This window comes from Somniosus microcephalus, chromosome 8 (genome assembly GCF_052327205.1).
Source record: "Somniosus microcephalus isolate GS21.2 chromosome 8, FLI_Smic_1.0, whole genome shotgun sequence".
In the NCBI taxonomy this organism is placed as follows: domain Eukaryota; kingdom Metazoa; phylum Chordata; class Chondrichthyes; order Squaliformes; family Somniosidae; genus Somniosus; species Somniosus microcephalus.
The window spans coordinates 246,046,990-246,182,640 of NC_140994.1; the positions used below are offsets into that span (position 1 = coordinate 246,046,990).

The following is a 135,651-nucleotide window of genomic DNA, read 5'->3' on the forward strand; positions in this document are numbered from 1 at the left end:
GCCCACTCACTTAGCCTGTCTATGTCCTTTTGCAGGTATTTTATGTCCCCCTCACTCACTACTTTCCCTCCCATCTTTGTATCGTCAGCAAACTCAGATACATTGCACTCGGTCCCTTCCTCCAAATCGTTAATATAGATTGTAAAGAGTTGGGGGTCCCAGCACTGACCCCTGTGGAACACCACTAGTCACTGATTACCAACCCGAGAATGAACCATTTATCCCAACTCTCTGTTTTCTGTTAGATAGCAAATCTTCCACCCATACCAGTATATTACCCCCAGTCCCGTGATTTTTTATCTTGTGCAGTAATCTTTTGTGTGGCACCTTGTCAATTGCCTTTTGAAAGTCCAAATACTCCACATCCAATGGTTCCCCTTTATCCACCCTGTTTGTTACGTCCTCAAAGAATTCGAGCAAATTTGTCAAACATGACTTCCCCTTCATAAAACCATGCTGACTCTGTCTGATTAAATTATTATGCTTATATACAGGCTTCCTGTCAAATGTATGAATGGAGATTCCCTTCCCTGATTGGCTACCCATGGCCCACGTGATCCCAGGGAGGCTGCGAACCGCCTGTGCCTCTGGGATACGTGGGCCCTGCGCACTGGCAGTTTGGATAGGCACAGCAACGGAACTCTGCGCCCCCCGGGAGCCCTCCGCTCCAGGCGCAGATTTTTCCAGATCGCAGCCCTCCGCCCGCTGACCTCTTGTGTGGGACCTTATCGAAGGCCTTCTGAAAATCCAAATGCACCATATCTACCGGTTCCCCTTTGGCTACTCCACTAGTTACATTCTCAAAGAACTGCAATAGATTTGTTCAACAGGATTTCCCTTTCATAAATCCATGTTGACTCTGCCCAATCTTACTATTTGTTTCTAAGTGCCCAGTTATTGCATCCTTTATAATAGATTCCAGAATCTGCCTCTTACATAGAAACAATAGAAGATAGGAGCAGGAGTAGGCCAGTCGGCCACTCGAGCCTGCTCGACCATTTAATGAGATCATGGCTGATCATCCAAATTCAGTACCCTGTCCCTGCCTTCTCTCCATATCCCTTGATCCCTTTAGCCTTATGAAATATATCTAACTCCTTCTTGAATATATTTAATGAATTGGTCTCCACTGCCTTCTGTGGTAGAGAATTCCACAGGTTCACCACTCTCTGGGTGAAGAAATTCCTCCTCATCTCTCCTAAATGGCTTACCCCTTATCCTTAGAATGTGACCTCTGGCTCTGGACTCCCCGGCCATCGGGAACATCCTTCCTGCATCTAGTCTGTCTAGCCCTGTTAGAATTTATAAGTTTCAATGAGATCCCCTCTCATTCTTCTAAACTCCAGCGAGTATAAGCCCAATCGACCCAATCTCTCCTCATACATCATTGCTGCCATCCCAGGTATCAGTCTGGTGAATCTTCGCTGAACTCCCTCCATGGCAAGAACATCCGTCCTCAGATAAGGCGACCAAAACTGCACACAATACTCAAGGTGTAGTCTCACCAAGGCCCTGTACAACTGCAGCAAGACATCCTTGTTCCTGTGCTCGAACCCTCTCGCTACAAAGGCCAACATACCATTTGCCTTCTTAACCGCCTGCTGCACCAGCATGCTTACCTTCAGCGACTGGTGCACAAGGACACCCAGGTCTCGTTGCACTTCCCCTTCTCCCAATCTATTGCCATTCAGATAATAATCTGCCTTCCTGTTTTTGACACCAAAGTGGATAACCTCGCATTTATCCACATTATATTGCATCTACCATGCTTCTGCCCAAACACCCAACCTGTCCAAATCATACTGGAGTTTCTCGGCATCCTCCTCACAGCGCACACGCCCACCCAGCTTTGTGTCATCTGCAAACTTGGCGATATTATATCTAGTTCCCTCGTCTAGATCATTATATTGTGAATAGCTTGGGTCTAAGACCGATCCCTGCGGTACCCCACTAGTCACTGCCTGCCACCCGGAAAAGACCCGTTTATTCCAACTCTTTGCTTTCTGTCTGCCAACCAGTTCTCTATCCAAGTCAATACCTTGCCCCCAACCCATGTGCCTTAACGTTACATGTTAATCTCTTATGCGGGACCTTATCGAAAGCCTTCTGAAAGTCCAAATACAACACATCCACTGGTTCTCCCTTATCTATTTTACAAGTTACATCCTCAAAAAATTCCAGTAGAGTAGTCAAGCACGATTTACCTTTTGTAAATCCATGTTGACTTTGTCCGATCCTGTCACTGTTTTCCAAGTGCTCTGCTATTACATCTTTTATAATGGACTCTAGCATTTTCCCCACTACCGATGTCAGGCTTACCGGTCTATAATTCCCCGTTTTCTCTCTACCACCTTTTTTGAATAGTGGGGTAACATTAGCTACCCTCCAGTCCATGGGAACTGTTCCAGAGTCTATAGACTTTTGGAAGATGACCAGCAATGCATCTACTATTTCTAGGGCCACTTCCTTAAATACCCTAGGATGTAGATTATCAGGCCCTGGGGATTTATCGGCCTTCAATCCCGTCAATTTCCCTAACACCATTTTGCTACAAATACTGATTTATTTCAGTTCCTCTCTCTCATTAGACCCTATGTTCCCCGACATCTCTGGGAGGTTATTTGTGTCCTTCTTTCTGAAGACAAAACCAAAGTATGTATTTAATTGTCTGCCATTTCTTTGTTCCCCATTATAAATTCCCCTGATTCTGACTGCAAGGGACCTACGCTTGACTTCACCAATCTTTCTCTTCACATATCTGTAAAAGCTTTTACAGTCAGTTTTTATGTTCCCTGCAAGCTTACTCTCCTACTCTTTTCCCCCCTCTTAATTAATCCCTTTGTCCTCCTTTGCTGAATCGTAAACTGCTCCCAATCCTCAGGTTTACTGCTTTTTCTGGCCAATTTATATGTTCTCTCCTTGGATCTTATGCTATCCCTAATTTCCCTTGTTAACCACGGTTGAGTCACCATTTTTGTTTTACTTTTATGCCAAACTGGGATGAACAAATTCTGCAGTTCATCCATGCGATCTTTGAATGTTTGCCATTGCCTATCCACCGTCAACCCTTTGAGTGACATTCCCAAATCAATCCTACCCAACTCGCGCCTCATACCATCGTAGTTTCCTTTATTTAAATTCAGGACCCTAGTCTCTGAATCAACTACTGCACTCTCCATCTTAATGAAGAATTCTATCATATTATGATCTCTCCGACCCAAGGGGCCTCGCACAACAAGATTGCTAATTAATCCTTTCTCATTACATAATATCCAGTCTAAGATGGCCTGATCTCTAGTTGGTTCCTCGACATATTGGTCCAGGATACCATCCCACATACACTCCAGGAATTCCTCCTCCACAGTATTGTTAATAATTTGGAAGGCAAATGCTATGCTGGCCTTCATTACAAGAGAATTTGAGTACAGGAGTAAAGAAGTCTTACTCCAATTATATAGGGCCTTGGTGAGACCACACCTGGAGTACTGTGTACAATTTTGGTCTCCTTACCTAAGGAAGCATATACTTGCCATAGAGGGAGTGGAACGAAGGTTCACGAGATTGATTTCTGGGATGGCGGGACTGTCGTATGAGCAGAGATTGACTAAACTAGGCCTGTATTCTCTTGAATTCAGAAGAATAAAAGGGGTTCTCATTGAAGCATACAAAATTATTACATGGCTTGATAGTGTGGATGCTGGGAGAATGTTTCCCTTGGCTGGGGAGTCTAGAAATGGGGGCCACAGCCTCAGGATAAAGGGTCGTCCATTCAGGACTGAGAGGAGAAGAAATTTCTTCTCACAGAGGGTGATGAATCTTTGGAATTCTCTACCCCAGAGGGCTGTGGAGGCTCAGTCAATGGGTATATTCAAAACAGAAGTCGATAGATTTCTGAATAGTAAAGGCATCAAAGGATATGGCGATAGGGCCGGTGAATGCAGTAGAGGCAGAAAACCAGCCATGATCTCATTGAATGGCGGAGCAGGCTCGAAGGGCCGAATGGCCTACTCCTGCTCCTATTACTTATGTTCTTATGACTCTCAAAACTTGGATTAGGAGGGGACGACTCAGCAACCAGATCACACCTCACTTCAGTTGAGGGAATCTCTCTTGGCCTCATTTTCATTCTCTGTAATACTTCTGTACATTTTGATAAACTCTTTGAGACCCAGAGTCTGGGGAAGTGAGTCCAGGTTTATTATGAAAGCGAGGAGCAGATCACAGGCCTGAAAGTTTCACACAGAACAATCTCAGGCTTTTGCTGAGCTGTCTCGTCCTGTACAGGACTGGAGCTGTGCTGGATTCGAAGGGTTTTATCATGTACAGAACTGGAGCTGTGCTGGATTCGAAGGGGTTTATCATGTACAGAACTGGAGCTGTGCTGGATTCGAAGGGGTTTATCATGTACAGAACTGGAGCTGTGCTGGATTCGAAGGGGTTTATCATGTACAGAACTGGAGCTGTGCTGCATTCGAAGGGGTTTATCATGTACAGAACTGGAGCTGTGCTGGATTCGAAGGGGTTTATCATGTACAGAACTGGAGCTGTGCTGCATTCGAAGGGGTTTATCATGTACAGGACTGGAGCTGTGCTGGATTCGAGGGGTTTATCTGGTACAGGACTGGAGCTGTGCTGGATTCGAAGGGGTTTATCATGTCCAGGACTGGAGCTGTGCTGGATTCGAAGGGATTTATCAGGTACAGGACTGGAGCTGTGCTGGATTCGAAGGGGTTTATCATGTACAGAACTGGAGCTGTGCTGGATTCGAAGGGGTTTATCATGTACAGAACTGGAGCTGTGCTGGATTCGAGGGGTTTATCTGGTACAGGACTGGAGCTGTGCTGGATTCGAAGGGGTTTATCAGGTACAGGACTGGAGCTGTGCTGCATTCGAAGGGGTTTATCATGTACAGGACTGGAGCTGTGCTGGATTCGAAGGGGTTTATCATGTACAGAACTGGAGCTGTGCTGGATTTGAAGGGGTTTATCATGTCCAGAACTGGAGCTGGGCTGGATTCGAAAGGGTTTATCATGTCCAGGACTGGAGCTGTGCTGGATTCGAAGGGGTTTATCATGTACAGAACTGGAGCTGTGCTGGATTTGAAGGGGTTTATCATGTCCAGAACTGGAGCTGTGCTGGATTCGAAGGGGTTTATCATGTCCAGGACTGGAGCTGTGCTGGATTCGAAGGGGTTTATCATGTACAGGACTGGAGCTGTGCTGGATTCGAAGGGATTTATCATGTCCAGGACTGGAGCTGTGCTGGGTTTGAAGGGGTTTATCATGTCCAGGACTGGAGCTGTGCTGGATTCGAAGGGATTTATCATGTCCAGGACTGGAGCTGTGCTGGATTCGAAGGGGTTTATCATGTACAGGACTGGAGCTGTGCTGGATTCGAAGGGGTTTATCATGTACAGGACTGGAGCTGTGCTGGATTCGAAGGGGTTTATCATGTACAGGACTGGAGCTGTGCTGGATTCGAAGGGGTTTATCAGGTACAGGACTGGAGCTGTGCTGGATTCGAAGGGGTTTATCAGGTACAGGACTGGAGCTGTGCTGGATTCGAAGGGGTTTATCATGTACAGGACTGGAGCTGTGCTGGATTCGAAGGGGTTTATCATGTACAGGACTGGAGCTGTGCTGGATTCGAAGGGGTTTATCAGGTACAGGACTGGAGCTGTGCTGGATTCGAAGGGGTTTATCAGGTACACAGATCCATTACATTGGATGCATTCCCATAAATGGTTAAAAGAATGGAGTCAAAATGAAAGGGAAATATACTCTCCCCATTATTGCAACGTGGCTAAAGAGGAATAAAAACAGAAAATGCTGGATGTAGAGATTAGGCCAATTAGTAGCTTATCTCTAGTCTTTCAAATAATCAGGATCGACTGCAAACCAATATGGCGGGTATATTGTGTTTAATTGGGGTTTAAGACGGACTATAACATGCTAGTTACACAGCAAAAACATACGACTGTGACAAGTAGCTGGTACCGTTCCCGATCGGACAGATGGCTGGCGCTTGTGAACAGTTCTCTGGCTTCCAGCCTCTCTCTCTCTCTCTCTCTAGGGCCTTTGAGTTGGTGAGCGTGGGAATCACTCTCAAAAGAACATTCGACCAGCCCAACTTCTATCTGGCTCTCCCCTCCACCGTCTGTGTGGACAAGCACTCAGGGTGTCACTTTTATTCTCCTTTTAGGGGTGGGCCTGAAGCCAAGTTATTGACAAGACCATTTAACCTGTAGAGGTTCCTCTAAAACCTCATCAACCAATGACAGCTCAAGTTCTTTTTCTCGGTTCTTGGATGAAAGCCCTCCCCAAAAGGGGGTCTCATTACCTCATTCAATTTGTCTTATTGGTTAATCTTTCTGAAGGTTCTTCCTTTGGAATTCATGTCTTATCGCTCTTGTCTCTATCCTCCCTAGTTTGGAGTCAGACATGCCATTCTTGGCCATCAGATGTTCGTAACTGCTTGTTATCAGTTATTTATGTTCATGCTGTTCATGCAGCTTTAGCTATGCAAAACTAGCTTTCTCATTATCAGACTATTGTACCATGGAATGAATCATTAAATTCCCAAAGATATCTTCTATTCTATTCACATACACTGGTTAACTTATGCATTTTAAAGCAGTTTTGTTAAACAAAGTCAAAATCCTACCTTAGCATTATAATATGGTTATTAGCAGTAATGGAAGAAATATAACATTGGGCCTTGGTTGGTCAAATTAGAGAAACATAAACAAGGTTGAAATCCTAACTTGAAAAGAAGATTATTGATGACCGTCACACTGCAGAATGCTATAACATCTGCAGGGAACCAAAACACAGGCAGATACTACGCATCTATCTAATTATTCTAACACTAGTCTGAGAGACTTTCTGTCTCTAGTTCTAATACAATCATGTAAATACAGCATTAATCGTGTCACAGTTTTATCCGCAAAACCATATACATTCTGAACACCCCTGATTTCTAATATGGAAAGCACTCAGCAGGACAGGGAACTATTGAAATGTACACTTCGGGATATAAACTAAACCAGTTACATTAAAAAAATACCACAAAATAACTCCAGAATAAAACCACAATTCTATTTCTAAAGTTTCCCAAGTTGGATCGATCTAGTTTCCAGAGACTGCAGATCTCGATGGGCACAGGCACGATGGGCTGAATGGCCTCCTTCTGTGCTGTATCAGTCATTCTATGATCTCAGATCAGTATCAGAGTTCAGGGTCTGTAATGCGACAGCTTCTTGTGAATCATCTGTTTCATTTCCTGTCGCCTCGGGTGGATTCCCGCTGTTCGATATCTGACAAGAGGCAAGAAACGTGCTTTAAATAAAGAGCTTATCTTTCAATAATAAACACTGGACTGGAAGTGATGGATAAAGAGGAAGTCGAATAGAGGAGTACTGGCTCAGTGTTAGAGATAATTTCAACAATTAAAGGCTTCAGTAATTGGAAGGAACAGACCTGATTAAAATGTTAAACTAACTCCAGTTACTGATAGAAGATACTGTGGAAGATTTTTCCGACAATGAATGTATGAATGTAAAATAAGGTCAAACCATTGAGGTCAAAGTTCATGGCCATAGTGTGACCACATTTCGAAGAGGTTCTCCCTGTGGTTGACTGACCTCACCAGTAAAGTTACCTCCTTGAACTTACCACTCTGCTTCTGACAGAACAATGCTCTCCTACTAAAGCTACTGATCCTGTCTCTTTTGTTACCTCCCTGAGCTGTGATCTGATGTAAAGTTTATCATAATCATTAATCTATATATATAAAAAGGATAGTGGTGTTTGTCTGTCTGTCTGTCTGTCTGGACATCACTCAAAAGTTATAGAGCGTACCTACACATATGTTATATCAAAAGAAAGGTTATGATTAGGAGGGTGTCCTAGGCATATTTACTTTTTGGTCAGACAAAAATTGTTCGGACAGTAGACAAAAAACTTTCAAAATTCCGTTCATTAGCGGTTGGCCAATCATACGGGGGAAATCCGCTCATTAGCATTGAGTGACGTGAAGGTTGACCAATCCTACGGGGGAGTGCGCTGCTGCATCACGGGGGGCATTTCATGGCGTGTGTGGACGGGGCCTAATCCTTCAAACTGAAAAGCAAGCGGCGGCCATTGTTGTTTGTGATGGAGCAACTCTGCCTCTGTCCGACCATGGGCCCCAGTCCCACCCTCACCCTCCTCCTTCTCTCCGCTTTCTCCCCTCTCTCCTGTCACCCCGGCCACTCCGCTCGCGGGTTGTTTGCATCCACGGTGGATGAGCTGCCTGCAGGCCTCAGGCCTCGAAGCCTCGGCCTCTCCAGCCACGCCCGAGCTAGGCACCGCCCGTCCCGCTGGGCCCAATTCCAAACCAGCGGCCTGCCATCGCCGCCATCTTGGTAAAGGCTGGCCTCCTCCTTCTCTCCGCTTTCTCCCCTCTCTCCTGTCACCCAGGCCTCGCCGCTCTGCAGGATGTCACTGCCGAGCTCTTCGGGTTGGAGGGAGCAGGAGCTCAGCTCGGGTGACTCAGGCCGGGCCTCAGGTACTACGCCGCCCACGGTGTCTCTGGGGCGGCGGCCCGCAGCGGGAGCTCATCAGCGGGAGCTCAGCTCAGGTGAGTCGGGCTGGGCCTGAGGCGCTGGGGAGGGAGGGAGAGAGAGGAAAGGAGGGAGAGACAGGGGGAAGGAGGGAGAGACAGGGGGAGGGAGGGAGATGAGAGAGGGGGAGGGAGAGGAGAGAGGGGGAGGGAGAGGAGAGAGGGAGAGGAGAGGGGGAGAGGGAGTGATAGCGGGGAGGGAGAGGGAGGGAGAGGAGAGGGAGAGAGGGAGAGAGGGGAGGGAGCGAGAGAGGCAGGGAGAGAGAGGGGCAGGGAGAGAGAGGGGGTGAGGGAGGGAAAGAGTGAAGGGGTGGGAGAGGGAGGGAGAGCTCACCTTCCTCCAGGCTAATCCCAAACTAAATCCACCAGTCTCTCTCTCTCTCTCTCCCCCCCAGTCTCTCTCTCTCTCTCTCTCTCTCCCCCCCCAGTCTCTCTCTCTCTCTCTCTCTCTCCCCCCCAGTCTCTCTCTCTCTCTCTCTCTCTCCCCCCCAGCCTCTCTCTCCCCCCCAGTCTCTCTCTCCCCCCCGTCTCTCTCTCCCCCCGTCTCTCTCTTCTCCCCCAGTCTCTCTCTCGCTCCCCCATCTATCTCTTCCCCCCAGTCTCTCTCTCTCTCTCTCTCTCCCCCCAGTCTCTCTCTCTCTCTCTCTCTCCCCCCTGTCTCTCTCTCTCTCTCCCCCCCCAGTCTCTCTCTCTCTCCCCCCATTCTCTCTCTCTCTCTCTCCCCCCATTCTCTCTCTCTCTCTCCCCCCCATTCTCTCTCTCTCTCCCCCCAGTCTCTCTCTCTCCCCCCAGTCTCTCTCTCTCTCCCCCCATTCTCTCTCTCTCTCCCGCCCCCCAGTCTCTCTCTCTCTCTCTTCTCCCCAGTCTCTCTCTTCTCCCTCCAGTCTCTCTCTCTCTCCTTCCCACTCTCCCTCTCTCTCTCTCCTTAACCCCTCTCTCTCCTTCCCCCTCTCTCTCTCTCCTTCCCCCTTTCTCTCTCTCTCCTTCCCCTCTCTCTTTCCCTCTCTCTCTCTCCTTCCCACACAGACAATCCCGACAGTTTCATAAACAGTTTTATAAACATTGCATGGGTTTCTTCATTTCCCTCGGCACCGCCGGGCGCTCCAGCTAGTTTTCAATAAATACAGTCATACTGTTCAGTTTATTGTATTTTTACTGGTTGTGTATCTTCAAACATCTGTTCAAATAATATTGGTTTCTGATGACAATCAAGTTATTAATTTCCAATTTCCAAGAGGAATATTTGTGATAGTAAATTAAATGAAAAATTTTAAACTAGAATATTGGGCTCCCAGTGTGAGCAATGTTCATTAATAATCTGTTTTTATTTCATTTATTGATAATCAGGTATGGCCCTCAGAGATTTCCCTATTCCTTCCTCGCTGGAACTCACAACCATATGCAGTGTTTTAGGCGAATAGTACAGATTCATTTAAGGGGAAGCTGGATAAGTACATGAGGGAGAAAGGAATAGAAGGATATGTCGATACCGTGAGATGAAGTAGGGTGGGAGGAGGCTCGTGTGGAGCATAAACACCGACACAGACCTGCTGGGCCCAATGGCCTGTTTCTGTGCTGTAAATTCTATGTAATTCTAAGTAAACATCCTGAACAATACAGATTACCTCACATCCTTCATGTCAGTTCAAACTTTCCACTAGTTACCACATTTCTGTGCCTCTCACCCCAATAGTTCCCATTCCACAACGCCTCACTTCACCCAGAAGCACACAGCCTTGAAACACTCCTTCCTCGAACACAAACCCGACAGGGCTCTCCGAAACAGAAACTTTGCTTTTGAATCGACTGAGATTTGACTTTGAGTAAATCAGGTGAACCAAACCTGCCACAGAGGAAGTGGTTTACAGAGCGACAAATTCATTTCTAGGCCCCAACACTACTGCAGCTCTCTACCGCCACCAGGCCACAGCAACAAGAATAACAGCACACTTTAAAATCATCAAACTCATTGTCACAGAATACATTAGTATTTTCCTCTTATCGTAATTTTTACTGGTTGTGCTTTAACTGTTCAAATATTGGATTCTGACAACTTTCAAGTTACTAATTTCCAAGAAGAATATTAATGATAATCAATGAAAAATATTAAAAGATTGGTCTCCTAGTTTGAGCATTGTCCATTCATTGATAGTCAGGTATGGCCCTCCGAGATCGCCCTGATTCCTTCCTCAGAGCCTGATGGAAAGTGGGAGCAGGGAAGTTATTGCTGTTTGAATCAGGAAAAATATTCAAAGCTCTAAGAATTCACCGAATTTGGAACAATTGCTTTCTTTAACTGACGATTCCTTTAAATTCAGTACAATGTACAATATTTAAATGAAATTTTAAAATACAGTTTGTGACCACATAATATCTGTTCAATGAACATCAGTTTGCTCAGTGTCAGTGAGAGCTCGGCACTAATTCCTGATTTACTGGAAAGCTTAAAGAAATTCTTACTCTGGTCATCCTCTTCAAGTAGCAAATCAGTCCAACAGCAACGCCCAGTTTAACCAACAAGTAGCCCGAAACTGTGACGATCCAAATCTCCGGAAGTGGTCTCGCTCTCACTGTGAAGGACAAAGTTGAGATTTTAGTTTCACTCTCCATCTCGTTTAATATTTAAATACTCCTGCCAGTCATTCTATAAAAGATGTGGAAAGTGAAAACATTCTGCTTTAAACACTGGGAGCCAGAGAACCAAATATTTCCATCAAGACCAAGTCCACGTTGTGTTCTTTCTGTCACATTTTGTGTGTCTGGATTTGATTATTTTCATCAGATTCTTGTGGGTGCAATGGTTTAGAATTAAAGTGAGCAGCTCTGAGTGAATGAAAAGGGAGTGAATAAACTCAACATTGGGTCATTCATTATCTAAACTGTCAAACTGGATGTGAAAGTGTTGTCCTGACCAGAGTGGCAGAATACAGATTCACACCTGAGATTCCCCAGGTGGTGAGTTCCCAATCTTGGCTGTGCTGTCTGGGGAGACATTAACCATCAAGGTGTGAGACAGCCACAGATATGTAACTGGTATTTAGTCAAAAAAAGTCTTCATTTTGACAAGATTCTTCGCTTTTCATTTTCTGGCAGCACCCTGGTGGACTCAACCTTATTATTTAAGGATAAATAAAGACAAGGGATGAGGGAAGAGAGTCGGTTCCTCCAGCTCATCCTTCGATGTAATCTTACAGTCTCATCATCACAGTCTCCAACTGCCTCTTATACCTGTCCAGAGACTTTCCTCCAGACCAATATTTTCTCTTCCACTCATTATCTTATAAAGCTCTTTAAGGTCCCCTTTCATTCCTCTGCTTTTAAATCTGCAGGTTCCAAGTCTCAGAAATTGAACTTGGGCCCAAAATGGGCATCAAGTTGGTGAAGTGATTGCTTTGAGCGCCGGTCCCTGCCGGCCTGGGGCCAGATGAAATTCAGCATCAGCCCTCATTAGAATGAAACAGATGATCCACAGACGCCAATCATTGTGTCCCAGTGGGGGCCTGATGAACTCCAGCCAGCTTCGATGCTGAACCAGCCCACAGGTAGGTCCTTTGGGGAGCCTAACCCGTGGGCTTGTGTGGGGGTCGAACCCAGGCCGCAGTATTATTGTGGAGCCAGGAGAAGCACTCCATCTCCCCCTGGCTCCACAGAAATGTATCTGTTAAAAGGTTCTCCGGCCATTTCTTGATTGGCCTCCAATGGTCCTGTTAAACACCAGTGGTTCATCCACTCAAAACCTGGTACAGTGAGCTGGAGCTGGCAAGGCATAAGCTCCGCCCATCCATACACCAATTTCAATCGGGGTCCTCCAGTTGGCGGTAGGACCCAGATTTACATGTGGAAGACACCTAAAGCCTGTTTCAGGAGGCCACCCAGAGCCTCGAGTTTCCTGCTCTTGCACTCACAATGCATGAGCCCTCAGTTAGAATGAGAGTGATGAGGCACCGATGTTTCCAGGATCAGCTGAGACAAGCAGAGAGGAAGAGTTTCTCTGAGCCTGAAGAGTGGAGACTTTCTGCAGTGTATGTACCTTTAAGAGGAACTATGTTTTTGAAGCCCCTGTATACTGTAGTACCAGTAGTGACCACTCGGGTATATAAGCCTGTGTAGTGTCTTGTGTTGTTAGTTCACCTCCAGACTTTGTTCAGTAAAAACTTGTTAAATCAACTCCTGCATTCCGTGTCTCCATTAACACACGGATCTAACAGTGGCGATGAGTTAGAAACGAACTTACCTGCAATTCGGCAGCACCTCAAGGGGATCGATTCCTCAGATGAAGGTCGAAGCCAGGAGCAAGAAAAAAGAAATAACTCGAAGAAACTCAAAAATGAGGGCCAGGCTTGGTCTCCAATCTGTGGTTTCCCCAGCTAAACGGGCTGGTGGCAGATCCTTCCTGGGCTGCGGCGGGCTAGAACTCGATCGGGTGGCTCTGCAATGGGGCTGGGCAGCGAGTCGGGAAGCAGAAGCAAAGAGAGAGAGAGGGTGGAGCACTCAGGGTGCGGCCGGTGCTGCGAAGCAGGTCGGCGTTCGGACCGAGCAGAGGGAGGGGAAAGTCCCAGAGGGTCCGCTCCACGACGGGAACGGTTCTCCAATTACAGAGAGAATATTGAAGCGATATATAAAAAAAATAGAAATACTGCGAAAAGCTGCAGGTCGCAACGGGAACCGCGGAGAACAGTGTTGGCAGCAGCGGCAGTGGCGGGAAAGCGCGGGAGGCGCCATCTTAACTCGGCGGGGAAGAAAGAAAAGTGTGGGAAGCGCCATTTTAGATTTTGAAGATGCCGAAACTGGCAATATTACTGCTTTCGATAGTGATATAGAAGATTGGACCACATATGTGGAAAGAGTGGAGGTATATTGCAAGGCGAATGAAGTAGCGGATGATAAAAAGGCATCGGTACTTCTAAATCTGATGGGCGCAAGGACATACGGGCTGTTACGAAACTTGATCACTCCAGCCAAACCAATGGACAAGAATTTTAATGAGATTGTTGATACCTTACAGGAGCACTTAAACCCAACACCGCTGCTGATAGCGGAATGATTCAAATTCTTCAGGAGGAATCAGCACAAGAATGAAAGTAACGCTGATTACCTCACCGAATTATGAAAGCTGTCAAAGCACTGCCAATTCAGGACAGGACTGGCAGATTCTCTACGAGACAAATTTGTCTGCGGTCTCCTAAGCGAAGGAACACAGAAAAGGCTACTTTCTGAGAAAGATTTGACACTGGACAAGGCTTTCAGTGTGGCTGTATCATATGAAGCAGCCGCAAGAGGAACTGCAGAGATACAGCAAAAGCCACAGGACTTCGGCACCCATGAAATGACACGAGGTTTCGAGAGATGTTATCGCTGCAGCAGATCCACCCATGACCAGAAGGACTGCTGGTTCAAGGACAAAGCATGCAGGCAATGCGGAAAGATGGGACACATTGCACGTGTATGCAGATCTGGAAAGAAATCCGCTGACAGTAAAAAGGTCAATAAGGAAAAGTACAGAAAGGTACAAATGATGACGGACAGTAGCTCCAAAGACCAGAAGAGCGATAGCGACTCCGGAAACAAGAGACTAAGCTGTCTCAAATTACATAATGTAATTGCCAAAGAAGATTACCAGACCATTTGGGTTACCCTCACGATAGCGGGGTCCCCAGTCAAAATGGAGCTAGATACAGGATCAGCTCTGACCGTCATGAGTCGACGGGATTACGAGCGGCTATTTCCGCATATACCTTTGAAAGACACATCCATTGTCTTGAAGACATATACGGGGCAGAAAGTATACCCCAGAGGGAAAATAAGGGTGCCTGCTGTATACAACGGCAAGGAAATACAGAAGTTGTATTTATACGTTCTGCAAGATGGTGGTCCACCGTTCTTGGGACGTGAATGGATCAGAAAGATACATTTAGACTGGCACTCCATTCAGGCACTGACGGTGACCAGTAAGAAAAAAAACAATGATGACGTCATACCTGGACGATTAAAAGAAATCTTGGCTAACGCCAAAGAAGTGTTTCAACAGGAACTAGGAACCCTGAAAGGCGCCACCGCCTCAATAAAAGTGGAAGATGCGGCAATTCCCAAATTTTTTAAGGCAAGGCCAGTGCCATATGCAATTCATCCAGCCGTCGAGGCAGAGCTGGAGAATTTGGAAAAAGCAGGCGTGTTATCCAAGGTAGATTGGAGCAAGTGGGCAACACCCATCGTCCCGGTCATGAAGAAAACGTTGAATAATGATAAATCTGAAGAACAGAGAAAAGTTCGCATCTGTGGGGACTTCAAGGTGACTGTAGACCCGGTTCTTCACACGGTACAGTATCCTCTTCCGAGGATAGAAGATATTTTCGCCTCACTATCCGGAGGGAAACGTTTCACCAAAATTGACTTAGCCAGAGCGTTTGTGTGGTGGCCAGGTATTGATGGAGACATCGAAGAAATGACCAAGAGCTGTCTAGGATGCCAGAAGGTCCAAAACGCCCCACCACAAGCCACTCTACATCCATGGGAGTGGCCCTCATCTCCATGGCAAAGGGTACATATCGACTTTGCTGGTCCATTTATGGACTCAATGTTCTTAATCGCGGTTGATGCACACTCCAAGTGGCCGGAGGTAATAAAGATGTCCTCCACCACCATGGAAAAAACCATCACAGTATTAAGGACCATATTCGCCAGGAATGGGCTGCCTGAACAGATCTGTTCTGATAATGGACCGCAATTTGTATCCGAAGAATTCAGGAAGTTCTTAAAAAACACTACACGTCCGCCCCATACCATCCCGCCACCAATGGATTGGCTGAAAGGTTTGTCCAGACCTTCAAGAAGGCCATAAAGGCCATGGGTAATGAAGACATAAATCTACAACATAAGGTAGATAACTTCTTGTTTGCGTACAGGAATGCAACACGTGGTTACAAACCAAACCCCCGCCATGATGTTTTTCAATAGAAGACTAAGATGCCGGCTGGATTTGGTCAAGCCAAATGTCAGAAGGGACGTAGAAAACCGGCAATTTCAAAGCATGAATGAAAGGCCAACTAGAACCTTCCAGATAGGTCAACCAGTTTTGGCCCGGGACTACTGTACTGAGAAATGGCAGCCTGGAACTATTTGCACACGACTAGGACCACTGATGTATACCGTGGACATTGGAGAAAGCATAATAAGGCGCCATGCTGACCAGATCATAGAGTCATCCGAAAAAGGACAACCTACACCACAACTCTATACGCCTAGTGATGAAGCAGAGATACCCATAGTATCTACCTCCGATCCGGTGATACTGGAACCAGATGAACATGACACTGGCATTGAAGCCGAATTGACCTTGCCAAAAGAACCTACTACACCACCAAGGCGTTATCCGGACCGAGTCAGGAAGCCTCCAGAGAGACTGAATTTGTAATTGATTAACTTCAGCAAATGTGTATATTATTGTTCTTGTAAAAATGTTATTTAATGATTACTTAAAATGTTATGTACTATTTAACTAAAAGGGGAGGAATTGTAGTGTATGTACCTTTAAGAGGAACTATGTTTTTGAAGCCCCTGTATACTGTAGTACCAGTAGTGACCACTCGGGTATATAAGCCTGTGTAGCGTCTTGTGTTGTTAGTTCACCTCCAGACTTTGTTCAGTAAACACTTGTTAAATCAACTCCTGCATTCCGTGTCTCCATTAACACACGGAGCTAACACTTTCCATTGCAATTTTCAACACGAAGCCCAGAATCCAGGTCAACACTCCAGAGCAGTACTGAGGGAGGTCAGGCAAGTCACAAGTGTGTGTGTGTTCGTGTTTTTCTGTGTGTCCATGTGTGCCTTTGTGTCATAGAAGCATAGAAATTTATGGCACAGAAGGAGACCATTCGACCCATCATGTCTGTGCCGGTCGAGAAAGAACTATCTAGCCAACCCCACTTTCCAGCTCTTGGTGCATAGCCTTGTAGGTTTCGACACTTTAAGCGCATATCCAAGTTAATGCGATGAAGGATTCTGCATCTACCATCCATTCAGTCAGTGAGTTCCAGACCCCCACCACACTCTGGGTGAAAAATGTTCTCTTCAACTCCCCTCTAATCATAGAAACATAGAAGATAGGAGCTGGAGTAGGCCATTCGGCCCCTCAAGTCTGTTCTGCCATTTAATGAGATCATGGCTGATCAATCAAATACAGTACCCTGCCCCTGCTTTCTCCCCATATCCCTTGATCCCTTTAGCCTTAAGAAATATATCTAACTCCTTCTTGAATATATTCAATGTATTGGCCTCTACTGCCTTCTGTGGTAGAGAATTCCACAGGTTCACCACTCTCTGGGTGAAGAAAATCCTCCTCATTTCTGTCCTAAATGGCCTACCCCTTATCCTTAGACTGTGACCCCTGGTTCTGGACTCCCCAACCATCGAGAACGTCCTTCCTGCATCTAGTCTGTCCAGTCCTGTCAGAATTTTATACGTTTCAATGAGATCCCCTCTCATTCATTCATCTAAACTCCAGTGAGTACAAGCCCAATCGACCCAATCTCTCCTCATACGTCATTCCTGCCATCCCAGGTATCAGCCTGGTGAATCTTCGCTGAACTCCTTTCATGGCAAGATCATCCTTCCTCAGATAAGGCGACCAAAACTGCACAAAATACTCAAGATGTGGTCTCACCAAGGCCCTGTATAACTGCAGAAAGACATCTTTGTTCCTGTACTCAAACCCTCTCGCTATAAAGGCCAACATACCATTTGCCTTCTTAACCGCCTGCTGCACCTGCATGCTTACCTTCAGCGACTGGTACACAAGGACACCCAGGTCTCGTTGCACGTCCCCTTTTCCCAATCTATTGCCATTCAGAAAATAATATGTCTTCCTGTTTTTGCCACTGAAGTGGATAACCTCGCATTTATCCACATTATACTGCATTTGCCATGCATCTGCCCAATCACCGAACCTGTCCAAATCATACTGGACTTTCTCTGCATTCTCCTCACAGCACACACGCCCACCCAGCTTTGTGTCATCTGCAAACTTGGATATATTACATCTAGTTCCCTTGTCTAGATCATTTATATATATTGTGAATAGCTGGGGTCCTAGCTCCGATCCCTGCGGTACCCCACTAGTCACTGCCTGCCACTCAGAAAAAGACCCATTTATTCCAACTCTTTGCTTCCTGTTTGCCAACCAGTTCTCTATCCAAGACAGTACCTTACCCCCAATCCAGTGTGCTTTAACTTTGCATGCTAATCTCTTATGCGGGGCCTTATCGAAAGCCTTCTGAAAGTCCAAATACACCACATCCAGTGGTTCTCCCTTATCTATTCTACCAGTTACATCCTCAAAAAATTCCAGTAGATTAGTCAAGCATGATTTACCTTTTGTAAATCCATATTGACTTTGTCCGATCCTGTCACTGTTTTCCAAGTGCTCTGCTATTACATCTTTTACAATAGACTCTACCATTGTCCGCACTACCGATGTCAGGCTTACTGGTCTATAATTCCCCGTTTTCTCTCTGCCACCTTTTTTAAATAGTGGGGTAACATTAGCTATCCTCCAATCCATGGGAACTGTTCCAGAGTCTATAAAATTTTGGAAGATGACCAGCAATGCATCTACTATTTCCAGGGCCACTTCCTTAAGTTCCCTAGCATGTAGATTATCAGGCCCTAGGGAATTATCGGCCTTCAATCCCATCAATTTCCCTATCACCATTTCTCTACAAATACTGATTTCATTCAATTCCTCCCTCTCATTAGACCCTATGTTCCCTGACACCTCTGGGAGGTTATTGGTGTCCTCCTTTGTGAAGACAGAACCAAAGTATGTATTTAATTGGTTCCGCCATTTCTTTGTTCCCCATTATAAATTCCCCTGATTCTGACTGCAAGGGACCTACGCTTGACTTCACCAATCTTTTCCTCTTCACATATCTATAGAAGCTTTTATAGTCAGTTTTTATGTTCCCTGAAAGCTTACTCTCATAATTTATTTCCCCCCTCTTAATTAATCCCTTTGTCCTCCTTTGCTGAATCCTAAACTGCTCCCAATCCTCAGGTTTGCTGCTTTTTATGGCCAAATTATATGTCCTCTCCTTGGATCATATGCTATCCCTAATTTCCCTTGTTAGCCACGGTGGAGTCACCTTTTTTGTTTTAATTTTATGCCAAACAGGGATGAACAAATTCTGTAGTTCATTCATGTGATCTTTAAATGTTTGCCATTGCCTAGCCACCTAATCCTTCCAGCAATTACTTTAACTCTATGCCCCCTGGTTATTGACCTCTCTGCTCATGGAACTCGATCCTTCCCATCCATTCTATCTCGGCACATCATAATTTTATATATCTCAATCAAGTCTCCCCTCAGCCTCCTCTGTTCCAAAGAAAACAACCCCAGCCTATCCAATCTTTCCTCATAGCTAGTATTCTCCTTTCCTGGCAACAGCCTCGTAAATCTCCTCTGTACCCTCTCTAGTGCAATCACATCCTTCCTGTAATGTGTTGACCAGAACTGTACTCAGTACCCTAGCTGTGGCCTAACTAGTGTTTTATACAGTTTTGTACAGTTTTACACAGCATAACCTCTCTGCTCTTATATTCTGTGCCTCAGCTAATAAAGGAAAGTATCCCGTATGCCTTCTTAACCACCTTATCTACCTGTCCTGCTACCTTTAGGGATCTGTGGTCATGCACTCCAAGGTCCCTCTGATCCTCTACACTTCTCTGTAGCCTACCATTTATTGTGTATTCCCTTGCCTTGATAGCCCTCCCCAAATGCATTACTTCACACTTCTCCGGATTGAATTCCATCTTTGTGTGTCTGTGCATGTGCGTGTGTGTCTGCCTGTGCATGTGTGTGCATGTGTGTGTGCATGTGTGTGTGAATATGTGTAGATCTGTGCTTCTGTATGCAAGTTTGTGTGTGGAGGTAAGTGTGTGCGTGCGAGTGTGTGTGTTCGTGCATGTGTATGTGTGCCTCCATGTTTGTGTTTGTGAGTCTATGTAGGTGCATGCATGCTTGTGTGTCAGTGCGCTTGCGTGCATGTGCATGTGTGTGTATGTGTTAGGCATGCATGTGCATGCGTGAGTCCGTGTGTGTGTGTTTGTGAGAGCTGTAATTAGGAAAGCTAATAGAATGTTATCGTTTATTGCGAGGGAAATTGAATACAATTTAGGAAGGTTATGCTTCAGTTATACAGGGCATTGGTGAGACCACATCTGGAGTACTGTGTACAGTATTGGTCTCCTTATTTAAGGAAGGATGTAAATGCGTTGGAAGCAGTTCAGAGAAGGTTTACTAGACTAATACCAGGAATGGGTGTGTTGTCTTATGAGGAAATATTGGACAGGCTTGACTTGTATCCGCTGGAGTTTAGAAGCGGAAGAGGGTCTTGACAGGGTGGATGTGGAGAGGGTGTTTCCTCTTGTGGGAGAATCTAGAACTAGGGGTCACCTATTTAAGACAGGGATGAGGAGAGACTTTTTCCCAAAGAGGATCGTGAGTCTTTGGAACTCCCTTGCTCAGAGGGCGGTGGAAGCCGAGGCTTTGAATATTTTTAAGGCAGAGGTAGATTGATTCTTGATAAGCAAGAGGGTGAAAGGTTATCGTGGGTAGGCGGGAATGTGGAGTAATCAGATCAGCCATGATCTTATTGAATGGCGGAGCAGGCTTGAAGGGCCACGTGGCCTTCTCCTGCTCCTAATGTTCGTATGTATGTTCATATGTAATCGTATCTGTGAGTCTAAAGACAAATAAAGATATTGTTGTGAGCAAACGCAGCGCACAGCAAGAGTCCGTGTTTCTTATCTCTGTATCTTATGTCTGCATGCATTTCCAGGCATCTTTCCCCATTATAAGTTCCTATGTCAACATTTATAATGGACTTTGCCTATGTAAACTGTCACCAGCGGAGGCGCTGTCCAACTGGAAAGAAAGATTGGACCCTTCACATCCTCAGGATGTCCCCAAGGGCTTGACAGCCAATGAATTGCTTTGGAAGTGTTGTCAGTTTCTATCTAGACAACATGGCAGCCAGTTAGCATTGGCTGTGAAATACTAAGAGATGCTGAGGATGTGACAGGTGCTATATCAATGAAATTTCTTCTTTCTGCCTTTCGGCTTTGTTTGCCCGTGTGGAACGTGCGCTCTGTTTGGGCAATGTGAGGGAACGATGGAGTATTGAGGGAGAAACCTACAATTCGTTGTGCAGGACACTGCTCGTCCAATCCAGGGTCTTGTTGATCTCTGGTTTGCAGTTTTTCAACATGAAGCCCAGAATCCAGGCCAACACTCCAGTGCAGTACTGAGGGAGGTCAGGCAACTCACAAGTGTGTGTGTACTCGTGTGTTTCTGTGTGTGCATGTGTGCCTTTGTCTCATAGAGTCGTAAAAATTTACGGCACAGAAGGAGGCCATTTGACACATCATGTCTGTGCCAGTCGAAAAAGAACGATCCAGCCTGATCCCACTTTCCAGCACTTGGTGCGTAGCCTTGTAGGTTGCGACACTTTAAGTGCATATCCAAGTAGTTTTTCAATGCGATGAGGGTTTCTGCCTCTACCACCCATTCAGGCAGTGAGTTACAGACCCCCACCACACTCTGGGTGAAAAATATTCTCTTCAACTCCCCTCTAATCCTTCTATCAATTACTTTAAATCTATGCCCCCTGGTTATTGACCTCTCTGCTCGTGGAACTAGGTCCTTACCATCCATTCTATCTCGGCACATCATAATTTTATACACCTCAATCAAGTCTCCCCTCAGCCTCAGCCTCAGAAAACAACCCCAGCCTCTCCAATCTTTCCTCATAGCCAATAATCTCCAGTCCTGGCAACAGCCTCGTAAATCTGCTCTGTACCATCTCTAGTGCAATCATATCTTTCCTGTAATGCGGTGACCAGAACTGTACGCATTACCGTAGCTGTGGCCTAACTAGTGTTTTATACAGTTCAAGCATAACCTCTCTGCTCTTATATTCTTTCCATTAGCTAATAAAGGAAAGTATCCTGTATGCCTTCTTAACCACCTTAGCTACCTGTCCTGCTACCTTCAGGGATCTGTGGTCATGCACTCCAAGGTCCCTCTGATCCTGTACGTTTCTCAGTAACCTACCATTTATTGTGTATTGCCTTGCCTTGATAGCCCTCCCCAAATGCATTACCTCACACTTCCGGGATAGAATTCCATCTTTGTGTGCCTGTGCATGTGCATGTTTGTCTGTCTGTGTATGTGTGCGCATGTGTATGTGCATGCGTGTGGGCCTGTGCTTCTGTATGCGAGTTTGTGTGTGGAGGTATGTGTGTTCGTGCATGTGCATGTATGCATCCATGTGTGTGTTTGTGAGTCTATGTAGGTGCGTGCATGTTTGTGTGTCAGTGCGCTTACGTGCATGTACTTGTGTCCATGTGTGTGTATATGTGAGTCGTGCATGTGCATATGTGAGTCCGTGTGTGTGTGTTTGTGAGAGCTGTAATTAGGAAAGCTAACAGAATGTTATTGTTTATTGCGAGGGGAATTGAATACAAAAGTGGGGAGGTTATGCTTCAGTTATACAGGGCATTGGTGAGACCATATCTGGAGTACTTTGTACTCTATTAGTCTCCTTATTTGCGGAACATAGAAACATAGAAGATAGGAGCAGGAGTAGGCCATTCAGCCCCTCGAGCCTGCTCCGCCATTCAATGAGATCATGGCTGATCATCCAAATTCAGTACCCTGTCCCTGCCTTCTCCCCATATCCCTTGATCCCTTTAGCCTTAAGAAATATATCTAACTCCTTCTTGAATATATTTAATGAATTGGCCTCAACTGCCTTCTGTGGTAGAGAATTCCACAGGTTCACCAATCTCTGGGTGAAGAAATTCCTCCTCATTTCTGTCCTAAAAGGCTTACCCCTTATCCTTAGACTGTGATCCCTGGTTCTGGACTCCCCCGCCATCAGGAACTTCCTTCCTGCATCTAGTCTGTCTAGTCCTGTTAGAATTTTGTAAGTATCAATGAGATCCCCTCTCATTCTTCTAAACTCCAGCGAGTCTAAGCCCAATCGACCCAATCTCTCCTCATACGTCATTCCTGCCATCCCAGGTATCAGTCTGGTGAATCTTCGCTGCACTCCCTCCATAGCAAGAACATCCTTCCTCAGGTAAGGCGAACAAAACTGCACACAATACTCAAAGTGTGGTCTCACCAAGGCCCTGTACAACTGCAGCAAGTCATCCTTGTTCCTATACTCAAACCCTCTCGCTACGAAGGCCAACATACCATTTGCCTTCTTAACCACCTGCTGCACCTGCATGCTTACCTTCAGCGCCTGGTGCACAAGTACACCCAGATCTCATTGCACTTCCCCTTCTCCCAATCTATTGCCATTCAGATAATAATCTGCCTTCCTTTTTTTGCCACCAAAGTGGATAACCTCGCATTTATCCACATTATACTGCATCTGCCATGCTTTTGCCCAATCACCCAACCTGTCCAAATCATACTGGAGTTTCTCGGCATCCTCCTCACAGCACACACGCCCACCCAGCTTCATGTCGTCTGCAAACTTGGAGATATTACATCTAGTTCCCTTGTCTAGATCATTTATATATATTGTGAATAGCTGGGGTCCTAGGACCAATCCCTGCGGTACCCCACTAGTCACTGCCTGCCACTCGGAAAAAGGCCCGTTTATTCCAACTCTTTGCTTCCTGTCTGCCAACCAGTTCTCTATCCAAGTCAGTACCTTGCCCCCAATCCCATGTGCCTTAACTTTACACACTAACCTCTTATGCGGGACCTTACCGAAAGCCTTCTGAAAGTGCAAATACACCACATCACTGGTTCTCCCTTATCTATTCTACCAGTTACATCCTCAAAAAATTCCAGCAGATTTGTCAAGCACGATTTACCTTTTGTAAATCCATGTTGACTTTGTCCGATCCTGTCGCTGTTTTCCAAGTGCTCTGCTATTACATCTTTTATAATGGACTCTAGCATTTTCCCCACTACCGATGTCAGGCTTACCGGTCTATAATTCCCCATTTTCTCTCTACCACCATTTTTGAACAGTGGGGTAACATTAGCTACCCTCCAATCTATGGGAACTGTTCCAGAGTCTATAGAATTTTGGAAGATGACCAGCAATGCATCTACTATTTTTAGGGGCACATCCTAGAAAGTGTAAATGCATTGGAAGCAGTTCAGAGAAGGTTTACTAGACTAATACCTGAAATGGGCGGGTTGTCTTATGAGGGAAGGTTGGACAGGCTAGACTTGTATTCGCTGGAGTTTAGAAGAGGAACCGGTGATTTGATTGAAACATATAAAATCCTGAGAGGTCTTGACAGGGTGGATGTGGAGAGGATGTTTCCTCTTGTGGGAGAATCTAGAACTAGGGGTCACTGTTTAAAATAAGGGGTCGCCCATTTAAGACAGCGATGAGGAGAAACTTTTTCTCAAAGAGGATCGTGAGTCTTTGGAACTCTCTTGCTCAGAGGGCGGTGGAAGCAGAGACTTTGAATATTTTTAAGGCAGAATTAGATAGATTCTTGATGAGCAAGGGGGTGAAAGGATATTGGGGGTAGGTGGGAATGTGGAATAATCAGATCAGCCGTGATCTTATTGAATGGAGGAGCAGGCTCGAGGGGTCGATTGGCCTACTCCTGCTCCTAATTTGTATGTTCATATGTGAAAGTATCTGTACACTCACATTCCACAGTGATGGTTATGACCCTCTCCACTGCTCCATGTTCATTCTCCGCCACACACTGATAGTCTCCAGTGACCCTGGATGTAACGTGAGGAAACTCCAACCACAGCTTGTTGCTGGAACTTGTTCTGTTCATTGTGACACCAAGATGTCGCCATGTCAGGTTAGAAGCTGGGAAGCTCTCAACAGAGCAGAGTATCACAGTAGAATTCCCTTCTTTTATATTGATCGATGAATCTTTGATTGTATCAAGAGAAGTAATTGAGAGATTCTGTGGTGCGTCTAAAAACAAATAAAGATTAATTAACTTACATTGACTGTGAAGCACTTCGCGAGATCCTGATGACGTGAATCATGTGATATCAAAGCAAGTTCCATCATCACAAAGTGTGTAATCCAGGCAGACACTTTACTGCAGTACTGAGGGAGTTCTGCACTGTCGGAGGTGCAGTACTGAGGGAGTTCTGCACTGTCGGAGGTGCAGCACTGAGGGAGTGATGCACTGTCAGAGGTGCAGTATTGAGGGAGTGATGCACTGTCGGAGGTGCAGCACTGAGGGAGTTCGGCACTGTCAGAGGTGCAGTACTGAGGGAGTTCTGCACTGTCGGAGGTGCAGTACTGAGGGAGTTCTGCACTGCCAGAGGTGCAGTACTGAGGGAGTTCTGCACTGTCAGAGGTGCAGTAGTGAGGGTGTTCTGCACTGTCAGAGGGGCAGTACTGAGGGAGTTCTGCACTGTGGGAGGTGCAGTACTGAGGGAGTTCTGCACTGTCGGAGGTGCAGTACTGAGGGAGTTCTGCACTGTCAGAGGTGCAGTACTGAGGGAGTTCTGCACTGTCAGAGGTGCAGTAGTGAGGGTGTTCTGCACTGTCAGAGGGGCAGTACTGAGGGAGTTCTGCACTGTGGGAGGTGCAGTACTGAGGGAGTTCTGCACTGTCGGAGGTGCAGTACTGAGGGAGTGATGCACTGTCAGAGGTGCAGTACTGAGGGACTTCTGCACTGTCGGAGGTGCAGTTCTGAGGGAGTGATGCACTGTCAGTGGTGCTGTCTTTCACATGAGATGTTAATCTGAGGCCCCGTCTGCCCTCTCAGGTGGATGTAAGATCCCATGACACTTTTCAAAGAAGAGTTCACCCCGGTGTCCTGGCTAATAATTATCACTAAGTTACAGATGATCTGGTCATCACCACATTGCTGTTGGTGGGATCTTGCTATGCACAATGTAGACTATTACAGGCAATCTAGAATAAAGTATGTTCATACTTACATTGCACAGTTAGTGCTAGTGTCTGCTCTGATGAAACAGATGGATATCTGACTCTGCAGGTGAATGTTTGTCTGTGGTGTTTGAGTGATGGGATCAGGGTCAGAACAGAAGTATATATCAGAGTGACGCCATGCTGAGTTACACTGTTTGAGACTGACCCAGGTACGTCTGCGGGATTGACCCAGGTTAAGTCAGGTGCTGTTCCAGAGCATGTAGTGTTGAAGGTGCAGCTTACGTCCACAGGCTTTCCTGCAATAATTTCAGCGGGGAATATTGTGGGTTTATCTGTGAAATCTAACACACAGAGAATGGATCCTTTTAGATAAATGTAACGTAAAGCATCAGTTCAAATAGAAATCACAGTCCCACAAGAGAAAGAACTTATACAAGGATAATATCAGAACTGAGAGGTTACAATGTTCAGGACAGATTGAACAGGCTGGGGCTCTTTTCTCTAGTAAAGAGAAGGCTGAGGGGTGACCTGATAGAGGCCTATAAAATTATGAAAGGGTTCGATAGGGTAGACGTAGAGAAAATGATTCCACTTGTGGGGGGAGTCCAAAATTAGGGGCCATCATAGAGTCATAGAGTCATAGAGTTATACAGCACGGATAGAGGCCCTTCGGCCCATCGTGTCCGCGCCGGCCATCAAGCCCTGTCTAACCTAATCCCATATTCCAGCATTTGGTCCGTAGCCTTGTATGCTATGGCATTTCAAGTGCTCATCCAAATGCTTCTTGAATGTTGTGAGGGTTCCAGCCTCCACAACCCTTTCAGGCAGTGAGTTCCAGACTCCAACCACCCTCTGGGTGAAAAAGTTCTTTCTCAAATCCCCTCTAAACCTCCCGCCCTTTACCTTGAATCTATGCCCCCTAGTTATTGACCCCTCTACTAAGGGAAAAAGCTCCTCAGCATCCATCCTATCTATGCCTCTCATAATTTTGTACACCTCAATCATGTCCCCCCTCAGCCTCCTCTGCTCCAAGGAAAACAAACCCAATCTGCCCAGTCTCTCTTCATAGCTGAAGTGCTCCAGCCCTGGTAGCATCCTGGTGAATCTCCTCTGCACCCTCTCCAAAGCTATCACATCCTTCCTGTAGTGTGGCGACCAGAACTGCACACAGTATTCCAGCTGTGGCCTAACCAGTGTTTTATACAGCTCCATCATAACCTCCTTGCTCTTATATTCTATGCCTCGGCTAATGAAGGCAAGTATCCCATATGCCTTTTTTACCACCTTATCCACCTGTTCTGCCACCTTCAGGGTTCTGTGTACTTGCACACCCAGATCCCTCTGACCCTCCGTCTTGCCTAGGGTCTTACCATTCATTGTGTATTCCCTTGCCTTGTTAGTCCCCCCAAAGTGCATCACCTCGCACTTTTCCGGGTTAAATTCCATTTGCCACTGTTCCGCCCATCTGACCAACCCATCTATATCGTCCTGCAGACTGAGACTACCCTCCTCGCTATTTACCACCCTACCAATTTTTGTATCATCCGCGAACTTACTGATCATACCTTTTACATTCATATCCAAGTCATTAATGTAGACCACAAACAGCAAGGGACCCAGCACCGATCCCTGTGGTACCCCACTGGCCACAGGCTTCCAGTCACAAAAACAACCTTCGACCATCACCCTCTGCCTTCTGCCACTAAGCCAGTTTTGTATCCAACGTGCCAAGGCACCCTGGATTCCATGGGCTCTTACCTTCTTGACCAGTCTCCTGTGCGGGACTTTATCGAAGGCCTTACTGAAATCCATGTATACCACATCCACTGCATTACCCTCATCCACACACCTAGTCACCCCCTCAAAAAATTCAATCAAATTAGTCAGACATGATCTTCCCTTGACAAAGCCATGTTGACTATCCCTGATTAATCCTTGCCTCTCCAAGTGGAGACTAATTTTGTCCCTCAGAATTTTTTCCAATAATTTTCCCACCACTGATGTTAGGCTCACTGGCCTGTAGTTCCCCGGTTTTTCCCTACTCCCCTTCTTGAATAATGGAACTACATTAGCGGTTCTCCAGTCCTCTGGCACATCCCCTGTGGCCAGAGAGGTTCTGAATATGTGTGTTAGAGCCCCCGCAATCTCTTCCTTTGCCTCACACAGCAGCCTGGGATACATTTCGTCCGGGCCTGGGGATTTATCCATTTTTAGGCCTGCTAAAACCGCCAATACCTCCTCCCTCTCGATGTTAATATGTTCGAGCATATCACAGTCCCCCTGCCCTATTTCTATGTCTACATCGTCCCTCTCCATAGTGAAAACAGATGCAAAAAATTCATTTAGAACCCCTCCTACATCTTCCGGCTCCACACACAGATTTCCACTTTTGCCCTAATGGGCCCTATTTTTTCCCTAGTTATCCTCTTACCCTTAATATATTTATGAAACATCTTAGGATTTTCCTTTATTTTGCTCGCCAGTGTTATTTCATGGCCCCTCCTTGATCTCCTAATTTCTTTTTTAAGTATCCCCCTGCACTTTTTGTACTCCTCTAGGGCTTCCTCCGTCTTTAGCCTTTTGTATCTGCCAAAAGCCCACCTTTTTTTTTTTATCCATTCTCATATATCCCCTGACATCCAAGGTTCCCTGTGGTTTTTGGAACCACCCTTGACCTTTACGGGAAACATGTTGCCATTGTATGATCTCAATCTCCCTTCTGAAAGCCCCCCATTGCTCCGATGCGGATTTTCCTACAAGTAGCTGATCCCAGCCCATTTTGGCCAGATCCTGCCTTATCCTATTAAAATCGGCCTTCCCCCAATTTAGAACCTTTATTTCCGGCCCATCCCTGTCCTTTTCCATGACCACCTTAAATCTCACCATATTATGGTCACTGTCACCAAAGTGCTCACCTACTAGCACTTCTTCCACTTGGCCGGCCACATTCCCTAGAATTAGGTCCAGTACCGCCCCCTCTCTTGTAGGACCTTCTACATGCTGGCTCAAAAAGCTCTCCTGGATGCACTTTAAGAATTCTACGCCCTCTGTGCCTTTCACACTCTGACTATCCCAGTTACTATTGGGGAAGTTGAAATCCCCCATTACTATTACCCTATTATTTGCACATTTCTCTGAGATTTGCCTACATATCTGTTCCTCTATCTCCCCCTGACTGTTTGGAGGCCTATAGTACACTCCCAGCAAAGTGCTTGCCCCCTTCTTGTTTTTAAGCTCCACCCATATGGACTCATTAGAGGAACCTGCTAATATGTCATCCCTCCGTACTGCAGTAATTGACTCCTTAATTAATATTGCGACACCCCCTCCTCTTATACCCCCCCCCTGTCTCGCCTGAAGATTCTGTACCCCAGAATATTGAGCTGCCAGTCTTGCCCCTCCCTCAACCATGTCTCCGTGATAGCAACAATATCATACTCCCATGTGTTTATCAACACCTTCAGTTCATCCACCTTATTTGCAAGACTCCTTGCATTAAAATAGATGCCATCCAGCCTTGCCCTTGTATATTTGCCCTGTCTACCAAGCTGACTTGTTTTTTCACTATAGTTGGCAGCACATCACCCCCTATTTCAGCTCCCCTCTGCATCCCATCCCCCTGCCAAGTTAGTTTAAACCCCCCCCCAACAGTGCTAGCAAACCTCCCTGCAAGGATATTTGTCCCGCTCTGGTTCAGGTGCAACCTGTCTGACTTGTACAAGTCCCACCTTTCCCAGAAGCAGGCCCAGTGATCCAGGAAAGTAAAACCCTCCTCCCCTACACCAACTCTTTAGCCATGCATTCATCTGCTCTATCCTCCTATTCCTATATTCACTAGCACGTGGCACTGGGAGTAATCCAGAGATTACAACCTTTGAGGTCCTGCTCTTTAATCTGTTACCTAGCTCCCTAAATTCTTGATGCAGGACCTCATCCCCCTTCCTACCTATGTCGTTGGTCCCAATGTGGACCACGACCTCTGCCTGCTCACCCTCCCCCTTAAGAATGCCCTGTAGCCGCTCAGTGACATCCATGACCCTGGCCCCAGGGAGGCAACAAACCATCCTGGAGTCACGTTTGCGGCCACAGAAACGCCTATCTGTTCCCCTTACGATAGAATCCCCTACCACTATTGCTCTCCCACTCTTTTTCCTCCCTTTCTGAGCAGCAGAAGCGTCCCTGGTGCCAGGAAGCTGGCTGCTGCTGCCTTCCCCTGGTGAGTCATCCCCCTCAACAGTATCCAACTTGGTATACCTGTTTGAAAGGGGAATGTCCGCAGGGGGCCCCTGAACTTCCTGCCTGCCTCTGTTGCTCCGCCTGATGGTCACCCAGTTTCTTTCTGCCTGTGCAGCCCTACCCTGCGGCGTGAACAACTCGCTAAACGTGCTATCCACGACCCTCTCAGCATCGCGCATGCTCCAAAACTCATCCACCCGCAGCTCGAGCGCCGCAATGCGGTCTACAAGTAGCTGCAGCTGGATGCATTTCCCGCACACATGGTCGCCAGGGACACTGGCAGCGTCCCTGACTTCCCACATGGAGCAAGAGGAGCAGAACACGGGTCTGAGCTCTCCTGCCATGACTTACTCCTTTAATTAATCTAAAAATTTATTCAATATCCCAGTTACAGGTATACTCTAGGGCGCTTTATTTACCAACTGTCCTCACTACAACACAGAGACCCTACAAATTTAACACCACAGAATTCAAGCTTGTAATGAAAAGAGAGAAATACTCACCAACCAATCACTTACCTGCTCCCTGGTGACGTCACACCCCGATTACTTTTTACCTCTCTGCTACCTTCTGAGCTCGCAGACTGGAGTTTGGTATGCCTCTCCTGGCCCCGCTGCTGCCTTTTGTACCTCGCCGCCGAGTCTCCCGCAGGTCCCGCCTCTCTCGCTGCCTGCCGCCGCTGCTCTGAGGCCTCTCCTGGCCCCGCTGCCGCCTTTTGTACCTCGCCGCCGAGTCTCCCGCAGGTCCCGCCTCTCTCGCTGCCTGCCGCCGCTTCTCTGAGGCCTCTCCTGGCCCCGCTGTCGCCTTTTGTACCTCGCCGCCGAGTCTCCCGCAGGTCCCGCCTCTCTCGCTGCCTGCCGCCGCTGCTCTGAGGCCTCTCCTGGCCCCGCTGCCGCCTTTTGTACCTCGCCGCCGAGTCTCCCGCAGGTCCCGCCTCTCTCGCTGCCTGCCGCCGCTGCTCTGAGGCCTCTCCTAGCCCCGCTGCCGCCTTTTGTACCTCGCCGCCGAGTCTCCCGCAGGTCCCGCCTCTCTCGCTGCCTGCCGCCGCTGCTCTGAGGCCTCTCCTAGCCCCGCTGCCGCCTTTTGTACCTCGCCGCCGAGTCTCCCGCAGGTCCCGCCTCTCTCGCTGCCTGCCGCCGCTGCTCTGAGGCCTCTCCTGGCCCCGCTGCCGCCTTTTGTACCTCGCCGCCGAGTCTCCCGCAGGTCCCGCCTCTCTCGCTGCCTGCCGCCGCTGCTCTGAGGCCTCTCCTGGCCCCGCTGCCGCCTTTTGTACCTCGCCGCCGAGTCTCCCGCAGGTCCCGCCTCTCTCGCTGCCTGCCGCCGCTGCTCAGGAGAAACTTCTTTATGCAGAGTAGTGCGAATGTGATACTCGCTAGCACATGGAGTGGTTGAGGCAAATAGCATTGAAGCATTTAAGGGGAAGCTAGATAAACACATGAGGGTGAAAGGAATAGAAGGATATGCTTTTAGGGTGAGATGAAGAGGGGTGGGAGAGGGCTCATGTGGAGCATCAACACCGGCATGGACCAGTTGGACCGAAAGGCCTGTTTCTGTGCTGTCGACTCGGTGTAACTCGATGTAACTCTGTGTAACTCTATGTAACTCTGTGTAACTATAAAGTACTTTCCTATTTTCAGACCTGGCGGAGTGTCTGTCACTGTGCTTAATGCACTTTTACTCTGAGACCCTTGAATTGACAATATTGGGCGGGGATGGTGGAGCCGGTCACTGGCTTATCATTCTCTCTAGAGATCTCTGTCAATGTTCAATTCAATCCTGTCTACGGCAGGACAGAAACAAATTGCATTTATCTCTCAACCATCAACTAAAAAAAAGATGATCTGGTCATTTATCACATCGCTGTTTCTGGGAGCTTGTTGTGCACAAATTGTCTGATCTGCTTCCTACGTTACAACAGTGACTACACTTTAAATGTACTTCATTGGCTGTAAAGCACATTGGGACGTCCTGAGGTCATTAAAGGCGCTATAGAAATGCAAGGTCTTAGTTTTGTCTCTGTGTTTAGAGATGATTAGAGAAATAGATGAGAGTCGATAACCTGATAACATTAAGGACGCGCTGCCAACCAACTGGGAGTAGTTGCACAGGCGCAGTTCCAGTGGGGTTTTTTCCACAGGTATTGTGAGATCTTTAATGTGACTTGAAGGTGATATTAGGATGTTGTCAGCTTGTGAGAGTTTCATTGTACTCTCACAGAGTGTGTATCTCTCCCAGCTCCTCTGTCTGTCGTGGTTTGAGCAGGCGGCTGGTGAACAGAATGCAGGCGCGGGATGTTAGGATTTAATCGGCGGGGAGAAGGACCATTGAGAAAGAAAGAGAGTGGAGACAGTGCGGAGAGATCGAGAGAGGAGCGCTCGATAAAGAGACTGGGGGAGGAAAACAAGAGGGAGGCGGAGAAGGAGCGTGAGGAGAGAGAGAGTGGGGCGGTGTGATTCATTCATCAGAATGAACAGCTAAAACTTCCAGTCCAATTCACCGAGGATGTTGTCAGGTTGTGAGAGTTTTATTGAACTCTCCCTGAGTGCGCTGATCGCTATCGGCTCCTCTGTCTGCTGTGGTGAACGTTACTTTTCAAATTTGGGACCTGACATTTATGTGCAGAATGTTTCTGCACAGCCTCCGGTAGCTTCCGGCTCATTGGCAGTCAATTCAATTCAATTCAATTCAAATCGCTTTATTGGCATGACAAGTTACATCTTATGTTGCCAAAGCATCGGAAAACATTCATGTTTGTTCACAAAAATACAGATCTATCCATACAGTGTGTAAACAGATATATCCCTGAGTGTATAAATATACTTTCATATAATTTATATATACTTATCTTATCTTTAGTGGTTGTCCCTCTGTCACTGCGGAACATTAATGGACAGTCAAGACATTTAATCATTGATAATAAAGTATCAGAGGTTGCTTTAGGGCTGACCTGGAAGATATCGCCAGGTTATTGATAATCAGGCGCGGCCTTATAATGAGCTGTGTTTTGTGTTAATATGGAAACTCCACAGTTTATGTTATTTCCCATTGACAGTTAAATGTGAATTGTCGAGTAATTATAACACGGCACTTACCAGAAACATGAAGCCATGTTGCAGGGTAGTAGTTATGGTACTCCCTGTTGCCAAATACTATTCTGAAAATATAAGGTCCTGTATCTTGCTGTGTGATGTCGTTTATAATCAGGGAACAGTCGCCAGCTTTCAAATCGCCAGACAGCCGGGTCCGATGGCGAAACCGTGGCAACGCATAATTGTGATCCCTGGAGTAAAAGGCTAGGGGAGCCAATGGTTTCACTCTCTCGGTATTAAACCAGACTCCATCTCGCGGGTGGTTTGCCAGACGTGCTGGATAACTGTAATGACAGGGAATCTGTGCGCACAAACCTTCCTGTGCTGTCACATCTCGTGGACTGCCACCTTTCCACTCTTCTAACAATACAGCTGAGGAGAGAAATATCAATATTTAGCACTGGATGTCTTGCAGATCCATTAGACTTGATATCCACCCCCTCCAACACTAGCGCACAGTGGCTGCAGTGTGTACCATCCGCAGGGCAAACAAGGAACTCTCCATATTGACAACACCTCCCTCCCCTACCACCTCCAACACCCAGTAGCAGCAATGTGATTGGATGCCCATCACCTCCAGGTCACACACCGTTGCTGCCTCGTCACTGGGTCAATATATTGGAATTCTCTACCTCGAGACATTGTGAGGGCACCTTCAGCACACGGACTGCAGCGTTTCCAGGAGAAGGCCCACCAGCACTAAAGGCAACTAGGAATGGGTGAGTGTATCCGTATAAGAATAAAACTATATGATTTGTATGTGTGATGGACTCGAGACTATTAATATAAGATGTATGTAATAAAGATAAATTTGATGTGTATGGATCTCCCTAGGTGAGCAGAGCTCAAGGCAACGGTGTGAAACTTAACAAAGGAAACCTGCAGAACAGGATAACCCCCACAGAGACACCATCGAAACTCACCATCGAAACTCAAGAGCCACTAAAAGGTGTCAACAAACAATTAACTTAAGCAAGAAATGGCACCAGCCACTGCAGACAGACACATGTTCAAAGGAAAGCCAATCAAGAACTGCCATGAATCTAAGACCCAATCCTGGGGTCTTAGCAATTTAGACTAGAGACAATGGACTTAAAAAGATATAAAACAAGGAACCCAAAGGCACGCTCTCTCTGTCTGGATGACCACGCAGAAAAACAAGAAGCCCTCCCTCTACAGACCAGACCAAGAAGCAAGGAAAAATGCCATGTGCATTGCTTGACTCAGGGAAGTACAAGTCTCTGTAAATCAAACCCATTACCTTATGTGTGGAAATCGAGTAGAGTCCATAAATACCAGTAGGCTGTTGTTTTGATGTTCATGAGTGTCTGAATGGCAATAGATTGGGAGAAGGGGAAGTGCAACAAGACCTGGGTGTCCTTGTGCACCAGTCACTGAAAGTAAGCATGCAGGTGCAGCAGGCAGTTAAGAAGGCAAATGGTATGTTGGCCTTCATAGCGAGAGGGTTCAAGTACAGGAACAAGGATGTCTTGCTGCAGTTGTACAGGGCCTTGGTGAGACCACATCTTGAGCATTGTGTGCAGTTTTGGTCGCCTTATCTGAGGAAGGATGTTCTTGCCATGGAGGGAGTGCAGCAAAGATTCACCAGACTGATACCTGGGATGGCAGGAATGACGTATGAGGAGAGATTGGGTCGATTGGGCTTATATTCGCTGGAGTTTAGAAGAATGAGAGGGGATCTCATTGAAACTTATAATATTCTAACAGGGCTAGACAGACTTGATGCAGGAAGGATGTTCCCGATGGCTGGGGAGTCCAGAACCAGGGGTCACAGTCTAAGGATAATGGGTAAGCCATTTAGGACAGAGATGAGGAGAAATTTCTTCACCCAAAGAGTGGTGAACCTGTGGAATTCTCTACCACAGAAGGCAGTTGAGGCCAATTCATTAAATATATTCAAGAAGGAGTTAGATATATTTCTTAAGGCTAAAGGGATCAAGGGATATGGAGAGAAGGCAGGGACAGGGTACTGAGTTTGGATGATCAGCCATGATCTCATTGAATGGCGGAGCAGGCTCGAGGGGCCGAATGGCCTACTCCTGCTCCTATCTTCTATGTTTCTATGTGTGTTTAAGAAACTTATTACAAATTGTTTCAAAAGAATTGGTCTTGCTGTCGATTTAATGCCAGTCGAAATAAAAAGCTTACAAAACTGAGGGCTCGTCCGGGATCTGGCGAGACAGCTTTAGATCATTCTTTTAAACAATTGGAAATTTGGAGAGTTGCGATTCAACCTGTGGTGCGCAGTTTAAAAGTAAATTCAAAAGACACAGGATGAAGGGATCGGGTCATACAAAAATCCAGCAAAAGATGCAGCTGTAGCCTACTATGAGAAAATATATGAAAAGGTGTCCATAAGGGAGTTACAAGAGTTACGGGCATGATGCATCTGTAAGGGCCAACGTGCGTCCTTTGCGGAGCTCGCGGCATTTATCCAGGAAAGGGTAGATGAGGGAAAGCTAAGGCCCAAACAGGCAAATGGTCTCTTATCATTTGGGGCACATTACTGTGCTCGGAGAGATGAGGAATTAATGAGGCAGAATGCAAAAGAGATTTGAGATTTAAATGGAGAGATACAAGATTTAAAAGAACGAAAAACCAAAGAGATTCAACTAAAAGAAAAAGAGATTGAAAGTATGAAAGAACAGAAAGAATGTAGGGGGGTGGTGGGGTGCTGGTGGTGTTGCCTGGCGTGTGCGTGCGCCCAGTCAGTTATGCCTCTGACTGCTTTGTGAGCGGTTCAAATCGCCCCCACGCCCCTGGATTCTAGACACCGGACTTATGTACAAGGTGGCGGTACAGAGAAGACTCGAGTAGACAGGTGGTTGGATGTAAACAAAAACCAAGATTTTAATGAAGAGGAAAAACTTGATACAATCTTATGGAAAAATTACTAGTGTATACTTCTACAGGCAAAAATTACAAGAGAATCATAATAATATTTATACTTATGCAGGGTACGGGAAACACACGGCACATCGAGGGAACACAACTATCTTAACAATCCCCTTATCCTTATCCCACCCCCTATATACCTAACTAGATTAAGCTATGAGGGGTCAGAACTTCATGCTCACCAATCAAAAGGTTTGTTAGACTCAAAACAGCGGTTGGGTTTGGGGTTTGCTCTTGGTGCTCTGTGGAGCCTGCCGTCGTCACATCGTTCTTGGGCGCTGCAAGGGCGTTGTCCAGGTTCACGTACCCCAAAGTCAAAGTCTCTGTTTGATACTTTACCTTGCAGGGATGATTCTTCGTCGACAGCTGCCAGTTTGAGTTGGTGTGCAGATATTCAAAGGTTGGCCGAGGCTGAAGGCCCGATGATTCAAAGCCTCTCCTCGTTTGGTCTTCTTCAGCCGGTCTGCCCCTCGGTGGTTTTCCCTTCTCCCCTCATCGCGTCCCGCCTCGCCTGGCCTGAATTTGCCCGTGTCCGCCCGACCCGGTGCCGGGGCAGTTCCAGATGGAGTGGGAAAAGGCACAGGCAAAGGCCATGGGGTAAGCGCGGGATGGGGAGAGAGCGGCAGCCACGAGGGTAAGGGGCCGAGGAACAGCACCAGCACACCAACCAACCAACGCACCTGACGATCCAACTCCACCGAGCCAACCGTAATAATGCTACCCGGGGCCTTCAATTATACTTTCGTCGAAAACCCTTATCTGCGCGCCAAATCAGGTTAGTTCTTTGTTTTAATTTTGGCAGGCTTGTTTAAAATAATGGTAGCAATTCATACTAACTGGTTTTTAGATGGCCGGTAATCGCATCTACCGGCCCGATAATTGAGTTGTATTGTCCTGAAATTTCCTTGATGGGCTTGTCCAGCCTCGATGGCTGTGTTAATCTGTTTCCAATAATATATGCAGACTGTTTGATGGACTTAACTATAAGCCTAAACTGAATTTAGATTTTGTCTCCAATTCAGTCTAATGCATAATTCAGAGTCCTGTCTGGTTCCAAAACACAAAATTTCTCTTCACAGAAAAACCTGCAGCCTTAGTTTCGATTTCTCCCAAGCTGTCTGCGTTGCAGAATCCATTTTAAAATCCCACAGGCTTTCTGCCACAAGGCATGGACGCCATCTTGGGTACCATTTTTATTTAAAATGTCCACGCAGGGTCCCGTTTATTAATAACAGCCTTCGGGGAAATGCAGAAATTTTGCGAATCTTACAAGAAGAAGGCATCCAGCTTGTTAGGCAGTTAAAGGAGGGAGAAATCCAGCATTTGAGACAAGAAATTGATCGATTAGGCCACAGTATCAGGCAACTAGAAAGAGGAGCCAAGCAGGCAGCTTCGTTGCTACAGTAACAAAGCCTCTCAAATTTAAATGCAGGAGCAGCTGTCGCGTCAGCAAATGTAACAAGATTAGAGCTCAAGAAATGTAAATTGGAAAACCTGGGGCTCCGGCAGGAAGTAGCAGATGCTAGGGGGGCATTAAGGGAAGCAATTATGAAGCCACATCGGGAGGCAGACCACTCCCAGTGCCACCTAGAAATAGCGTGGCTAAAGAGTAAATTAGGGCAGCAACAGGCTCCAGTATGCGTAGTAACACGGGGAGCCATAACAGAGACAACAGAAGGGGACGAGGGGGAGACAGATTGGGAAGAGGAAGGCAGTCAGTATAATCCCCAGGAGGGCGGTGAAGCATGGAATACATTGGAGACACAAGGGCCAAACGTAACAGTAGTGACTACCTCTTTACGGCGTAATATGCATGGTCACATCACTACCGACTCACAGCCCATATCTGGTGCTGACGCCACGGCGTGTAGCCACGAGTTGGGGCCCATTAATGATGGGAATGACCCACTGGCAATTAATAGGAGGTGGGCAGATTTCAGGAGGGGTCACCCTGAGCTAGAAGAGGGAGACTTAACACGAGTCCTCCTCTTGGCCTGTTCCATTTCTTTAAAGAATAATCTACCAGACGCGATCCTCCAGCATGGCACAGCGACCAATGCAGTCGTGACCGAGATCCTAAACCATTTAGGGATCCAAAACTTAAACTTAGTGGCTATGCTTAGTCAGACTAAACAGGGCCCAGATGAGACCCCTAGAGCCTTCAGTAATCACCTGTACGATATTTATGCACGTACCCAGAACCAGGCACCCGCAAATGCTGCAGCAGGAAAGAATCAGGAACAATTCCAAATGATGTTCCTGACCCAACTCCATTCTTTATTTAAAACCACCCTGGGCATAGCCGTGAGGCCCACCAATCAGTGGACAGATATAGAGACTAACGTTAAAAGAGCCTGAGAGCTGGTAAAAGACCAGTTAAAGGTCACCACCCACTGCAAAGAAACCAGTGTCAGCGGTGGAGGGATCTAGGTACTACCCCTTTAGGGGACAGTGCTTTAATTGTAAGAAGGAAGGTCACCTCGCAAAACACTGCAGGAGACCCAGACAGGCACCCGGACCATGATGCAATGCATAGATACCTCTTGAGGGATGGACCCAAACCCTCTGGGATGGAACAACAATTGGCTCAGCTAGCTACCCTTCTAAAAAAGGACAAATCCAAGCCCTCTGGGACGGATCAATGATTGGACCAGTTGGTAACCCTTATGAAAGCCCAAATTGTCATGGGCGGGATGCAAAATCATTTACCGGTGCACGCAATCGCCAATGCACACCCATTGGGAATGCAAAATTCTATCATCAATGCACACCCATTGGAGGGACCCCGCCAAGGATCTACCATATGACGGGGTTTGGCCCCCAAAGATTGGTCGGAAGTGGGGTTCCGACGTGATGGTAGCGGGAGACCAGTAGTCCTTGTTGTCTTAAAAGGGGGCCGGTAGCAGATTTTGCTTATAGACACTGGCTCAGCTGTTACCATCATCCCCACCCCATACCCTGAATGCCATGCAGCAGCGGGCAAGGGTTGTATGGCCCTTAAAGGGTTTAATCGTGATGCAACCACCGCGCGTATACAGGGAAGGCTTCTAAATTTCAGTTGGGAGGCCTCACCTGTAAGGCCCCAATGCCGATGCTGATGACCACCCCCGACGGAAGGGGAATTTTAGGGACTGATGTGTTGGAGGATGAAGTGTGAGGATACCAGCATCTTGTATTCTTTTAGCCAATCCTTCTGGCCAAGCGCTCAGCCATGCCTCCAAGGAGGTGCGGTGAAGCTAGGAATGGGAGATGAGCCTCGTGTTTGGTAGAGATGGTTGGTAGATGAGTGATTGGGGGGGGCGGGGGGGTGGTGGGGGGAGTCAGGCATTAAACAGTGTGTGAGGCTAGTGGTGCAATTTGTAAGGGACGGCTTTTGAAGATGCATTCACTGACCTTGACCACTCGCCTAAGGTCATGAATCTTCTTTGGACACTCAAGTCTGGTCCTGGGGGTCGACACTGCTGGCATTGACAGCCTCAGCGATCTGGTCCTACATCCATCTTTCTGGAGGGCCTTCTGGCCGCTGTGTGTAGAAGACCTTTCTTCCAGTGTTGACCCCCAGCACAAAGCTGCGTGAAAGACCCTAGGTGCCCTATCCCTGGCCTGTTAAGCCGTTTGGTTTAGTGGTGAAGCCTATTTACCATTTTATCATCAGCAGAAGGCAGCTCATCTTTAGGAGGTGCAGACTGCCTTTAAGAGGAACAGGATAATTTTAGATAAAACAACACAAAATTTGGCCCCCTGCTGAGTGCACAGCCTGTCACCAGTGCATTCAGCTCTAGGCTGTGCACTGATGTTGATGTGCTGCTTGCACTCTTTGAACAGGCGAGGACACATCTCTCATCGTGGTGCCCGCGCCCGTTTTTCCGTGTTATCCAATTTCTAGGCTAATGACTCTATGCACACTGTATCCACCGTGAAGTTTAAATGTGTTTGAACACTACACCGAGATGTGACCCAAAGTGAGCATCAGCGACAAATCTTCAAGACTTTTCAAATGATGTTTTACCAAACTGTAACTGAGTGCAGCTTGGAACAGAGTGTAAACGTGCGAGTTGGTGAGTAAGGCACAACCCCAGCCCAGCATGAGGTTGAAAAGGCCATCTGACAACTGAAGAACAACAAGGCCTCAGGAGCAGATGGAATCCCCACTGAGGCACTAAAGCATGGTGGAGAAGCACTACTAGCACGAATTCATGAACTAATTTCTCTTATCTGGAAGGAGGAGAGCATGCCAAGGGATCTCAGAAACGCCGTAATTGTGACCATCTTCAAGAAAGATGGCAAGTCCGATTGCGGTAATTACAGAGGAGTTTCCCTGCTGTCTGCCACAGGGAAAGTCATCGCAAGAATCCTCCTCAATCACCTTCTCCCAGTGGCCGAAGAGCTCCTCCCAGAGTTGCAATGCAGATTCCGCCCACTAAGGGGCAGAATGAACATAATCTTCACTGCACATCAATTACAAGAGAAATGCAGGGAACAGCACCAGCCGCTGTACATGGCCTTCTTTGATCTCACAAAGGCCTTCGACACTGTCAACCGTGAGGGATTATGGAGTGTCCTCCTCAAATTCGGCTGCCCTCAAACGTTTGTCACTATCCTCCGCCTGCTTCACGACGACATGCAAGCCATGATCCTGACCAACGGTTCCACCACAGACCCAATTCACGTACGAACCGGGGTCAAGCAAGGCTGTGTCATCGCACCAACGGCCTTCTCGGTCTTCCTTGCTGCAATGCTCCATCTCACCCTCAGTAAGCTCCCCACTGGAGTGGAGCTAATTTACAGAACAAACGGGAAACTGCTCAACCTCCGTCGCCCCCAGTCCAGATCCGAGGTCGTCCCATCCTCTGTCGTCTAATTACAGTAGGCAGATGACGCTTGCGTCTGCGCTCACTCGGAGGTTGAACTACAAACCATTATCAACACCTTCACCGAAGCATATGAGAGCATGGGCCTTACACTAAACATCCGTAAGACAAAGGTCCTCTACCAACCTGCCTCCGCCACACAGTACTGCCCCCCGCTTATCAAAATCCACGACAAGGTCTTGGACAATGTGGACCACTTCCCATACCTCGGGAGCCTACTGTCAACAAGGATGAAGTCCAACACCGCCTTCAGTGTGCCAGTGCAGCCTTCGGTCGCCTGAGGAAGAGAGTGTTTGAAGACCAGGACCTCAAACCTGGCACTAAGCTCGTGGTCTACAGAGCAGCAGTGATACCTGCCCTGCTGTATGCCTCAGAGACATGGACCATGTACAGCAGGCACCTCAAAGCACGGGAGAGGTACCACCAATGCTGCCTCCGCAAGATCCTGCATATCCATTGGTAGGATAGGCACACCAACATCAGTCATCTTGCTCAGGCCAACATCCCCAGCATTGAAGCTTTGACCACGTCCATTCAGCTCCGATGGACGGGTCACATTGTCCGCATGCCCGATACGAGACTCCTAAAACAAACGCTCTTTTCGGAGCTCCGGCACGGCAAGAGCCCCAGGTGGGCAGAGGAAATGCTTCAAGGACACCCTCAAAGCCTCCTTGAAAAAGTGTAACATCCCCACCAACACCTGGGAATCCCTGGCCCAAGACCACACAAAGTGGACGAGAAGCATCCGGGAAGGCGCCGAACACCTCGAGTCTCTTCGCCGGGAGCAAGCGGAAGCCAAGCGCAGGCAGCGCAAGGAGCGCACGTCAACTCAAGCACCCCACCCACCCGCCCCTTCAACCACCGTCTGCCCCACCTGTGAAAGATACTGTAGGTCCCGCATTGGACTCATCAGTCACCTGAGAACTCATTTTTAATGTGGAAGTAAGTCATCCTCGGTTCCAAGGGACTGCCTAAGAAGAAGAAGAAGAAGGCAGTTCGGTGAGAAGGGGAGGGAGGTGCTCCGTTCTTCTTTTTCAATCTTTGGCAACCTCCAGGAGAGCAGGAGTTAAAAATCTGTATGAGAGGGGACAGAGAACCAGTGGGAGTTCGGCTCTTTGAAGCCCCCCAACCGCATTTGGAGATAAATAAGAGGTGACATCACAGGAAAAGGCAGAGGCAGCGGATCTGAGCGAGAATGGAGGCAGAGCAATTAAACAGCGCGGCAGAGGAAGGCCTGAGAGCAGAGGCAGCGGACCTGACAACAAAAACAATGATTGATGTCACAGGAAAGCAGGGAAGTGATTGGTTGGTCTGTATTTCCCTATTTTCTTGGGCATTGCTTTAAATTAAGAACATAAGAACATAAGAACATAAGAAATAGGAGCAGGAGTAGGCCAATCGGCCCCTCGAGCCTGCTCCACCATTCAATAAGATCATGGCTGATCTGATCCTAACCTCAAATCTTCTATCACTCTGCATCCACCCGAACCCATGTGGTCTCCCGGGAGAGGCGAAAAACCAGATAAAGACCCAATGGCCAATTTGGGAGAAAAAAATCTGGGAAATTCCTCTCCGACCCATCTAGGCGATCGAAATTCTTCCAGGAGATCACTCTGTCCCTATATTTTCTACAGTACTTACCTTCTGTAAAGGCGATCTCCACCCCAGCCAGGAACAGGAATAAAACCATCTCCTGAAATCTAACACAGAATTAGAACACAGTCGGAGCAGAACAAGGCTACACGGCCCCTGGGCCCACTCCACTACCCACAGGGCCATGACCATTCTGAACCTAGACTCATGTCCAATTTCCTGCCCGCTCCCCGTAACCCTTAATTCCCTTTACTTCTAGGAAACTATCTATTTCTGTTTTAAATTTATTTAATGATGTAGCTTCCACAGCTTTCTGGGGCAGCAAATTCCACAAACCTACCACCCTCTGAGTGAAGAAGTTCCTCCTCATCTCAGTTTTGAATGAGCAGCCCCTTATTTTAAGATTATGCCCCCTAGTTCTAGTTTCACCCATCATTGGGAACATCCTCACCGCATCCACCCGATCAAGCCCCTTCACAATCTTATATGTTTCAATAAGATCGTCTCTCATTCTTCTGAACTCCAATGAGTAGAGTCCCAATCTACTCAACCTCTCCTCATATGACCACCCCCTCATCCCCGGGATTAACCGAGTGAACCTTCTTTGTACTGACTCGAGAGCAAGTATGTCTTTTCTTAAGTATGGACACCAAAACTGTATGCAGTATTCCAGGTGCGGTCTCACCAATACCTTGTACAACTGCAGCAATACCTCCCTGTTTTTATATTCCGTCCCCCTAGCAATAAAAGCCAACATTCCATTGGCCTTCTTAATCACTTGCTGCACCTGCATACTAACTTTTTGAGTTTCGTGCACCAGGACCCCCAGATCCCTTTGTACTACAGTACTTTCCAGTTTCTTGCCATTAAGATAATAACTTGCTCTATGATTTTTCCTGCCAAAGTGCATAACCTCACACTTTCCAGTATTGTATTCCATCTGCCAAATCTCTGCCCACTTACTTAGCCTGTCTATGTCCCTTTGCAGGTTTTTTATGTCCTCCTCACTCACTACTTTCCGTCCCATCTTTGTATCATCTGCAAACTTTGATATGTTACACTCGGTCCCCTCCTCCAAATCATTAATATAGATTGTAAAGAGTTGGGGACCCAGCACTGACCCCTGCGGAACACCACTAGTTACTGGTTGCCAATCTGAGAACGAACCATTTATCCCAACTCTCTGCTTTCTGTTAGAGAGCCAATCCTCCACCCACGCCAGAATATTACCCCCAATCCCGTGATTTTTTATCTTGAGCAATAATCTTTTGTGTGGCACCTTTTGGAAGTCTAAATACACTACGTCCACTGGTTCCCCTTTATCCACCCTGTATGTTACTTCCTCAAAAAACTCAAGCAAATTTGTCAAACATGACTTCCCCTTCATGAAACCATGCTGAGTTTGTCCTATTAAATTATGTTTATCCAAATGTCCCGTTACTGTCTCCTTAATAATGGACTCTAACATTTTACCAACCACAGATGTTAGGCTAACCAGTCTATAGTTTCCAGCCTTCTGTCTACTGCCCTTTTTAAATAAGGGTGTTACGTTAGCAGTTTTCCAGTCTGCCGGGACCTTTGCTGAATCCAGGGAGTTTTGGAAAATTATAACTAATGCATCCACAATCCCTCCCGCCACTTCCCTCAAGACCCTAGGATGTAAGCCATCAGGTCCAGGTGATTTATCTGCCTTGAGTCCCATTATTTTACCAAGTACCACTTCCTTAGTGATTTTAATCGTATTTAGTTCCTCCCCCCCTAGAGCCCCCTGTTTGTCCAGTGTTGGGATATTCTTAGTGTCCTCTACTGTAAAGACTGATACAAAATAATTGTTCAGTGTTTTTGCCATCTCCATGTTTCCCACCATTAATTTCCCGGTCTCATCCTCTAAGGGACCAACATTTACTTTAGCCACCCTTTTTCTTTTTATATAACTATAGAAACTTTTACTGCCTGTTTTTATATTTTTTGCTAATTTACTTTCATAATCTATCTTCCCTTTCTTAATCAATCTTTTAGTTATTTTTTGCTATCTTTTAAAGACTTCCCAATCTTCCATCCTCCCACTAGATTTGGCTACCTTATATGCCCTTGTTTTTAGTCGGATACTATCCTTAATTACTTTACTTAGCCACGGATGGCTATCTTTTCTTTTACACCCTTTTTTCCTCAGTGGAATATATACCTTTTGGAAGTTGTAAAATAACTCCTTAAATGTACACCACTGGTCATGTACCGTCTTACCCTTTAATCTATTTTCCCAGTCCACTCTAATTAATTCCGCTCTCATACCTTCATAGTCTCCTTTATTCAAGCTCAGCACACTTGTTTGAGATCCAACCTTCTCACCCTCTAATTGAATATGGAACTCAACCATGTTATGGTCACTCATTCCAAGGGGATCCTTTACTAGGACATTTTTAATTAATCCTGTCTCATTACACAGGACCAAATCTAAGGTTGCTTGCCCCCTGGTCGGTTCAGTTACATACTGCTCAAGAAACCCATCCCTAATACACTCAATGAACTCATCCTCAAGGCTGCTCTGCCCAATTTGATTTGTCCAGTTAATATGATAATTAAAATCCCCCATAATTATAGCTGTTCCCTTATTACAAGCCTCAACTATTTCCTGATTAATACTCCGTCCAACAGAGTTGCAACTGTTCGGAGGCCTATAGACTACACCCACTAGTGTTTTTTTCCCCTTATTATTCCTTATCTCCACCCAAACTGTTTCACTATCCTGCTCCTTTGACCCAATATCATTTCTCTGTATTATAGTGATTCCTTCCTTTATTAACATAGCCACCCCACCTCCTCTCCCTTCCTGCCTGTCCTTCCTGATTGTTAAATAACCTGGTATGTTTAATTCCCAGTCATGGCCACCCTGCAGCTATGTTTCTGTAATGGCCACAAGATCATACCCATATGTCATTATTTGTGCCGTTAACTCATTCATTTTGTTACGAATGCTACGTGCATTCAGATAAAGAACTTTCAAATATGTTTTGTAACACTTAGTTCCTGTTTTTTCCCTTTTTAGTGCTTTACTTTTTACTCCATACCTTCTGTCCCTTCCTGACACATTCTGTTTTTTAATTCCCCCACGGCTACCTAAGTCTATGACCTTCTCTGTTGTCATTTCTATTATTTGCTCTCTAGAAACCTCCCCCCCACTAATTAGTTTAAAGCCCTCTCTACAGCCCTAGTTATATGATTCGCCAGGACTCTAGTCCCAGCACTGGCCAAGTGGAGTCCGTCCCAACAGAACAGCTCCCTCCTGTCCCAGTACTGGTGCCAGTGTCCCAAGAAGCAAAACCCATTTCTCCCACACCAGTCTTTGAGCCACGCATTTAACTCTTTAATTTTATTTATCCTAGCCAAATTCGCTCATGGCTCAGGTAATAACCCAGAGATTATTACCCTTGAGGTTCTGTTTTTTAATTTGACCCCTAGCTGCTCATACTCCTTTAACAGAACCGTCTTCCTTGTCCTATCTACGTCGTTTGTACCAACATGGACCACGACAACTGGATCCTCCCCCTCCCACTCCAAGTTTCTTTCCAGCCCAGAAGAGATGTCCTTAACCCTGGCACCAGGCAGGCAACACAGCCTTCGGGACTCCCGCTCTTGACTGCAGAGAACCCTATCTATCCCCCTAATGATACTATCCCCTACCACTACAACATTTCTTTTTACTCCCTCCACTTGAATGGCCCCCTGTACCACGGTGCTGTGGCCAGGTTGCTCATCCTCCCTGCAGTCCCCGCTCCCGCCCTCACAGGGAGTAAGAACTTCGATCCTGCTGGACAAGAACAAGGGCTGTGTCTCCTTCAACACTACATCCTGGATCCCTGTACCTTCCTCACTCGTAGTCACACCGTCCTGTCCCTGACCACGGACTACATCTGCAGTAATTAACTTCATAGGTGTGACCATCTCCTGAAACATAGAGTCCAGGAACTTCTCCCCCTCCTTGATGTGTCACAGTGTCTGAAGCTCGGTCTCAAGCTCCATAACATGGAACTTGAGTTCCTCTAGCAGCAAACACTTGTCGCAGATGTAATCACCGTGAGCCTCAATGGGGTTCACCGGCTCCCACATCTCGCAACAGTAACACATCACCTGCTCCATTCTATATAATTAATTAAATTTCTTATTATTAGTTATGAAGACCCTGCCCGGATATATATGATAATATCACACCACTATTCAATAGGACTTACCAACTTAAAGGTATAAAAGAGAAGAGAAGGAAGAAAACCAACCAACCAGCTGATCACCAACCTCCTCCTTGAATACTGGGATTAAAAACGAAACATTCAAAACTTATACATTTAATTAATTAAATACATTAGAGATGGCAGGGCAGGCGATGTGTTACTGCTGCAACATGTGGGAGCTGGTGGACACCATTGAGGTCCACGGTGACCACATTTGCAGTAAGTGTTGGTTGCTCGAGGAATTTCGGCTCTGTGTTGATGAGCTGGAGTCCGAGCTTCAAACACTGCAACACATCAAGGAGGGGGAGAGTTACCTGGACGCTGTGTTCCAGGAGGCAGTCACAACCCTTAGATTAATTAATTCAAATTTGGTCCGTGGTCAGGGACAGGTGGGTGTTGTAAAGTCTGTGGGTTGTACAGTTATTAACGACACAGACTTCAGGAATAACAAACAAACAGGTCTTTACTATTCGAAGGTCAGGGCGAATCTGCCCAAGGAATCATGCCACAACACTTATATACCGGTGTGGTCACCGTCGGTATTACAGTATACAGAAGCCAAACAAGTAGTGCCACACCTAAAGTAGTTCTCTTAAAGGTAGACGGGTACATACACTACAATCCTCCCTTTTTAGCTTATTACATACAGAGTCCCCATTAAACATAACATATCTTCAACTTCATATAAAACAATTTACAGACATAGTCTCGGTGGGAAACAGTTCACAGGTTCAGTCTCTGCGGGAACAGTTCACAGATTCAGTCTCTGATCTTGACTCGGTCCGAACAACATCTCTTTGGTGTAGATGGTTCACATTGCTAGCGTAACTCCTCCATATCCTTTTCTTGACGTAACAGCTTGAACTTTCGTCCTGCTGAACCAGCAGTGCTGACTTTTACAACAACTGGGTTGCCTTGATATTTTCCTACTTCCCAACTGATTTAACTCCTTTCGTAGGGTCCACGCATGATCTGGTAGAAGTGATAATATTTGCGATAGTTATCCTCTTCTGCTTCTTCTTTTTCTTTTCTGCTTTTTGGAGACTCTCGGGGCTCCCTTATCAGCTGCCAGCTGTAGCGCCACCAACTCTCTATGTTCCTTCGACTTTAAGTGCTTCATCCTGATTTCGGCACTTTGGGAGTTTTCATCACAAACTGGGCAGACCACATCCTCGTAATATTCAGTGTCACTCAACAGGTCATGGTAATATTCGGGTTCGTCCTGAGTTAGGCCAGCGAGAGGGCCTTCTACTTCCTCCTTACCCATCTGGACGTTAGCTGACTGTGGTTCCTTCCCTAGACATCTTTCTTGAAAAGACTTCTTCATGCATTCATCTTCATCCCGCTCTTCTTGGGTTTCCTGCAAATCCTTCACTAATGACCTCATTTGTGATTTCAATACTTCCCCTTCCCTCGGGGATTGATTGATCGGGCTATTCAATCCTTCTACTGGAGCAGCTGTTTCAACATTCTGTTGTTCACATAGACGCGATTCAGCGTACTTTTGGCATCCCAGTAAAGTCTGTTTTGCAACCTCAGCTATTTCCCAAACTTTTGAGAGCTCCGAACTCCTTCCCGTTGAAGATTGAAGCTCATGTTCAGATTGTTCCCATTGCAGAGTCTTTTCCCTCAGCATATGAAGGAGTTGGCTGACCGTTAACTCTTCCACGGGAACACTGTGGATCAGAGTCTTCTCCATTTCATCCATCTTTTCCTCCAATGCTTCCACCTTCTGTTCCTCTTGTACTTTGGCTTTCAGCGCTCGGAAAAGTTGCGCCCTGATGCTCTCTAGCTCATGTTCAGGGACCATTCTTACAGTCTCTGTGTTTCTTACAGTTTCCTTTTCTTCCACTGAAAGGATTCCCAGTTGAATCTGTTCTTCAAGTTGTTGAACCTCGGACATTGCCGCCTCATATTTGTCTTGGGTTTCCTTCAATATTTTTATGAGTTCTTGGACATCTTGTCTTTCATGTTCTGCCATGTCTTTCACCTCTAATTTCTCATCTATGGATGGAACTTCTACCGATGAGTCTGTCTTGGCCTTGAGCTCATCAAGAATTTCCTGCAGCCTTTGGACTTCTTGCTCATGTTCAACCTTTAGTTGTTCATATGCTTCTACTGAAACTAGCTTTTCGGAGGTTGCCGAGTTAACCCCCTCCAGAATTGTAGCCTGGGCCTGTTCATACTGTTCTTTCAACTTCTCACACTCTGCTTGTAAGGAGTCGTAGAGAAGAACTGGAATAACATCCTGGCTTCCTGAAGATTCCTCTTCATTTGCTTCTTTCGCAATTTCCTGTTGGAGTTCAGCCAAGGCTGCTATGCTATCTGCCTCTCGAAGCCTCACTGCCATCAAATCTTCTTTATTCTTGCAGTCTATCTCAGCCATTTTCCGATTACTTTCATTTAACTGAGTGAGTAGTCCCTTATTCTGGGCTGAGAGATATTGCACCTTCTCATGTAGACCATAGCACTCCTTCTCTGCTCGACATAGCTGGTTACTGCTGATTTGGTTCTGTGTTTCAAGTTCCAACATCCTTTGCTTAGCTTCTTTCAGTTTCGCCCCTATAAGCTCCTCTTGCAACATGGCCACATTATTCACATCAGGTAAAGAAGCGTTTCTCTTTTCCATGTCCAAGATTTTTTTCTGCATATCTTTAAGTGCACACTGCGATTCAGCTTCTCTTAACCTTGCCTGCACTAGCTCCGTCTCCAATTGCAGAACAAAATCCTCAGTGTAGCGTGGTTTGCCTTTATGCTGTATCTCTAGATCATGCAAATATTCTAACTCCTGAACATCATAAGGGAGATGTGATCGGTAATTGGTCACGATGGCTCTATGGTTGCTCTTTGCTTGAGCTAGCTGCCTCTGCTGTCTTTCCAGGTTCTCCCATTCGGTGTCCCAGAACTTTACCCTTGTTTTCATCTCTTGTACGAGATGGTAACTCAACTGTTCTAATTGTTGTCGTACTTTGAAATAAGTTTGAGTCCGAGTTCGGTGTTCTTCCGTCGTGGATAAGTCCTTAACTTGAACAGGCTCAGAATTCTCTGTCAAACTGGAGTTCTGCTCTGAAGCTTTATTCTTCTCGGTAGCATAAGCCTTTATGCATGTCTTCGTTTTCTCCACCATAGTCGGCAAGTTCATTTTAGCCTTGTCTTCCATATTTGAGTTGGTCTTATCGTCATCCGTTTCAGAATCTGAGCTGATAGCTTGCACCGAGTCCTCACTCATTATGGCTTTTAGATAGTGCCATTCCATGTCTATTTTCTTGATCCACTCTCATCCTAGAAGTGGTGGTCCTCCCTCAGATAATACATACAAGTTCATTCTTGGGTGTTCTTTACCTCTATCTTTCACCTTGACTCTTATCTTCCCCATGGGGTATACTTTATGCCCCGTGTATGTCTGCAATACGAACTTGGTATTTCTTAAGGGTATGTGAGAGAATAGCCGGTGGTAGTCCCTTCGATTTATGACTGATAGAGCTGATCCAGTGTCCAACTCCATTCTTACTTGGACTCCAGCTATTTTTAGTATGACCCAGATAGTTTGTAGGTCAGCTTCCTTACTCACATTGTGAATTCTCAGACTACCCAGCTCCTGGCTGTTTGGGTCTGAGTCTGAATTCTGTTCGTCTGAACTCTTCTCAGCCACCTTGTGTACCTTGTTGTACTTTTCTTGTGGTGGCTTCCTTTGGTTGTTGGTCTTCTTCCCTGACCGGCATACCTTAGCGATGTGACCCAGTTTGCCACATTTCCTAAATTCTTGGTTCTTAAACCAGCATTGATTCTGGCCGTGTGTTGTCTTCCCACAACGATAGCATTTTGTTGTACTTGAGGTAATTTGGTCCACCCCGAGTGCCGCCGCCTTTAGCTGCATTTCCGCCGTTCCTTTCGCTGCGGCTTCGTGCGATGCAGCTATAAGGACAGCCCTGTCTAGTGTGAGGTCGTTCTCTTCCAGTAGTCGCTTTTGCGTCCCTTCTTTGGACAATCCACATACGAACTTGTCTCGCAGTGCCTCTGTCAGATTCCCTCCGAACTGGCAGTGTTCCGCTAGCCTACGCAGTTCGACCAAGTATTCCGTGTTGCTTTCGTCTTTCTTCTGCGTTCTTGCATAGAATTTGGATCGTTCAGCTAGTATCAACGGTGTGGGGTTCAAGTGATCCTTCAGCACTGCTACAATATCATCGAAAGTCTGATCCGCCGGTTTAGCTGGTGAGAGAAGATGCTTCAACAACCCGAATGTTTTCGCACCCATCATGTTAAGTAAGGTTAAAGCTTTTTCATCCTTAGCTATTTTGTTAGCCTTACAATGTATCTCAATACGTTCCACGTACGTGGCCCAGTCTTCTATCTCAGCATTAAAATCGTTGATGTCCCCCCGCTTAGGCATCTTCCTTTCCTTGGGTACAACACAATTTTTTTTTTTTTTTTTTTTTTTTTTTTTTTTTTTCCTAAGATGGCGGCTTTTCCCGCGAAAATGGCGGTTTCCCGCTCTTTCCTTCTCTCCCCGCCCACTTCAATGGCGGTTTCCCGCTTCTGTCGTCTTCGCCGCCTAATGGCGGCTTCCCGCGTTTCTTCCCTGGTGGAAGGAGTACGCTTTCCCCACAACGGACAGGTTCAGCCGTTGGGCTGGCGCTCGCACAGCTCCCCTTACTCGGCTCTGTCTTTCTCTCTCCCGCACGTTCGGTTCTACCGGTGCTGGGTACCCCGTTGGTGGAGGACAGTTCAGCCGCTGGACTGGCTCTCGCGCAGTCTCTCTCCTCTTGCTCGGCTCTGTCTCTCTCTCTCCCGCACACTCGGCTCTACCGGCGCTGGGTACCCCGTTGGTGGAGGACAGTTCAGCTGCTGGACTGGCTCTCGCGCAGCCTCCTTTGGTCGGCTCTGCCTCTCCCACACGCTCTGTTCCCATTCGCCTCCCAGCCCTCACGCAGTCCGGTGCTTCCCTCCCCGGCTGTGGCTGAGTTTCTCTCTTCCCGCGCCAGCTCCCGGTCTCAGCGCTTCGTGGCTTCAGTCGCTGTCCGGCTTTTTCCCGCCGATCGCGGTCCGGCTGTCTCACGACGCCGTTGGACCCGACTTTCTGACCGGCTCCGCTCCCCCTCGACCGTGGTCGAGTGCACAGCCCTTATCCTCCGGATATTCTTTACACTTTCCCCTACTCACAGTCTCCGCGGCCGCATTGTTTCCTGCTGATCGGCTCACTCCGCACCGTGGTAGAAGGGTAGTCAGTGCCTGTTGCTGATGGAAGCTTTTGTTGCTAAAGTCTTCCTCCTTTCTATTGCTGCAGCCTCGTGTTTTCTTCCAGCAGAACGACGAGGGCGGTTGCCTCTCTTCGACGCTCTTTAGTTGCTTTGGTAGTCTTGCCGCAGGGTACGATCGGACTCGTCGCCACTGTAAAGTCTGTGGGTTGTACAGTTAATAACGACACAGACTTCAGGAATAACAAACAAACAGGTCTTTACTATTCGAAGGTCAGGGCGAATTTGCCCAAGGAATCATGCCACAACACTTATATACTGGTGTAGTCACTGTCGGTATTACAGTATACAGAAGCCAAACAAGTAGTGCCACACCTAAAGTAGTTCTCTTAAAGGTAGACGGGTACATACACTACAGGTGTGACTATGAGCGAGGCAAGCATGGGGAACCAGGAGATAGTGGTGGAGGAGCCTCAGCCCTTGCTCTTGTCCAACAGTTATGAGGTTCTTACTCCCTGTGTGGGTGAAAGCAGGGATTGCAGTGAGGATGAGCAAACTGACCACAGCACCATCATACAGGGAGCCATTCAAGTGGAGGGAGTAAAATGAAATGTTGTAGTGATTGGGGACAGTATAGTTAGGGGGATATTTACTGTTCTCTGCAGCCGAAAGCGTGAGTCCCGAAGGCTGTGTTGCCTGCCTGGTGCCAGGGTTAAGGACATCTTCTCTGGACTGGAGAGAAACTTAGAGTGGGAGGGGAAAGATCCAGTTGTCGTGGTCCATGTAGGTACCAACGACATAGTAGGACAAAGAAAGAGATTCTGCTCAGGGAGTATGAGCAGCTAGGGGCTAAATTAAATAGCAGAACCACAAAGGTAATAATCTCTTGATTACTACCTGAGCCACGTGCAAATTGGCATAGGGTCAATAGGATCAGAGAGATGAATGAGTGGCTCAAAGATTGGTGTGGGAGAAATGGGTTTCGATTCCTGGGGTACTGGCACCAGTACTGGGATAAGAGGGAGCTGTTCCATTGGGACGGGCTTCATTTGAACCAGGCTGTGACCAGTGTCCTGGCAAATCAAATAACTAGGGCTGTAGATAGGGCTTTAAACTAAATAGTTGGGGGGAGGGATACGCTGAGCGGAAATTTAAAACGTCAAAGAAAAATGAGAAGGCAAAAGTGCAGGGTAGCGATGGGATAATGATAACCAAAGTGTGACAGGAAGGGACAGAGCGTATACACATAAGAGTGCATCAGAAAGAGAGGTCAGAGTAGGGAAAAATGGTAAAAATGCAACATTATAAGCTCTATATCTGAACGCACACAGCATTCGTAACAAGATAGATGAGTTGACAGCACAAATAGAAATAAATGGGTATGATCTGATAGCCATTACAGAGAAGTTGTTGCAAGTTGACCAAGGCTGGGAACTGAATATTCAGGGGTATTTGCCATTGCATAAGGATAGGCAGAAAGGAAAAGGAGGTGGTGTAGCTCTGTTAATAAGGGATGAGATCAGTGCAGTAATGAGAAATGATATTGGCCTAGAAGGTCAAGACGGAGAATCAGTTTAGGTGGAGATAAGAAATAACAAGGGTAAAAAGTCACTGGTGGGAGTGGTCTACAGGCCCCCAAACAGTAGCCACTCTGTAGGACAGTGAATAAATCAAGAAATAATAGAGGCTTGTAAGAAAGGTACGGCTAAAATCATGGGAGATTTTAATCTTCATATTGATTGGACAAAGCAAATTGGCAAAGGTAAACTTGAGGAGGAGTTCTTAGAATGTATACAGAATGGTTTCTTGGAACAATATGTTGTGGAACCAACCAGGGAGCAGACTATTTTAGATCTGGTAATGTGTAACGAGGCTGGATTAATTAATGATCTTGAAGTGAAGGATCCTATTGGGAAGAGTGATCATAGCATGGTAGAATTTGAAATTCAGTTTGAGGGTGAGAAAGCTAGGTCTCAAACTCGTATCCTGAACTTAAACAAAGGTAATTTCAAAGGTATGAAGGCAGTCTTGGTTAAAATGGACTGGGAAAATATATTACAGGGTAAGACTGTAGAAAAGCAGTGGCAAATATTTAAGGAGATATTTCATAACTCTCAGCAAAGATATATTCCAGTGAGAAAGAAAGACTGTAAGAGAAGGATGAATCATCCGTGGCTAACTAAGGATGTAAAGGATGGTTTCAAATTGAAAACAAAGGCATACAATGTTGTGAAGAATAGGGAAAGGCCAGAGGATTGGGAAATTTTTAAAAACCAGCAAAGGATGACTAAAAAGATGATAAAGAGAGAGAAGATAGCTTATGAGAATAAGATAGCAAGAAATATAAAAACAGACAGTAAGAGCTTCTACAGGTATATTAAAAGGAAGAGAGTGGCTAAAGTAAACATTGGTCCCCTAGAGGATTAGTCTGGGGAATTAATAATGGGAAACAGGGAAATGGCGGAGGCCTTGAACAAATATTTTGTATTGGTCTTCACGGTAGAAGACATTAAAAGCATCCCAATAATGGATAATCAAGGGGCTATTGGGGTGGGGGGACTTAAAACAATCACTATCACTAGAGAGAAAGTGCTAGGCAAACTAATGGGACTAAAGGTGGACAAGTCCCCTGGACCCGATGGCCAGCAACCTAGAGTCTTAAAAGAGGTGGCTGCAGAGATAGTGGATGCATTGGTTGTAATCTACCAAAAATCCTTGGATTCTGGAGAGGTCCCAGCGGACTGGAAAACCGCAAATGTAATGCCCCTATTTAAGAAAGGAGGGAGAAAGAAAGCAGGCAACTGTCGACCAGTTAGCCTAACATCTGACATTGGGAAAATGCTGGAGTCCATCATTAAGGAAGTGATAGCAGGACATTTAGAAAAATCATAATATAGTCAAGCAGAGTCAGCATGGTTTTATGAAAGGGAAATCATGTTTGACAAATTTGCTGGAGTTCTTTGAGGATATAACGAGCAGGGTGGATGAAGGGAAACCAGTAGATGCCGAGTATTTGGATTTCCAGAAGCCATTGGATAAGGTGCCACATAAAAGGTTACATAGAAGATAGGAGCAGGAGTAGGCCTTTCGGCCCCTCGAGCCTGCTCCGCCATTCAATGCGATCATGGCTGATCAAGATCAAGTTACTACTCAAGATAAGAGCTCACAGGGTTGGGGGTAATATATTAGCATGGATAGAGGAATGGTAAACTAACAGAAAACACCAGAGAGTTGGGAAAATAGGCCATTTTCAGGTTGGCAAACTGTAACTAGTGGGGTGCCGACGGGATCAGTGCAGGGGCCTCAACTAGTTACAATCTATATTAATGACTTGGATGAAGGGACTGAGTGTAATGTAGCCAAATTTGCTGATGATACAAAATAGGTGGGAAAGCAAATTGTGTGGAGGACGCAAAGAATCTCCAAAGGGATATAGACATTCAGTGGCATTACCATCACCATATCCGACAACATGAACATCCTGGGGGTCACCATTGACCAGAAGATTAACTGGACCAGCCACATAAATACTGTGGCAACAAGAGCAGGTCAGAGGATAGGTATTCTGTGGCGAATGTCTCACCTCCTGACTCCCCAGAACCTTTCCACCATCTACAATGCTCAAGTAAGGAGTGTGATGGAATAATCTCTACTTGCCTGGATGAATGCAGCTGCAACAACACTCAAGAAGCTCGACACCATCCAGGACAAAGCAACCCATTTGATTGGCAGCCCATCCACCCCTTTAAACATTCACTCCCTGCACCACCGGCGTACCGTGGCTGCAGTGTGTACCATCTACAAGATGAACTGCAGCAACTCGCCAAGGCTTCTTCGGCAGCACCTCTCAAACCCGCGATCTTTTCCACCTAGAAGGAGAAGGGCAGCAGGCGCATGGGAGCACCACCACCTCCAGGTTCCCCTCCAAGTCACACACCACCCTGACTTAGAACTTTATCGCTGTTCCTTCATCATCACTGGGTCAAAATCCTGGAACTCCCTACCCAACAGCACTATGAGAGTACCTTCACCACACGGACTGCAGCGGTTCAAGAAGGCGGCTCAGCACCACCTTCTCAAGGGCAACTAAGGATGGGCAATAAATGCTGGCCTTGCCAGTGATGCCCAGAACACCATAAGCGAATTTTAAAAAAATAGGCTGAGTGAGTGGGCAAAAATCTGGCAGATGGAGTTTAATGTGGGAAAATGCGAGGTTATCCACATTGGTAGGAAAAATAAAAAAGCAAATTATTATTTAAATGGGGAGAGATTACAAAATGCTGAGGTACAGAGGGATCTGGGGATCCTTGTACATGAATCACAAAACGTTAGCTTGCAGGTACAGCAAGTAATTAGGAAGATGAATGGAATGTTGGCCTTTATTGAAAAGGGGATGGAGTATAAAAATAGGGAAGTCCTGATACAACTGTGCAGGGCATTGGTGAGACCACACCTGGAGTACTACATACAGTTTTGGTCTCCTTATTTAAGGAAGGATATACTTGCATTGGAGGCAGTTCAGAGAAGGTTCATGAGGTTGATTCCAGAGATGAAAGGGTTGTCTTATGAAGAAAGGTTGAGCAGGTTGGGCCTATACTCATTGGGGTTTAGAAGAATGAGAGGGGATCTTATTGAAACATATAAGATTCTGAAGGGGCTTGACAGGGTAGATGCAGAGAGGATGTTTCCCCTCGTGGGGGAATCTAGGACTAGGGGGCATAATTTCAGACTAAGGGGTCGCCCTTTTAAATTGGAAATGAGGAGGAATTTCTTCTCTCAGAGGGTCGTGAATCTTTGGAATTCTCTTCCCCAGAGAGCTGTGGAGACTGGGTCATTGAATATATTTAAGGTGGAGATAGACAGAGTTTTGAACGCTAACGGAGTCAAGGGTTACGGGAGCGAGCAGGGAAGTGGAGTTGAGGCCAAGACCAGATCAGCCATGATCTTATTGAATGGCGGAGCAGGCTCGAGGGGCCAAATGACCTGCTCCTGCTCCTACGCCTTATGTTCTTATGTTCTTGTAAGTTGCACAGGCTTGAACAACAAAGGGTTCTCAATAATTCCTAATTTTATAAACATTTACTAACATTTTAATATTGTTATTACTTTTGAAATCATTCCGTACCACATTCAATCTGTTAGGCTGTTGAAATCTGAAATATCGTGGAATACAGAGAGTGCTCCACAGAGTGAGTGTGACACTTTGAAATGTGACATCGAGCTGTGTGATGGACTTTTGCTGTATACAAGAGTAGATGGATAGACAGATAGAGAGATTAATAGATAGATCAGGAAATGGAGTTGAAGAGCAATGAGAAGTATGTTAACATTTTTCATTTTATTAAGTTGTTCCATTGCTTGAATCTGAAGAATGAAATCACACACCCTGTTTAAAGGAGCAGCGACATGAAAATAAAGACCTTACTTGTTGTTGAATACTAGGTGTGTGAATTCATTAAACATTATGATGAAGTAAAAAAATATGATTGTGTTTGGTGGAAAAAAGGCACTTACTTTTTGTAAATACAGACAGAAGTAGAATCAAAAAGAAACTGAACATCAAACCAGCTGGCATTTTGCTGCAGAAAAATCGTAGTCTCATTTCACAGATTCCGTCTCTTTCCCTGTAAGAAATATACATATAGATATAGATATATACATAGCACCAGAAAACTGAGGCAAATTTCCTGAATATGTTTAACACTTCAGACTGTGAAGAAAAGAAATGAGGTAAAACAGCTTTCCAAATTATTTCCTCATTCTAATTTAGAACTGTAAAATCTACAATAAACTTCTTCAGTAAAGTATACCACCTCTTCCTGTGAGAAGTGTAATAAAAGTTACTCATCCTAATATATGATGGACCATGCAAAATCCACCTCTGATCCACCAGCCACATAGGCCAGAGTTTTCCCTACCTGTGCGGGTCCGGTGTGGGCGGTGGCCATGGTGGGTCACGACCCCGTTGCTGACTCCATCCCGCTCCACAAAATGACTTCACGTTAATAGGGCCTATTAAGCCCGCCCTGCGCGTTACCCGGCCCAATTAAATGGTGCGGGTCTGGTGACGTCATTCATGACATGTTTTCAGCCGAGATCTTTAAAGGGGCCATGGCCACATTACATTTGAAGGTTAATCTAACATAGTGCTGTTAGTGCACTACAGCATTGGAGGGTTGGTACAATGACTGCCCAGAGGCAGAGGGCTGCACTCAGGTTCTCCGATGCCTCTCTCCATATGCTTATGGAGGGAGTCAGAGCACGCAGGGAGGTCCTCTTCCCTACCAATGGGCGAAAGAGATCTCCCCAGGACACCAAAACAGCCTGGTTGGAGATTACAGAGGAGGTCACCAGCAGGGATGAGGTCAGGAGGACCTGGGTACAGTGCCGCAAACATTTCAATGATCTTATTAGATCAGGAAAGAGTGGAGCTGGAGAGACCAGAAGGAGCGGAGCTGGGGGGAGCACAGCGAGAGCGGAGCAGTTAAATGGAGCAGCAACAGCTCAACAGAGGCTGTTTTTGAAAAAGTGACGTCAGAGTCAAAAAAGTGACATCGGCACAAGTGAAGGAGCTGATTGGTGAGTAGCTGGTGATTATATATTTTTTAAGTATATGGGGTATCCCTCCTTTCTATAGAGACATTGACGATTACGTCACAGAAGAATTTGTCCCGTTGTGTCTGTGCCAGCACTTTGCTAGAACAATCCAAAAACTAACCCCACTGCCCCACCCTCTCTCATTGCCCTAAATCTTACCTCATGCTTCAAAGGTTTATCCAATTCCACATTAAAGATGCAATTGCCTCTGCCTCAAACATACCTGTAGCATTTATATAGAGCCTTTCACAACTTCAGGACATCCCAAAACACTTTACAATAAAGTACATTTTTAATGTAGTAAACGCGGCAGTGAATTTGCGCACAGCAAGTTCCACAAACAATAATGAAATATATGACCAGAACATCTGTTTTAGATGTTGGGTAAGGAACAAATGTTGAGCAGGACAACACAAGAACAGCCCTGCTCTTCTTCAAATAGTGCCCTGGGATCATTAAGATTTACCTGATAGGGCAGGTAGGGAATCGAAAGACGGCACCTCCAACAGTGCAGCACTCCCTCAATACTGCACTGAAGTATCAGCCTAGATGATGTGCTCAGTGGGAGTGGGACGGTAACCCACAATCTTCAGACTCAGGTGCGAGAGTGCAACCACTGAGCCACAGCTGATACCTTATATTTAGAGTGTTTTGTCTGAAAGTTTTGTGAAACTAATAATTTTTATATTTGGAAATAAAACATATCATATCAAGTCTGAAACATAAGTAAAACATTTTTTTACGTATCTTTAAAATGTCGGACATTAATGAAATGGCCATGGGCTTGTCTAAATGGTCCACAGTTAGATCAGGTGACCCAAAGCAGTAGATGGTTATCTTAGTGTCACAGTTTTAGATTAACCACATCGACATCTTTCATCGACCTGCCCAAGGCACAAACGTGGTTCATCTAAAACTGTGACACTAAAAGAACGATCTACTGCTTTGAATTACTTGCATGACCTAAGTGAGGACCAGTTAGACTAGCCCATGATGATTTTATTTTTTGTCTGATATTTTAAAGACCCGAATGACCGTAACTAGGCCGTAATCCTTCGGTTTATACATTTCCAAACAGAATTCTTTAAAGGTAGTGTACCTGATATGCTGCTGCTCATACAGGTAGTAGGTCAGAGGCTGGTTTATAAGGGCAGGAGCATTGTACCATCTCACACACACTGTATTACTGTGCCAATAAAGGGAAACTGTGATAACTCAATGTGACGATTTCAGACTGCAAGGTGTAATTGCTGTGCTTTCCGAACTCAGTTAGAAGGTAACGGGTTTCAGGCAGATCCTTAGGTCAATTAGAGCTTCTGCTTTTCCCTGTATCATATTCACTGGAGGAGTTGAACCAAATGTAGGGGCATTTTTGAAGCCCACACTAAGGGCTGCCAATCAAGTTTGCCCGTAATGGTTCATCTCTTCTCTTACATATTAGTTTTTCACTCTTTTACTTCCTATTTCTCTGGGAGATGTTTTCAACTAAATTGGGCATCACTGATTAGTCAAAGAACTGAATCGCCAGCAGAACTTTGAAGGACAATGAAAACTTCAAACAGAATCAGAGCATCACTTGGGAAACCAGAAAAAACAAATCCAGTTAAAGATGAAAATTTTAAATCGACCAGGTGACAAGCAGGAAAGCTTAAAATGTGTAAAATAGCAGACGGCTGTCATTGAGTTATAAGAAACCCCCTTATACGAGTTTTATGAAAAAGGAGAGGAAACCTATAAATAAGCAGTGATGCCCTTGTTTAGTCTAAAGGGATCAGCACCTTTGAGAAATGCGATCAGTTATTCAAACCACATTTAAAACAATCCTTTAAAAAGTATGATTGCAGTAAGATTGCCTACCTTGTGGGAAGAGACTAGCGAAGAATTCCAGCGACTGAGCAGCAAAGATCCCAGCACAGCGACACACAACACACTGAGGTTCTCAGTCGTTGCTCTGCACAAAGTAAATGGCGTTGTCTCTTGTGAAACCACAGGGCAGGCGAGCTGCCTCTTCCCTTTCAGCTCAGTGTTCAGACATCATTGGTGTTGTGCACGTTTGAGCTGAGATAGAAAATTGGCTCCAAAAAGGAAACAGAGGGTAGCTCAAAATCAAGCTCAAAAAATTTCAGGATGGGTAGCAAAGGGGTCAATATTGGGATCTGTTATTGTAAATGTTGCTGGAGCATCTCAAATGGCAGAGCTCATGGTAATTCAGAGTATCTGCTTTGTTATAATGAAAGGAGTGTTATACCATGATATACCTATCAATTCCTCCAATAAAAGGCGAAGAGTTACGAAGGTGACTAAAGGTTTTTATTGACTAAATAACAGCCCACTCTCGTGGGTGATCCGATCCAAGCAGGAGGAATACCAGCCAGTCGCTCACCTTTATACCTGGCCTGGTGGGTGGAGCCAAGGCGGAGTCGGCAGTGGTCATCCCAGGTATAGCAGTGTGGCAAGAGGCGACCTCGTACCGTGATACAATAGTGGTCAGTGATACAGTTATAACGAACAGTGGTGAACAGTGCTAACTACTAACAGTGATACGATAGTGAACGTGGTTTACCACATTCACCCCTTGTTTAGAATTAAGTCCGGCGGGGTGAAGTGTACTACCAATTCTGGTAGGTCAGTCTGTCCGGAGGCTTCGTAAGCCTCTCCGATCGCCGCAGCGGTGGTGTTGCCTTATCCGGTGCTGGTGCCTTATCCGGTGTTGATGCTGGTGTTTGCGTGGTCGGCGAGGGCTCATGGGGTTCCGGCATGCCGTCTACCTGGACTGAGGTTGGGGGGGGTGGTGGCGGTGTTTCCGGATCGGCTGAGGGTGCGAGGTCTCGTAGGGAGACAGTGTCCTCCCGCCCGTCTGGGTACGCCACGTAGGCGTACTGGGGGTTGGCGTGCAGGAGGTTCACCCTCTCGACCAGGGGGTCCGTTTTATGGGTCCTCACGTGTTTCCGCAGCCAGACCGGCCCCGGGGCGGTCAGCCAGGTTGGTAGAGTGGTTCCCGTAGTCGACTTCCTGGGGAAAACGAACATTCGTTCATGGGGGGTGGTGTTAGTGGCCGTGCAAAGTAATGACCGGATGGAGTGCAGCGCTGTCGGGAGGACTTCTTGCCAGCGGGAGGTTGGGAGGCCCTTAGACTTTAAGGCTAAGAGGACGGCCTTCCATACCGTCGCGTTCTCTCTTTCCACCTGACCGTTACCTCTGGGGTTGTAGCTGGTGGTCCTGCTTGCTGCAATACCTCTCTCTAGGAGGAATTGCCGGAGTTCCTCGCTCATGAAGGAGGAGCCCCGGTCGCTGTGTATATAGTTCGGGAACCCGAACAAGGCGAAGAGGGCATTCAGGCACTTAATGACCGTGCTACTGGTCATGTCGGGGCAGGGGAAGGCAAAGGGGAAACGGGAGTACTCATCAACGATGTTGAGGAAGTACACATTACGGTCAGAGGACGGGAGGGGCCCCTTAAAGTCGATGCTCAGGCGCTCGAAGGGGCGGGTGGCCTTGATCAGGCTTGCTCGGTCCGGCCTATAGAAGTGCGGTTTGCACTCCGCACAGGTCTGGCAGTTCCTGGTCATGGTCCTGACCTCCTCGATGGAGTAGGTCAGGTTGCGGGCCTTAATGAAATGGTAGAGTCTGGTGACTCCGGGGTGGCAGAGCTGGTCGTGGAGGGTCTGAAGCCTATCGATATGCGCGCTGGCGCATGTCATTCGTGAAAGGGCATCAGGGGATTCGTTCAGCTTGCCTGGCCGGTACAAGATCTCATAATCGTAGGTGGAGAGCTCGATTCTCCATCTCAAAATCTTGTCATTCTTGATTTTGCCCTTCAGCTTGTTATTAAACATGAAAGCCACCGAACGCTGGTCGGTGAGGAGGGTAAATCGTTTGCCTGCCAGGTAGTGCCTCCAGCGCCGTACTGCCTCCACGATCGCCTGGGCCTCTTTCTCGACCGACGAATGTCGGATCTCGGGGCCCTGTAGGGTCCTTGAGAAGAAGGCCACTGGCCTCCCCTCCTGGTTTAGGGTGGCGGCTAAGGCGAAGTCGGATGCGTCGCTCTCCACCTGAAAGGGGATGGACTCGTCCACTGCGTGCATCGTGGCCTTGGCTATGTCTCCCTTAATGAGGGAGAAGGCCGCGCACGCCTCCTCCGTGAGGGGGAAGGAAGTGGCTTTCAGGAGGGGTCTGGCTTTGTCCGCGTAATTGGGTACCCATTGGGCATAGTAGGCGAAAAGCCCCAGGGTTCTCCTAAGTGCTTTAGGGCAGTGGGGGAGGGGTAGCTCCATGAGGGGGCGCATTCTTTCTGGGTCGGGGCCGATGATTCCGTTCTCCACTACGCAGCCGAGGATGGCAAGGCGCGTGGTGTTAAACACGCATTTCTCCTTATTGTAGGTGAGGTTCAGCCGTTGGGCCGTACGGAGGAATTTCTCCAGATTCGCGTCATGTTCCTGCTGGTCGCGGCCGCAGATAGTGACGTTATCTAGGTAGGGGAATGTAGCCTGCAGTTCGTTCTGGTCAACCATCTGGTCCATCTCCCTTTGGAAGACCGAGACCCCATTAGTGACACCGAAGGGGACCCTAAGGAAGTGGTATAGGCGCCCATTCGCCTCGAAGGCGGTATACTGGCGGTCCTCAGGGTGGATAGGGAGTTGGTGGTAGGCCGACTTCAGGTCGATGGTCGAGAATACTTTATACTGTGCAATCTGATTGACCATGTCAGATATGCGGGGGAGGGGGTATGCGTCCAGCTGGGTATATCTGTTTATGGTCTGGCTGTAGTCGATGACCAGGCGGTTTTTATCGCCGGTCTTTACGACTACGACCTGGGCACGCCAGGGGCTGCTGCTCCCCTCGATAATGCCCTCTTTCAGGAGGCGCCGCACCTCAGAGCTAATGAAGGCTCTGTCCCCGGCGCTATACCGCCTGCTTTTGGTAGCGACGGGTTTGCAGTCAGGGGTAAGGTTAGCAAACAGAGAGGGTGGCGGGACCTTGAGGGTGGAGAGGCTGCAGGTGTTACGCGGTGGGCGGTTTAACGTTTGCTGGTTGTTGACTGTGAGTGGGGGGAGGGGTCCACCGTATGCTAGGGTTACGCTTTGGAGGTGGGATTGGAAGTCCAGCCCTAGTAGGACGGCAGCGCAGAGATGGGGGAGGACGAGGAGTTTAAAGTTTTTATACTCCGTGCCCTTAACCGACAGGGTCACGACACAGTAGCCGCTGATGTCCGTGGCGTGGGACCTCGATGCCATCGAGATTCGGCTGCGCGTTGGTAGGACAGAGAGGGAGTAGTGGCTCACCGTGTCTGGGTGGATGAAGCTCTCCGTGCTTCCGCTGTCGAACAGGCAGGTCGTGGCGTGGCCGTTCACTTTGATGTCCATCATTGACTTGGACAGATGGTGCGGGCGGGCTTGGTCCAGGGTGACGGAAGCTAGTGTGTAGCTGAGCGAGTCGTTGTCATCTGCGGGCGAGGCGGTCGGGCGTGGTGAGTAAAATGGCGTCTCCCACGAGGTAGGGCCCCATGAGGCACTATTGGGGTCGGTTGCCTTAATCAAAGATGGCCGCCCCCATGACTCATGTGTGGGGATGCTGGCCTCAGTTGCCCTAAACAAAGATGGCCGCCCCCATGACTCATGTGTGGGGATGCTGGCCTCAGTTGCCCTAAACGAAGATGGCCGCCCCCATAGTTCGCATGCGGCACTGCTGGCCTCTGAGGATCCGCTCCTGCAGGCCTTGGAGAAGTGGCCTTTCTTCAGGCAGGTTTTACATATGGAGTTCTTGGCTGGGCAGCGCGACCTCGGGTGCTTCTCCTGGCCACAAAAAAAACAGCCGGCGGCCCGATCGCGGATGCCCGATGTCGGGGCCGGTGCCGGGGGTGGCGGGGCCGGTCGGGTCCGGGACGCCGACGCAGAGGTAGGTCCCGGGGGCGGCGCTGGGAAGGGTGCTGTGGTAGGGGTCGGGCCCGAGTCCCAGGGTCGCGAGCAGTACCTGGTGAATGCTTCCTGATCTTGGTGGGCCACTTCCAGGGAGATAGCGAGGGCTTCAGCTTTTTCCATGCTGAGGTCTTTAGCTTCCAGCAGTCTTTGCCGTGAGTACTCGGACCGTAGGCCTTTCAGGAATGCGTCGCGGATATTATCTTCAGTATTTTCGGCTGCCGACACCGATTTAAAGTCACAGTTCCTGGCGAGTGCATATAGCGCCTGTGAGAATTCGGCTACTGATTCTCCTGGCTGTTGCGGCCGTGATCTTAGGAGGTGCCTAGCGTACATGTAGTTTACCGGGGTCCGGTACTTCTGTTTCAGCAGGTTGATGGCGGTCTCGTAGGTAGTCATGTCCTCGATGAGAGTGTATACTCTCGGGCTCAGTTGTGCCTGCAGGACACTTAGTTTGGATGCCTGAGGGACGCTGGATTCTCTCAGGTATGATTCGAAGCAGACCAGCCAGTGTTTAAAGTCTGCGGCTGAGTTTGCTGCTCGTGGGTTCAGGTCCAGGTACGGCGGTCTGAGGGCTCGCAGCCAAGCTGGCTGGTGTGGCTGTGCTCCTGGGAGCTGCGCTGGTGGCTCCTCCGCCGGTTGTGACTCGTTGTCGGACATCATTAAATTTAGTCAATAAAATTGATATACCTATCAATTCCTCCAATAAAAGGCGAAGAGTTACGAAGGTGACTAAAGGTTTTTATTGACTAAATAACAGCCCACTCTCGTGGGTGATCCGATCCAAGCAGGAGGAATACCAGCCAGTCGCTCACCTTTATACCTGGCCTGGTGGGTGGAGCCAAGGCGGAGTCGGCAGTGGTCATCCCAGGTATAGCAGTGTGGCAAGAGGCGACCTCGTACCGTGATACAATAGTGGTCAGTGATACAGTTATAACGAACAGTGGTGAACAGTGCTAACTACTAACAGTGATACGATAGTGAACGTGGTTTACCACATACCATGAAGTGCCTGGGGTCGAAATTCTGGGGTTCCAGCTCTGCTACCGAATATGGACAGACCGGGACTCCCTGCCGCCTCCAGCCATGAACGCTAACCCCGCCCCAAATCCCGGGGATGGGTTCATTAGCATGTTCGGGCGATTGCATCAAACCTGTAAGGTTAATCTGTGATTCTCCCTCGATCCACTCCAGGAGATAAGGATCGAGAGACGGCCGCTCCAGGTAACAGAAGATGAGAGCGGGCAAATCAGGAACAATATAACAAAGATTCAGACGTACTTAAATCTTTTAGGCACAAATCTATAAGACACTGACTAGAACCATTTCTGCACTACTGTTTACAGTTTTGGTCACCCAATTACAGGAAGTATATTATTGCCTTTGGAAGATTACAGAGAAGAGCAACAAAGATAATTCTGGAGATCAGGATTTTAGTTTATCAGGCGAAGTTAAGGAAGTCATGCCTGGAGTTTGTCAGTTTTTGATGCTGAGTCAGTTTTTACCAGCTGGCTAGAATAACACGTAGACAGACATGATGGTTCAGACCTGGAATTTGGGAACAAACTCTTATCAGAAGTAGCAAACATTCTCGCAGCATTGATGGGAAAGCTTGATTTTACACAAACCCAAGCCTTGAATGGACCAGAACTTTGAATCTCCCTCATTCCCCTTTGTGACCTGTCTTGTCTTTCTATATTATTCAAATTGTTAAGTTTAATGCTTCTCTGAGCTTTTCTCTCTTGTTCCTCCTAAGGGACAAATTTGACATCTGACTCATTCTACCTCTTACTCATATCCTCAATATGTTGAATTCAAGATATAAATACACCGTAACTGATGAAAGCTGACCAACAGCTTCAAAAGAAAGATGTCACCCCATCAGAAAGAGCGACAACTCCAGAAACACTCTGAATGGGAGTTTGCAATGTGTGAACACTTGTAATTTATGCTACAAAGTGCACCCAAAATTATTACTCATCTTGAAGGAGAAAAATCACAAGTTTATGAAAGTTTTAGCAGAGGTACAAGTTTTGAAGGCACAAGGTTTGATTTCTTGACCCTTACTTGGTGCATCTTCCAACTTTTTAGATGTAAGTAAAAATGTGCATTGAATTTTCTTTACAGCTACAAATGGAGAAATCTGAGGATCATCTTGAATAAAATATATGCTTGTCTGTAGGGGCCGGCACCCCGAGAGAGTGGGAAGGTGCCCCTCGGATTCTCCCAGCCACCCTGTGGGGCGGGTGCCCACGAGGAGCTGTAAATAGTACAGGCCTCTGGGACAGGGTCTACGCTGGGCCGTGCTGACAATCGGAAATCCAGCCCCCTGCACTTCCATCAGGGGTAGGAGCCTCCAGGAAGTGAATACTTTCTATCTGCCTATCTGTCTGGCCTTCTGTGTTTCTAAAGGATATTTTTTCATGAGCAATCAATTTAATTTTCAGAATTTAACTGCAAGTAGAATAGAGTATGCTAAATAGTGTGTTCACATGAAACTTGCAAAAATAACTAAAGATATCTTTAACTACTGTTAGATTGTACAATTTGGACATGTGCTCACCGTTTAATGATATAAAGCTAAAGTACACAAAAGATAACAGCCCCTCGCTATACACTGTTGAAACAAAACTAAACGTTATCCTAAAAATCTTGCATTGATTCCTGCTTAAAAGCCTGTGCAAAGTCAAACATTCTGAGGGCACGCACTGCGCTGTGAGAAGTGTGTTTTGACTATAGGAGATGTTTTTATCCTGGCTATTTGAACATGGGTGCTCCCTGTGATAACTATGTTCTGTGTAACACATGCTACAAATGTTTCCTTGTGTGCTTGTGTACATCTGTTTCAATTTGTATTAAAGGTCAAGCTAGAAAAATGTAAGTCTTTTGATTCCAGTTTGCCATGTTTCCTGGTTTGGAAGGTTGGGTGTCAGTCCTGCACCGGCTCACACTACATATGCTTCAAATTGAAAGGCACGGCCATTTGAACCTTAATCGACCAACAAAAACATTTTCCTCCACCAAAACACATACATAGAAACAGGATCCTGCGTCTGTAAAATTTCCGGAGGTAATTGCTGGGCAGTTGGTGGGCAACGAGCCCAACTCTGCACCAACAATTGTGATTTCCAAGGTGGTGTGGATCATCTGTCACGGTGCACATTGACAGATCGCATGTTCGGGATTCAGCACATGCGCAAGCGAAAATCCCGAACCTGGGGAATATTTCAAAGGCGGTATGATGGCGTACTCTCAGAGTATGCGGTCATGCCCACTGCAGAATCTGGGCCCATATGAATGTGATTGTTGGAAATAAGGCACTTACTTTGTGTGAAAACTGATGGAAGTAGAAACACAAAGAAACTGAACATCAAACCAGCTGGCATTTTGCTGCAGAAAAATTGTAGCCTCATTTCACAGATTCTGTCTCTTTCCCTGTAAGAAATATACATATAGATATAGATAGATATATTGCACCAGAAAATGACCAGAAGTAAAACCGAGGCACATTTCTTCAATATGCTTAACACTTCAGACTGTGAAGAGGAAGACATGAGAAAAAAGAGCTTTCCAAATTATTTCCTCATCCTAACTTGGAACTGTAAAATGTACAAAAATGTCTTCAGTAAAGTATTCCACCTCTTCCTGTGAGAAGTGTAATAAAAGTTACTCATCCTAATATCAACTGAAAATAAAGTAAATAAAGTAGGAATAAAAAGAGAAATGTAATGACCTATTGTAGGAAGAATGGACAAAAAGTAAACTTGCAATAGATTTCTCCAGCATAATGTTCACTTACACTGATCAGAAAACGACTGAATTTTATGTAACTGAGGGTAAAATTGTAATGTATATACCTTTAAGGGGGGAACTATCTTTTACAGCTCATGTATACTGCAGTACCGGCAGTGACCACACCTGTATATAACACTGAGTAGTAATCTGTACAGATCAGTTCCAGCGTGACCCACGTTGAGTAAACACCTGTTGTACCGTTCTCCCGCAGTCTGTGTCTTATTATACACAGACACAACATTGGCGACAAGGCAAGTTCGAACCTACCTGCAACTCTGCATCACCTCCCGGGGATTCGTTCCTGGAGATCAGTGGATTGGAGGTCAAGGCCAAAGACTCGGGCGTCGACCACGGGCAACCGCCCATTCATCCAGCAGAGACTCGAGAATTGCGGGGGAGGCTGTCGAGAGCCAGGCTTGGCTTTCCAGTCGAGGTGGTTCGGCGAAACAGGCTGGCAACAGGTAGTGCGCAGACCCTTCCCGGACAGCGGCGGGCTAGAGCCCGACCGAGCGGCACAGCAAAGAGCTGAGCAGCGTCGATGGGGGAGAGAGAGAGAGGGCAGAGCGCACAGGGCGCAGCCGGTGTTCAGGGGCCGAGAGCATCGAAGAGAGGGAGAGAGAGACGCACAGAAACTCGTGAGGCACCGCCATTGCCACGAGGACCGCCGAGAGCGGCGTTGGCAGCAGCGCAGGAGAAGCGCGTGAAACCTACAGGGCGCCGCCATTGCCACGAGAAACGCCGGGAGCGGCGTGGGCAGCAGCGGGGGAGGAAGGAAAGTGCGGGAGACGCCATTTTAAGCCATTGGGAGACACCATTTTAAACCACACCCAAAATGCCGAAGAGTGGCAGTATCACTGCATTTGACAATGAAGTCGAAGATTGGACTACATATGTCGAACGAATAGAGGTATACTGCAAGGCAAATGAGGTGTCAGGTGACAAGAACGCGTCGGTATTTTTAAATTGAATGGGTGCAAAGATGTATGGTTTATTACAAAATCTAGTAACCCCAACGAAGCCAATGGAAAAGAGTATTGAAGACATAGTAACGATACTACAGGGACATTTAAACCCCACACCGCTGCTGATAGCAGAAAGATTCAAGTTTCACAAACGGAACCAGCATAAGGATGAAAGCAATGCTGATTATTTAACAGAACTGCGCAAACTATCGAAACACTGCCAGTTTGGAGCGGGACTGGCAGATACCTTAAGGGACAAGTTTGTGTGTGGGCTTCAAAGTGAAGGAACCCAGAAACGGCTTTTATCTGAAAAGGAGCTTACGCTGGAAAAGGCTTTCAGCATTGCGGTATCATATGAAGCAGCAGCACGGGGCGCTGCAGAGATACAACAGAGATCGCAAGAATATGGCACAAACGAAATGTCATATAGAACAGAGAAGTGCTATCGCTGCGGCAGAACAACACACGACCAGAATGATTGCTGGTTCAAAGACAAAGTGTGCAGACAGTGTGGAAAAGTAGGACACATAGCACGAGTCTGCAGGTCGGGAAAGAAAACCAGCAATAAGAAACCTACCAAAGAAAAGTACAAGAAGGTACATAAGATGATGGAGAATAGTTCAGACGAACAAAAGAGTGATAACGACTCCAAAAGCAGGGAACTGAGTTGTCTGAAACTACATAATGTGATCACAATGGAGGATCACCGAATCTTTTGGGTCATTCTCAAGATAGCAGGAGTCCAGGTAAAGATGGAATTGGACACAGGATCAGCCCTAACAGTCATTCACTGATGGGACTTCGAGCGGCTATTCTCACACATACCGTTGAGAGACACAAAAATTATTTTGAAGAAGTACACGGGGCAAAAAGTCTACCCGAAAGGAAAAATAAGGGTGACCGTTATATATAACGGTAAGGAAACACCAAAACTAGACCTGTATGTATTGCAAGATGGAGGACCACCATTACTAGGACGTGAATGGATCCAGAAAATACAACTGGATTGGCATTCCATACAGGCACTGACTGTGGCTGACAAAAAGGATGATGACGTCACACCTGGCCGACTGTCAATGATCCTAACAGACGCGAAAGAAGTGTTCCATCAAGGACTTGGAACACTAAAAGGCATGACAGCGATGATTAAAATTGAAGAAAATGCAAGCCCAAAATTTTTTAAGGCCAGACCGATACCTTATGCGATCCGCCCAGCCGTCGAAGCAGAGCTGGAGAGTCTGGAATGTTCAGGTGTACTGTCCAAGGTAGACTGGACCCTGTGATGAAAAGTCATTGAGCAGCACGCCTGGGGAACCAAGGAAGGTTTGCATCTGTGGGGACTTTAAGGTAACAGTGAACCCGATCCTTCACACCGTACAATATCCACCTCCGCGGATTGAAGATATTTTCACCTCGCTATCTGGAGGGAAACGCTTCACTAAGATTGATCTGGCCCAGGTGTATCTGCAAATGGAGGTAGAAGAAACATCAAAAAAATACCTCACAATCAACACCCATAAAGGTCTCTACCAATACAACCGGCTGGTATTCGGGGTAGCATCAGCTCCGGCTATTTGGCAGAGGGCAATGGAACAAGTCCTGCAAGGGATCCCAGGGACCCAGTGTTATTTGGACGACATCCTGGTCACGGGCAAAAATGACAGTGATCATCTTGCCAACCTGGAGCAGGTGCTCACTAGACAGCAGGAAAATGGGCTCAGAGCTAACCGCCCAAATGAGAGTTTTTTAGAAAACAGATCTCGTATTGTGGCCACGTTATCGATAAAGAGGGTTTACATAAGTCCCCAGAGAAGATTGAGGCAGTAGTCAAGGCTCCAGCACCGGAAAATGTGTCACAACTGAGGTCGTTCCTCGGGCTGGTAAACTACTACCATAAGTTCTTGCCAAATTTGTCTACAATACTACACCCACTGAACACCCTACTGCAAACTGGGGTGCCATGGAAGTGGAGTGACGAATGTAGACGAGCTTTCCAGAAGAGCAAAACACTAATCACATCGAAAGAGGTATTGGCCTATTACAACCCGGCATTACCAATTCGGTTGGCATGTGATGCGTCACCCTATGGCATTGGAGCGGTGCTGTCGCACAAATTCTCGGACGGCTCAGAGAGGCCAATAGCCTTTGCGTCACGATCACGAACCTCAGCCGAGCGTAACTACGCCCAGATTGACAGGGAGGCCCTCAGCCTAGTGTGGGGAGTGAAAAAGTTCAATCACTATCTGCACGGGCAGAAATTCACCTTGCTGACTGATCACCAGCCTCTTGTCTCCATTTTTAATCCGAAGAAGGGCGTTCCGGTGATGACTGCGCAACGACTACAAAGATGGTCACTTTTTCTAGGGGCGTACCACTATGAGATTGAATATAAGGGCACAAAACAGCATGGAAATGCTGATGGGCTATCACGCCTGCCACTGCCTACTGTGGAGGAAGCACCAGCAGTGGATCCTGTCAAAATATTCCATTCGACTATAGTTGAATACCTACCGGTAACTAACGCTTGTATCGAAAAGGAAACCCGAAATGACCCGACACTGTCTCAGGTATATGATTTGACGGTGAAGGGATGGCCAGCACATGGCGACTCACTGTTGCCAGCATTCTCGACAAGGAGAGAACAGCTGTCAGTGTGCCGGGGGACCTTGATGTGTGGATCCCGAGTGGTAATTCCACCCACGTTAAGGGATAGAGTGCTCAATGAGCTTCATGAGAGTCATCTGGGAGGGGTAAAAATGAAAAGCCTAGCCAGGGCTTATGTGTGGTGGCCGGGAATCGATAAACAAATCGAGGACCTGACCAAGAGCTGCTCAGGATGCCAGAAAGTCCAAAATGCACCACCACAGGCCTCTCTACACCCATGGGAGTGGCCCTCATCTCCATGGCAACAGGTGCATATTCATTTTGCTGGTCCATTCATGGACTCAATGTTTTTAATAGCCGTGGATGCGCACTCAAAATGGCCTGAGGTCATCAAAATGTCTTCCACCGCCACGGAGAAAACGATTGCAGTGCTACGGACCATTTTTGCCAGGAATGGCTTGCCAGAACAGATTTGCTCCGACAACGGACCACAGTTTGTGTCCAAAGAGTTCCGGAGGTTCTTGAAAAAGAATGGGGTGAGGCATTACACATCCGCCCCGTATCATCCAGCCACAAATGGATTGGCTGAGAGGTTCGTACAAACCTTTAAGAAGGCAATAAAGGCTATGTACAATGACAACATTCTGCTGCAGCACAAGGTGGACAATTTCCTGTTTGCCTACCGGAATGCGACACATGCAGTCACCAACCAGGCCCCAGCCATGATGTTCTTTAACCGAAGGTTAAGAGCTCGCCTGGATTTGCTCAGACCAAACGTACGAAGAGATGTTGAGAGTAAGCAATTCCAGCACATCCATGAGAAGCCAACAAGGAGCTTCAATGTAGGGCAACCAGTCTTGGCCCGCGACTACCGAACAGAAAAATGGCAGCCAGGAACGATATTCACACGGCAGGGCCCACTAATGTACACAGTGGACGTTGGGGAGAGCATCGTGAGACGCCATGCTGACCAGATCCTAGAGTCACAGGAACAAGTCAACCCCATGCCTCGCCCAAATGTACCTGGTGATGAACCCGACGTACAGGTCGCATCTACCCCAGAAACAGTAGCATGGGAAGCTGATGAACCAACCGACGACAGGGGGCCAGAATCGCCTCCGCACCAAGAGCAAGACACTCGGGAAAGGCGCTACCCAGAAAGGATCACGAAGCCTCCCCAAAGACCGAATATATAAATAGACTCTTTTCAGCTAATGTTGCATGTTAAAAGTGTTAATTGTAATTAGTTTGATATTTAATTGTTAAATGAGTGTTATGGTACTGTTAATCTAAAAGGGGAGGAATTGTAACGTATATACCTTTAAGGGGGGAACTACCTTTTACAGCTCATGTATACTGTAGTACCGGCAGTGACTACACCTGTATATAACACTGAGTAGTAATCTGTACAGATCAGTTCCAGCATGACCCACATTGAGTTAACACCTGCTGTACCGTTCTCCCGCAGTCTGTGTCTTATTACACGCAGACACAACAAAAATTAACAGCAATTAGCACTTTCTTATTCACTGCTGCTCCAGCTATTGATCATGTTTATATAATAACATGCTTGCAATGTCATTATCATCAGCAAATCCCCAACATCAACATCAACAGTTCCCATGGATTGGAGGGTAGCTAATGTAAGCCCACTATTTAAAAAGGGTGGTAGAGAAAAAACGGGGATTATAGATCGGTAAGCCTGACATCGGTAGTGGAGAAAATGCTAGAGTCCATTATAAAAGATGTAATAGCAGAGCACTTAGAAAACAGTGACAGGATCGGACAAAGTCAACATGGATTTACAAAAGGTAAATCATGCTTGACTAAGCTACTGGAATTTTTTGAGGATTTAACTTCAAGAATAGATAAGGGAGAACCAGTGGATGTGCTGTATTTGGACTTTCAGAAGGCTTTCGATAAGGGCCCACGTGTTAAGTTAAAGCACATGGGATTGGGGGTAAGGCACTGTCTTGGATGGAGAACTAGTTGGCAGACAGGATGCAAAGAGTTGGAATAAACGGGACCTTTTCTGAGTGGCAGGCAGTGACTAGTGGGGTACCGCAGGAATCGGTGCTAGGACCCCAGCTATTCACAATATATGTAAATGATCTAGACAAGGGAATTAGAAGTAATATCTCCAAGTTTGCAGATGACACATAGCTGGGTGGGCATGTGTGCTGTGAGGAGGATGCAGAGAAACTCCAGTACAATTTGGATAGGTTGGGTGATTGGGCAGATGCATGGCAAATGCAGTATAATGTGGATAAATGCGAGGTTATCCACTTCGGTGGCAAAAACAGGAAGGCAGGTTATTATCTGAACGGCAATAGATTGGGAAAAGGGGAAGTGCAATGAGACCTGGGTGTCCTTGTGCACTAGTCGCTGAAGGTAAGCATGCAGGTGCAGCAGGCGGTTAAGAAGGCAAATGGTATGTTGGCCTTCATAGTGAGAGGATTCGAGTACAGGAGCAAGGATGTCTTGCTGCAGTTGTACAGGGCCTTGGTGAGACCACACCTTGAGTATTGTGTGCAGTTTTGGTTGCCTTATCTGAGGAGGGATGTTCTTGCCATGGAGAGAGTGCAGCAAAGATTCACCAGACTCATACCTGGGATGGCAGGAATGACGTATGAGGAGAGATTGGGTCGATTAGGCTTATATTGGCTAGAGTTTAGAAGAATGAGAGGGGATCTCATTGAAACTTATAAAATTCTAACAGGACTAGACAGACTAGATGCAGGAAGGATGTCCCCGATGGCGGGGGAGTCCAGAACCAGGGGTCACAGTCTAAGGATAAGGGGTAAGCCATTTAGGGCTGAGATGAGGAGGAATTTCTTCACTCGAAGAGTGGTGAACCTGTGGAATTCTCTGCCACACAGGGCAGTTGAGGCCAATCCATTAAATATATTCAAGAAGGAGTTGGATATATTTCTTGAGGCTAAAGGGATCAAGGGATATGGGGAGAAAGCAGGGACGGGGTACTGAATTTGGATGATCAGCCATGATCTCATTAAATGGGGGAGTGGGCTCAAGGGGCCGAATGGCCTACCCCTGCTCTTCTTTGTTTTTATGTTTCTATTGACACTGACCAGAAATTCAACTGTACCAGCCATATAAATACTATGGCTACTGGAGCAGGTCAGAGGCTGGGTATTCTATGGCGAGTGGCTCATCTCCTGATTCCACAAAGCCTCTCCACCGCCTACAAGGTACAAGTCAGGAATGTGATGGAATACTTTCCACTTACAAGGAAGGGTGTAGCTGCAACAACACTCAAGTAGCTCAACACTACCCAGAATAAAGCTGTCCACTTGAAGGGCAACCCATCCACGACCTTTAACATTCACTCCTTCCACCACTGACACACTGTGGCCGCAGTGTGTCTGATCTACAACTCACCAAGGCTTCTTCAGCAGCAGCTCTAAAACCTGCAACCTCTACCATCTAGAAGGACAAGGGCAGCCGGTGTATGGGAACACCATCACCTCCAAGTTCCCCTCCAAGGCACATGTCATCCTGTCTATATTCTTGAACTCCATACCTAAGAGCTTTGTAGGAGTAACTTCACCACATGGACTGCAGCGCTTCAAGAAGAAGGCCCACCAGCCCCTTCTCAAGGGCAACTAGAAATGGGCAAAATGCTGGCCTTACCAGCGATGGCCATATCCTGAGAATGAATTATTAATAAAAATATTTGTTGGGCCTTTTTGAAAGACTTTTACCAGGCTGCCTTGCACCCCAGTGAAAGGATATTACAGGACACCATTTCACAAATCGATGTAAAATAATATAAACTGTTGGTCAGGATTAGGGCTAAAAGAACTAGCTACCAAAAGGAAAGTATTGGTGTGTCCATCATTAACACTGAGCCAAATCAGAGTCAACTTAGTTCCATCACACCTGTGCAGCACTACATTTTGTACATCAGTTGTGTGATCTATTTGCTAACCTCCCCTCAGGTTGATGCTCTCTGTATTGAGCAATGAATCTCTTTGTAAATGAGATTGTATCAAATTAACAACCTGGAGTTGGAACCAGTCTATATTGAGGCTGGGGTTTATAGGCCTAGAAATTCGCCGGCGTAGCGCCCATTTTCTGGGCACCAAATGGATTCCTAATCTTCCAATATGGCGGGCAGTGATGTCATAGTGTTGAGATAATTGGCTTGAAATGACCAGAACCATCGTTCCCCCCTCATCCCCATTGACTTCAGTTTTACTGGGGCTCCTTGGTGCCGCAATTGGTTAAATGCTGTCTTGATGTCAAGCTCAGTATATAAATACAAGTTCTTTTTTTCCAATGTGTGTGTGTGCGTGTGTGGAACTGGGCTCTGTTGTGTCGGTACCTTTCTACCTAGACACAATTTAGGACTCAGAACCCAGAGATTCAAACATGAAGTGCTTTATTCGAAGGGAAAAGGAAGTTCTGGAAAGTTCCGAACAAAGAGAGCTAAACTTAACCGATAACACCCAACCATGTATCTGCTGTGACAGCGCCACCACAAGTGGGAGGAGAACACACAATACATAACATTTCCTCCCCTCTTAAATGAAAAGTCCACATTATTCCTCAACAGGTAAGTTACTTTCAATGCACTCACTAACCAAGGGTAGAGGTAGACTGCCTCAAACCCTGACTTTACCCTGGGGTTTATTCTGCCCCAGTCTTGTGGGTAAGTCGCGAAGCCTACAGATCCAAGCGTCTTGGAGGCCGCCGCTCTCTGACAGGATACCGGCGGTCTTCACTGGCTTCCACAGCAGTAGGCATTGACACAGGCCTAGATGGAGAAGGTGCCTGTGTCAGTCGAAAGTCAGGAGTTTGCACAGGTGGAACAGTCTCTTTGACTTCCTGTGTTGGAGAAGAGCACTGTGGCAAAGGATGCTGGTTTGCGGTATCATCCGGAAACAGTTCAGGCCAACCAGCCATTGGAGCCTCTGTGGCTGTCTCTGCTCCTAGCAACAGTTGATCTGTGTGTCTTCTCCAGACGACGTCCTCAGCAGTCTCAACTGTGTAAGACACAGGGCCCGTCTGCGCGATCACCATAGCAGGAACCCATTTCGGTCCACTGTTGTAGTTTTGAGCTAGGACATGCTCTCCCAGATGAAACCATCTCTCCTTGGCTCTTTTCTCTCTCTTTTCAACTTGAGCTTGTTGTTGACGATGGACAACCTGCTCTGCCCTTGGAGGTTTGAGTAAGTCAAAACTTGTCCGCAATTGCCTCTTCATCATGAGCGAAGCGGGGGAAGTTTTGGTTGTGGCATGCGGCTCGTTCCTGTAGGACAACAGGAAGCTGTTCAGACGTTGGTGGATTGAGCCCTGACCTTGCGATGCCTTCAAGGCGTGCTTCAAAGTTTGCACGAACCTTTCTGCCTGGCCGTTAGTAGAGGGATGATAGGGCGCAGACCTGATGTGTTGGACACCATTCACATGCAGGAAAGTTGCAAACTCCTGTGACACAAATTGTGGACCGTTGTCACTTACGAGTTGTTCCGGTGAGCCATAACGGCTGAACATCTCACCAAGTTTCTCAATTGTTTTCACTGCCGTGGTAGACCTCATCACAGCGACCTCCGGCCACTTGCTACGAGCATCTACAACCACCATAAACATCTTCTCCTCGAAAGGACCGGCGAAGTCCACATGTACTCGCTGACACACTTCTGCAGGCCAATCCCAGGGGTGTAGGGTTGCCAGCTGTGGAACATTCCGGACCCTTTGACATGGGGAACATGTTTTGGCTTTCTCCTCAATATTTCCATCGAGACCTGGCCACCAGAAGTAGCTTCTTGCCATTTCCTTCATCTGAACCATCCCACTGTGGCCTGTATGAAGTTGTTGCAGTATAGGTTCCCTCAGAGGTGGCGGAATGATGACACGGTGTCCCCAAAGAAGACAACCTGCCTGGACGCAGAGCTCATTTCTTTTTGAAATGTAAGGTTTCAAACTAGGAGAATCTCCTATAGCTCTCCCTCGAATGACATCATCCATTACCTCAGACAGGACTGGATCGTTGCGGGTGTACCTTCGCACCTGAACTGCAGTGGCAGGTGCTCCCTCCACTTGTCTAAAGTAGAAGATGTCTATCTGACGAGGCTCTGGGGGAGTAAGAGGCAAGGGTAGCCTCGAGAGACCGTCTGCGTTGCCGTGCAAGTCTGATTTGCGATATTTGATGTCGTATGTGTGTCCTGACAATAGTAAAGCCCACCTTTGCATCCTGCTTGCAGCGAGAGACGGAATTCCGGTGTGGGGCCCGAAGATTGAAGTCATTGGACGGTGGTCCGTCAGGAGTGTGAACCTTCTCCCAAACAGGTACTGATGAAATTTTCGAATTCCAAGAACGATTCCTAAGGCCTCGCGCTCGATCTGCGCATAGTTACTCTCGGCCTTGTTCAAGGTGCATGATGTGAAGGCGATAGGTTTCTCTTCACCCGAAGGCATGATGTGGGATATGACTGCTCCCACACCATATGGTGATGCATCACATGCTAGCTGCACGGGTAGCTTTAGGTAGAAGTGTGTCAGGACCTCCGATTTCAGCAATGCTTTCTTTGCTTGGGCGAAAGCTTCGTTGCACAGTTCAGTCCATTTCCATGTTTTGCCTTGACATAGCAACTGATGTAACAGCTTCAGCAATGTTGCTAAGTCTGGAATAAACTTCCCATAGTAGTTAAGTAGCCCCAAAAATGAACGTAACTGGCTCACATTCTGGGGTGCTGGGGCCTCCACGATCGCCTTGACCTTTGACGGCGCCTTATGCAGGCCAGTAGCGTCAATCACATGCCCCAGGTACTCAACTGAAGACTGAAAGAATTCACATTTGTCCTTACGAACTCGGAGTCCGTACTCTTTCAGTCGTTGTAGTGTCGCATCCAAGTTCAGAAGATGATCCTCCTCATTTGTCCCAGTGACAAGGATGTCGTCCAGGTAGCACTGGACTCCTGGCAGTCCACTCAAAATCTGATCCATTGCCCTTTGGAATAGAGCAGGGGCTGACATAATTCCAAACGGAAGGCGGCAGTACCTGTATAGCCCCTTGTGTGTCACAATTGTCAGCAGCTCCTTTGATTTGTCATCGACATGCATTTGTAGATAAGCCTGGCATAAGTCTATTTTGCTGAACATTTGCCCTCCAGCCAGGCCCGTAAAAAGATCATCAATGAGGGGAAGAGGGTACTGCTCTGCAGACAGCACCGGGTTAATAGTCACTTTAAAATCCCCGCAGATTCGAACAGATCCATCTTTTTTCAGGACAGGAAAAATGGGTGTGGCCCATTTGCTCATGCTCACAGGCTCCAGGACTCCATTCTCGACCAAGGCCTCCAAGTTAGCCTCAGCTTTCGGCCTAATTGCATAGGGTACAGGTCGGGCTTTGTGAAACTTCGGCTTGCTGTCAGGTTTAATGTCCAGTCTCACGCTAATCTTTTTCATGCTCCCAAGTTCCCCATTGAAGAGTTCTGCATGTTTGTTTAAAACTGCAGTGAGACCTGACTCCCCTTTTCACATCATGCGGACTGCAGGCCAGTCCAGCGTGATTTTCTCTAGCCACGCACGTCCCAGTAGCGATGGGTAATTTCCCTTTACCACATATAGTGGCAGTTTTGCAGTCTGTCCATTCAATTTAACTGTCACCTCAATGGCGCCTCTCATGGCCACAGGTTTGCCGGTATACGTCTTTAGCACAATGTTTGTTGGCTGAAGGGTAAGATGCTTTAGCATTTTGTTGTAGACAGTGTCTGAAACAAGGGACACAGCCGCGCCTGTGTCCACCTCCATCCGCACTGATTGTCCCTCCACCAGTGGCGACACACAGTAGCCATTTGAATCACCTGCAACCGTCAGTATGTGCACCTCTTCCTCCTCAGAGGTCTCGCTCCCCTCTGTTTTGCTTGTTCTATCATACTGCACTGAATGAACACTCTTTTTCCTCTCTTGTCCAAATACAGACATTTTGCTTCCATGCTTCCCAGCTCTGTCTGTTCTTTTTTTACCTCTACAGGCGCGTTCAATGTGATCCGTTTTGCCACAATTTCGGCATTCCAGCTCCGTACACCAGCAGTCATTAGCGTGAAGGCCCTTTTTCCCACAACGGTAACATGTGCCGTTCCACGCACCTTTAAGCTCAGACGACACCTTGTGAACTCTCCCTGTTGAACTCAACTGGTGAGCCTCCTTTTCTGCCATCTCCATGGAGACACTAACTTCAATGGCCTTTTCAAGAGTAAGGTTGTCCTCAGTAAGAAGGCACTTCTGTGTGGCTGCATTTTGCAGACCACACACGAGTCTGTCTCTAATGGTGTCCTTCAGCACCTCCTTGAACTCGCAGTGTTCAGATAACCTTTTTAAAGCAGCAATAAACATTGTCACTTATTCCCCCTCCTCTTGATTCTGTTTGTGAAATCTAAATCTCTCAGCAATAACCAGAGGTTTTGGTGAAAAATGTGCTCCAAGAATTTCCACTAGTTGCTTATATGTTTTAGTTCCTGGCTTATCTGGTTGCACGAGGCTGCGAAGTAAATTGAATGTCTTCGGCCCCATTACACTCAGAAAGGTAGGCACAACCTTTTCGTTTGCCATCGCATTCGCCAATACAAAATAGTCAAAACATTCCGTATATGCGCTCCATTGCTCCACATTTTCATCAAAATCACCGATGTTTCCTAATATAGTAGCCATCTCACGTTTCAAATTAAAATTTCTGTTTACTCACTGCCGTAACATTAATGTGATGCTGCAATCTCTGTTCCGAGTGTTTTGTAGTCGAAAACAAGAAAGTTCCCACAACGCAGTTTCATCCGATCCTCGTCGCCACTTGTTGTGTCGATACCTTTCTACCTAAACACAATTTAGGACTCAGAACCCAGAGATTCAAACATGAAGTGCTTTATTCGAAGGGAAAAGGAAGTTCTGGAAAGTTCCGAACAAAGAGAGCTAAACTTAACCGATAACACCCAACCATGTATCTGCTGTGACAGCGGCACCACAGGTGGGAGGAGAACACACAATACATAACAGGCTGGAATGAAATTGAAGAGACACCATTACTTGCGGAAGATCTCCGTCTTTGTCGTATTCTCTCAGCAGCATTTCTTGCTCCTCTCCATCCCAGGCAGAACCATAACAAGTAAATGACTACCTCCAGGATTAGACTTTTTCTGATAGATACAAAGGGCTGGATTTTCCAGGGGTCAGCGGGCGCGATCAGTGGCGGGTCGGGTGGGAAAATGTTTTTTTCCCTCTGTCGGTCAGGACCCCGCTGTGAACCCGCCGCCATGCGTCTTTACCAAATGTCGGGTCTGTCAGCGGTGAGCAGGCACGAAACGCACTGGTGGGGGAGGCAACTAAAATCATTACTGTTGTTTACAGACACTTTTCAATGGTTTTTTCCCAGCATTTTGGATTTGACAGTTTGCCCACCAGTTTCCCGCTGTGCCTCGACCTCGTCTGTGAAGCGGCCATTGAATCAGCTGATGAGTCGAAAGCTTCAAATATCAAGTCAAAGCTCCCAGCTAATTGACATGTGTTCCCTTAACCATTAGCTTCTGTAAACTGCATTTCCACTACAGATTCAGAATGCTACACATCGTTACACAAGTCTCCATCCAGTCTGACCTCATTATTGCCTCTCCCACCACTGACAGATCTTTTCTGTCATCCCTAATTCACCTGCCATCTATTCCATCAGCATGGGTACCCTTGAAACTCTCACCTTGGTCCTCAGAATCCCACCACAATCTGACCCAACACCAGCATCACCAGGCACACCAGCATCACCAGGCACACCAGCAGCACCAACAACAACACCAACCTGTTCCGCACGCAACTGATGATGCACTGGACAGAGGGCATTAGCACCCAACCACATTGCTGCCCAGGAGGCCACGGAGGGCCTCACCATGGCCAGATTTACTTCACTTGATGATGTACAACCTGGCTGCCACACGATGTGCCAGGTTGGCACCACCCCACACCAAAAGCATAAAGCATCCCTAACAATGCCCAAGCCATTCCTTTCACACTCATCAACATTGCGGGGGGTGCCGTTATGTCTCACCATGCATTGCAACTCACTAAGCCACTTCCAAATGTGCACACAAATCTGTCCAAGAACGCAAAGTATTGAAAATAAAAGTTTCAATGTTTGACACCACATTAACAGAAAATTTACATGAACATTGCATAAAACACCCAAGTGGCTGCACTTCTGTGCTGTTAGTTGGTATAATTGCACTAGGATGAGGGTGAGTGTGAGGGATGGCTAGTGAGATGGGGATGTGATAATATAGATAGAGAGGGATGGGTGGAGGTGCAAAGAAATTTGGTGTGAGTAAGGATGTGCAGGAGTAGGGTAGGGAAGGCTGAGTGATGGGGATGTGGTGAGGGGCACAGCAGGATGAGGTTGAGTGTGGCTTTGTACATAGAAACATAGAAACATAGAAGATAGGAGCAGGAGTAGGCCATTCGGCCCCTCGAGCCTGCTCCGCCATTCAATGCGATCATGGCTGATCATCCAAATTCAGTACCCGGTCCCTGCTTTCTCCCCATACCCCTTGATCCCTTTAGCCTTAAGAAATATATCTGTTGTGTCTGTACCTTTGCCATTATACTTAAACACAATTAGTGCTCAGAACCCCGAGATGGCAATATAAATATCTTCTCTTCGAAAGGATCGGCGAAGTCCACATGTACGTGCTGCCACACTTCTTCAGGCCAATCCCAGGGGTGTAGGGTTGCCAGCTGTGGAACATTCCGGACCCTTTGACATGGGGAACATGTTTTGGCTTTCTCCTCAATATTTCCATCGAGACCTGGCCACCAGAAGTAGCTTCTTGCCATTTCCTTCATCCGAACCATCCCACTGTGGCCTGTATGAAGTTGTTGCAGTATAGGTTCCCTCAGAGGTGGCGGAATGATGGCACGGCGTCCCCAGAGAAGACAACCTGCCTGGACGGAGAGCTCATTTCTTTTTGAAACTTAAGGTTTCAAACTAGGAGAATCTCCTGTAGCTCTCCCTCGAATGACATCGTCCATTACCTCAGACAGGTCTGGATCATTGCGGGTGTACCTTCGCACCTGAGCTGCAGTGACAGTTGCTCCCTCCACTTGTCTGAAGTAGAAGATATCTATCTGACGAGGCTCTGGGGAAGTAACAGGCAAGGGCAGCCTCGAGAGACCGTCTGCGTTGCCGTGCAAGTCTGATTTGCGATATTTGATGTCGTATGTGTGTCCCGACAACAGTAAAGCCCACCTTTGCATCCTGCTTGCAGCAAGACACGGAATTCCACTGTGGGGCCCGAAGATTGAAGTCAATGGACGGTGGTCCGTCAGGAGTGTGAACCTTCTCCCAAACAGGTACTGATGAAATTTTTGAATTCCAAAAACGATTCCCAAGGTCTCACGCTCAATCTGTGCATAGGTACTCTCGGCCTTGTTCAAGGTGCGTGATGCGAAGGCGATAGGTTTCTCTTCACCAGAAGGCATGATGTGGGATATGACTGCTCCCACACCATATGGTGATGCATCACATGCTAGCTGCACGGGTAGCTTTGGGTCGAAGTGTGTCAAGACCTCCGACTTCAGCAATGCTTTCTTTGCTTGGGCGAAAGCTTCGTTGCACAGTTCAGTTCATTTCCATGCTTTGCCTTGACATACCAACTGATGTAGCGACTTCAGCAATGTTGCTAAGTCTGGAATAAACTTTCCATAGTTGTTAAGTAGCCCCAGGGATGAACGTAACTGGCTCACATTCTGGGGTGCTGGGGTCTCCACGATCGCCTTGACCTTTGACGGCACCTTGTGCAGGGCGGTAGCGTCAATCACATGCCCCAGGTACTCAACTGAAGACTGAAAGAATTCACATTTGTCCTTACGAACTCTGAGTCTGTACTCTTTCAGTCGCTGTAATGTCGCATCCAAGTTCCGAAGATGATCCTCCTCATTTGTCCCAGTGACAAGGATGTCATCCAGGTAGCACTGGACTCCTGGCAGCCCACTCAAAATCTGATCCATTGCACTTTGGAATAGAGCAGGGGCCGACGTAATTCCAAATGGAAGGCGGCAGTACCTGTATAGCCCCTTGTGTGTCACAATTGTCAGCAACTCCTTTGATTTGTCATCGACATGCATTTGTAAATAAGCCTGGCATAAGTCTATTTTGCTGAACTTTTGCCCTCCGGCCAGGCCCGTAAAGAGATCACCAATGAGGGGAAGAGGGTACTGTTCCGCAGACAGCACCGATTTAATAGTCACTTTAAAATCCCCGCAGATTCGAATAGATCCATCCTTTTTCAGGACAGGAACAATGGGTGTGGCCCATTTGCTGACGCTCACAGGCTCCAGGACTCCATTCTCGACTAAGGCCTTCAAGTTAGCCTCAACTTTTGGCCTAATTGCATAGGGTACAGGTCGTGCTTTGTGAAACTTCGGCTTTGTAATGTATATACCTTTAAGGAGGGAACTATTTTTTACAGCTCATGTATAATGCAGTACTGGCATTGACCACACCTGTATATAACACTGAGTAGTAATCTGTACAGATCAGTTGCAGTGTGAGCCACGTTGAGTAAACACCTGTTGTACTGTTCTCCGCAGTCTGTGTCTTATTATACACAGACGCAACATTGGCGACGAGGCAGGTTCGAACATACCTGCAACTCTGCATCACGTCCCGGAGATTCGTTCCTGGAGATCAGTGGATTGGAGGTCAAAGCCAGAGACTCGGGCGTCGACCACGGGCAACCGCCCAGTCATCCAGCAGAGACTCGGGAATTGCGGGGGAGGCTGTCGAGAGCCAGGCATGGCTTTCCAGTCGAGGTGGTCCAGCGAAACGGGCTGGCAACAGGTAGTGTGCAGACCCTTCCCGGACAGCGGCGGGCTAGAGCCCGACCGAGCGGCACAGCAAAGGGCCGAGCAGCGTCGATGGGGGAGAGAGAGGGCAGAGCGCACAGGGCGCAGCCGGTGTTCAGGGGCCGAGCAGCGTCGGAGAGAGGGAGAGAGAGACGCGCAGGAGAAGCACGAGAAACCTACAGGGCACCGCCATTGCCACGAGAATCGCCGGGAGCAGCGTTGGCAGCAGCGGGGGAGGAAGGAAAGCGCGGGTGACGCCATTTTAAGCCATTGGGAGATGCCATTTTAAACCACACCCAAAATGCTGAAGAGTGGCAGTATCACCGCATTTGACAATGAAGTCGAAGATTGGACTACATATGTCGAACGAATTGAGGTGTACTGCAAGTTGTGGTGTATGTGCCTTTAAGAGCCCCAGGTGTGCTGTAATGCCGGTAATTGCCACTCGGGCTATATAAGCCTGTATATTGTGTATATCCGTTAGAACCCCCCTCAGACTTTGCTTAGTAAATACCTATGAACCAACTCCTGTCTTCAGTGTCTTTATCAACACACGGACACAAGAAAGTGTTGGTATTGTTAAATTTAATGGGTGCAAAGATGTATGGTTTATTACGAAATCTAGTAACCCCAACGAAGCCAATGAAAAAGAGTTTTGAAGACATAGTAACGATACTAAAGGAACATTTAAACCCCACACCGCTGCTGATAGCAGAAAGATTCAAGTTTCACAAACGGAACCAGCATAAGGATGAAAGCAATGCTGATTATTTAACAGAACTGCGCAAACTATCGAAACACTGCCAGTTTGGAGCGGGACTAGCAGATACCTTAAGGGATAAGTTTGTGTGTGGGATTCAAAGTGACGGAACCCAGAAACGGCTTTTATCTGAAAAGGACCTTATGCTGGAAAAGGCTTTCAGCATTGCGGTATCATATGAAGCAGCAGCACGGGGCACTGCAGAGATACAACAGAGATTGCAAGAATATGGCACAAAAGAAATGTCATATGGAACAGAGAAGTGCTATCGCTGCGGCAGAACAACACACGACCAGAATGATTGCTGGCTCAAAGACAAAGTGTGCAGACAGTGTGGAAAAGTAGGACACATAGCACGAGTCTGCAGGTCGGGAAAGAAAACCAGCAATAAGAAACCTACCAAAGGAAAGTACAAGAAGGTACATAAGATGACGGAGAATAGTTCAGATGAACAAAAGAGTGATAATGATTCCAAAGCAGGGAACTGAGTTGTCTGAAACTACATAATGTGATCACAACGGAGGATCACCGAATCATTTGGGTCACTCTCAAGTTAGCAGGAGTCCAGGTAAAGATGGAATTGGATACAGGATCAGCCCTAACAGTCATAAACCGATGGGACTACGAGCGGCTATTCTCACACATACCCTTGAGAGACACAAAAATTATTTTGAAGACGTACACGGGGCAAAAAGTCTACCCGAAAGGAAAAGTAAGGGTGACCGTTCTATATAACGGTAAGGAAACACCAATGACCTGTTTGTATTGCAAGATGGAGGACCACCATTACTAGGACGTGAATGGATCCAGAAAATACAACTGGATTGGCATTCCATACAGGCACTGACTGTGGCTGACAAAAAGGATGAAGACGTCACACCTGGGCGACTGTCAAAGATCTTAACTGACGCGAAAGAAGTGTTCCAGCAAGGACTCGGAACACTAAAAGGCATGACAGCGATGATTAAAATTGAAGAAAACGCAAGCCCAAAATTTTTTAAGGCCAGACCGATACCTTATGCGATCCGCCCAGCCGTAGAAGCAGAGCTGGAGAGTCTGGAACGTTCATGTGTACTGTCCAAGGTAGAATGGAGCGAGTGGGCTACACCCACCGTCCCTGTGATGAAAAAGTCGTTGAGCAGCACGCCTGGGGAACCAAGGAAGGTTCGCATCTGTGGGGACTTTAAGGTAACAGTGAACCCGGTCCTTCACACCGTACAATATCCACTTCCGCGGATTGAAGATATTTTCACCTCGCTATCTGGAGGGAAACGATTCACTAAGATTGATCTGGCCCAGGCGTATCTGCAAATGGAGGTAGAAGAAGCATCAAAAAAATACCTCACAATCAACACCCATAAAGTTCTCTACCAATGCAACCGGCTGGTATTTGGGGTAGCATCAGCTCCGGCTATTTGGCAGAGGGCAATGGAACAAGTCCTGTAAGGGATCCCAGGGACCCAGTGTTATTTGGACGACATCCTGGTCACGGGCGAAAATGACAGTGATCACCTTGCCAACCTGGAGCAGGTGCTCACTAGATTGCAGGAATATGGGCTCCGAGGTAACCGCCCCAAATGCGAGTTTTTTAGAAAACAGATCTCGTATTGTGGCCACGTTATCGATAAAGAGGGGTTACATAAGTCCCCAGAGAAGATTGAGGCAGTAGTCAAGGCTCCAGCACCGGAAAATGTGTCAGAACTGAGGTCGTTCCTCGGGCTGGTAAACTACTACCATAAGTTCTTGCTAAATTTGCCTACAATACTACACCCATTGAACACCCTACTGCAAACTGGGGTGCCATGGAAGTGGAGTGACGAATGTAGATGAGCTTTCCAGAAGAGCAAAACACTAATCACATCGAAAGAGGTATTGGCCCATTACAACCCGGCATTACCAATTCGGTTGGCATGTGATGCGTCACCCTACGGCATTGGAGCGGTGCTGTCGCACAAATTCTCGGACGGCTCAGAGAGGCCAATAGCCCTTGCATCATGATCACTAACCTCAGCCGAGCGTAACTACGCCCAGATTGACAGGGAGGCACTCAGCCTATTGTGGGGAGTGAAAAAGTTCAATCACTATCTGCACGGGCAGAAATTCACCTTGCTGACTGATCACCAGCCTCTTGTCTCCATTTTTAATCCGAAGAAGGGCGTTCCGGTGATGACTGCGCAACGACTACAAAGATGGTCACTTTTTCTCGGGGTACACCACTATGAGATTGAATATAAGGGCACAAAACAGCATGGAAATGCTGATGGGCTATCACGCCTGCCACTGCCTACTGCGGAGGAAGCACCAGCAGTGGATAATGTCAAATATTCCATTCGACTATAGTTGAATACCTACCGGTAACTAACGCTTGTATCGAAAAGGAAACCCGAAATGACCCGACACTGTCTCGGGTATATGATTTGACGGTGAAGGGATGGCCAGCACATGGCGACTCACTGTTGCCAGCATTCTCGACAAGGAGAGAACAGCTGTCAGTGTGCCGGGCGACCTTGATGTGTGGATCCCAAGTTGTAATTCCACCCAAGTTAAGGGAGAGAGTGCTCACTGAGCTTCATGAGGGTCATCTGGGAGGGGTAAAAATGAAAAGCCTAGCCAGGGCTTATGTGTGGTGGCCGGGAATCGATAAACAAATCGAGGACCTGACCAAGAGCTGCTCAGGATGCCAGAAAGTCCAAAATGCACCACCACAGGCCCCTCTACACCCATGGGAGTGGCCCTCATCCCCATGGCAACGGGTGCATATTGATTTTGCTGGTCCATTCATGGACTCAATGTTTTTAATAGCCATGGATGCGCACTCGAAATGGCCTGAGGCCATCAAAATGTCCTCCACCACCATGGAGAAAACTATTGCAGTCCTACGGACCATTTTTGCCAGGAATGGCGTGCCAGAATGGATTTGCTCCGACAACGGACCACAGTTTGTGTCCGAAGAGTTCCGGAGTTTCTTGTAAAAGAATGGGGTAAGGCATTACACATCCGCCCCGTATCATCCAGCCACAAATGGATTGGCTGAGAGGTTCGTACAAACCTTTAAGAAGGCAATAAAGGCTATGTACAATGACAACATTCCGCTGCAGCACAAGGTGGACAATTTCCTGTTCGCCTACCGGAATGCGACACATGCAGTCACCAACCAGGCCCCAGCCATGATGTTCTTTCACCGAAGGTTAAGATCTCGCCTGGATTTGCTCAGACCAAATGTACGAAGAGATGTTGAGAGTAAGCAATTCCAGCACATCCATGAGAAGCCAACAAGGAGCTTCAATGTAGGGCAACCAGTCTTGGCCCGCGACTACCCAACAGAAAAATGGCAGCCAGGAACGATATGCACACGGCAGGGCCCACTAATGTACACAATGGACGTTGGGGAGAGCATCGTGAGACGCCATGCTGACCAGATCCTAGAGTCACAGGAACAAGTCAACCCCATGCCTCGCGCATACGTACCTGGTGATGAACCCGACGTACAGGTCGCATCTACCCCAGAAACAGTAGCATGGGAAGCTGATGAACCAACCGACGACAGGGGGCCAGAATCGCCTCCGCACCAAGAGCAAGACACTCGGGAAAGGCGCTATCCAGAAAGGATCAGGAAGCCTCCCCAAAGACTGAATATATAAATAGACTATTTTCAGCTAATGTTGCATGTTAAAAGTGTTAATTGTAATTAGTTTGATATTTAATTGTTAAATGGGTGTTATTGTACTGTTAATCTAAAAGGGGAGGAATTGTAATGTATATACCTTTAAGGAGGGAACTATTTTTTACAGCTCATGTATACTGCAGTACCGGCAGTGACCACACCTGTATATAACATTGAGTAGTAATCTGTACAGATCAGTTGCAGTGTGAGCCACGTTGAGTAAACACCTGTTGTACCGCACTCCGCAGTCTGTGTCTTATTATACATGGACGCAACAGGCTTGCTGTCAGGTTTAATGTTCAGTCTCACACTGATCTTTTTCATGCTCCCAAGTTCACCATTGAAGAGTTCTGCATGTTTGTTTAAAACTGCAGTCAGACCTGACTCCCCTTTTGACATCATGCTGACTGCAGGCCAGTCCAGCGTGATTTTCTCTAGCCACGCACATCCCAGTAGAGATGGGTAATTTCCCTTTACCACATATAGTGGCAGTTTCGCAGTCTGTCCATTCAATTTAACTGTCGCCTCAATGGCGCCTCTCATGGCCACAGGTTCGCTGGTATACGTCTTTAGCACAATATTTATTGGCTGAAGGGTAAGGTGCTTTAGCATTTTGTTGTAGACAGTGTCTGAAACAAGGGACACAGCCGCGCCTGTGTCCACCTCCATCCGCACCACCAGTGGTGACATCCAGTAGCCATTTGGACCACCTGCAACCATCTGTATGTGCACCTCTTCCTCCTCAGAGGTGTCGCTCCCCTCTGTTTTGTTTGTTCCATTATACTGCACTGAATGAACACTCTCTTTCTTCTCTTGTCCAAATACAGACATTTTGCTTTCATGCTTCCCAGCTCTGTCTTTTCTTTTTTTTACTTCTACAGGCACATTCAATATGACCCTTTTTGCCACAGCTTTGGCATTCCAGCTCCATACACCAGCAGTCATTAGCGTGATGGCCCGTTTTTCCACAACGGTAACATGTGCCGTTCCGCACACCTTTAGGCTCAGACGACACCTTGTGTACTCTCCCTGTTGAACTAAACTGGTGAGCCTCCTTTTCCGCCATCTCCATGGAGACACTAACTTCAATGACCTTTTCAAGTGTAAGGTTGTACTCAGTAAGAAGGTGCTTCTGTGTGGCTGCACTTTGCAGACCACACACAAGTCTGTCTCCAATGGTGTCATTCAGCACCTCCTTGAACTCGCAGTGTTCTGACAACCTTTTCAAAGCAGCAATAAACATAGTCACTGTTCCCCCCTCCTCTTGATTCCGTTTGTGAAATCTAAATCTCTCAGCAATAATCAGAGGTTTCGGTGAGAAATGTGCTTCAAGAATTTCCACTTATTGTTTATATGTTTTAGTTCCTGGCTTAACTGGCTGTACAAGGCTGCGCAGTAAATTGAATGTCTTTGCACCCATTATACTCAAAAAGGTAGGCACGACCTTATCGTTTGCCACCGCATTCGCCAAAACAAAATAGTCAAAACATTCCGTATAAGTGCTCCATTGCTCAACATTTTCATCAAAATCACCAATGTTTCCGAATATAGCAGCCCACTCACGTTTCAAATTTTAATTTCTGTTTACTCACTGCACCCGTAACGTTAATGTAATGCTGCAATCTCTGTTCCAAGTGTTTTGTAGTCGAAAACAAGAAAGTTCCCACAACGCAGATTCATCCGATCCTCATCGCCACTTTGTTGTGTCTGTACCTGTGCCGTTATACTTAAACACAATTAGTGCTCAGAATCCCGAGATGGCAAACATGCTGCAAATTTATTCAAAAGGAAAGTTCCAGAGGAAATACAGAACAAAGAGAACAAAACTCAACCAAGAGAATAAACCCAACCATTTATCTGCTGTGACAGCGCCACCACAGGTGGGAAGAGAACACATAATACATAACAATATCCAACTCCTTCTTGAATATATTTAATGAACTGGCCTCCACCGCCTTCTGTGGTAGAAAGTTCCACAGGTTCACCACTCTCTGGGTGAAGAAATTCTTCCTAATTTCTGTCCTAAATGTCCTACCCTTTATCCTTAGACTGTGTCCCCTGGTTCTGGACTCCCCAACCATCGGGAATATCCTTCCTGCATCTAGTCTGTCCAGTCCTGTCAGAATTTTATAAGTTTCAATGAGATCACCTCTCATTCTTCTAAACTCCAGCGAGTACAAGCCCAGTCGACCGAATCTCTCCTCATACGTCATTCCTGCCATCCCAGGTATCAGCCTGGTGAATCTTCGCTGAGCTCCTTCCATGGCAAGAACATCCTTCCTCAGATAAGGCGATCAAAACTGCACACAATACTCAAGATGCGGTCTCACCAAGGTCCTGTACAACTGCAGCAAGACATCCTTGTTCCTGTACTCAAACCCTCTTGCTACGAAGGCCAACATACCAATTGCCTTCTTAACCGAACGAACATCTCTTGATTGACTGAGATCAGTGAAACATTTGCGGCTATGCACCCAGGTCCTGCTGACCGCATCCCTGCTCATGCCCTCCTCTGCAATGTGCAACCAGGCTGTGTTGATCTCCTAGGGAGGTCTCTTCCGCCCATGGGAAGGGAGGAGGACCTCCCTGTGTGCTGTGAGTCCCTCCATAATCATATGGAGGGAGACATGGGACAGCCTGGGTGCAGTCCTGCACCTCTGTGCAGTGCTTGTCAGTGTTTGCAGCACCTCAATGCTGTAGAACACTGACAGCACAAATGTCAAAATAAATTTGGGCATGGTCCCTTTAAGGAATACGGCTGATGACGCATCATCAAATGAGGTCATCAGACCCGCTTCTTTAATTGGCCGGGAAACGTGCTGGACGGGCTTAACAAGATCAATCAAGGCAAATTCATTTCAGAGGCTGGGATGGAGCCAGCAGCCGGGTTGGGTCCCGCAAACAATGTCGCCCGCCACGGACACGCCGAGGTTAGTAAAATCACGACCAATGATAATTGCTCAATATAATCCTCAATGCCATCCCTCCTTTCTATATAGATACATAGATACATAGAAGATAGGAGCAGGAGTAGGCCATTCAGCCCTTCGAGCCTGCTCCGCCATTCAATGAGATCATGGCTGATCATCCAAATTCAGTACCCGGTCCCTGCCTTCTCCCCATATCCCTTGATCCCTTTAGCCTTAAGAAATATATCCAACTCATTCTTGAATATATCACAGAAGAAATCACAGAAACCTCACAGTGCAGATAGAGGCCATTTCGGCCTATCGAGCCTGCACCGACACATATCCCACCCTATCCCCGTAACCCCACGTATTTAATCCCCCTAACACTAAGGGTCAATTTATCATAGCCAATCAACCTAACCCGCACATCTTTGGACTGTGGGAGGAAACCGGAGCACCCGGAGGAAACCCACGCAAACACGGGGAGAATGTGCAAACTCCACAAAGACAGTCACCCGAGGCCGGATTTGAACCCGGGTCCCTGGCGCTGTGAGGCAACAGCGCTAACCACTATGCCACCGTGCTGCCCTTAATGAACTATACTTAATGAACTGGCCTCCACCGCCCTCTGTGGCAGAGAATTCCACAGGTTCACCACTCTCTGGGTGAAGAAATTCCTCCTCATTTCAGTCCGAAATGGCTTACCCCTTATCCTTTGACTATGACCCCTGGTTCTGGACTCCCCGGCCATCAGAAACATCCTTCCTGCATCTAGTCTATCCAGGCCTGACAGAATTTTATAGGTTTCGATGAGATCCCCTCTCAATCTTCTAAACTCCAGTGAGTATAAGCCCAATCGACACAATCTCTCCTCATACGTCATTCTTGCCATCCCAGGTATCAGCCTGGTGAATCTTCGCTGCACTCTTTCCATGGCAAGAACGTCCTTCCTCAGGTAAGGCGACCAAAACTGCACCCAATACTCAAGGTGCGCTCTCACCAAGGTCCTGTACAACTGCAGCAAGACATATCCTTGTTCTTGTACTCGAACCCTCTTGCTACGAAGGCCAACATAACATTTGCCTTCTTAACCGCCTGCTGCACCTGCATGCTTACCTTCAGTGACTGGTGTACAAGAACACCCAGGTCTCTTTGCACTTCCCCTTCTCCCAATCTATTACCATTCAAATAATAATCTGCCTTCCTGTTTTTGCCACCAAAGTGGATAACCTCACATTTATCCACATTATAGTGCATTTGCCATGTTTCTGCCCAATCACCCAACCTGTCCAAATCGTGCTGGAGTTTCACGACATCCTCCTCACAGCATACCCTCCCCCCCAGCTTTGTGTCGTCTGCAAATTTGGAGATATTACATCCAATTCCCTCGTCCAGATCATTAATATATATTGTGAACAGCTGGGGTCCTAGGACCGATCCTTGCGGTACCCCACTAGTCACTGCCTGCCACTCGGAAAATGACCTGTTTATTCCAACTCTTTGCTTTCTGTCCGCCAACCAGTTCTCTATCCAAGTCAATACCTAGCCCCCAATCCCATGTGCCTTAATTTTGCACGCTAATCTCTTATGCGGGACCTTATCGAAAGCCTTCTGAAAGTCCAAATACACCACATCCACTGGTTCTCCCTTATCTATTTTACCAGCTACATCCTCAAAAAATTCCAGTAGATTAGTCAAGCATGATTTACCTTTCGTAAATCCATGCTGACTTTGTCCGATCCAGTCACTGCTTTCCAAGTGCTCTGCTATTACATCTTTTATAATGGACTCTAGCATTTTCCCCACTACCGATGTCAAGCTTACTGGTCTATAATTCCCCACCTTTTCTCTACCACCTTTTTTGAATAGTGGGGTAACATTAGCTACCCGCCAATCCATGGGTACCGTTCCAGAGTCCATCGAGTTCTGGAAGATGACCAGCAATGCATCTATTATTTCTAGGGCCACTTCCTTAAGTACCCTGGGATGTAGATTATCAGGCCCTGGGGATTTATCGGCCTTCAGTCCCATCAATTTTCCTAACACCATTTCCCTACAAATACTGATTTCTTTCAGTTCCACCCTTTCATCAGACCCTATGTTCCCCGGCATCTCTGGGAGGTTATTTGTGTCCTCCTTTGTGAAGACAGAAACAAAATATGTATTTAGTTGGTCTGCCATTTCTTTGTTCCCCATTATAAATTCCCCTGATTCTGACTGCAAGGGACCTACGCTTGACTTCACCAATCTTTTTCTCTTCACATATCTATAAAAGCTTTTACAGTCTGTTTTTAAGTTCTCTGCAAGCTTACTCTCATTCTATTTTCCCTTTCTTAATTAATCCCTTTGTCCTCCTTTGTTGAATCCTAAACTGCTCCCAATCCTCAGGATTATTGCTTTTTCTGGCCAATTTATATGCCCTCTCCTTGGACCTTATGCTATCCCTAATTTCCCTTGTTAGCCACGGTTGGGTCACCTTTTTTGTTTTATTTTTATGCCAAACTGGGATGAACAAATTCTGTAGTTCATCCATTCGGTCTTTGAATGTTTGCCATTGCCTATCCACCGTCAACCCTTTGAGTGCCATTCCCCAATCAATCCTACCCAACTCGCTCCTCAGACCATCATAGTTTCCTTTATTTAAATTGAGGACCCTAGTCTCCGAGTCAACTACTTCATTCTCCATCTTAATGAAGAATTCGATCATATTATGATCGCTCTGACCCAAGGGGCCTCTTACAACAAGATTGCTAATTAATCCTTTCTCGTTACATAATACCCAGTCTAAGATGGCCTGATCTCTGGTTGGTTCCTCGACATATTGGTCCAGGAAACCATCCCGTAAACACTCCAGGAATTCCTCCTCCACAGTATTGTTGCTCATTTGGTTGGCCCAATCTATATGTAGATTAAAGTCACCCATGATGACTGCAGTGCCCTTATTGCACGCTTCTTTAATTTCTCTTTTAATGCCATCCCCAACCTCCGCCTTACTGTTTGGAGGTCTATAAACCACTCCCACTAACGTTTTTTTCCCCTTAGTATTTCTCAATTCTACCCATACAGATTCCACCTCATCAGAGCTAATATCCTTCATTACAATTGTGTTAATCCCTTCTTTAACCAGTAATGCTACCCCACCTCCCTTTCCTTTTTGCCTATCTTTCCTGAATATCGAACACCCCTGGATGTTAAGTTCCCAGTCCTGGCCTTCCTTGAGCCACGTTTCCATAATCCCAACCAAATCGTATTTGTTTACTTCTATTTGCGCAGCCAATTCATCCACCTTATTACAAATGCTCCTCGCATTAAAACACAAAGCCTTCAGGCTTGTTTTTTTAGCGCTCTTAGATCTATTAGAATTATTATTTACTGTGGCATTGTTTGATTTAAACCGTTGATTTCTCTGACTGCCACTTTTGTTTTTCTCCTTCCTATCTTTTGCTTTTATCCTTGTTTCCCTTTCCTCTGTCTCCCTGCTCAGGTTCCCAACCCCCTGCCATTTTAGTTTAAACCCTCCCCCACAGCACTAGCAAACACTCCCCCTAGGACATTGGTTCCAGCCCTGCCCAGGTGCAAACCGTCCGGTTTGAACTGGTCCCACCTCCTCCAGAACCAGTTCCAATGTCCCAGGAACTTGAATTCCTCCCCCTGGCACCATTCCTCTAGCCACGTATTCATCTGAAGTATCCTTCTATTTCTACTCTGACTAGCACGTGGCACTGGTAGCAATCCTGAGATTACTACCTTTGAGGTCCTGTTTTTTAATTTATCTCCTAACTCCCTATACTCAGCTTTTAGGACCTCATCCCGCTTTTTACCTATATCGTTGGTGCCTATATGCACCACGACAACTGGCTGTTCACCCTCCCCTTCCAAGATGTACTGGAGTCACTCAGAGACATCCTTGACCCTTGCACCAGGGAGGCAACACACCATCCTGGAGTCTCGTTTGCGGCCGCAGAAATGCCTTTCTATTCCACTTACAATTGAATCCCCTATTATTATAGCTCTACCCCTCTTTTTCCTCCCATTCTGTGCAGCAGAGCCACCCCTGGTGCCAGGAAGTTGGCTGCTGCTGCCTTCCTCTGATAAGCCATCCCCCCCAACAGTACTCAAAGTGGTGTATCTGTTGGAGAGGGGGATGGCCACAGGGGACCCCTGCACTACCTGCCTGTGCCTAGTACTCTGCCTGTTGGTCACCCGTTCCAATAGAGACATTGAAGATTACATCACAGAAGAATTTGTCTCATTGTGTCTGTGCCTGTGCCAGCACTTTGCTAGAACAATGCAAAAACTAATCGCACTGCTCCACTCTCTTTCAAAGCCCTAAATCTTACCCTGCCTCAAATATTCTTCCTGTTTTCCCTTAAAGATGAAATTGTCTCTGCCTCAGACATACCTGCGAGTGTGCTGTTACTGAGCCACGGCTGACACCTTATATTGTGAGCCTTGTGTCTGAAAGTTACGTGAAACTAATCATTTTTATAATTAGCGTTACAAATAAAACGTATAATACCCACTCCGAAACACAAGATAAATTTTTCTCTTATGGATCTTTAAAATGTCGGACCATAATGAAATGGTCATGGGCTTGTTTAACTGATCCTGATTTAGGTCATGTGAGTGACCCAAAGCAGCAGATGGTTCTCTTAGTGTCGCTGTTTTGGATTAAACACATTTACATCCTTCACTGAACTTCCAAGAGCCAGATAACTGTAAATAGGCTGTAATCCTTCTATCGAAAGCATTCGATAAGGTGCCACAGAAAAGGTTACAGCATAAGATAAGAGCTCATGGAGTTGGCGGTATATATTAGCATGGAGAGAGAATTGGCTAACTAACAGAAAGCAGATTGTCGGGATAAATGGGTCATTTTCCGGTTGCCAAATGGTAACTAGTGGGGTGCCACAGGGATCGGTGCTGGGGCCTCAACTATTTACAATCTACATTAATGACTTGGATGAAGGGACCGAGTGTAATAGAGCCAAGTTTAGAAACATAGAAACATAGAAGATAGGAGCAGGAGTAGGCCATTCGGCCCTTCGAGCCTGCTCCGCCATTCAATGAGATCATGGCTGATCATCCAAATTCAGTACCCTGTCCCTGCCTTCTCCCCATATCCCTTGATCCCTTTAGCCTTCAGAAATATATCCAACTCTTTCTTGAATATATTTAATGAACTGGCCTCCACCGCCCTCTGTGGCAGAGAATTCCACAGGTTCACCACTCTCTGGGTGAAGAAATTCCTCCTCATTTCAGTCCTAAATGGCGTCCCCCTTATCCTTAGACTATGACCCCTGGTTCTGGACTCCCCGGCCATCAGAAACATCCTTCCTGCATCTCGTCTGTCCAGGCCTGACAGAATTTTATAGGTTTCGAAGAGATCCCCTCTCAATCTTCTAAACTCCAGTGAGTATAAGCCCAATCGACACAATCTCTTCTCATACGTCATTCCTGCCATCCCAGGTATCAGCCTGGTGAATCTTCGCTGCACTCCTTCCATGGCAAGAACGTCCTTCCTCAGGTAAGGCGACCAAAACTGCACACATTACTCAAGGTGCGGTCTCACCAAGGCCCTGTACAACTGTAGCAAGACATCCTTGCTCCTGTACTCGAACCCTCTTGCTACGAAGGCCAACATATCATTTGCCTTCTTAACCGCCTGCTGCACCTGCATGCTTACCTTCAGCGACTGGTGCACAAGAACACCCAGGTCTCTTTGCACTTCCCCTTCTCCCAATCTATTGCCATTCAAATAATAATCTGCCTTCCTGTTTTTGCCACCAAAGTGGATAACCTCACATTTATCCACGTTATAGTGCATTTGCCATGTTTCTGCCCAATCACCCAACCTGTCCAAATCGTACTGGAGTTTTACGACATCGTCCTCACAGCATACCCTCCCACCCAGCTTTGTGTCGTCTGCAAATTTGGAGATATTACATTCAATTCCCTCGTCCAGATCATTCATATATATTGTGAACAGCTGGGGTCCTAGGACCGATCCTTGCGGTACCCTACTAATCACTGCCTGCCACTCGGAAAATGTCCCGTTTATTCCAAGTCTTTGTTTTCTGTCCGCCAACCAGTTCTCTATCCAAGTCAATACCTTGCCCCCAATCCCATGTGCCTTAATTTTGCACGCTAATCTCTTATGTGGGACCTTATCGAAAGCCTTCTGAAAGTCCAAATACACCACATCCACTGGTTCTCCCTTATCTATTTTACCAGTTACATCCTCAAAAAATTCCAGTAGATTAGTCAAGCATGATTTACCTTTTGTAAATCCATGTTGACTTTGCCCGATCCTGTCACTGCTTTCCAAGTGCTCTGCTATTACATCTTTTATAATGGACTCTAGCATTTTCCCCACTACCGATGTCAGGCTTACCGGTCTATAATTCCCCGCTTTTTCTCTACCACCTTTTTTGAAAAGTGGGGTAACATTAGCTACCCTCCAATCCATGGATACCATTCCAGAGTCTATCGAGTTCTGGAAGATGACCAGCAATGCATTTACTATTTCTAGGGCCACTTCCTTAAGTACCCTGGGATGTAGATTATCAGGCCCTGGGGATTTATCAGCCTTCAGTCCCATCAATTTTCCTAACACCATTTCCCTACAAATACTGATTTCTTTCAGTTCCACCGTTTCATCAGACCCTATGTTCCCCGGCATCTCTGGGAGGTTATTTGTGTCCTCCTTTGTGTAGACAGAACCAAAATATGTATTTAGTTGGTCGACCATTTCTTTGTTCCCCATTATAAATTCCCTGCAAATGATACAAAGATGGGTGGGAAAGCAAGTTGTGCAGAGGACTCAAAGAATCTGCAAAGGGATATAGACAGGCTAAGTGAGTGGGCAAACATTTGGCAGATGGAGTATAATGTGGGAAAGTGTGAGGTTATCCACTTTGGCAGGAAAAATAAAAAAGCAAATTATTATTGACATGGAGAGAGATTACAAAATGCTACAGGTCAGAGGGACCTGGGGGTCCTTGTGCATGCAACACAAAAAGTTAGCATGCATGTACAGCAAGTAATCAAAAAGGCAAATGGAATGTTGGCCTTTATTGCAAGGGGGTTGGAATATAAAAGCAGGGAAGTCCTGCTACAACTGTACAGGGTGTTGGTGAGACCACAGCTTGAGCACTGCGCACAGTTTTGGTCCCCTTATTTAAGGAAGGATATACTTGCATTGGAGGCAGTTCAGAGACAATTCACTAGGTTAATTCCAGATATGAGGAGGTTTACTTATGAGGAAAGGTTGAGCAGGTTGGGCCTATACACATTGGAATTTAGAAGAATGAGAGGTGGTCTTATTGAAACATATAAGATACTGAGGGGGCTCGACAAGGTAGATGCAGAGAGGATGTTTCTCCTCGTGGGGAAATCTGGAACTCGGGGGCATAGTTTCAGAAAAAAGGATCGCCCTTTTGGAACTGAGATGAGGAGGAATTTCTTCTCTCAGAGGGTCGTAAATCTGTGGAATTCTCTGCCCCAGAGAGCCGTGGAGGCTGGGTCATTAAATACATTTAAGGTGGAGATAGACAGATTTTTGCTGGATAAGGGAGTGAAGGGTTATGGGGAGCGGGTGGGGAAGTGGCTTTGAGCCCAAGATCAGCCATGACCTTATTGATTGGCGGTGCAGGCTCGAGGGGCCAAGTGGCCTACTCGTGCCCCAATTTCTTATGTTCTTATATTTATAGATTTCCACACAGAATTCTTTAAAGGTAGTAGGGGTTAAGTTGAATAACCCTCGAAAGCGTGCGCAGGGATCGTGATGTGTGATTAACCCATGCCCTGTGATTGAAATGCAGGCAGGATGACAACTTTGTGCTGCCTGCGTATTACTATGATCTTTGCGTGAAGCCAGTGCTCCCCGCGCTGTTCAGCAGGGGACCCAATTTCATGAGCGCCTAGCACTACTTAAATCTTGCCTTCAAGGGGAGGTGGATTGTGTCTCTGGAGGTGCTGACATCATTGGGAATAATGTGCTGTGCAACAATCAACAATGGCTGACCATGGGAGAGAGCGTGTACCAAGGTTTTCAGTCACTGCACTGGTGGTCGTGGTTGACAAGGTGGAACAGAGGAGAGATGTCTTGTATTTTCAGCGGGGGCAGGAGGTCCTTCAGGCACTTGCGCAAAAGGCAGTGACAAGAGATAGCCGCGGAGGTCAATGCCAGGCGTATAGCTCCAAGAAAATGGATGCAGTGCAGGAAGAAGTGTTCAAAGTCAGTGAATGTATCTTCAAATACCGTATCCTATCAACTGCACCACTAGCCTCATCCACTGCTCAATTCACTACACCCCTATCAATCACCTACCAACAACCTCTATCAATCAGGAGTCAACTCAAACTTTCATATGATTCACCTCACCCTCACACACTTAGTTAGCAAGCCTGAAAGCGACATCTTACAACATGCACACACTGGCAGCTATTCAACCCTGACAGCCACATCACCCAAACAGATTGCACCACACTCACTGACACACTTCCCTCTCTTGCAGGAGAAGCTGGTGCACAACCGCACGTAGCAGGAACTAACCGGAGGATGGAAAGGTGCACCTGCATGTTCTAACCCCATTGGAGCTACGATGCTGGCCATTATCGGAAGGGCCATTGCTGAGGCCGTGGCCACTGGCGGGGCTGAAGCCATTGAAGATGCGGGTATCCACAAACCTAATCCTCCTTCTTTCATTCCACTTCTCCCCCATCCCACAATCTCTTTTGACTGAAAAGCTGCAGATGGTGTAAGCGCGCACTTCTTACTTTCTCCTCTCCCCTCACCACAACCCTTTTTCATTTTAAATAACAAAGAACTACAACCTGCCTAGGCAGTGGAGGAAGAGCAGGAAGACCGTGAAGATGAAGACACACCGTCACTCGATTTCACAGTTGCAGCTACCAGTTCACATACTGACGTTGTGTGTAATTTAGATAGGAAAGAGGCGGGTTCTGCACATGGTGAGACACCGGGCACAAGTGCGCTGCAGCCAGGGCAGGGGGAAATTATAGCACAGGTACCAGCTTGCCGGAGGGCGAGGTCACACATTAGTTCTGATGCAGAGGACTCAGCTAATAACTTTGATGGGCCAGGCTACACAAGAAATGCTTGGTGCACTGGAAAGCCTGCTAGAAAACTTACGTTCAATGTTAAGGAGTGTGGACGGCTCAGGCACCAAATTGGCACAGGGCTTTGTGCAGAGCATGGAGTCCAATATTTCCAACATGGAACGGGTGTCTACCTCTAGCAGAATACCTGTGGAACCAACCAGGATGCAGCGTCTGATGGCCGATATCTCAGCTTCCATTGCAGCACAAGCAGCATCTGTAGTGTATGTACTTTGCAGAAGGAACTATATTCTGCAGCCCCTGTACACTGCAGTACCAGTATTGACCACCCCTGTATAGTAACTTTGCATAGTAGTTCCAGTTTTGTCTCCACTCAGTAAACACCTGTTGTAACCAACTCCTGCAGTCCGTGTCTCAATTACACACGGACATAATACTGGTGACGAGCAGATCCGAACTTACCTACAGTTCTGCACCACCTCATGGGGATCCATCCCTGAAGCAAAGTTGTCAGAGTTCGAGGCCAGAAGGAAGAAAGAAAAAAAAAACAGAAGAAACGGGCGTCGACCGTGGGCAACCGCCTCTGATTCATCGGTGTTGAAGATTTGCAGGTGAGGCTGTCGAGAGCGGGGCTTGGTTATCCTGTCTATGGTGTTCCAGCTAATCGGGCTGGTGGCAGGTAGTACACTGATCCTTCCTGGGCTGCTGCGGGCTAGAGCTCGATCGGGTGGCTTTTCAACGGGGCCGAGCAGTGTTGTCGGGAAGAGGAGAGAGAGAGAGAAGGTGGAGCACACAGGGCGTGGCCGGTACTACGAAGCCGGGCAGCGTACAGACCCGAGAAGAGGGAGGAAAGTGTCCCATAGGGTATGCTCTGATGACGGGAAAATAAAAGAAATTAGAAGCGCAGGAGCTGCAGTTTGCCACGGGGACCACGGAGAGCGGCGTTAGCAGCAGCGCAGGGGGGAAGTGCACGAAAACCATAGGGCGACGCCATCAAGGCAAAAAACGCCAGCAACAGCGCTAGCAGCAGCGGAGCAGACAGAAAGCGTGGGAGGCGCCATCTTAATCCAGCGGGGAAGAAGGCAAAGCGCGGGAGGTGCCATTTTGTTCAATCGGGGAAGAAGGCAAAGCGCGGGAGGCACCATCTTAGATTTCCAAGATGCCGAAGACTGGCAATATCACTGCCTTCGATAATGCAATAGAAGACTGGACCACGTATGTGGAAAGAGTCAAAGTATATTGCAAGGCAAACGAAGTAGCCGATGAGAAAAAGGCATCGGTACTACTAAACTTAATGGGCACAAGAATGTACGGCCTATTGCGGAACCTGATCACTCCAGCCAAACCGATGGCGAAGAGTTTTAACGAAATTGTTGATATCCTACAGGAACACCTAAATCCTACACCGCTGCTGATAGCAGAAAGATTTAAATTCCACAAGAGAAATCAGCATAAAGATGAGGGCAATGCTGATTACCTTACGGAACTACACAAGCTATCAAAGCACTGCCAGTTTGGAGCAGGACTGGCAGATACCCTACGGGACAAATTTGTCTGTGGACTCCTGAGTGAAGGAACCCAGAAGAGGTTACTCTCAGTGAAAGAGCTGACGCTAGATAAGGCTTTCAGCATGGCAGTATCGTACAAAGCAGCAGCAAGGGGAGCTTCGGAAATACAGCAAAAGCCACAGGAATACGGCACCCATGAAATGACACGGGGATTTGAAAAATGTTATCGCTGTGGCAGAACAACCCATGACCAGAAGGACTGCTGGTCCAAGGACAAAATATGTAGGCAATGCGGAAAGATGGGACACATTGCACGAGTTTGCAGGTCTGGGAAGAAGACTAACGACAACAAAAAGGCTACTAAGGAACAGTACAGGAAAGTACAAAAGATGACGGACAGTAGTTCCGAAGACCAGAAGAGCGATAGTGAATCCGGGAACAAGAGACTAAGCTGTCTCAAACTTCACAACGTAATCGCAAAAGAGGATCACCGAACCATTTGGGTCACCCTCACGATAGCAGGGTCCCAAGTCAAAATGGAATTGGATACAGGATCAGCCCTGACCATCATGAATCGACGAGAATACAAGTGGCTATTCTCACACACACCCTTGAAAGAGACATCCATTGTCTTGAAGACGTATACGGGGCAGAAAGTATACCCCAGAGGGAAAATAAGGGTGCCTGTCGAATACAACGGCAAGGAAATACAGAAATTGTATCTGTACATACTGCAAGATGGTGGACCACCGTTATTGGGACATGAATGGATCAGAAAGATAAGTTTAGACTGGCACTCCATTCAGGCACTGACTGTGGCTGGTAAAAAGGATGACGACGTCACACCTGGACGATTGTCAAAAATCTTAGCTAACGCTAAAGAGGTATTTCAACAAGAACTGGCAACTCTTAAAGGCGTAACCGCCTCGATAAAAATAGAAGAGAATGCAATTCCCAAGTTTTTCAAAGCAAGACCGGTACCGTATGCAATTTGCCCAGCCGTCGAGGCAGAGCTGGAGAATCTGGAGAATGCAGGCGTGTTATCTAAGATGGACTGGAGCGAGTGGGCGACACCCATCGTTCCTGTCATGAAAAAAACGTTAAACAATAAGTCTGAGGAGCCAAGGAAGGTTCGCATCTGTGGGGACTTCAAGGTGACGGCGAACCCAGTCCTTCACACAGTACAGTATCCCCTCCCGAGGATAGAAGATATTTTCACCTCACTACCTGGAGGGAAGCGTTTTACAAAAATTGACCTAGCACAAGCATATTTGCAGATGGAGGTTGAAGAATCCTCTAGGAAGTATCTCACGATAAACACTCACAAAGGTCTTTACCAGTATAATCGACTGGTATTCGGAGTAGCATCAGCTCCGGCGATATGGCAAAGAGCGATGGAACAAGTCCTGCAAGGGATTCCGGGGACTCAGTGTTACTTGGACGACATCCTAGTGACAGGTGAAAATGACAGTGAACACCTTGCCAACCTAGAGCAGGTGCTCACAAGACTAAGAGAACATGGGCTACGAGCCAATCACCCCAATTGCGAGTTTTTTAAGAAAGAGATATCGTATTGTGGCCACGTGATTGATGAAGAGGGGTTGCATAAGTCCCCTGACAAAATTGAAGCGGTAGTTAAGGCTCCAGCGCCTGAAAATGTGTCGCAACTGAGGTCATTCCTCGGATTGGTGAATTACTACCATAAGTTTTTGCCGAATTTGTCCACAATTCTGCACCCACTGAACACCCTACCACAAATTGGAGTAGCATGGAAATGGAGCGATGAATGTAAACGGGCCTTTCAGAAGAGTAAAGACCTAATCACTTCAAGAGAAGTATTGGCTCACTACAACCCATCACTACCGATAAGACTGGCGTGTGATGCGTTTCCCTATGGCATTGGAGCGGTACTGTCACGTAAATTCCTTGATGGTTCAGAGAGGCCGATAGCTTTTGCGTCACGCTCGTTAACTTCAGCTGAGCGTAACTACGCCCAGATTGACAGAGAGGCCCTCAGCCTGGTGTGGGGGGTGAAGATGTTCAATCACTACCTGCACGGTCAGAAATTCACTCTACTAACTGATCATCAACCTCTTGTCTCCATTTTCAACCCTCAGAAGGGCGTCCCGATAATGACAGCACAACGGCTACAGAGGTGGTCCCTTTTCCTAGGGGCACACCAATATGACATCGAGTACAAAGGAACTAAACAGCATGGAAATGCTGATGGATTGTTGCGCCTACCATTGCCGACGGTGGAAGAAGCACCTGCAGTGGATCCTGTGGAGATATTCCACTCGACCATAGTCGAATGTCTACCTGTGACGAATGCAAACATAGAAAAGGAAACACGAAATGACCCGACACTCTCCAGGGTCTATGATTTAACGGTGAAGGGATGGCCAGCACATGGTGAACCACTGTTGCCAGCATTCTCGCTGAGAAGAGAACAGCTGTCAGTGTGCAGAGGAACCTTGATGTGTGGATCCAGAATAGTAATTCCACCCAAATTGAAGGATAGAGTGCTCAATGAGCTTCATGAGGGTCATCTGGGAGGGGTAAAAATGAAGAACTTAGCCAGAGCGTTTGTGTGGTGGCCGGGAATCGATAGAGAAATCGAAGAGATGACCAAGAGCTGTACAGGATGCCAGAAGGTCCAAAACGCCCCACCACAAGCCCCTCTACATCCATGGGAGTGGCCCTCATCTGCATGGCAAAGGGTACACATTGATTTTGCTGGTCCATTTATGGACTCGATGTTTTTAATTGCGGTGGATGCACATTCAAAGTGGCCAGAGGTAATAAAAATGTCCTCAACAACCACAGAAAAAACTATCAGTCTTACAAGCCATATTCGCCAGAAATCGGCTGCCTGAACAGATTTGCTCCGACAATGGACCACAGTTTGTGTCTGAAGAGTTCCGGAGGTTCTTAAAGAACAATGGTGTTAAGCATTACACATCCACCCCATATCATCCAGCCACCAATGGATTGGCTGAGAGGTTCGTTCAAACATTCAAGAAGGCTATCAAGGCAATGGGTAATGAAGACATACCCCTACAACACAAGGTGGATAACTTCTTGTTTGCCTACCGGAATGCGGCACATGCGGTTACCAACCAAACTCCAGCCATGATGTTCTTCAATCGAAGACTACGATGCCGCTTGGATTTGGTTAAGCCAAACATCAGAAGAGATGTGGAGAACAGGCAGTTTCAGAATATGAATGAAAGGCCGACCAGGAGTTTTAAGTTAGGTCAACCAGTTTTGGCCCGGGACTACCGCACAGAGAAATGGCAGCCAGGAACGATCTGCACACGGCAAGGACCTTTAATGTATACCGTGGACGTTGGAGAGTGCATTGTAAGACGCCATGCTGACCAGATTCTAGAGTCACTGGAAAACGTCAAATCCACACCACGATCCGATACACCTGGTGATGAAACCGAAGTACCAATTGCATCTACCTCAGAATCGGTGATATTGGAAGCAGATGAACCAAACAACGACGTTGATCCTGAATCAACTTTGCCAGAAGAACCTGATACCCCAAAGAGGCGTTATCCAGACAGAATCAGGAAGCCTCCTCAAAGACTGAACTTATAATTGCTTAACTTCAGCTAATGTATATAGCAACTGTAATTGTAAATGTTATTTAATTATTAATCGAATGTTATGTACTGTTTAGCTAAAAGGGGAGGAATTGTAGTGTATGTACTTTGCAGAGGGAACTATATTCTGCAGCCCCTGTATACTGCAGTACCAGTAGTGACCACCCCTGTATATAAGCCTGTGACGTAACTTTGCATAGTAGTTCCAGTTTTGTCTCCGCTCAGTAAACACCTGTTGTAACCAATTCCTGCAGTCCGTGTCTCAATTACACACAGACATAATAGCATCCACCTAACGTCTGAGTCCTGCAGTGGAAGCTCAGACTGCTGTCATTGTAGCTGCAGACACCAATGTTCAATGGGACTTCCAGGGCATCACAGCACTCCAGAAATTTGTTCTCCAACAGATCTGCTCACTAAAGGCTCTCTGCGGATATGGCCTCCTGCTGAGAGCACTTCTCCCCCTCCTCCTACTACCTCTTCTAGCAGCTTGTTATGCTTGGTGTGACCTCTGCTCACTCTCCTAGTCATGCTCAATGCCAAGAGGAAGTCCTACTAGATCACACATGTCTGGAAGCAACTGGTTTGTGCACAAGCCTGTAAGTCACCAAAAAGTAATTCAGCACCAGCCAGAACACTCCATGTAGACTATTGAAACTTCTAACAAGTTTGAAAAGCATCCAAATCTCTTTAACCTTGCTTTTTCTCTCTCCCTCCTTTCTTGGGTTTGCGTGTGCTACCTTCCAATCCATGGGACCATTCTAAAATCTAGGAAATTCTGGAAGATCAAAACCAATGCATCCACTATCTCTGTAGCCACCTCTTTTAACACCCTAGGCTGTAGGCCATCAGGTCCAGGGGATTTCTCAGCTTTTAGTCTCATTAATTTCTCCAGTACTATTTCTTTACTAATACTAACTTCTTTAAGGTTCCTCTTTCTCACTAGAACCTTGGTTCCCCACTATTTCCAGAAGGTTTTTTGTGTCTTCTACCATGAAGACAAAGGTGGAAAAATTGGTTTGCGCCTCCTTTGGGGCGATAACTTCGCCGGGGCACTCTTCGAAAATGTTAGCACCCCCACACACAAAATTTCATGGTAGCGCTCTAAGCAGGAGGCGGGGCACTAATGGAAGCACTATGTACAGCAGGGCCATGTGCGTCAGCACGTAGCGCCGCTTTATGGCAGGCCTCCCTCCCTTGATTAAAGGGGAGGGGCCTAGCGCAGCGCACACTGGGGCCCTGCTGGACTCCCGGGGAGCAGGGTGCCAGCAAAAGAGCCCGGCACTCAAAAGGAGAGCCGCGATGCCCGATCGTGACTGGCACCCCAGACGAGGAGGTGAGAGGGGGCAGGTGCTGGCAGGCTGCCCATAAAAAATTGTTACCCGGCACCTGCCCTTTAATTTAAGCCACCCCGACTGCAAAAATGCCACCCTGGCCCTGTCAGACATAGCATATGGCGGTAGGTCAGGGGGCGCACTACCCTCCCACTGAATTTCGCAGGAGACATTAGCAGTGTCGCGCCTGGCCTGTAAGTGCTTTGCACCCCGTTAGAGCCTCCTTGGAGCACTAACGGAAGGAGCAAAGGGACCAAACTTTTCCCCCAAAGTATTTGTTTAATGTTTCTGCCAGTTCCTTATTCCCCATTATAATTTCTCCTGTCTCTGCCTGTAAGGGACCCACATTTACCTTTGCTAATCTTTTGCTTCTACAATCTGTTTTTATGTGCTGGGTTTTCTCAATGGAGATGAGTTGGAGGCGGGACTGCTGATTGTCGGGACAATGTCCCGGGAGGGGAGCGCGCCCCCTGACCTACGTTGATGTGCTCTGTCAGTGACTTCCCCCCTAAGTGGCCTGCTGGGCCCACAGGGCGGGCTTAACAAGGTCAATCAGGGGAAAATCATGCTGTTTGGACACCATTCACACCTTTGATTGCTGTGATTATCTCTCTGCCGAGGTGTGATAAAGGGCAGTTATAAACATTACCTGTAATCATCTGGCAGTATTCTCTGACTATATATGCTGTGCCTATATGCATCTCTCCACTTCACCTGATGAAGGAGCAGCGCTCCGAAAGCTTGTGATTTCAAATAAAGCTGTTGGACTATAACCTGGTGTTGTGTGACTTCTTACATTTGTCCACCCCAGTCCAACACCGGCATCTCCACATCATGGCTTCAATCCTGATGTAACAGAATGCACCAAGACTTTCGCAATCTTTGAAAATAACTAACGTGGTCTTCTATTTATGGCAATGCTGATTTCTCAACCACATATTGACTGGCTTGTCTCTGAAATCCAGATAGAGCACTTCCTCTACTGAGCAAACACTTTTTACACAAAGTGTCGTGGAAATATGGAACACAGTCCCCCAAATCTCTGTGGATGCAAGGTCCATTGAAATTTTCCAGACTGAGGATTCTTGGGCAGGGTTTTCATTGGGCCGTGGAAGCGGGATTGGAGGTGTGTGGGGGGTTAAAATCACAAAATTGGGGGGCACGAACCCATCCCGCCCCCAACCCGCCTCCATGCCAGTTTCAAAGGAGGCGGATACCCGACCCGCACTGGGAGCCGCCTCCCCGAGGTGGGAAGGGGATTAGTGCCAATTAACTGCCTGTTAATAGGTAGTTAACAGGCAGTTTAAGCCTAATCCCTATTTTTATTCCTGAAATGTGGGATTCCCGACAGCTCCAAACCACGCCAAATTAGCAAGGCGGACCTTCGGGCTGAAGGGCTTGGAGGGTTCGAGATGTCCGATGTTCAGGTGATTGATGGGTGCATGAGTGCAAAGGTAAGTGTGTTTGGTGTGTGTAAAGTGTTCAAAGAAGTTTTAGTTACATTTATTGACCTTTACAGCCTTCCTTCCTTCAGGTCTCGGGAGTCCCTCATCTCACCGGCACAGAAAGCAGAATGGCCATGAGCTGTCAAAAGTTGCAGCAATCAGCTTTCTGTTCTGGAGAGATCTCTAAATCAGCCTGAGAGAAAGGAATTAACTTGGAGTACAGATTGTCAGTGTTTGACAGCTTCAAAGAGCTGTCAAACACTGATATTTCATCTGTCAAAAGCTCTTGACAGATGAAATGTCAATTAGTGATGTCACCTGCTGCCAGGTGGCCCTTAATTGGCCTGCTGAGCCCACTGGGCGGGCTCAATAAGGTCAATCAAGTGAAAATCGTGTGGGTTGGCCACAACTTGATGGAGGTGGGACTACAACCCTGAAAGTTGTAGTCCCACCTCCTACATGCCTCCAGTATCAAAATCCAGCCCAAGATCTTTGTTGGGTAAGGGTATCAAGGGATACAGAGCAAAGGTGGGGAAATGGAATTGATGTACAGATCAGTTATGATGTAATTCAATGGCGGCGGAACAGGCTCGAGATGCTGAATGACCTACTCCTGTTTCTATGTTCCTAACATGAGTTAGTGACTATTCATTTGGGTATTCTGAATTATAATTAAAACTTACCAAATAAAACTCTGATATCTGGGCTACAATATGTCACGTAAGGACTGTTAAGTGACAGCCTGGGCTCAGTGGTAGCACTCTCACCTCTGAGTTGGATGGTTGTCGTTTCAAGACTCCCTCCAATGCTTGAGCACATCATCTAAGCTAAACTACTGAAGGAGCTCAGCATTGTTGGAGTTGTCGTCTTTCAGATGAGATGTTAAACTGAGGTCCTGCCTGCCTGCTCAGGTGGATGTAAAAGTTCCCATGGTATGATTTGGAACAGAGCAGAGGAGTTCTCCCAGTGACCTGGCCAATATGTATCTCTCAACCAACACCACCAAAAACAGGTAAACTGATTATTTATCTGATTGTTGTTTGTGGGACCTCACTGTGGAAAAATCAGCTGTCACATGTGCCCACAAAAAGCAAAAAGTGACCATACTTCAAAAATAAACCATTGGCTGTAACGTGCTTTGGGACATCCTGAGGAGTGCGAGGCTCGATATAAATAAAAGGTCTTTCCCGAAGAGAGGGTAATACAGACTTCATCATGGGCTGTTTTTACTGCCCTGGATAGGTCACAGGATCGGTTAGTATTAGAAGGTTATTGTCTAATTCCTCCTGTTTAGGATCAAGCCCTGGTGCATCCTTCTGCAATCTGCTCAAACTCCATAATTAGCAGAATTAGATGGTCTGCATTTCAGAATCACACGGGATAGGAACATAGGAACAGGAGGAGGCCATTCAGTCCCTCCATTAGCCTTGTTGGTTATTTTTTGTACCTGACCGCTACATTTTAGTGATCTGTGTGTATGGACCCCTAAATCTCTTTGGACCTCCACTGTTCCTAACTTTTCACAATTTAAAAAAATACTCGGATCTATCCTTTCTTGTTCCAAAATGGATGACCTACATTCAACAGTTTTACTCACTCTCTTAATTTACAAATGTCTCTTTGTAATTTTATGCTCCCATCTACACGACTTACTATGCCAGCAATCTTTGGCCAACTTGGATACATGGCTGTCTCTTGTGTTATCCATGTCATTAATAAATATAATGAATATTTGAGGCCCCAGCACAGATCCTTGTTGGATATGACTATTCACTTTGCTCCAATTCGAATACATGCCCATTATCCCTACTCTCTGTCTTCTACCACCTAACCAATCTCCTAACCATGACAATAATTTGGCTTCAATTCCATGAGCTTTAAATTTAGCTAACAGTCTCTTATGTGGAACCTTATCCAATGCCTTCTGGAAGTCCATATAAAATACATCCATAGACATTGCCCTATCTACTCCTTTAGTTACTTCCTCAAAAAATCAATTAGGTTCGTTAGACATGGCATAGGCTTTACAAATCCAGCTTGGCTTTCTCTAATCAGCTCAAATCTCTCCATGTGCTCAGTCACTCTGTCCTTAATTATAGATTCCAATAACTTCCCCATAACAGAAGTTAGACTGGCAGGTCTATAATTTCCTTGTTTCTCTCATCTTTCTTAAATAATGGAGTTACATTTGAAATTTCCAATCTAAAGGGACAATTCTTGAATTGAGAGAGCTTCGGAAGATTATAGCTAAAGTATCTGCAATTTCCTCACCTACTTCCTTTAAAACCCTGGGGTGGAAACCATCATGTTCTGGGGATGTAAGAACATAAGAAATAGGAGCAGGAGTAGGCTTTAGTGCCATTTATTTGTTCTAATACTATTTTTTTGCTTACATTAACTTTAGCAAGTTCCAGCCCTTTATTAGTTTGCCTGGAATGTTAGGTGTATTATCCTATTCCTCTATTGTGAAGACTGACACATTGGGCTGGATTTTCTGATTGGAGATGAGTTGGAGGCGGGACTGCTGCTTGTCGTGTCAATGTCCCGCCTCCATCCTCGTCTGACCAACCAGAGGGATTTTCCCCTGATTGACCTTGTTAAGCCCGCCCTGCGGGCTCAGCAGGCCAATTAGGGAAGAAGTCACTGACAGAGCACATCAACGTCAGACGTGCTATCTGTCAAGACTTCTTGAAAGAAGAAATGTCAGCGTTTGACAGCTCTGTGAATCTGTCAAACACTGACATTCTCTGTAGTTTGCTGAGTACTAGTGTTCAGGACTCATCAAACCTTTCAATTTGTAAATTTCAGATGGCTGTTGGGTCGGAGGATCCAACAGCCAGTCTGTGAAATTTACAACAAGGATGTCGGGTCTCCCGATCCAGAGAGGATGAAGGCTGTAGGAAGAAAATAAGGTAAGTGAACATTTTTTTATACTTATCACTCACCTTACATACTTACATTCTACACTTGCACCCATCACTCTTACTTCTAGGTGCCTCTGACTGCCACAGACCTCCTTCACTTCTCCTCCAACCCGGCGGGGTTCTCTGAGGTCGGGAAGCCTTTACCTGTGAAACTAAAATGGCACTAATCCTTTTTTCTGCCTGTTAACTACCTGTTAACGGGCAGTTAAAATTATTTAATGCCTTTCTCGCCTCCAGGAGACAGGACCCGAAGCAACACTTCTTCCTGCCTCCTGGCAAAAGGGCACGGAGGCGGGATAGGGGCAGCTTTGCCAGCCGCCCCAACGTTCTGCTAATTTACCGGCAGTCCCGCCTCAATGCCTGCTCCTCGGGGCTGAGAAAATCCAGCCCAATGTAATTATTCAACATGTCTGCCATTACTTAATTTCATTTGCAATATTACCTGCATCTGTTTTTAAAGGCCCACATTAACCTTGACTACTCTTTTTCTTCAAATATAAAAATATGAAAATTAAAGCCTCCCAGTAAAGCAACTCTGCTTTTGCTACAAGCCTCTCTAATCTCTGAATTAACACATTCTGCCACTTCATTGCTGCTATCAGGAGGCCTGGAGACAACTCCCATTATTGTTTTGTCCTCTCTCATTGCTCAATTCTAACCACAGAGTAACCGCTCGTTGCTTTCCCTTACCTCTACCCTCTTTTACGACTGTTTTAATAATGTCTTTAATCAATAATCCTCCTCTTCCAGTTTCCCTATCCTTTCTAAAGATGTGAATTACACAAATAGAATTCTAAGGAATGATTTTCAATGTAGTCAAATTTTTGTAGATTTTATTTTAAAACAGTCCGTGTAAAAATGAAATAGTGAAAGCTGGTTAAAAACGGTAACTTCTGCATAGAAACAGGAAGGATCCTAAACCCTGTGAATGTTCCCTTCTGGTTATGTCAAAGTTTAGTGAGTGACAGATGGAGGTCTTTTCACTGAAGTGATACATTTTGGTAGGAAGAATGAGGAGACGCAATTTAAACTAAAAGGGGTACATACACAGAGAGATATGGGAGTGTATGTGCACAAATTGTTGAAGGTGGCAGGACAGGTTGAGAAAGCAGTTAAAAAAGCATATGGGATCCTGGAATTCATAAATAGAGGAATAGATTGCTAAAGCAAGGAAGTTATGACAAACCTTTATATAACACTGGTTCGGCCTCAACTGGAGTTAAGGGGGCGGTTTTCCCAGCCCCAAGGAGACTGGTTTGGAGGCGGAACAGTTGGCAAAATGGCAAAAACTGATGGCGGGTTCGGAACCCGCCTCCGTGCAATTTTTCCTGAACATTTCTTTTAGTAGGGCCTGGTATAGCTGTTCTGTCTCCGTAGGGCACCATTCAGGTAAGTGTACTTTGGTAAGGTTTAGGATAACTGAAGCTACTGCGTAGTGTACCCCCTGGTATAGTACCTTTTCGGTCGGCACTAGCACTAACCCATTCCCTGGTCCATTGGTGGTGGTAGGACACCTCTCTATTACTGTCCGTGCTGTCGGGGTCGTGGGCAGGGGCTTTCGGGTGCGTGCTATGAGTTGGGTGGTGTTGACTGCGTTTGGGGAGTGTGGGACCGCGCACGCATGCAGGCTAGAATCCCACCCTATCCCCTTCCCGGTATCTTGCCATTGTCTGGAGAAGATGATGCATATGCCTGTGGGGCAGGCCCTCTCTGATCCCCACATGCAGATGTAAATTCCCTGTTCCGAGTCCCACCACTTATCCCAACACACACTCACTCCCCCTTGGGTCCCCGTGATCGTCCGGTAGGTGTCGTTCCCAGTCGGCTGTATGGTCCCCTGTGTCCCTGCTCAGCTTCCTGAGCCACCACCACCTATCCAGGGGAATCCGTCCTTTGCATGTAAGGCACACATGTTTCCCCTCAGTGACACTGATCCGTGTAGCAACGACCTGTACCCTGGGGCAAGGGATGGAGGCCTCCCCGTAGGTGAACCCAGTCTGGCTGGAGTATTGTGTAGAGTTAGACCCCAGCCACCCTGGCCATCTTCCCTCATGGAAATAAATAGCGAGCTCCTCCACACCCGGTTCGCCACCCCCAGCGGTAACAATCGGCGCTCTCTCTCCCGAGCACACATAGATGTGGGAGTCCTCCACGTCACCTCGGTCACCGATGCTCACCCCTACCAGGGCGAGCAGGAGCAGAACTTTTCTCATGCCGATTTCCTCTCTGTAGGGACACACAAAACAGATAGCCATGTCCCGAGAAGGTTCTCTGGCTTGACAAAGTGATCGAGTTTCGAAACTTAAACTTACTTCGAAAATAATTAAATAATAAACCTAAAGCTACCAAACCTGTAAAAACACACCTAAGTACATCAGAAACGCTATGAACATCCACCGCCCGTCTTCGGGTGGCCAGGCTAATTCCCATTCGGCCTCTGTCTTATGTGGTTTCTGGGCAGCTTGTACGCCTGGGCGTAAGGTGGCCTGTACCGCAGGACCCGGAGAGACCTTTTTAAAGCAACTGGGGGTTTCCCTGAATCCCAAATGATCGGGGAATGTCCCCTCCTGTACTACAGCACTCTACCCCCTTCTGTGTGGCTGCTGAGTCCCTGTCCTGTCCTGTGGGTTCCTCGCAGCCTGGGGACCCCTCTCGTTCTCTTTGCCCACCGCTACCTCTCCTGTGAGTCCCTCACCATTGGAGGCTGCAGGCTGGGGATCCCTATTCCTAGAATGATCCCTGACCTTGGGCATTCTTTTACGGGTTGCAACCCTTCTGGGGCTGAACTATTGAAACTGATGCGCTGGTGACCATGGTAGTTTTGGCTGTGGTGTGCAAGGAGACCTTCTTAGGGCTCCGGCTACCGGGGGTGCGTCCGAGTCCCAAATAATTGGTGGGATAGCCCCTCCAGTAATACAAGCCACTGCCCCCACCGGTGTGGTCTGTGAGTCTGCCACAGCTGCAGGCTGAGGATCCCTGTCCTTAGGACGGTTCACCCTTGTTGGCCGTTCCCCTTTCTCGGGGTTGGACAGTTTACACTGGTTAATGTGGAACCACTTCGTGCGGCGGGGCATCTTTATGGCGTAGACCATGGGGCTTGCCTTGTCGACAATGTTGTATGGCCCCTTGTACAATAGTTCAAAACTCCCTACCCGAGCAAAATTCCTAACCATGACTTGATCCCCTACCTCCCACTCGTGGTGCTTGCGGGGTTCTAGCAGTAATCGGTTACTCCGATGCTGTTTTCCCATGTTGCTAGCAGCCTGCCAGTGAACTTGTTTAAGGTGTTCAAACAGGTTCCTGATGAAGCTGTCCCGGTTCACCTCTCTAAGCTGACCTTCCGTGAGCACCGGGGCTAGCACATGGGTGGGGTTCCACATAATCCTACCAGTCATGTGCTCATGTGGGGAATACCCCGTGCTTTTTGACTGGCTGGCTCGGATCCCCATTAGGACCAACGGTAAGACTTCTACCCACTTCTTGGGTGAGTCTCCCATCTCCTTACGCAGCCTTTCTTTAATGGTATGGTTCAAATGCTCCACAGGACCCGATGACTGCGGGTTGTAGGCGACGTGCCACTTCCCTTCAATGCCGAGTATCATGAGGGTCCCTTGCATGACCTGCCCGGTAAAGTGACTCCCTTGGTCGGACTCCACATACTGCGGTAGTCCCCATCATGAGAACACTTCCCTGACCAGGATCCTAGCCATACCCAATGCGGTAGCAGTTCGGCATGGAAAAGCTTCCAACCACTTTGAGAACACATCCACCAGGACTAGGCAATACTTGTAGCCTACCTGGGTGGTGGGTAGGGCCTGATGTAATCGACCTGGATTGACTGCCATGGCCCCTCTACCCTCCTGATGTGTCCCATAGATACCTCCCTTTTCCGGGGGTCAGGATTGATAGCAGCACACACCAGACAGCCGGCACAAAACTCGCGGACATCTTCCCTGAGTCCTGGCCACCATCTGCCTGTTCCATCCATTGCCAGGTGGTCTCAGGTCCGGGATGCCTCGCTCCTGGACCCTCATGGGCCAGTTGGAGGAATTCCCTTTGGTGCTGCTGCAGCACTACCCACTGCTCCCCCCTGAACCGCATGCCTTCCTTAACGGTGATGGCTGCTGTGCCGTAAGGGCCCTCTACCTTTTCCCCTTTAGTGAGCGCGTTCAGGGCGGTTTTGAGGACGGGATCTTGGGTTTGAACCATTTTCAGGTCCGGTGCCAATGCTACCCCTGAACTCCCTTGCGCCCCGCCACTGCCCCTGATCGCTGCGATGGGACTTAACCCGTATGGGTCCCAAAAAGTGCCCATATGAGCACCTTCTTTTGCCAGTGCGTCCGCTTGCTGATTTCCCTTGCCATGGGGTTCAGTGGAGGAATGGGCTTTTACTTTGTGTATATAGACCTTTCCTTCCTCCCCCATGGTCGGCATGATTTTCTCCAGCAGAGGCTTAATTGCCAGGGGTCTCCCGTCAGCGGAGGTATATCCGCAACGGGACCAGATGGCCAGGTATTCCATACATGAATTGCATGTGAACATACTGTCTGAGCAAATCGTGTACGGGGTAGGGAATTTCTCGGGGTATGTGACCACGTACACTACCGCGGATAGTTCAGCATGCTGGGCGCTCATGGTGCTGGGGAGTTTAATTGCCAGGGCAATGTCCACCTCTGGGTCATAAACTCCACACCCGGTAAGTCGCTCACCAACAGATATTGTGCTTGAACCGTCCACATAGATATTGCGGCCCGCGGGGTGTATCCCGGCCCGAAAACCTATGTTAACTTCCCATACCCCTTCTATGGAACACCAGTGGGCTGTCCCTGGGTAAATCATGTTGGCCACGAGCTTCGGCTCGCAGAGACCTTTCACTTTTAGGTCCATCTGGATGAGAAGTAGGGTTCAGCGAGCAATGCGGGCACTGCTCACTGTCCCGTCTTTGATTCTCCCATCCAGGAGCATCTGGGTGGGCGTGTGATGTGTGACGAGTGTGATAGGAAATGTTCCTGTAAAGATCAATGATCTTTTCACAGCCCAGTGAGTGGCGAGGAGGTGCCTCTCACAGTTGGAATAGCCCTTCTCCACATCGGTGAGTATCCTGGAGGTGTAAACCACTGGTCTCAGCTGGCCGTGCCGCTCTTGGAGCAGCACGGCACTCAAACTGTCCCTGCTGGCTGCCGCCTCCAGGAAAACCTAATTTCCCCCATCAATAGCCCCTAGAGCCGACGCGGTCTGCAGATCTTTCTTGAGTTTCACAAATGCTGCCTCGCAACCCTCATCCCAGACCCACTCCACTCCCTTGTGCAGGAGTGGGAGCAGAGGAGCTGCTGTGGCTGCGTAATCCTCAATGAAATCTCTGCAGTACCTGGTTAGCCCTAGAAAAGATCTCACTCCTGTAACTGTGTTGGGGGCTGGTAACTCCTGCACTGCTTCCCTTCTAGCTTTATCGATGGCCCTTTCCCCAGCGCGCACAGTCAGCCCCAGGAATTTTACTTCCTGCTGGCCGATCTGGGCTTTCTTCGGGTTTACTTTGAAGCCTTCTTGCCTGAGCAGCTCCAGCAGTTCAGCCAGTAGTGGACTATGCTCCTCTCCCACATCGGTGAATAGGAGCAGGTCATCCACGTACTGTGTCAACTGCCAGGGCCGGCTGAAGTCCTTCAAACAATTAGCCATGCATTGATTGAAAATGCTAGGGCTGTTGTGGAAGCCCTGAGGTAGACAGCTCCAGGTATATTGTTGGCCTTTAAATGTGAAGGCGAACTTGTACTGGTCCTCTCTCCGTAAAGGGATGGACCAAAACCCTTTGGAAATATCCAGCACCATGAAGGTGGTCGCAGATGCTGGGATACTTCCAATGAGGTCGGCAACAGCTGCGACCGTGGGTGCACAGGCGGGGATGTTACGGTTGAGTACCCGATAGTCCACTGTGGCCCTCCAGGAGTTGTCTGGTTTTCTAACTGGCCACAGTGGAGAGTTTACGTGGGTGGCTATCGGCCTCAATACCCTCTGTTTGACTAAAGAATCCATGGCCGTTTCCATGTCTGCCTCCGCCTCCCTGGGGAAATTGTATTGCTTTTGTGGCCCGGTCATGGGGTCCCCGTTCACACTAACCTCGACCCCGTTTACCCTCCGACAATCGTGTTTGTGAGTGGCAAATGTGGCGAGGTGTGCTCGCACAAATGCCTGGTATTCCATCGGAGTGTTACTGACCATCAGTTCAAGGTCGTAACCCTCCTTTGGTTTCACGGTGCACAAGCTCCCCTTGCCCTGTTTCTCTGGGATAACTGCCACTTCACTTTCTTTGCCGGTACATACTCCCCACAGACAGTGGTTCCTAAGATCCACTAGAATCCTGTGGCCTATGATAAAACCAGCCCTCAGGATCCCCTTCTCTTCCTGCTCCCATTTCATTAAGACACAGATCCACTTGGTGTGGAGTGCTCCTAAACGAATGGACAGCGGGATGGAGAATGAGCCAGCCTACTCGTTACTTGTAAACCCCACTAAGCTGTACAGGACCCCGTTAGACAGAGGTGAGGCGGCGGGGTTAGCTGAATAGACAATGGTGCTCGACGCTCCAGTGTCTAACAGATAAGTCCCTTTCACCTTCTCCACCTCCATCTGAACATACGGCCTCTTCCATGCATCGTATTCAAGGGGACACAGGTAGACAGGCTGCGCTGGTTCTAGTCATGGGTCTGTGTTGTATGGGGCAGATGGGGTTAAAGCACCAGTGGTGGTGGTTACCTTCCCTGGGCCATTTAATAAAGTTCGGAGGGCAGCTACGAATGAGTCAAACGTCAGGGGAGAGGTGGGTGTCTCGGTCTTTTGGGCAGGAGCTGTGGAGTTCTTTCTTGTGTTATCCTTCCACGGATTCCTACAGTCCCTTCTCCAATGCCCATTCTTCCTGCACCCGAAGCAGTTACGCTTCGTATCAGAAGGGTTACCTCCTTCCTGGTGCCACTCTTTTTTATTCTGACTAGGCTTTACTTCATGTACTTTTCCTTTAGGTGGGTGCTCTTCTGTCCCTCGACCGTTCCGGTAAGCCAGGATCAGTTGTCTGACCACTGTCTCCTCGGTGACCCGGGGGTCGTTCGGGTCAAACCAAAGCTCAGCCTTGGCTCTGATCCGCGGCAAGCTGTTTGCCACCAGTGGGCCAGCTCGTCCTGGCTCAGGTGAGCCCGGTCGAGAACCCCACTACAGGCACTCCTGTACACAGGCCACAGCCTGTCTGCGAAAGCCTGTGGGGTCTCCCCTGCGAGCTGTGCTGTCCTCTCCACCCGGGAGAAGGGACTTCCATCATTCATGCCCATGGCCTCCAGAACTTCCTCCCGGATAACAGCGTATCTGCCCTGCCCCTTCCTGCTCTCCGCAGAGAGGGACTGGTAGAGTTTGCTATCCAGGGAGAAAAGTAGCATCTTTGCCATTTCGGAGTCATCACACTCGTTAATGCCCGCTGCCTGTTCCATTTCCATGAAGTGGACCGAGGGGTCCCCTTTTTTGAGCGAGCTCACTCAGGTGGCTTACCATAGCCCTAAGCTGTTGGGTGCTGTGGGGAGCCATGAATTGGCTTTCAAGGAGTCCTTGACCCCCACCACCACCGGGCGGGCCAAACTTTTGCTGCCGGATCGGGCACATCGGCCCCGGCTCCGACCCTTCTTGCATTGGCTCGCCCACCCCTCCCTGCTGCCAAACCGAGTTAAAACCTGGCGCCACAGGTGGTGGTGGTGTGCACTCCCTGCTGGCCTCACACATCGTCCGTCCCTCCTGCTGCCCAACCGGGTCGTTCCCCGGTGCCACAGGTGGTGTCCGAACAGTTTCCCCTTGTTCTCCCAGGTCCAGCCGGGCTGCATCCGGGCTTATTAGGCATACCATGCCTTTGACCCTGGACAGAGCAAGCTTCAAACTGTCGATTTGTTTCTTACAAGGGCCGTGATCTCCCGCCTCAAACCCCCTAGTGCTTGCTATTTTGTAAGCTGCCTGGATGTCTCTCAACCTCTCCTCCTGCTCTCTTACTTGCCTGGCGAGGCGGGCGTTCTCTTCCCGGTACACCAGTTCATTATTTTTGGCTTCGATGACCTGACACTGAAAGTATTCCTGTCTGTTTCTGTGTGTTTCCACTAGCTGCATTTTTCCCTGGTTTTGTGCGTTTAGTTCTTCCAATAACCTTTCCCCTGCTAGAGCCCTTGCTTGAGACTGTTGAACTGATTCTCGTAGCTCTGCTGCCAGTGCCTCAACGCGTTTATCCAAAAGCTGGATCTGTCGCTGGAAGCATACCAACCAGATTGCTTTCTCCACAGATTTCTTATGGTCCTTGCTCTCAGTCCATTTGGCTGCAGCGTCTATCGGACGCTCAGCGCGCAACAGACTGAGCACCCATTTCTTAGTGATATTTACTCTCTTGAACACGTAAGAGGAAATCCTCTCTTCCATCTTAGTTTTTCCTCAAAAACAGTGTCCACTGTATCACATCCCTTTTGCCAAGGTCCTGCCGCGGTCACCATTATGTAGGGGGTGCTGTGTGAGTCAGCCTCACCACTGACTTATGAGTGGTTTGAATCACTCCCACTCCCTTGATTCTAGACCTTGGGCTTATTTGGGGGGGGGTGACAAAAGTGCAGCAGACAGCTGGTTTTGGTGCAAGAAACTTTGATCTTTATTCAAGAAAGAAAATACAACATAACAATCTTACACTCTAATAAAAATGGAGAACCTTTTAATACATACAAGGGAAATACAGTAGAAAATACTTCACCCCTCCCAATCCCACTTCCTAGCTAAGTTGAACTCTAGAGGACCAGGGATAATGCTCACCAAACAAGTCCTTGACAGTTGAGCTTTTATGCGGTTTTGGGGTTCGCTGGATGTGTTGGTCGGTGTCTGCCGTACCCTGGACGTGGTAGAGGACTTTGACTGCTGGTCAGCCTTCGCGAGTCCGCTGATGCGGTAGGGTGCATTGTGGATTTATGGGGTGAGTACCCACTTTCCTTCTGTAGAGATAGGGTTTAGAGTTCCTTTTAAGTAAAAATCTTACCCGGGGGTAAGTCAGGAATAGATTGTAGAGTGATAAACTGTTGAATTTTCGGTTTTCTCCTGAGTTGTTTTTCTTTCGTCACGGCGGCTCGATATTACCAGGTTGGTTGGTGGTAATATTTTGTTGGTTGTTTCGTAAGGCTCTTGTTGCCGCGATGTGTCTGATGATGTCCTGGGTCACTGAAGCTGTTGAACTTGGGTGTATGGTAGAATGCTGCCCCGTTTCGATGCTCCGGTTTCTTCTTGTGTGTTGCTTCTAGAGAGAGCTGTCTTCGTGAGTAAACAGGCCTTCAATTATACTTTGGGAGGCCTTCTAATCTGCGCGCCAAATCAGTCCCGGTTTATTGTTTGATTTGGGCGGGCTCGGTAATGGTAACTTGATTAGAAATGTGTAAAATGGTTTCGGGATGCTGTACTGATTATTCAATGAGCTATTGAGCTCCTAGTTAATTGTCATAGCTATACTCAGGTTCCGAGTCTCCTGTCTGAGTCTGAGATTTCTATGTAGGTTGGCGAGGTGATTTGCATTATGCATGTTTTGGATGGGTCCTATGTTTTGGGTGGGGACTGCTCCACCATGGGTCGATTGTTAGGATGCTAATGTCTGATAGGGGCTGAGTGAGGTCACAGTTCTCCAGACAATTTGATTTACTCCAATACCCAAACTTTCTTTACAGAGGTTGATCCCATTCCCTGTTGCAGCCTTTTCTCCCTTTACAGGCCCAACATGCCTTTTAAAAATGCCAAATCTTGGTTTCCGAACTTGAATCTCCCTCTGTTAGGCCCAATGCATATTTTATCATCCTGAAGCTTGTTAGAAAGAGTCCAAAGTCTTTTTCCTTAGGGTTTACTTCTAGCTTTGGGGGATCTGTGAATTTTGAGAATCTTACAACAATCACCATGTTTTCCAGACTCTGGCGACTTATTTCCTCCATGGCCATAGCCAGCCATTCCACGGAGGTTGCCATCCTTTCCGTGGTGCTGTATATATGCGCCTTTGCCTCCCCAATGACACTGTTCATGTTAGAGTTGGACTCCTCCCTCCTCTCCACACTCGCAGTTACCCTGGAGACAAGACCTGCCAGAGACTCCTGAACCAGCTCCTGGAGCTCCAGCACCGTTCTCCTTCTGGATGGACCCAGAGGCACAGGGTCCACATCCAGCGGAGCTGAACTAGGAGAGTCCTGCGCCCTCCGACGAGGACTGTGCACTGCTGTCCCTGTCTCCACCACCTGCTGATGCTCACCTGTGAGATGTGATACACACGGTGACACTACTCCAAGTCCCGAAGGTCGCACGGAGGTGTGCACATCTGGGCTAGTGCTGGGTGCGCTTAAATATGTTGACGCTGCGTCCTCAGAGGTTGCAGGTTCCCCTGAGGAGTCTGGCTGCTCAGGCTCTCCCGCATCGTCAGGGCGGGCGGGGGGGGTGGGTTGGGCTCTGTGGATGGAACTGTGGGGGAGTAAAGGCATGGGTTAGACATTTGACGGAAGTCTGGCATGCACATCCAATAGTGCAGATGATCAAGTGGTTTTCAATTAATGTACAGCAGCAGCCATTTCAGTCATTCAAGCAGTGTAAATGAGAGAGAGGCAGAACTATTCTGTCACCAGCTTGGCCTGCATCGCCCATTGCCCGTCTGTCCATCCATCATTTCCACCTCCACCTCTGCACCGACGATGTCCAGGTCTGCCTCTTCAGCCTGGCTGAGAAGGGCGTGGGAAGATGGCCCCCCTCCTGTCTTCGCCCTTTCCCTTCTATTGTGGGCTCTCTTTTCCTGCAGTGAGGGAGACAAGTGGAGTTGGAGTGAGAATGATGGAGTGAGTGTAGAGAGTCCAGCACATAGGTGCTTAGAAGGAGACAAAGCTGGAGTGAGGTTCCTGTGCATTGTTAGTCGTTGTCATTGCACAACATTGAAAGGGAGTGTGAGGGCAGCATAGTCGAATAGTGAAGTGATTGGGTTCATAGGGTGAGAGGGATGGTGAAGGGTGCAAGGATTGTAAGGGTAAAGTGGGATGTGTAGGGGGAGGTTGACAATGCAGAGTGCTGGTGATGAAAGGAGTGGGGGAGCAGAAGGAGCGTCACGCTGAAGGTATACTCACTTTGCCTGAACTTACAAGGTCATTGAACCTTTTACGGCACTGCAGCCATGTCCTGCTGGACACTGATCTGGAGGTTATATCCCTTGCCAGCTGGACCCACACAGCCTTGGTTTCTTTGGGAGGCCTCTTCCTCCCTAATGAGGGGAAGAGCACATCCCTGCTGGTTCTCGCCCCCTCAACCAGGATACACAGCACCTCATCGGAGAACCTCGGGGAGGCCCTTGCCTTGGAACTGGTCATTCTTCAATGAGATAAAAGTTTGGAGGTGGTGCAGCATCGACCAAAATCCAGTGGAATGAGCCAAGGCAGCAAGCAGCCCTTAAATGAAGCCGGATAAGTGACGTCAGCAGAGGCGAGTTTCAGTCCCAAAAGACTAATTGGCCCAGGGGAGCCCACACCTCTGAAATCAACTGGCCAATTAGGGGAAAATCGCAAATTTCTCTCACCTCTCAGTGGAGGTGGGTTTGGAACCCACCCAAACTGAAACCCGCCTCCAACCCGCCTCCATTGGGAAAATCATGCCCAATGTGTCCAATTCTGAGCACCGCACTTTAGGAAGGATGTGAAGTCTTTACGGAGGGTGCAGAAAAGGTTTACAAGGTTGGTTCCAGGGATGAGGGACTTCAGTTACGTGGATAGACTGGAGAAGCTGGAGTTGTTCTCCTTAGAGCAGAGATGGTTGAGAGGAAATTTGATTGAGATGTTCAAATTCATGAGGGTTCTTGACAGAGTAGATAGAGAGAAACTGTTCCCATTGGCAGAAGGGTCGAGAACCAGAGGACACAAATATAAGGTGATTGGCAGAAGAACCAAAGGCGACATGAGGAAAATCTTTTTTACACAGCGAGTGGTTATGATCTGGAATGTACTGCCCGAAAGAGTGGTGGAGGCAGATTCAATCATGGTTTTCAAAAGGGAATTGGATAAATAGCTGAACGAAAAAAATTGCAGGGCTACGGGGAAAGGGCGCGAGAGTGGGACTAGCTAAAGTGCTCTTGCTCCTTCTGTTATGTAACCATTCTATGATTCTATGAAGAAAACTGAGGGGGAGACATGACATGATCGAAATCTTTAAAATGATGAGAGTGACTGACAGGTGTGAGCAGGTAGTTTAAGTTGAATTATGAATATGAAACTACAGGAGCTGGGTAAAAATATGAAACCTGAGGACAGAGTTAAGATGAGAAGAAACATTATTTCCCTGCAGAATGCAGGCTGTGGAGAAAACTTCTGGAAAATACACACTGAAAAAGGATCCTTTTTATATTTCTTCTCAGAATGAGGGCAGCACTGGCACCTGAGGTGGTGATGGGCCGTCCCCCTCCCAATGACCTCCCTCTCCCACACAGTTTGATATTTAGTCACTCATCTCCCACAGATTCTCCTCAGTCTGAAACAGACAATGGATGAGAAGGGACTCTCAGAACTTGGATTAGGAGGTGGCGACTCAGCAACCAGATCACACCTCACTTCAGTTGAGGGAATCTCTCTTGGCCTCATTTTCATTCACTGTAATAGTTCTGTACATTTTGATAAACTATTTGTGACCCAGAAGCTGGGGAAGTGAGTCCTGGTTTATTATGAAATCGAGGATCAGATCACAGGCCTGAAAGTTTCACACAGAACAATCTCAGGCTTTTGCTGAGCCGTCTTCTCATGTCCAGGACTGGAGCTGTGCTGGATTCGAAGGGGTTTATCATGTCCAGAACTGGAGCTGTGCTGGATTCTAAGGAGTTTATCATGGACAGGACTGGAGCTGTGCTGGATTCGAAGGGGTTTATCATGTACAGAACTGGAGCTGTGCTGGATTCGAAGGGGTTTATCATGTCCAGAACTGGAGCTGTGCTGGATTCGAAGGAGTTTATCATGTACAGGACTGGAGCTGTGCTGGATTCGAAGGAGTTTATCATGTACAGAACTGGAGCTGTGCTGGATTCGAAGAGGTTTATCATGTACAGAACTGGAGCTGTGCTGGATTCGAAGAGGTTTATCATGTACAGAACTGGAGCTGTGCTGGATTCGAAGGAGTTTATCATGTACAGAACTGGAGCTGTGCTGGATTCGAAGGCGTTTATCATGTCCAGAACTGGAGCTGTGCTGGATTCGAAGGAGTTTATCATGTACAGGACTGGAGCTGTGCTGGATTCGAAGGGGTTTATCATGTACAGAACTGGAGCTGTGCTGGATTCGAAGAGGTTTATCATGTACAGGACTGGAGCTGTGCTGGATTCAAAGGGGTTTATCATGTCCAGAACTGGAGCTGTGCTGGATTCTAAGGAGTTTATCATGGACAGGACTGGAGCTGTGCTGGATTCGAAGGGGTTTATCATGTACAGAACTGGAGCTGTGCTGGATTCGAAGGAGTTTATCATGTACAGAAATGGAGCTGTGCTGGATTCGAAGGAGTTTATCATGTACAGAACTGGAGCTGTGCTGGATTCGAAGGCGTTTATCATGTCCAGAACTGGAGCTGTGCTGGATTCGAAGGAGTTTATCATGTACAGGACTGGAGCTGTGCTGGATTCGAAGGGGTTTATCATGTACAGGACTGGAGCTGTGCTGGATTCGAAGAGGTTTATCATGTACAGGACTGGAGCTGTGCTGGATTCGAAGGGGTTTATCATGTACAGAACTGGAGCTGTGCTGGATTCGAAGGGGTTTATCATGTACAGAACTGGAGCTGTGCTGGTTTCAAAGGGGTTTATCATGTACAGGACTGGAGCTGTGCTGGATTCGAAGAGGTTTCTCATGTCCAGGACTGGAGCTGTGCTGGATTCGAAGGGGATTATCATGTACAGGACTGGAGCTGTGCTGGATTCGAAGAGGTTTATCATGTCCAGGACTGGAGCTGTGCTTGATTCGAGGGGGTTTATCATGTCCAGGAGTGGAGCTGTGCTGGATTCGAAGGGGTTTATCATGTCCAGAACTGGAGCTGTGCTGGATTCGAAGGGGTTTATCATGTACAGGACTGGAGCTGTGTTGGATTCAAAGGGGTTTACTATGTCCAGGACTGGAGCTGTGCTGGATTCGAAGGGGTTTATCATGTACAGGACTGGAGCTGTGCTGGATTCGAAGGGGTTTATCATGTACAGAACTGGAGCTGTGCTGGATTCGAAGGGGTTTATCATGTACAGGACTGGAGCTGTGCTGGATTCGAATGGGTTTATCACGTACAGGACTGGAGCTGTGTTGGATTCGAAGGGGTTTATCATGTACAGAACTGGAGCTGTGCTGGATTCGAAGAGGTTTATCATGTCCAGGACTGGAGCTGTGCTGGATTTGAAGGGGTTTATCATGTCCAGAACTGGAGCTGTGCTGGATTCGAAGGGGTTTATCATGTACAGGACTGGAGCTGTGCTGGATTCGAAGGGGTTTATCATGTACAGGACTGGAGCTGTGCTGGATTCGAAGAGGTTTATCATGTCCAGGACTGGAGCTGTGCTGGATTCGAAGGGGTTTACCATGTCCAGGAGTGGAGCTGTGCTGGATTCGGAGGGGTTTACCAAGTACAGGACTGGAGCTGTGCTGGATTCGAAGGGGTTTATCATGTACAGGACTGGAGCTGTGTTGGATTCGAAGGGGTTTACTATGTCCAGGACTGGAGCTGTGCTTGATTCGAAGGGGTTTATCATGTACAGGACTGGAGCTGTGCTGGATTCGAAGGGGTTTATCATGTACAGAACTGGAGCTGTGCTGGATTCGAAGGGGTTTATCATGTACAGGACTGGAGCTGTGCTGGATTCGAAGGGGTTTATCATGTACAGTACTGGAGCTGTGCTGGATTCGAAGGGGTTTATCATGTACAGAACTGGAGCTGTGCTGGATTCGAAGGGGTTTATCATGTACAGAACTGGAGCTGTGCTGGATTCGAAGGGGCTTATCATCTACAGATCTGGAGCTGCGCTGGATTCGAAGGGATTTATCATTTCCAGAACTGGAGCTGTGCTGGATTCGAAGGGGTTTATCATCTACAGACCTGGAGCTGTGCTGGATTCGAAGGGAGTTATCATGTCCAGAACTGGAGCTGTGCTGGATTCGAAGGGGTTTATCATGTACAGAACTGGAGCTGTGCTGGATTTGAAGGGGTTTATCATGTACAGGACTGGAGCTGTTCTGGATTGAAAGGGGTTTATCATGTCCAGAACTGGAGCTGTGCTGGATTCGAAGGGGTTTATCATGTACAGAACTGGAGTTGTGCTGGATTCAAAGGGGTTTACCATGTACAGGACTGGAGCTGTGCTGGATTCGAAGGGGTTTATCATGTACAGAACTGGAGCTGTGCTGGATTCGAAGGGGTTTATCATGTACAGAACTGGAGCTGTGCTGGATTCGAAGGGGTTTATCATGTACAGAACTGGAGCTGTGCTGGATTCGAAGGAGTTTATCATGTACAGGACTGGAGCTGTGCTGGATTCGAAGGAGTTTATCATGTACAGAACTGGAGCTGTGCTGGATTCGAAGGAGTTTATCATGTACAGAACTGGAGCTGTGCTGGATTCGAAGGGGTTTATCATGTCCAGAACTGGAGCTGTGCTGGATTCGAAGGAGTTTATCATGTACAGGACTGGAGCTGTGCTGGATTCGAAGGGGTTTATCATGTACAGAACTGGAGCTGTGCTGGATTCGAAGGAGATTATCATGTCCAGTACTGGAGCTGTGCTGGATTCGAAGGAGTTTATCATGTACAGGACTGGAGCTGTGCTGGATTCGAATGGGTTTATCATGTACACGACTGGAGCTGTGCTGGATTCGAAGAGGTTTATCATGTACAGGACTGGAGCTGTGCTGGATTCGAAGGGGTTTATCATGTCCAGGACTGGAGCTGTGCTGGATTCGAAGGGGTTTATCATGTACAGGACTGGAGCTGTGCTGGATTCAAAGAGGTTTATCATGTACAGGACTGGAGCTGTGCTGGATTCGAAGGGGTTTATCATGTACAGAACTGGAGCTGTGCTGGATTCGAAGGGGTTTATCATGTACAGAACTGGAGCTGTGCTGGTTTCAAAGGGGTTTATCATGTACAGGACTGGAGCTGTGCTGGATTCGAAGAGGTTTATCATGTCCAGGACTGGAGCTGTGCTGGATTCGAAGGGGATTATTATGTACAGGACTGGAGCTGTGCTGGATTCGAAGAGGTTTATCATGTCCAGGACTGGAGCTGTGCTTGATTCGAGGGGGTTTATCATGTCCAGGAGTGGAGCTGTGCTGGATTCGAAGGGGTTTATCATGTCCAGAACTGGAGCTGTGCTGGATTCGAAGGGGTTTACCATGTCCAGGAGTGGAGCTGTGCTGGATTCGAAGGGGTTTATCATGTACAGGACTGGAGCTGTGTTGGATTCGAAGGGGTTTACTATGTCCAGGACTGGAGCTGTGCTGGATTCGAAGGGGTTTATCATGTACAGGACTGGAGCTGTGCTGGATTCGAAGGGGTTTATCATGTACAGAACTGGAGCTGTGCTGGATTCGAAGGGGTTTATCATGTACAAGACTGGAGCTGTGCTGGATTCGAATGGGTTTATCACGTACAGGACTGGAGCTGTGTTGGATTCGAAGGGGTTTATCATCTACAGAACTGGAGCTGTGCTGGATTCGAAGGGGTTTATCATGTCCAGGACTGGAGCTGTGCTGGATTTGAAGGGGTTTTTCATGTCCAGAACTGAAGCTGTGCTGGATTCGAAGGGGTTTATCATGTCCAGAACTGGAGCTGTGCTGGATTCGAAGGGGTTTATCATGTACAGGACTGGAGCTGTGCTGGATTCGAAGGGGTTTATCATGTACAGGACTGGAGCTGTGCTGGATTTGAAGGGGTTTTTCATGTCCAGAACTGAAGCTGTGCTGGATTCGAAGGGGTTTATCATGTCCAGAACTGGAGCTGTGCTGGATTCGAAGGGGTTTATCATGTACAGGACTGGAGCTGTGCTGGATTCGAAGGGGTTTATCATGTACAGGACTGGAGCTGTGCTGGATTCAAAGAGGTTTACCATGTCCAGGACTGGAGCTGTGCTGGATTCGAAGAGGTTTATCATGTCCAGGACTGGAGCTGTGCTGGATTCGAAGGGGTTTATCATGTACAGAACTGGAGCTGTGCTGGATTCGGAGGGGTTTATCATGTCCAGAACTGGAGCTGTGCTGGATTCGAAGGGGTTTATCATGTACAGAACTGGAGCTGTGCTGGATTCGAAGGGGTTTATCATGTACAGGACTGGAGCTGTGCTGGATTCGAAGGGGTTTATCATGTACAGGACTGGAGCTGTGCTGGATTCGAAGGGGTTTATCATGTACAGTACTGGAGCTGTGCTGGATTCGAAGGGGTTTATCATGTACAGAACTGGAGCTGTGCTGGATTCGAAGGGGTTTATCAGGTACAGAACTGGAGCTGTGCTGGATTCGAAGGGGCTTATCATCTACAGATCTGGAGCTGCGCTGGATTCGAAGGGATTTATCATTTCCAGAACTGGAGCTGTGCTGGATTCGAAGGGGTTTATCATCTACAGACCTGGAGCTGTGCTGGATTCGAAGGGAGTTATCATGTCCAGAACTGGAGCTGTGCTGGATTCGAAGGGGTTTATCATGTACAGAACTGGAGCTGTGCTGGATTTGAAGGGGTTTATCATGTACAGGACTGGAGCTGTGCTGGATTCGAAGGGGTTTATCATGTACAGGACTGGAGCTGTTCTGGATTGAAAGGGGTTTATCATGTCCAGAACTGGAGCTGTGCTGGATTCGAAGGGGTTTACCATGTACAGAACTGGAGCTGTTCTGGATTGAAAGGGGTTTATCATGTCCAGAACTGGAGCTGTGCTGGATTCGAAGGGGTTTATATTGTCCAGATCTGGAGCTGTGCTGAAATCGGAGGGGTTTATCATGTCCAGGACTGGAGCTGTGCTGGATTCGAAGAGGTTTATCATGTACAGGACTGGAGCTGTGCTGGATTCGAAGGGGTTTATCATGTCCAGGTCTGGAGCTCTGCTGGATTCGAAGGGGTTTATCATCTACAGAACTGGAGTTGTGCTGGATTCAAAGGGGTTTACCATGTACAGGACTGGAGCTGTGCTGGATTCGAAGGGGTTTATCATGTACAGAACTGGAGCTGTGCTGGATTCAAAGGGGTTTATCATGTACAGGACTGGAGCTGTGCTGGATTCGAAGGGGTTTACCATGTACAGAACTGGAGCTGTGCTGGATTCGAAGGGGTTTAAAATGTCCAGTACTGGAGCTGTGCTGGATTCGAAGGGGTTTATCATGTAGAGAACTGGAGCTGTTCTGGATTCGAAGGGGTTTATCATGTCCAGTTCTGGAGCTGTGCTGTATTCGAAGGGGTTTATCATGTACAGAACTGGAGCTGTTCTGGATTCAAAGGGTTTATCATGTCCAGGACTGGAGCTGTACTGGATTCAAAGGGGTTTATCATGTACAGAACTGGAGCTCTTCTGGATTCAAAGGGGTTTATCATTGTGGTGATTATTCTTGTTTTGTAAGAAGTATTGTGATTGGTTGCCTGTTTCCTGCCTTGTGATATATGCTGTAAACTCATTGGTAGTTGATGTCATGTGATTTGTGGTGGCCATCTTAAATTCAGTTCTCTGCAGCCTTGGTTGGGACTGAGTGTTGAAGATGTGCTGCTGGGTTTTTAAGGTTAATAAAGCCTAGATTTAGAAAGGCAAATCTACTCTTTATTTCAATTTATTAACCTTTTCTTAGAATGGAGCGATATCTTCAACCGGAACGATTTAATGCTGACCCTAATTCTGCAGGAGTGGATGATAAATGGAAACACTGGTATCGTACATTTAAAAACTTTTTGGGTGTGTTGGATCAAGAGTCTCTAAATAAGTTGAATATACTGATCAACTACATTGCTTCGGATGTGTATAAGTATATCTTGGACTGTGAAACTTACGAATTGGCTATCGCTACATTGGAAAAGATTTTTGTTAAACCAAAGAATGAGGTATTTGCACGTCATCTTTTATCTGCCCATAGGCAGCAGGTGGGAGAATCTTTGGATGCTTATTTACAAGCACTTTGGCGCCTTGGTGCTAACTGTAATTATAAGGCCATGTCGGCAGAAGAATATAAGGAAGAATCGGTACGGGATGCTTTTATTAATGGATTACTGTCTAGATCAATTTGTCAGCGGTTATTAGAAAATAAGACTTTGGATCTCAAGAGTGCTTTTGAGCAAGCCTCTACATTGGATTTGGCTCAGAGAATTTCAGATTCTTACGCTCTTTTTAATCGGCCTGCGACTGTGGTTTCGGCAGTTCCGGATGAAAAGGAATTATGTGGATTTAATTGGAGTGGTTTACCAGATTCTGAAACAGTTTCTACTTCGGCTGCTGTTGCCTCTAGGATTCAGAAGTGTTATTTTTGTGGGAACGCCCGGCACCCTCGTCTGAAGTGTTCTGCTCGGGAGGCTGTGTGTAGTAAATGCGGCAAGAGAGGTCATTATGCATGTGTTTGTAAATCAATTGCCTCCTCTGCGACTATTCAGCCTTTAGATAGGGCGTTTATTGCATCAGTTTCTGTTGCCTTTGCTCATGGCCTAAATAAAGCTATAGTTACGGCCCAAGTTAATGGGTTAGAAGTGAAGGCCCTTATAGATACGGGCAGTACCGAGAGTTTTATAAGTCTTCAGTTTGTGAAGGAGAAGCGTTTGAAAATTTCGCCTGTTACTTATCAGGTGTGTATGGCTCAGACGACTCTCACCTCACAAGTAGCTGGTTGTTGCCTTGTGAAATTAATTCTTCTAGGTAATACGTATACTGATATATGCCTATCTGTTTTGCCTAATCTCTGTGCGGATATTTTGATTGGTCATGATGTGCTTCAATTACACGAGTCTCTCAGTCTTTCTTTTGGAGGAACTAAGCCACCTTTATCTATTTGTGGATTAACTTCTTTGTCCATTTCTCCATTATCACTTTTTTCCAATTTGATGCCGGATTGTAAGCCAATTGCTACCAAGTCAAGAAGGTATAGCAGTCAGGATAAAGAATTTATTAATTCTGAAGTTCAACGTCTTTTATTGGAAGGAATCATTGAGCCTTGTTGTTCGCCCTGGCGGGCACAAGTAGTTGTCACCACTAACGAGAGACATAGAAACGAATGGTGATAGACTACTCTCAAACTATTAATAGGTATACTCAATTAGATGCGTACCCTTTGCCTAAGATTGATGAGCTTATCAACAAAGTATCTCAGTATAAGGTTTTTAGCACTATTGACCTAAAGAATGCTTATCATCAGATTCCTATCGTTAAGAGGGATCAACCATATACGGCCTTTGAGGCTGGCGGAAAGCTGTATCAGTTTTGCCGAGTACCATTTGGTGTTACTAATGGTGTTACCTGTTTTCAACGGGCAATGGATGCTTTTATAAGTGATAACTCTCTCTCTGACACCTTTTCATATTTAGATGACATCACGGTGTGTGGCAAATCAAGGGTGGAGCATGATTCTAATTTAGAAAGATTCCTTCAAGCTGCGGAAAAAGTTGGTTTAACTTTCAATAAAGAGAAGTGTATCTTTTCGACCACTGAGGTAAATCTACTGGGGTATATTATCTCGGGAAACAAGATTAAACCAGATCCAGAACGCCTGCGACCATTGATTGATTTACCTTGTCCTACTAATTCTAAGGCTTTGCAACGAGTTGTTGGACTGTTTTCTTATTATTCTAATTGGATTGCAAACTTTTCGCAGAAGATCCGGCCCCTTATTCGGGTTACGACATATCCTCTATCATGGGAGGCCAGGACGTGTTTTGATAATTTCAAAAAGGATATCCTTGGAGCAGTTGTGCATTCTATTGATGAGCAGGTTCCCTTTGTGATTGAGATGGACACTTCCGATTTTGCAATTGGGGCTACTCTGAACCAAAATGGAAGACCTGTGGCCTTTTTCTCACGTACTTTGAACAATAGTGAGAAAAGACACTCCTCAATAGAGAAAGAGGCGTATGCAATAGTAGAAGCACTGCGTAAATGGAGACATTATTTATCGGGGCGACATTTTACGTTGGTAACTGACCAAAAATCTGTGTCCTTTATGTTTGATGTCAAACATTTTGGAAAGATCAAGAATGAAAAAATAATGAGGTGGAGGATTGAGTTGGCATGCTACCATTTTGATATAGTTTATCATCCGGGGAAGGATAATGTTGCTGCTGATGCACTGTCGAGGGCTTATTGTTCTGTGATTCACGGAGATACGCTTATTAATCTTCATAATGCTTTGTGCCATCCTGGTGTTACGAGGATGATACACTTCGTACGCAGTAAGAATTTGCCCTTTTCAGTTGAAGACGTCAAGCGGATGACTTCATCATGTTCTATCTGTGCTCGGTGTAAACCAAATTTCTTTAAGCCTCAACGAACTCATCTTATAAAGGCTACTTCTCCTTTTGAACGTTTGAGCGTTGATTTTAAGGGGCCTCTTCCTTCAGTGACTCAGAATCGATATATATTTACTGTTGTGGATGAGTTTTCAAGGTTCCCTTTTGCTTTTCCTTGCGCAGATGTATCAGCTGCTACAGTTATCAAATGTCTGACTCAACTTTTTGTCATCTTTGGGATGCCTGCGTATATCCATTCAGATCAGGGAAGTTCTTTTATGTCTTCCCAGTTGAAGGAATACCTCCAGAGTCGGGGAATCTCTACTAGTAGAACTACCCCATACAATCCCCAGGGTAATGGACAGTGCAAACGATATAATGGGGTGATCTGGAAGGCAGTTATGTTGGCTTTGACATCCTGGAACCTTAATACACAGTGGGAAATGGTATTGCCTGATGCCCTGCATTCCATTAGATCATTGCTTTCAACGGCTACTAATGTGACCCCCCATGAAAGGCTCTTTAACTATCTGCGGAGATCTACTACGGGATATTCGGTACCTTCATGGCTTACTATGCAGGGACCTGTGCTGCTTCGACGCCATGTTAGATTGTCAAAATATGGTCCTTTAGTGGAGGAGCTGGAGCTGTTGGAGGCAAATTCCCAATATGCTCATATTCGATTCCAAGATGGGAAAGAAAGTACTGTTTCAATTAAAGACTTGGCTCCTTGTGGTGGCCAGCCCTCTTCTGAGGATATTAACAATAGTCATGATTCAGATAATGTGGATGTCGTCACAGGTACTATGAATATTTCCAATCCTATTGCAGATAATTATAATTCTATTAGTCAGCCCTCGATGGATGTTCATGACTGTCCCAGTTTACCTTCTGATGGGATTTCCAATCCGGAAACCGTTGATAATCGGGATATGGATAGCCTTCCTGCAGAAGATACTTCCGTGTCTCCTGGTGTGGGGGGGCAAGGAATTTCACCAAGATTAAGAAGGTCAACACGAACAAGATATCCGGCTGACCGATTGAAAATGGACTTTTAAAATAATTTGATAGTAATGTTTTAAAATTGTTGAAATATTATATTTGTATTGTTTTAGTTATAAATAATTAATTGTAAATTATAAAGGCTACCTAGGTTGGAGTATGTTTTAAAAGGAGGGGTGAATGTGGTGATTATTCTTGTTTTGTAAGAAGTATTGTGATTGGTTGCCTGTTTCCTGCCTTGTGATATATGCTGTAAACTCATTGGTAGTTGATGTCATGTGATTTGTGGTGGCCATCTTAAATTCAGTTCTCTACAGCCTTGGTTGGAACTGGGTGTTGAAGATGTGCTGCTGGGTTTTTAAGGTTAATAAAGCCTAGATTTAGAAAGGCAAATCTACTCTTTATTTCAATCATGTACAGATCTGGAGCTGTGCTGGATTCGAAGGGGTTTATCATGTCCGGAACTGGAGCTGTGCTGGATTCAAAGGGGTTTATCATGTACAGGACTGGAGCTGTGCTGGATTCGAAGGGGTTTATCATGTACAGGACTGGAGCTGTGCTGGATTCGAAGGGGTTTATCATGTCCAGAACTGGAGCTGTGCTGGATTCGAAGGGGTTTATCATGTACTGAGCTGGAGCTGTGCTGGATTCGAAGGGGTTTATCATGTACAGGACTGGAGCTGTGCTGGATTCGAAGGGGTTTATCATGTACAGGACTGGAGCTGTGCTGGATTCGAAGGGGTTTATCATGTCCAGAACTGGAGCTGTGCTGGATTCGAAGGGGTTTATCATGTACAGGACTGGAGCTGTGCTGGATTCGAAGGGGTTTATCAGGTACACGGATACATTACCTTGGATGCATTCCCATAAATGTTTAAAAGAATGGAGTCAAAATGAAAGGGAAATATACTCTCCCCATTATTGCAAAGTGGCTAATGAGGAATAAAAACAGAACATGCTGCATGTAGAGATTAGGCTAATTTGTAGCTTATCTCAAGTCTTTCAAATAATCAGGATCGACTGCAAACCAATATGGTGGGTATGTTGGCCCAGAAATTCAGGTCGGGACTTCCCGCGGGTGCAAGCCCCCGACCTGCACTTACCTAGCGTGCCGGCCGTTGAGCTGTGGGCCCGCATGGAATTCCGATCCGGGGCCTGGTCCAGCTGCCGGCGCGCAGTGCTTGTGTATCCCAGGGGCGTAGTTAGTTCGATGCATCCCTTGGGATCACGTGGGCCATGGGGAGCCAATCGGAGCAGAGAATGCTCCATTCATAAGATTGACAGGAAGAGCTGTCAAAACTTATAAATACTACAGCCCCAAACATCACTAAATTTTCAAATAAATTTTTTTTTAAAACAATGTTTTTTAAACAAACTATAAATTACATGAAATAACTATTTTAAACAATAATTTAAATTTTTGAAAAGAATAATTTTATTTTCTAACGTGGCTATAAATAAACTTACCTTGCTTTAAAGTATTTAAAAATAATAAACCTGTGGAAAAAATGTTTTAATTTTAATTAATTCACCACTTACCTTGTAAAAAGCAGGCCTTGCGCCTGCTTTTTACATGTCTAACTTCTG

General features: G+C 47.0%; 1 protein-coding gene across 2 annotated transcripts; it reads right to left on the reverse strand.

Annotated features, from left to right (window-relative positions):
* Positions 1 to 5,905: 5,905 nt before the first annotated feature.
* LOC147114253 (sialic acid-binding Ig-like lectin 13) lies at positions 5,906 to 60,190 on the reverse strand. Of its 2 annotated transcripts, XM_085995930.1 has the most exons (7): positions 60,088 to 60,190; positions 57,148 to 57,257; positions 32,836 to 33,204; positions 25,555 to 25,848; positions 24,290 to 24,571; positions 11,062 to 11,171; positions 5,906 to 7,315 (listed from the first exon to the last, which is right to left on the reverse strand). In XM_085995930.1, exons 2-7 carry the CDS (start codon positions 57,233 to 57,235, stop codon positions 7,208 to 7,210), a joined length of 1,251 nt encoding a protein of 416 aa, XP_085852056.1. In that variant the 5' UTR covers positions 57,236 to 57,257; positions 60,088 to 60,190; the 3' UTR covers positions 5,906 to 7,207. The 2 variants fall into 2 exon arrangements, with proteins under 2 accessions (XP_085852056.1, XP_085852057.1); XM_085995931.1 differs by lacking the exon at positions 25,555 to 25,848.
* Between the last annotated feature and the right edge of the window lie 75,461 nt (positions 60,191 to 135,651).

What these genes read in the sequence shown, in the direction of transcription:
- LOC147114253 (XM_085995930.1), bottom strand. Translation starts at nt 57,235, where the DNA reads ATGAGACTACGATTTTTCTGCAGCAAAATGCCAGCTGGTTTGATGTTC. An exon ending in TCTGTCTGTATTTACAAAAA is followed by an intron (nt 33,205 to 57,147) that starts GTAAGTGCCTTT and finishes TTCTCTCCTCAG; the next exon opens with CTGTATTGTTAGAAGAGTGG. An exon ending in AACATGGCTTCATGTTTCTG is followed by an intron (nt 25,849 to 32,835) that starts GTAAGTGCCGTG and finishes TCTGTGTGTTAG; the next exon opens with ATTTCACAGATAAACCCACA.